Source organism: Rissa tridactyla, chromosome 5, assembly GCF_028500815.1.
Source record: "Rissa tridactyla isolate bRisTri1 chromosome 5, bRisTri1.patW.cur.20221130, whole genome shotgun sequence".
NCBI classification, from domain to species: Eukaryota; Metazoa; Chordata; class Aves; order Charadriiformes; family Laridae; genus Rissa; species Rissa tridactyla.
Genome location: NC_071470.1, coordinates 70007668 through 70151846, shown reverse-complemented (window position 1 = coordinate 70151846; position 144179 = coordinate 70007668). Strand labels below are relative to the sequence as shown.

The 144179-nt window shown below is 42.1% G+C and overlaps 1 protein-coding gene across 2 annotated transcripts; it reads left to right on the top strand.

Annotated features, from left to right (window-relative positions):
* Window positions 1-34289: 34289 nt before the first annotated feature.
* SLC7A11 (solute carrier family 7 member 11) lies at window positions 34290-95922 on the top strand. Of its 2 annotated transcripts, XM_054202753.1 has the most exons (12): window positions 34290-34774; window positions 37819-37945; window positions 42235-42350; window positions 50797-50922; window positions 53137-53236; window positions 56334-56378; window positions 82644-82767; window positions 83964-84067; window positions 84566-84662; window positions 87772-87921; window positions 89647-89824; window positions 95493-95922. In XM_054202753.1, exons 1-12 carry the CDS (start codon window positions 34498-34500, stop codon window positions 95558-95560), a joined length of 1512 nt encoding a protein of 503 aa, XP_054058728.1. In that variant the 5' UTR covers window positions 34290-34497; the 3' UTR covers window positions 95561-95922. The 2 variants fall into 2 exon arrangements, with proteins under 2 accessions (XP_054058728.1, XP_054058729.1); XM_054202754.1 differs by lacking the exons at window positions 89647-89824; window positions 95493-95922 and adding an exon at window positions 88779-88805.
* Window positions 95923-144179: the final 48257 nt, after the last annotated feature.

Sequence of the window (144179 nt, the reverse complement as noted above, 5' to 3'; positions counted from 1 at the left end):
ACCTGTGAAATTATAGTAGAAATGTTATACAAAAATATGCATCTCTAGAAGATGCCTATTGGGCCTCAACTGATGTGTGGATACGGATCAGTAAGCCTTAAATTTGTTATTTGCGGTTAGTCTTAGAAACCCACCGAAACACCGAATTATAGCATAAAAAAGGACACAGGTTTAGGCTTGAGTTCGTGCTAAAAGCAAGGGCTCAGCAACTGCGTAGAGGTTAAATCTCCCTGGCTCTGTGAATTCTTCCCCAAATTGCTGTCCTTTTTGAAGCCTGGAGCAGATTTGCTGATAAGGCACAAGTTGGTCCTTGGGCGGAGGGACCCAGACTACCCCCTCTGCCCAGGATTGCTTCCAGGAGGGACCACCACCATCCTGCTCCTCGGGCACGGCTGTCCACTCAGCGGGACTGGCAGCTTTGTCAGGAATGCAGCAGTGAATTAGCATCAGACAGCTCAAGCTGTTACTGCCCGTAGCTGCCTGCTCCACCCCGCCGGTGGTAAACCAACTTTGATGTCAGGTTACCTTAAGACGCCGGACTGAAAAGTGGGGTGCGTTAGGAGTTGATTCATGAGTGGATCAGACATCCTTGCCCTGGGGGCAGCAACATCTGTTAGGCAGGTGGGGAGGAAGGCAGGGAGTGGCAGCAGCTTCAGCTGTCCAATTTTCATCTGCTGCTGCATGTCTATCGGAGCCCTGCGGTCACAGGTTGCCCTTGATTAAAATGTCCTTCCCAGGTTGGGAGCTGCTGCTTGTTGTTCTCAATGGGACTGAGGTTTACAGGATCAAAGGTTTTGCTTTTGCTCGATGTATGGCCACGGGCCTATTGCAATAGCAAACTCTTCCCACCAGATGAGTGTGAGCTGTGCGATGCTCTCTCTGGCCCTCAGCACTGGGAGAAGGAGGACTGCAGTTTGAAACTCCAACAGCTGCCTTTTCCTCCTGCTTTTTCAGTTTTTCTGGTGTCTTCTCCACCTTACTGGATCTGTCAATACCTGCACTTAATTTTTCAAAGCTCAGTTATTTTCTCTGCTTACATTGCACTGCAGTTTTCTAATACGTTTCAGGAAATCTTTTCCCTGTTCGGACCTTAACGACAGTGCTCATTCAGCTGCAGGCAGCAGTTAGCCATCCTAACCACAGGGTTAGCCTGATAAACAGCATACTCTCTTTTAAGGTATCCCAGTTGTTCTAAATCTAAGGACCACCTCTCATGGTCAGTCTGGGACATTGTAGCTAAAATAGTTAGCGTTAAAAATTTGGGTGTAATTTGATTTTTTTTTTCTGCTTTGTCTGGTAGCTTGCTTTTATCTGTAGGCGTCTCTCTGTGGTTTTGTTAAAAATGATAGCTGTAACATATCAACGATTTCCTGGTGTCTTGCAGACCACTGGCTGAGGAACACCGATCATCTGAAGTCTTGCTAGCCTCTGAGAAATTTTAGTCACCATCAAAGTCTTTATTAGTAAAGTAGAAGTTGCTGAAAGTTGTCAGTTATCCTTTTACTTTCTTGACCAACCTTCCAAATTCAAGTAAGATGGAAGGAGTTGATTTGCCTGATGAAATTTATCTGGTGGTGTACTCCAGGACTTTATCTACGATACGCCTAGAGTATACGCTGGTGTCAACTATGATGTATCCAGGTGTTGTCTGCATAGAACCTAGATTTCAGGAGTAAAAGATCGCTTGGGACATGTGCAGGTGCAGAACTGGAAGAGGGGATGCTCTGCTGCCTTGGAGAGGAGTGCATGCCAAGCCTGGTAATACAGATACAGCTCAAACCTCTTCTGTTTCTGCTTATGATGATGAAAACAGTATTGCTAAATAGTACTGCCTGCCTTCTTGGCACAAAATCCATTAAAAAGAAAAGACAGACATTTGTTCTTGCCTTTTATGCTGAAGAAATGGGTTGCATTGGATGTGGTGCTGAAAGAAGGAACCGCAGCGTAGGATGCTCTGGCAGTACTTATTCAGCAGAGACAATAAGGAGGGAGAGCATCAGAAAGCAGAGGTGAGTGGGACAAGCCATTTCACAAGAGGTTTCACCAGAAACAGAAATGTTTCTCCTTGGTTCTCTTTATATTTTTTTTTTAAACTGTCTTCTAGCCGTTGCCTTTTATTTATACGTATTAGTTAGTGAGAAACACAAGAGTAGTACTGCTGTTGCTCAGCCCCTGTCGAAGTGCCAAAGCTGTCATGGAGCTCCTCTCAACTCCCATTCATTCTGAGCACTGGAAAAATAAAAATGCAGATGCCCAGAACGGGGTGGGGGGGGTGGGGAGGAGGGGATGGGGAGAACAGTCCCAGTGAAACACACCCTTATACTCGTCAAAACTTTGTTCTGACAAAAACCATACGCTTTTCCTATAGCCAGATCACATCGCATTATTTTACAGTTATTGAGATTATTATTCTTCTAAGATGCCGAATCAGATACATACCTTAGAATAGGAAACTATTAGGCCTAATGTATCTCTTAACTCATTGTTAGTCTGACAATAATGAGACAAGATTGACTTGGCTCTGTAGAATTATAGGGCTAGATTCAGATTAGTTACACACTAAATACACTTGTGTGATAGAAAAAAATCAGTTCAAACCCCGCAAAGAAGTTGTTAGTTCTCTGAAACAAAATGTTCCCCCTCCATATTTTCATTTTCTCACTTTCTTTTCTTCCTTTTGCAGATCCCCTAAATGAATGAAGGATTGTTTGTTCACAGTTAATTGAAACTATTAGCTAGATTATTTCATTATCCCAAGTTTATTGAATCACTCTACTTCTAGAGTGAGTAAGAAAGATTTGATCAGGTAAATATGTATCGCTCAGGAAAGCATTTGTTTAATGTGGGAGTTGTCATGGGTTTGTGCCAAATTTTATTTTAGGTTGTTTTTTTTTTTTCAGTACAAAAGGCAAGATGTGAATGAAGGTCATCAGATATTTAATCTGTTTCTATCTCTCTGCAGTGAGTGCTAGTGTTGCGTTAGTCAGGTACGGTGTTGAGTGTGTTCTTACTTCTTCCATTGCTTTCCTTACTCCTTTCCTTCCGATCCGGGCCCCTCTCTCTTGCTCTGCCTCAGTTTAATGGAGGAAGATAATTAAAAGAGATGATGTCTCCTGTGGGCTTGCGTATGTTTTAGGGTGGAAAAGGCACCACAGCCATGGACAGACTTGCACTATACCCGTAGCAGACTCCCCCAAATCTCTCTTCCACGTAGCCCTTGCTACGCAGTGCATCCCAGCGTGTCTAATTGCACTGTAACAAGGGATTAAAATCCACAGGTACAACCTGCCTTGGAAGGAAGGGAAGGTGTTGCCAGTCCCAAGTCCCAAAGTGCCTGGTGTTTCTGACACTCTTCCTCCTAGCCACTCTTTCCTGACTCCTGTGTTCATAAATTCAGCTTTATATTTTTTCAGCTTCCTCTGTAAGAACTGCTACTGAGGGGATGTTTGTGAAGTTGTCAACCAAATGTTTTCATTATCGCCTTTGAAGCTTTGCTGTTTCTTACGCTCCATCATTTTTCTCATTCAGATCTGTTATTCTGAGCATGTGCCTTAGGGAAGTGTTAAAACAATGTATTGACTTCTGCAGTTCCTGCCTCTCTTCTTTCTCTAACAAGCACGTACACGAATTTGGGACCAAGGCAGAGTGCATGGAGCTGTCACACTGACAGCTGTTGAGTTGGGTTCTCCTCTCTGACTTTAAACCGTGGCTGCTAGAGCCTGCGCTTGGATCCTGCCTTGCCAGTGCCCGGCGCGCAGGCACTGCTGGGTGGCTGCCCACATGCCTCTGCCTCACCTCAGCTCTCGGACAGCCCTTTCCATCGCGTTTTCAATTTCCTTCCTGATATAATTCCCGGTTTCAAACGTTTTTTCTATCTTGTGATGCTAAGCCAGCATTTTCTGCATTGACTTTGGGATGTTCTAGTGGTACTACCTAGCGTAGAGCCACAGCTGCGCACATGCGTAGAGCATTGCTGTTCCACGTGTACCACGAGGCGCTTGCCAAGGTAGTACAGGGATAGAATACGTTATATGCAATTTTTTAACGTTCTTTATAGCCAGCTTAGGTTTGAATCACCTGAACGATCTTGTGTCATGGACAGAGTTTGGCATTTTGCTGTTGTCTTTCTTCTCAGTTTATTGGTTTGTGCAGCCGCTGGGCATGCAGAATGGGATGTAGCACAGACTCCACTGGTGGCCACCCTCTGCTGCAGAAACTGCTCCTTTCTTTTCTTATCTTTTAACTGGCTATTAATCCAGGAAGGGACCTTTTCTTCTCTTCTGAGTACTTTTTTTTGAAGTTAACTGGAAGTTTGGTTGCAATTTGAGGACAGAATGTAAACCTTTGGGGTCTTTATATGAGACGTTCATTAAGCAGGAGGAATCTGGATTGTGTTTGTGTTTTCTTCTTCAGGAAAGAAGTTGTGTGTGGGGTAGAGCTTTCAAAAGTCATGAAGGAACAAGACGATATCCTGCGCAGGCAGAAAAACATACCTCCTTCAGATGGCTCAGTCTTTGTTGTGGTGTCTCAGAAATAGCATGGGTATTTCTTCTAAGCTCTCTGCATCATTAAATACTGTAAGCTCTTTGCATTATTAATTGTTCTCACATTCTGTGAAGCAGGAAAACAGCCAAAGGTGCATAATCTTAATTCCCAGTCCCCTTATATAATTTAACTAGTGTTCAGTGACCTTTAGCTGGAGAATGATTTTTCAAAAGCCTTTTCAAAATCTATTTTTTACATGACTTCCATACTTTCAGCTATGCCTGAGATTTTGCCAAGCTTAGGGGAAGGTCAAGACGTTATATAAAACAGATCATCTTGCTTCTAGCCACACTCCAATAAAGAAATAAAATAGACCAATAAAGTATGTTGAAGCCATTAGAATCCAGATTTTGGAAATTCCTGTTAGCAGAGTACTTGCAGGTATTACCAGAAAATATGTTTTCTTTAAGGATGAGCAGCTGCAATAACTGCTGTCACTCAGTGACTGAGAGCTTTCTCGGCACACAGATATCGTGCCTAGCTCAAAAATGTCTTGTTCATGTGTCATTCTTGATATGTGCCTTATTATGGTCAAGTTGGTAAAAGGAGAAGTTTGTCAAAACTCTGATCGCCCTCCAAACTAAGCTAATCTTCTTTTGGAAACTTGGAAATTTTTTACTGAGATCTTAAGTATCTCTGTAGTCCTAACTGGGCAACCATCTTTTTTTCTCTCTGTTAAGATAAAAGGTCAAATTATTTAATCTCTTTTCACTTGAAGATATTAATGAACAGATAACAGATACATAAGCAACAACAAAATTATCAAATTCAGTAATATGTCATCAGCAATCCAAACAGCAGAATTCATTATTGTTTTTTAATAAAAGCAAACCAAAATCCGTTGTGTATTCCAGAGCAAGGCATTCCCCAGGGAAAAAGCAAATCGAGAAAATGCTTAATGCTTAACTTGCTGTGACATATTTCCTATTATAATAATGAAAAATACGAACCGTCACTTGCTGTATTTTCTAGCTATTCACCTTCCATATGCATAAATCTTCAAGGGTTAGTTCAGGAAATGAAGATAGAAGCAATAAAAATATATCAATGTTTGCTTTCTTCTTTTAAAGAAAAGTTTTACTTTATCTGAATGGATCCTGTTACAAAATACAGTCCGTATGTTGCACATTTTGAACCACACCCTAGGTTGATCATCCATATTTCAAAGAAATGGAGAAGAGCATAGAAATGCGGACAAGAGTGATGGATTTATTAATTTTTAGGGAAACTATTCTATCACACATTGTTCATGTAAGAAAGAAGAAAACCCCAAGTGTGAAACAGTTGCAATACAGTGAAATCTCTTAATATAAAAAAAATTTCAGGTTTTAAATGAGCTTAATTTTTCTATAGAAGGTATTCTTCCAATTCCTCTCCTCGTGCTGCTCACAGAAATGCAGCCAAAACTGAATTACTCTGTCCTGAGAAGGCCAGGACTGAGTAGTAAGCAAGTAAGCAAAACAAACAACTAATATCTGATTAATTCTAAAGTAGCTGAGATAAAACTACTATAGGACTATGTATTTATTTGTTTATGATGTTCCCAGCCCAAAGTGTTTTGCTGAGCACTGACATGTTTGGTAACTTGTGTTGTAGGTCATGTGTTAGTTTCCTCTAGCTCTGGTAATTATAAGTACAAGAGGTCTATAAAGCAGTAAAGTTACTCCTTCTGCCAGGTGAGGATTGTTTTCCAGGGCAGATGTTACTCTTTGTTATGATATTTAATATATTGAGGGTTCAAACTTCCAGAAGAGCATGTGAGTCTGTAACTGTGGTCACCCCCAGCTTCTCTGTGAAAGAAATTCAGCAAAATTAAGAAGTCACCCAGTCCCCCTTGAGCATGTGGGCAGGATGTTTAATGCGTTTTCTTGTTCTCCATGTCATCCCGTTATTCTCAGTCTTATTTCTCATTACTTCTTGAAATTTAGTCCTTACACTTACGAGTAGTGATTCCTAATGGATGTCTGAAGCGTGAAGCGTTCTATGCCAACGTGAGGTGTCAGACCTTGAGGGTATAAAATAGGAGTATGATTCTGTCCTTCCTGTGGATACAACAAGCACGTGCAGTCTTTTTTTGTGTTGGGAAGAAAATACATGACTTTTATGTTTGAGTATTAATGCCCAAGGCTAAATTTCTAGGACTGACAGTTGCTATAGATGTCATGCTGTTCGTACAGTGATCAGACTTGTTCTGGAAAGTGCTGGCATGGATCTCTAGCTCAACAGTTTCTGAAGTTAATTTTCTGAGTAAAGTCTCACCTCAACTGCTAAAGCCATTGAGTTACTTCCAAAGAGATTTTAACTTGCAATGAATTTGTTACAGTTTGGGGACGTTCCTAAAGTAAATGCCATCTACGCATATGTCACATCAAAAACGTATTCCCTGAAAATGGACACGCTCTAACTAGAGGAAACAAATACAGAGAACAGACATTTTGGTCACCAGTTATTAATAACTTTAACTTCAAAACTCAACTACTTCTTTAAAAAGAAAACCACATGCTGCTTCAGTAAAAATCCTCAAGTAAGTCCTTCTTAATAACTGTTGTTCCTACCCCCATTAGCACCTAAAGCAGATAGAAATGAAGCTCATAAGTGCCTGAGAGAGACCAGCAAAACCTTTTCTGTTGAAGTCACCAGTTACAAAATGTTTCCCTTTTAAAGCACACCTAAGCATAATAGCAATCTCTTTCTCAATAGGTTAAGTAATATTTTTTTTTTCCATTTGGAAGACTTTATTTAATTCTGTATTGTTAGAGGGTTATTTGCTGTCTTCCAATATTTGTTTATAGGGACCCTTATGGCAGGAAAGTTTTTAGTTGTTGGGGTAGGATTTTTTATTATTATTTTTTTATTCACTTCCAGAAAACTTTAAATGTGAGGTCTTGTAAACTAATGTGTATTTTCATAAAGTGATATGTAGGATTGCAGACCGCTGTTTTAGAAGTGAGGTATAACGATCTATAGCTGTGAAGTTAACAAGCTGTCAAACATTAGGCATTTAAAAAAAAAAGAAACTGTTGTTTACCCTTAACTATCCAAAGATACTGAAATACAGGCTTTGCACCAGTTTTTAAAAAGTCTAATTCTTCAGTAAAAGGGGCATTTATTTATATTTTCTTGTTGCCTATTTTTAGTATTATAAATAATATCTTTTTTCTAGACATGTAAAATATAATTGAACCTTGAATATATGCCTGAAAGCATTCTGACAGCAAGTAGTCATTAATAGTGCATTAGTGGGCCTCACGTGAAGCTGAATAGTATTGGACTGTGTATATTCAACACGAAGGAATAAGATACTATTTCCTGATATAGAGGAGCATTTCTTGTGAAGGTGGCTTTGCAAACAGAGCTGTCTGGAAAGCAGAACTTACTGTTTTGAGTGCAGGGCTCTGCCACTCCTGGGTCCCAGACTGATTTTGCTGTGTGTGTCTCTGCTGCTGTCTGTCCATACACCAGCTCAGTCACCACCGGCTCAGGGATCACCAGCCAGCCCTCCACTGGAGAAGTGGGAGTTTGCTCTTTGCACCTTTGTCTGAGATTCATTTGCTCAAATGTGGACCTCTATGGTGTGTCTCCATCTGAGGAAACTGCTGGACTCTATTTGCAGTCAATGGAAAAAAGGATGAATGTCTGGGGCATGACCGATCTCATTCTGAAGGCAGATATGTGAAACCGGTCAGATGACCCTGGCCCAAAAAATGCCTCTTCACTGCTATTAACAGAGCCTATGGTGCAATCTAGACTTGAAAGTTATGAAGCCTACCTTGCATGACCTGTCAAGGCTTAGTTATCTGAACTGAAATGCTGGCAGTTAAATATATGTCTTGGGGAAATTCAGAATGGTCATGAACCCGGGAGAAGCAGAAGAGCTCAGGAGAATCCTGAGGAGCAGAAAGACATGAATATGAACATTCACCTACTTGAGGTGAAGGCTTGCTTGAAAATGTTGGCCTTTCTCAGTTTACCATCTTGTAAAGTATAATGCTGCTTTTTAATTGCAAATGATTTTGTGCTCTCCATAAGGTAAACCAGGTTTACAGCTGTCATATATGAAATAGGCCATTGAGGTATGGCCAGTCTTAATCTCTTTGCAGTGGCCATTAAAAATGACTTGCTACAAAACCTGACGTATTAATCCTGATTTTCACATGTGTTACTGTCTATACCTGCAGGACAACAGCATATTAATTACTGTAATAGCTATTTCCGAATGTACCCTTATTCTGTAAAAAGAATATTTGGTACCTCCTTCCCTTCACTTTCTTTGAAAGAGCGTGTATGGAATTGGTCATAAATAGCTCCACCTAAAGAAAAAGGCTGAAGGGTAATGTGTTTCAGGATGTGTCTGTGGAATAAGATTTGCATCCGTGTGATACCATTTACGTTATAATGCAGCTCTTATGCGTTGACGTTTTGGCCCCGGGCAATGTTAAAAATGCTGAACCACCTCTGAGATGCAAAACAGCAGCAGCGTCCCAAATACGAACTAAAAGCACATCACTAGTAAATGATCAACTGTTCTCTGTTAACAGGAGCAGTCTGAAGCCCTTCATCCAATTTAAGTGATACCTGTGACAGAAGTTCCCAGTTTGGCCATTGGAATCTAAATCACACAGGATGAAAGCACATTAAAATGGTGAACTAATACAGCTGCTTGGGACTGTGAGACGGAAAAATTAATAAGAGACCATGGGATCAAGGTTGGCTAGCTGTGATTGAAAATTAGAAGTGTTGAGCACTGTGTGATTTCTTTGGTGTAAATGGAATGAAAGCAATTTTGAAAGCTTAACAAGTTTGTCTCCCTGTTGCTCTTTGTAATTCAAAGCAAGTGTCTTTGCTGGTAATTTCTGCCAGAGTCTCCTGAAACCCCAATAGTTAGGGAGAATAATTCTGTTTGTTTTCTAAATTCTAATCTTTCTTTCTTCTTACTCCTCCTGAACACAGGAGTCAGGGTTAATTTTAGAGAGGAAATGCAATTTGAATGTTATAAGCAGTGGCATCTAGGTAACTTGCAGGTGAATTCTGCAGCATGCCCTGGAGTCATGGATCCCCTTTTTCCTGGGGGAACGTGCCACAGCTTCTGTCTAGTCCGGATGCCTGGATTTTCTTTTGGTGGAGTTGCGATGCAGTTGGACCACGGGCATGGAAGCTGCAATTCGATTCTCCAAATTATGCCTCATTCTGAAGCACCTTGCAATGCAATCTGTTCCAGCCTCTTTCGTTTGATGCATAAATTTGAGAATTAAACATACTCCATCTCAAGGGCGGTCTACCTTCCATCTGCTTAAATGCTGCTTGCCTTTTTGGTATATTGCATTATACAAATGCAAGAAGAGGAAATCTGACCTTTTTCTAAAATAAAATATTGAGTGTCCCAGTGCGAATGGAGCGTGATGGATGATGCGGTATCAGGAGTAGTACTGCTAGGAGGAATGTTTTTACAAGCATACAGTTTGCAGGCAGGGAAAGACAGATAAAAGAGAAGTGCTTCAGGTACTTAACTGTACTAGACACCTCTACCTGCTAATATGACCTCTGTATGGTTGGCAGATGTGATACAGGAGCGATGGGATACCTGTGCCTGTCTGGAACATCAGCTGAGGCAAGAAGATACTGGTAAGCATTGCGAATGGACGAGACACCGGTGTCTAGACATGTGAATTCCTCTCAAAGTGGTGAGAATTTAACAGTGACCTCACGGTCCTTCTCTTTATTAAGCTCCTTCATATGACAAGTTCTGATCTCCTCTTCCAGTGCTGGCAGAGTAGTACTTTATGTCTGCTAGCACTTGTTTTAAAAAGTCAGCAAGGACAAATTTGGGGGACATTTTGGGGCTCGCCGTTTTGAGGGAAGGATAGCTGGGCTGACACATTTTAATTGTAGCATAATTCATACTCCGAACTCATAATTTCTGTGATAAATAGAAGATTTTCATGTTGTATTGGTTTTCAGTTCACAAGGAGGGGCTATACGCTATTTAAATTGCACTGTGGCTTTTCTCAAGATAAGTGTGAGTGAATAAATAGGAAAACATCACAGTAAGGTTTCCAGAAGCTGTTTAAACAAGCGCCTCTTTGGTTCCATGGTATATCAAATCTGCCTTATAAAATGACAGCTGCTACAGATGATAAAAATGTAAAAGCGATGTTACAGAAAAAAAGGTCATAAGTTACTTTAGCATCATACGGTAGTTAACTACTGACCAAGAACTACTGTCTGCCACAGAGGGGTAGTAGTTTAAGTGCACGGCCAACACATTTACGCCTTTGTGTAGTCAAAGCAAATCATCCCATTTTATTTTCAGAGAGAACATGTGTAAACTTATGCTTATTTTCAAATTAATTATTTTATATTGAAATAAAAACAGTGAATGTATTGCTTCCCTAGATACAATAAAAGTTTCCCCCTTAGGACAAGACGAACATATAGAAGCGAATGGGAGATATAAGCTGCTAACGTGTCACTTAATTTCCAGCGGTGCCTTAAATGGTAAGGATTTAATTTTGCAAGACTCTGTCAAGCTGGGTGAAATTTTTCAGTGAAAATGGGGGAAAGAGGGGAATCTGTGACATAAATAATTCCTGGTTTTGGATGAACTCGTATTGCCAGGACTCCCGTAAGGCACAATGTGGCCTAAAGTCATCGAGCAGGAAATTTAGAGTTATATGTATTGTGAGTCCCTCATGAAAATACAGTTTGAAATTCACTTACGGACCTAGGAAGGAAAGGCAGAACTACTCAGGTAAGAGAATACTACTTGGAAAAATACCTCAATAATTCTGCTTGCTGATTAGGTGTGCATTTATTGGCAATTGTTGTTGTGCTGCTTTCCCTCCGCTGTTCCCCCCCCCCGCCAAACCTTCTTTGTACTTCCCAGTTTTTCTTTTTAATTAGTTCTCTTCTTTGGTCCTAACATGTAGGAGAATTGTACAAGGCTCTCCAGGCTGCTAGTAAGATCAAAATCTGTAAAATGAAATGGAAGATGGAAAAGAAACTTTGTTTGAACATTAAACAAAGAAAAATAATTATGATGAAGATCATAATAATATGAGTCCTCAATTACCACAGCAGTCTGGCCACGAAACTATAAAAAGGAAAAAAAAATAATCCACCCTAACATCTCTCATTTTAATTAAACTGTGTCATTTTTAAGTGCTGCCATAAATTTTACTACCAGGTTTATAAATCCTGACTTTGGGCCTAAGTCCGTTTTCAGATCAGGAAGTGCTATGTCCACGCAGGTTTCCATGGATTTACTTCAGAATAACTGTTGCGTAGGAAAGGATTTTTGCCTCTTATGTAGACCAAAGCAAGTATAATACAAAGAACGCAGCTGCAGAACAACGGCATATCAGTGAGCCTGGATTTTAGGTGTTACAATTAAACTTTTTCACTTTATGCACCTTTTTTTAGTGTGTCTATGGTGATGTTTAGTTGCTAGAAAGGAAGGAGCGTGTAGGCATGAATAATCTGTGAAGCCCGCTGGAACTGGGATGTGCTAGAAGCTCATAAGCTCTTCTGCCTGGAGCCCAAGAAAGGCTATTTGTAAGATAAGATAAGCAATATTATGAAAAGCATACAATGAAATTTGATGCAAGTTATCCCATTGGGAATTTTTCTTCTTTTATTGAAAAGTTTTGAATTTGGAAAGAGAAAGTTGTCCCCAGCACAGTCTAAAGATAATAAAGTCATTCCTTCAAGAGTTTATGGTATCTTCTGAGAGAAAAACCTCATATGGATGTGCTTATTTTAACTTACTGAGCCTCCACAGCATATGGACTGAGCTATACAAAGTTAACTTTGACCACCCCTGAAATGTAATAGTCTCTTAAGAGTGTGCAACTGCATCAACAAATTTCACAGAGGAAATGGAGAAGGTAGGAAGGGAGGGGGGAGCAAGGGTCCCGCAGGAGCTGCCAGTCATTGAACCGCAATTACCTGAGTAGAAATTTAATTAGGGTGCTGTCACTGACACAGTTGATTTTATAAAGTTGTTACCCAATCTTCATTGATCCTAACTGGACTCTGAATTTATTATTCTTTTGAAAGACCAGCTATTTTATATAAAGCCTGTGATGGGCTTTTCCAACTAACCCTAGGTGGTCGCTTTGGGATGGGGAAGCGCTCCTGAAGCGTATGATGATTTTGTGTCATTTGTGTAGGCAATAGACAGCTTCAGTTTTTTCTCTTAATAAGATACTGTCCTTTCTCTTATTTTCATGGTAAAAAAATTGCCTCTGTGATAGTGAAGAGAAGTTGTTGGTAACTCTACCAAAGGTTGTGGGAATGCAGGAAGGTTATCTCTTGGCTCACCACATCCCTTCGGTATGCAGGCAGTATTTTTTCAAAAACTGCTCCTGTGCTGGAATCAGCATGTTTGTGACCTTGTGAAATGAAAGAAGAAAGAAGGTGTTCATCTTCAACAGGCTTTCATTTTTACGATAAGAACAGAAGTCTTGCTGGGCCCAAATTACTATCTCTGGGCACCACAAAAACTCTAGGGGATTCGCTTGTTAAATCAACCCTTCAAAGAATATATATGGAGGTTGCTTTTTTTTTTTTTTTTGCGGGTATGAGACTAGCACATCCATTTAGACCAGTGAGAGACTTTGTTTTTTTTTAGGAAAATTCTTATTCTCCCCAGGGATTTTGTTATATTTATGCAGTAATTTTTACTTGCCTAAAGCTACATTTTGGTTTATAAGTTTTAAAATTTTTGTCTTCTATTATAAGCCTGCTAATAGAAACTTCAGACCTGTACAGCCTCCTCTATTTTTGTGCATTTGGGAATAATTGGAATTTTTCCAGCTTTCTCTATTGGCTTTTAAAAGTGACACCCTCTTTCCCTTGCATCAGAACTGAAAAAGCATGTTATAACTGAGGTGCAACTGCAGGCTTGAGTAATGACTTAATACCCACCCTCATCTCCCGTTACATTACCAGAAGAATAATGTAATTGAACCATAACATCATTTTGGAAATTTATCAGTGGGATTAAAGGGAGACCAGACCTATTTTTGGCTAGCGTGTGACTTCCAGAGATACTTCACGCATTGCAGGAAGTTATTAACAGGTTATAGAAGCTATGGAATGTATTTGAAAGGAAAGCTAACTGTGTAATTATTTGGCTTTGATGAAGCTGCTGCTGGTGTCAACTGTCTGGCGCTAATGTCAACACTACATTGACGCAGAATGTAGATGGCTTTACAGTCTTCTGTCGTCCTACAGCTAGAAGTACTGGTGGCAGTATTGCCCGGTATCACTGTTAACACAAAAAAAATCACTGCCTGCCATAGTAAAAATAATAATTTTTTTAAAAAAAAAGTGCAGCCAAACATATTAGAGACTTCAATGTCAAAAGCTATCCACAGGACACAAGATTAGAAGTACTTACTGCCATGTCCTCATCGCAGAGGTTCTGCTTTAGTAGTTTCCTATTCAGCAAAAAAATAAGGGTTGGCGTCCCCTGCCATAGCAGCAGGGCGACGGCACAGCTTAGCCTTTTGCTTTGGTCATTTATATATGGCTAAAGATTCCCTTGCACGATGGATTTTTCCATATCTTTTCTTACTGTACTTACTGCAGTTTTAGAGTTGCTGAATGTTTCAACCTCAATTGCAGACTAAATGGATCCTCTTTCTTTGTATTCTGTTCTGATATTGTTTTCCTCTTCTTTTGGCATACTGCTGCTGGGTTTGGGGAGACAATTTTAAGTACCAAAAGATCAAGAGCTGGGAATGTGACCGTCACAAGTAAATATTCTTAAGATTTTCTCCTGCTACGCTACAAATTAGTGAAGAGGTTTCTACGAAAAAGCAAATATTAATCTTAAAGAAAATGAAGTGGAGGCAACACAACAACAACAAAAATGTACAGTATTGTTTCATTACCTACAAAGATGATGGATAATTCTGCAACATCTTCTTTTTGATTTTTAAATATGATCAAGTGTGTGATGGAGAAAGAGGTGCTAACAGCAAAGTCAGAACAGGAAGAAATGCTTTCTCATGGACCTCAAATATTTTTGACCTGACACTCATGACACGCAGTGCTATGGAATTTCCAGAAAGAAGACGTGAGTATGAGGCAGCTGTCAGGGGAGAGTGAGGAATGCAGCTGTGTATCGTGTTACGCTCCAACCTTATAAAATGTCCATCTCCCATACTCATTCATTGAGAGAGTTATCAGCAGAGGAGCAGTACAGAAGCTGTGCATTGAACTCTAGGCTTTAAATGGACAATGTTGTCTGCTGGCCTGTTTTGTGCGTTGTAGTTAAAGTGGACTTTAAACACAGGAAGAACGGAGCTTTAAGCAGAGGATCTATTCTGCAAACTAATTCTGTAAAAGCCTGAGGAATAAGATGCTAGAGTTGTCTGAGCATCTGTTAGGTATTTGGAGTCATACGTGCTGTCCTTAGGGGAAAATGAAACAGAATTCCACTTTTAACATAAAATCCTGCTACCCCTGCACAAGTGACAGGACTCAGGAAGATGTGCTGTGTTGTATGGTCAAAACGGTCAACAGGTTTATTAACTGAGTGCTACTTGCTGTCCACGTACCACTGTTGTCTCAGATCCTGTGGGTACTTGTGTTACTCCTCCAAAGTCAGTGACGTTTGCGTTGACTGCTGATGTAATTGGTGACACGTTCTGAGGGCAATGGGCTGGTGAGTGCAGAGCTGTTGAAAGAAACAGGGCCGAGGACTTTGCAAAGCTGGGAGCCGGGCAATGTGTGATTGTGTATATGAGATCAAAACATCAGATCTAGAGTAGAAATGGAGCTCCGGGTCTTCATGAAGCTGCAAATGGTAATAAAAAGTGTATTTTTGGAGATGTTCAGGAGGGATATTCTAAAGCATGTCATTGAATATTCTTCTGACCTCTTATGCATTGAGGCAAAGTCCCCACTATTGCTTCCTCAATAACTGTGTAATGTTTCTCATGTGTTTTGTCCAGAGATGTTGCAACTGTAGTAATTAATAAGACATCTTTGTTCATAGATGCCCTTTTCTTAGACTCAGTTTCATCTGGCACCGTATTGCCCAATAATTCAGTATTATTATGATTTTAGAACTTTTTTCTCATAAGTCTTACTACTTCTATGCCATCAGCATATTTCCCCTGTTTTACCCCATTTCCCACTTCGCCAACAAACACAGCAAAAAGCATTAGTGTTGTTACAATTCCATTGAGTATATTGTAAGTCAATGATCTTCTGCCTTAAAAAGCGCACTCTTTCAGTTTTTAGTCTGTAACAGAATTTTCCTTTTATTTTCTTAATTACTGAATTTACTTTATTGCATTGAATGTGAAAAATCTGTAAAAAGTCTTTCTGAAACTCTGAATCTACCTTCTACCTTCTGTTTCTGTTTTAGGAATTCCTTGCAGTTCTCTAGAGGAGGAGGACAAATCTCATGCTCAGAAATTCCTAGTGAAAATTCTCATGTAGGCATTTTCATGTTGTCTACGTCTCAAATCGTTGTCTTCCCACTAATCTAAAGTAGTGTAGAGTAGTGTGGCTTTATATATATATATAAAAAAATTTATATATCTCTCTCCTATATAAAGTACCAAGACTTGGATGTTTTAGTAGAACTTTGTGCACACATTGGGTTCATACTCTAAAAACATAACACAGAGGAGACTAACTGCAACAGGTTTATTATCTCTGCATCTACCCACAGGGGTAAAAACCCTGCAGTTTTTTGATACATGAGAATGTTTCTCACTGTCACCTCTTGTTTTTCTGGGGACACCTATGCACTATTGTGAAACTCATTAGAAAGCTGGGCTGTTTTTCAAAGCTAGCTGCTCCCTTGCTTGACTGGGGCAGAGGTGTGCAGCAGTAAGTTGTTTCTTCTGTGATTCCTTTTATATTCCCAGGGTCTGCTAGTCCCAAGTATGAACAAATTGTGCCTAGCCCTGCTTGTATGGGTAACAATATTGCTTTTTGCAATGCTACTTGCATTTTTCTTCCTTAAACAACATTTTCTGCCAAACTTTGTCCATCGCTATGTCATAATAATACATAGTGTTACTTTTGTGTGGCCAGAGAGAAACTCGCCATAGATTGGATCTAGCATAATGATGTCTTGACATACACTAGAGTACACACACAACTTCAAAATCCATGGGAAAAGCTCTTCCTAGAGAGATGGAGCTTAAAAATAACCAATGACCTCTGACTCTCCATCTGGCTGCACTTGGTTTAAAGCTGGGCTGTGTAACGCTAGATAAGCAGAGGAACTACACCACCTTTTGTTGTGAGAGCCTTTTATGGCCCAGATGGATTATATGGATGTGTCTGAAAAGCAGAAGAGCTCAGGGACAGGTTAGAAAGACGAGCACAGGAGGGGGAAATGATGCAATTCTTTCAAGTTCCTCTTGTTCCAGTGATAGATGTGCCCTCCAAACCATCTTTTCCACTTTTCCCAGTGTTGTTTCCTCAGTTATCAACATTTTCTCTGCCCAATGATGTGTCCCTGCCAGTATATTGGGCAGACTACTGGCTTTACTTTAATGCTGGATGTTGTTATGCGGATGGGTGGTCCTGTTTCTTGTTGTTATGTCACCATTATCTGACCCTAGAACATCGTAAAGGGGCCTTGGAGCAGATACGCTCTGCTGTAAGTTTACCTCATCTAGATGACTCCTTTTACCCTCCTTGAGTGTTATGGGGTAGTTCATCTGGTAAAAAGTTCATTTTGCTGCCTCCTCTTCTGAAGGAGCTTACAATTTATCCCTCTTGTTGATGCACATACACACGCATCTTAAACGGGTTGGTAGGTAATCATTATCTTGAAGTGGCAGGCGGTAATTGCTGTATTAAAATTCTATGTAGCTTATTTGCTGTGCAGGACTGCAGCAGAATTGTTATGTACCTCGCCAGCAAGTTGATTAGAGATGCCTTAGGCATCAACTTTTTCCAATTTTTAAAAAATTAATCACGCATAGTTTTCATATTAACTTAGAACGGGGCAAGGGTTGAAAACGAGACAGTTCTTGCAGCACGCTCTGCATGTTCTGTGTCTTTTTATGAGCCCAGTCTAACCTCTGTCTGCTTCTGATGACCCATACCTGAAAGAAGAAAAGGAGAAGTATTGTAATGAATCCACCTTCTCCAGGCAAGGTTTCTATTCCTCATAGAAAAGATGCAAATGAAAAAAATATGTCGGAGTTGCTGAGAATTCGTGCTGACCTTGCCAGCACTGGAATGGCTATGGTAACATACGTTAGCATATGTCACGATGTTAACATGGTGAAGGTGGATAACACTGTCTAGCAGAGGTACAGAGTATTTGCATAGTACAAAAAATGACAAATGGCATAACCTAAGCCTGCAGGAGTACTCAGCTGTCGAGGAATCTGTTTCTACATCAAGGATTTTGCTATCTTTGGGTTTGACAAAGTGATTTATTCTCCTCTCCACCGCCAACAGGTGTAGTTGTAATGGTAAAACTTGTATAGACAGTGTCCTCTCAAAAGAATCGGAATTCCTCTCAAAAGAATAGAAAATCTAAAGAGATGCTTTTGCACATCCAATAATTGGGGAACGAGACAGAGGCTCACACGAGCTTTAGTAGACACCCATCTTTACACGGCTGTTCGCAACAATTTCAGTGAAGCCGTGTGGGTCTTGCTCATCTTCATGTGTTATGAGGAAGTCTTTGGTTTTGGTCCATCAGCAGAGCTGGAAAAGGAAGCATGTTGTACCATGTGGCTTTATTTTCCATAGCATTGGGTCCAGATGAGTTTTGAGAACTGACCGAGTCTTGTTGATGTGTTTATATTACAGATGGGAGAGATGTATGCCACCTCAACGAACGTGTGAGAGAAGCCTGACACGGCAATGAACCGGTGTGGATGCACAGTGGCACCGGAGTAGCCACAGCAGCATGGATACCTGGGGTGAGGAGATGCCTGTGTGTGCCTGTGTACACAGTGGTCTGAGGAATTTCTGTTGTGTAGGTTGATTTACATTTGTAAATTAAAGACCTAATGCCTGCCTTTAAACGGTTTGCAGCCTAAATGCTACTGAAATACATAGAACTACTTAGCACATTTATGTTAAGCAGAGGAGTCACTGGGAAGGCAGTGGGACTTGTGATGTTAGCTGTGAATACAAGAAGGGGGAAGCGGCAGATGGTGAAAATTGAAGTCCCAGGATCCTCCCATAGTCCCCAGTCAATTGGAGTCTATAAATTATTTTCCTCATTTCAAAAGCAGAGTGAAAAATTCCCTCTTGTTTGTTACTCACATGGGGGGAGTTTTGAGAAAATTACCACAATTTTGGGTTAGAAAGCTGACGTGTGCTTTAAATTAGCCCATTTTGATGTTTATAATTCATTAAACTGTAGTGGTTTTCAAAAGAAACAGTGATGCCACAAGCACAGGATTATGAAGAAAGTTATGAAAAAACCCCAAAAATAGTAGAAGCAAATTACATATTAATAAGGGCTATACTGAACCCAACGGACCAAGCGAGGGTGGACTGCTTGCTACTGAAAACAAAACAAATTGCTTGATAGCCGTGTAAAAATAAAATAATCGGTGCCATCAGCATCTCTGCGGTTACATGCTGAGATTAGTCAGTGATAATTTCATTGGACGAGATTCTGGAATAAGCATAGTTAAATCACATAGGCTCAGCCATGCATTTCTTTCTGCACTGCTGTGCAGAAAGTAAATGTAACGATTGCTTCCCTTTTTCTTTCATGCAGCTTGTGTAGTATGATAAATAAATTTACTGTGTTCCTGATTACTGCTGCCAGTAGAGTTACTTTCGCAGTGGAAGTGTTTTATATTATAAGGTTCAGCATTTTCTTGATGGTTCGTGACAGAGGTTGTAGTGCAGCCAACTCACTTGTTTTTTGAAGAGCTGGATGCAAGAGGCTGCTTATGGACTTTCATCCCTGTCTCCTCCCAAGAGAACATGAAGATGAATTTTTTTTCCTTTTTTTAATTTGGTTTCTCTGTTTTTCACACATAATCTACATACTGGGAGTAACAGTAGAGTTACCAATTTCAGTGTACACAAGTTATTTGCTTCAAAATGAGGATCTGCTAAATTTTGATCCATGAAATCTGTCTGAATGTTGGGTTGGGTTTTTTTATTTGCTATTGGATATATATTGAAAAAATTCATGACTGATAGTCTGCTGAAGTGGTGCTTTATATGTCTAGAAAACTCTACCCGAATAAGCAGGAGTTTAAGAGCTCTGTGAGAACTGAATAGCAATCCAATAGTTGATGCCTTAAACACAGCAAACAGGTATCTCTTAAAGGGTATATTACCTGCTCATTAAGCTCTGCAACATAGATAGACTCTCTGGTGTAAGGTAACTGAGCGAAGAATATATGAATTAAAAGAAATGACACAACAGCGGTGGAAAAAATCCTGCTTATTTTATTCTGACATGCAAATTATCCCATTTTTGGAGACATATCTGAGAGCGGAGTTGGCTCAAATCGAGTTCACTCACAAAAGCGCAGAAGAAGAAGATATTTCACTAAAGTGTAAGTCTAGCGAGATCAGTCTCTCACTGTACTAACGTATCACTTCTTCCTATCTACAGCTCAGACTGGCTCAGCCAGCTTTGTGCTTCGAGAGAGTTTTACTGAAAATGTGAAATGCTACTTGTGTGAGGTTTTCTGGGGGAATTAGTTTGAAATACTTAAGCACTACAAAGGTTTCTGACCTAAATGAATGGTGTAAGAGACTCAGGGGTCTCTTTTACCTTTGGCTTTTTTTCCACCTGGAGAAAACTTAATGTAATAGTTACAATGTGCTATAACCTGTCTCTCAGAGGTCCCATTCAGAAATTTATCTTCCTCATCTTTGGCATTTAAATTTGACCCCTACTTCCTGAGGAATTTAAAAGGGAAATGTTGAGATGTTCATAGTTTAAGTGCATGCAGATGTCAAATTGCTTTGTGAATGATATTCAACAATGTTAGTGGAAAACAAAAAATCCTAGGATAGAAATCAGTGAAGAATGAGATTGGTTGGTGTTTTTTCTTTTTTCATACGTTTTCCTGAAAGTTGTTGAAAAACACATCTTAGAAAACTTCCTTCTAATCTGAAAGCAGGGAATTTAAGGAGTACAATGTGGTCTTTTGTCTTTATTTTTTTGTTGTTGTTGTGGTTTGTTTTTTTTTTTAATATGAGTGGGTGTTCTAAAACAAAAAAAAAAATTTAAAGCAAAAATAAAGAAAACAACTTTTTTCTCTCCAGAGTTAAGTATGTCTGAAAAGGGCTTATGCAAACTCATGGTGGAGATGTGTTCTGGTAATTCAAATGGTGATAATTCAGATGCAACTTTTGTGTCAAGAAACCTCGGGACTGGAACTGTAGTTGACACTGCGTGGCCTGCAGGCGGATGGTGTTTGTTGGGGAACCGTGGAGAACTGCTGTGGTGGTGGCATTGAGCTGGTGGTATACAGCAGTTAATGAGGTAACAGGAATGACTACTTTGTTGTGAAAAGAAATGTTCCTAGAAGAGAAAGGTGAATTATACTGACTCGGTACTAACCACAGACCTCTATTCTCACTTTTTTCTGCTAGAAAAAGACTTTGTGTTTTTTCTTTCCCGTAACTTTTAGTTGGGAGTGCACCAAGGGAACATGTCAGGTTATGACGGAAAGGCTTTCAACATGAAGAAGTATGTAACTAATTGATTAAATTATCCAAACCTGGGAAACCGGTGAGATACATTAGTTACAATGTTTGTTTTTCCAATTTTCTTGCCATACTCAGCCAACTTACTGCGTGTGAACAGTAATTCTAGAATTGGGCCAAACCGTGATGTCATTAATGTTTTGGAGATGTAGATGAAGGTGAAAGCTGGCCAGCTAGTGGGACGAGGCTGCACCATGTCCCAAAGCAGAGGTGCTGCGTTGTGCCTTGGTGGAGGTGTGTCACTCTGAAGGCTGCTTTTTAGTGTGATTCACCCAAAGCATTTCTCTTGTACTTCTGTTTGCAATGGCCTTGGAAGGTAAGCCAAAGGGGTTTTTCTGACCGAACAGGTTTTGTTGATATACGCACACTGGGGATGGGAGAGAATGCAGAGATAAGTGCGCAACAACCAAATTGTGTAAATGAACAGTTGTGCCCCTGAGTTGTTCCAGCGGTTCTGTGATTTAGTAGTGAGATTTACTACGCAGTCTGCATCCTCAGAGTCTGTAGCACAGAATTTCATTGTGCTAGATGCATCTGTTAAATACTTCCAGCTTCCTTTATGCATTATTCCAAAAGGAGGAAAATATATAGAATAGGATAAAAAAAAAAAAAGGTTTTATTGCAGAATAGAAAGAAAGGAGGATTAAAAAAATGGAAAGAAAGAAACCGGTATTTGCTAGTTGGCTGTTCATGTTAATCCTCTTTAACACACACGTGACTTCAGCTGGAAAACCTCTCGCATTTTTCAATCTGTTGTGGAGCAGTGAGCTTAGTGACAGTCATAAGAACATTTGAAAACCTCTAAGCAGTTTCTAGCTCTCTCGGTGTCACTCTCAGACTCTTTGGCTGGCAGACTGGTACTGCTCAGAGACCTAGGACCAAATGATAAATACTAACCCTGCTTCTATATATTTCAAATAGCCTGTTGTACCATGGTTCAAAATGACATGTCAGAAATTGATGTGTGGATTTTAATGCCATTTTTGAAAAGAGACTTAAACAGGTTTTTAGTTCCAAAGTGGAATTTAATAATTTGTAGCATGTGCCATAAAAAACATACCCTGGAATTCCCTGATTTCAGATGGCAACATATTTCAAAGAAGGTCCTACAAGTCCTGAAAGGACAAAGCAGAGCATAATTATGAAGGCTCGCCCTCTCAAATGACCGTAGAGGTAATAAATTAAAAAAAAAAGAAAAAAGTAGTACAATAAATCATTTTGTCTCTCGTGCTGTCAAAGTTGGAGTAGGTTCATACATTGCCATTTGCAGTACTTATGCAGATTAATTTTAGATGTCTCAAGGAGCTGGATTTTACTACCATATATGCCCAGAGCTACAGACACGAGGTTATTTCAGTTGTTTTTTCTTTACGGGGAGGTATCTTAAATGGATTATCAGGAAATATGTGCTTACTGAGAACACTTTCACCAACAATTATAGCTCATAAGGCTTGACAGTATGGAGAAACTATATGACAATGGTTTTAGACCTTAAAATAAAAGCTCTGACAACCCAGAAGAAAGATCAAAATGCTAGAAAAGAAAGAAAATGGTCAGGTTTGGGTTTTCCCCCCCCACCATTAATTTTTCTCTATTATCTAAACATAAAAACTGAAAAGAAGAGCTGACTGCCTGAAATGCTACTGTACGCTGTGCTCGAGTGGAGTTTATTTTTATCTCTTTGGTGGTATCATACTGTCTTTATTTTGCCTAAATTTTTAACACAGGGATACTGATGAACTTTACTGATGATTCCTTTGATATTGTAAGAAATGAGATATGTAACTGTCTGGAAACACCAAACAAGTCATTCAGCTCTTCACAGATCTCATCAATTATGAGAGCTTGGATTTGCTGTGTATAAATGCTTCGGTTAGATTTGTTGCCAATAAATGTTGTAAATCTATAGAAATGGAATGAAGGGTGAAACATGGAGAATATATCTGAAAAGATCTATTTTGCATGATGATTGTGGGATGAGATATCACGAATATGTGTGAGGATGTGTTTTACCATACCAAGGTATTATCCTTAAATCAAATTTTGATTAATTGATGCTGACAGACTCTTCTTCCTACTTGGTTTCCAGGTCCTAGCTAGTATTAATGAGTGCAATGGAAATCTTAATACCGTGTTTTATAAATATAAATGTGTCAGTTACGGTTTCATACACAGCTTCTTTGTTAACTCAAAAGGTCATCTGTAAAATTCACATGTGCATGTTAATTTCAAAGGTATTTCTTTTTTCCTTGTAAAATGATACAGTGAGAATGATTAAAAAGCATCCTGGAAACTGAGACGACGTAAGCAGAGGGAAAGCCCTTTGGGGATGGGACCCCGAGAAGCCTGGGAATCTGGTCCACAAATCCTACTGCCACTAAAATTCTGATGGCAGGTAGTAAAACTCAGTGTGAATGTTGAATTGTATTTGAAATAATTTTTTTAAAATGAAGGAACAGTAAAGCAGTGTATAACCGCACTTAGATAAACCTCACACCAGGTGACATTTGAAAGACAAAACTTTAAAGGGACAACACATGAATGGAAGCAGCCAGGCAGGCTGGGGGAGTGGCCATCAATTTATGCACACAACTGCATTTTCAACATAATTAGCTGTCTAATTGAGCATTATAATTTAACTGACACATTTAAACATGTAATTTATTTGAATGCACACTGCTTGTAATCTGTTTATAATGTTTTGCTCTTCAGGATGCTGTCAGATTCTAGAAGATGCAAATATCCTTCTGATGAACAGAAAAAGAACCAAAAGGAATATATCGAGGAGCCCTGAATGCAGATAAATTTCTGTAATTTCAAATCAGAAGAGGAGTATGGAAGCAGAAAAGCCATGCAGATAAAGTTAAGTACTGAGCATAAATGTAACCAGCATCTTAATTTTTAAATACCAGAGATGTTGTACTGCACTTCATGTTATCAGGTTACTGTGCAAAGCTGACTGGCAGCTAGGTAGGAAAGAGATTTTTGTTACCAAGAGGTTTAAATTGCACATCCGTCTTCTCTAGAGGAAAGAAGCATCCGTTTCTTAACTTGATAGATGTTGCCAATAGGTCAAAGTCTATGTAGGGGCAGATTCTGAACCTGAAGTTGATAGGCTACGCTACAAGGTGACCACTGAAATAGAGGGATATTTTTAATTCTGTGCTGATCGTGCTGGAGTGGGGCTGGTACCTGCCTGCCATTTTGGCTGCTCTTTCTCTCTTGCAGTCCTGAGAGCAACGCCTCGGGTATGGCTAGCTCTTTTCATATCTGAACAGGGACAAGGGCAATTCCTAGGCCCTGCTAAAATACACACAGAGAGTAGCCTGTCAACCGGTTGCAGAGAAAGGAGATGATAGTCCCTTCATTCATGCTTGCGTACTGGTGTGCCAAAATGTTCACTTTCTGGGTGATAGCTAAGCACCTGGACATTTTATTTTCAAGGAAAAAACGAACCGATGCATATTTGATTTTGTTCCCAGATTTTTATTTTTTTATTTTTTTATTTTTTACTTTCAGGCTTTATATGCTGAACAAAATAGTTGCAGGTTTCCTTTTAACCCAGTAAACTTTTGTACTGTTACACCTCATTATGTATTTTGTGGTGCTGAGTTTTGAATCTGCTGCTTCAATTACAGAAACTGCCAACAGACATATGAGAATCCAGAATATAGAGGCTGAATCACTCCTGCTTTTTAGCTTTGGAATTACTTTTGCATACTCTGACAATTTCCCCTTACAAACCAAGTCAGTGATAGCTACGGTTATGGAATGCAAGAAAGCTAATGCAAAAATTTACTGCCAAAATAGAGAAGAAAACAACTTTTTCAAATCAGAGGTTGACACAGTTCCTGGCTTTTCTCCCCACCTTTCTCTCTGCTCTCCACCCTCCCAAGTCAGTGATTATCAGAATTGGAGAAGAGGAAGCAAATGCAAGGCCATGCGAGAGAAAATAAAAATGTATGGGTCTTTTACCCCAAGGAGTTGCAGCTTTCTTTGGCAAGACATATTGGCATATTGTGATTTCATGTTATATGAATTTATTATGCTCAGTGTAGCATAAGAGGTTATGGGAGAAGTTCTGCCCCTGGTGTATGTGAGGTGAGGAGTTTTAGCTTCAATCTTTAGCCTAAGTGATTGAAAATGGCATTTGTATTGTTTGTTTAAATCAAAAGAAAATGTACGGACCAAGCAGATAATACATTGCACTGCTTGGAGTGGGAAGATTACTTCATTTTCAGATTGAACAAGATGAATTCACTTATTAGGAGATCCTGAAGCTTATAGAGGTAGATTTCGTATATGTGGATAGATAATGTTAGGGTGGGGTAAGTTCACTAGATGAAATTAAAACAGGGTATGTAAAAAGCTCTCCCAAATCTTGGGGAAAGCCATCTGTCACTGTGGCTCCGCTGTATTGATGCAGAAGTTCCAAAATACATGGTTGCACGTGCGTGCCATGCAGAAGACAAGAGGAACAGGAACCGTTCCAGGAAAACTGGACTTTGTACCCTTCATGGGGAGATGTAGGGAGAGTTTGGAAGACGGACAGTGGCTCACAGCATCATTTCTCATTTCCAGTTCTCTGACAGAGTAATTGTCAGGAGGATGAATTTCTATTTTGTCCCCCAGTGCGTTCAGAATAGCTTTTGTCAGGAGAAGCAATATTAGAAATATAATGTGAAATACATTCTGTAAAATAAAATTCTTTACTACTTTGACCTTTCAGTCCTTTGCACTGTGCTTCATGGTGATATCCTCCATTCTGTGAAGATTAGCAAGGCTGTCCGTACGAAGAGGAGAGCCCATCAAAAAACTCTCTACTCTGGCTACAGGATCTGTTGGTACTTTTTGGTACTTTGACTGTTAGTGCCTCTTCTGTTGTTCCTTGATGATAAAAGGAGCAATGAAGCCATTCCCATAGCAGAAGAATAAAAATCTCTGGATTAAACTGCTTTGCTTAGTGTAGGTTTACCCAAACTATCTGGGATACTGGTGGGTACCTGGATCAAAGAGTGAGTTCTACGTTATTCATCGAGATTCACTGAGACATGGGCGTTCATTGCCCCCTGGAAAGGGGCATGGAAAAATATGGAAAAATAAGAGGAAATTCTGAATGATTCCTTCTTTAGCTCAGAATTTAGAAAGTGTGCTTTTAGTGAGAGAAAAGGTGAGAAATAAAGATGAAAAATGAAAATAAAGCAATATCTAATGGCAAGATATCCCTTATGTACCAAACTCATTACTGTCATGTCTGAGGAAGTCCCTTTAAATCTATGTTGTTTTCAGAAAACTGAATTGGGGTATTTTCCCTAGTTTCTCTGAAAGGGTTTAATAAATGGAAGTTAGTTAATTATTAATAAAAAAATATACCCAGACGATAAGCATCATCTCTCTGCTTAGACTATATGCCTCTCCAAATAAACATTTATTCCAATTTTTTGTTTAAATTAAGAATAAGTAAAAGCTTGCATTGTGTAACTTGAATAGAAATCGATACAGGGAGCCCCCTGACTTAAATTTCTGTGGCACTTGGACCTATTCTCTGGTAAGCGTTCACATGACTTACAGTGCAGCACCTTTTTGTAGTCCCTCTTTGAGCCTTCTGTCTGCAGGAGGAGTACCTTTTACAGGGAGATATTGTGCTACTGGAAAATGATGATAGTTAACTTCATGTACTGTTTTTACTCGAGTACAGTTTGTACTTTGGCCCATAAAGCTGATGGGGTACCCTGTAATGGAGATGTTTATATACTCAGGATTGTATACTTAAGGGGAAGGTCCCCTCTGTGTGTGACAGGTTATGCACTGGGCAGGATTTGCTTTTGCTGTAGAGACAGCTGACTATATACATTTTCTACTCTATGGATTGGCTCCAAATTTCAGTGGAACGTATGCAGGAGAGGAGCAGGAATCTTTTGTCCCATTGAACCCCTCTCTGTGGCAAGCATTCTGGACCCTCTGGAAAAGCAGTATTGCTTATATCAATTTTTTTTTTTTTTAAGGCAAAAGTCCTCAAAGGGTTCTGTTATAGAGTCCTCTCAACTCTCCTCCTTGAAGTGCAAACAAGATACTAACAAAGAAGAAAAACCGCTGAAATTAGTGTCTGATTTGATGTAAAAGAGCCTATGATAAAAGTGGGGGCATTTGGTAGAAGAGCTTTCTGTTTTAGTCTTTGGACTAGATTAAATGTGGGAGGGATGGAAAAAGGCTAGAATTTGGTACACAGGAGGGGGTTGAGCTGTTGGTCGTTTGTAAGCTTATATGTGAAGCATGAATTTGAAATGAAGTTAGAAATCCATGTCACTACTCTTTGTTGTCCTGGAGACTTTTAAGGCTCTGGATAACCTGTAACCTCCCTGCAGATGCGGTGAGGAGGGAGCGGGCAGATTTCTGACATGGTAACTGAGTCACACAAAATGTTAAAGTCTGGGGTAGACAAGACAGAGATCCCCTTCTCATGCCCACACAGTGCGTGTGTCTGCTTTACATTGGCTTCATAATCTCCTTACTAGTATCACAAAACATGATAAAATTACGAAGCTTGAATAGGCAGTGTCTCTGAAGAATATATTGTGAGTGTAGAAAAGAGGAACTTCGCTTTCAAAGAGGAAACAGAGGCTGAGCTCAGCACTAAGATCCTTCTTTCTATTGAAATGTGGGAATAATATATGGAGCTGCACTAGCACAAACTGCTGAAGCGCCTTGGCAGTGCTCCAAACGAGTGCTCTTTCTGATGGAGTTTTTAATACTTCAAGAAGACATAGTATGCGCGTTTAGATGCCAATAAAATGATTCCCTGTAGGATCCATAGACCGCATTTCAATGCTAATTTACGATGACAGCGTGAATGATTGACCATCAATCACCAGCGAAGCATTTCTGCACACATGTGCTTTTGGTTTTCTGCAGTTTAATCCCTTCTTGTGGTAAACTCTGTCACCGCTTCAACCCTTGATTGAGACTCTTCCGTCCGTCTCTCTCGATGCACGTGCTGTACCGTTGCTGCTGATGCTAAAGAAGCCCTAACCACCTGGCAGTTTATTGACTGGAGCCTGACCTTATTGCGTTCGTGACCTGCAAGAGGCCGCAGCCAAGACTTGTTTTGGTCTCCAGACAAAAAGCTACATAGAATGAACCAAAAGAGAAATCCATAGATGCAGCTATTGCTGCGGCTGGCAATTGAGAGAGGAATGAAAAGGGAAATAAAAATCCCATTACAATTATTCTTGGGTAAGAGCGTAGTTTTCTGCTTCAGAAAAAATCAAATAACTTTGAATGTATGCTCCATCTAGCCTAAGTTGTATGCTACTGGAGGGGAATGAGCTTGCTAAACCTGCCAGAAAAGAAGGGTGACCTTCTGTTACAGGTGAGAGTAAGGAACTGGAGTTTCAGATGAAGACAAGTGATCTGAAAGATTTCCACATAGAGTGGTCGGTAAATTAAAACTTTGCTTAAATTTGTGACATTCTCCTTTCCAAGATTTTGGAAAGATTATGTTGGTAACAGAATTCGTTGGCTGAATCTGTCTGTCACACCTCTGATTTGGGATAAGTATCATTAGCCCTTTCAAAAAAAGAATGATTTGTTTCATAGCAGAAAAACATGATTCACATAAAGTGCAGGGCCTGGCCAAGTAGAGGAGTCGACAAATGCCCCAGGATCCTGTTTCTTGTATACATGATACTGTATAAACTGTATGAAAAATACAATAAAAGCAAACAGGGAGTAATTAAACAGCCAAGCCTAAATTTGATAATCTAGGTAGTTGTATTATTTCTTCACGTTATAAGCTTTTTATCTAGTGTGAAGAATTCTCATCAGGAAAATGGAGAATAAGCTAGGAAAAAATGTTCGCGGTGCTAAGTCTGTCTCTATCTTGATTTTTTTATTAATTTTTTTTTAGAAATCCTATTTTTTTTTCAGAAGTGCTGATTAATTCTGTTCACATGCCCAGCCTAGCCTTAGACAGCTCAAGTAAAATCCTGACTCCCTGAAGCCGACAGCAATCTCGCCATTGTGCCAGGTATCTGGCACAGGCAGTTTTGACAGAAATTTACCCTGAGGTCTTGATTTCTTGAAAGCTGTGGGGTATTCAATGTTTGCATCTAAAAGCTGAGGAACGATAACATAGGGACTCTGAAAATTTTTGTCTTATTCTGATGATGAGAAGTGCAAACACAGAAAACTCAAGAATAATATTTATGTACAGCATTGCTTAGGTTCTAACTGCATATATCCTGAACGTGAAAAATAAGATGGTGTAAAACACAGTAACGTTTTCAGATACACAGGTCTTCAGTAAGAATTGGCTTTCTCTCATGTGGAGCTTTCTTGCTTGGTAGCAGGTGCTAATGATTCTTGTCTGCTTTAAAAAAAAATAAAAATAAATCATTAAAGTGTCAAACTGTCATCCGAAATCATCATGCTTTTTGGAATAAAGCTTTAATAGTGAGAAAAATAGGAGGCATTTCTGGAATTCCCCTCCTTTTTTTTTTTTTTTTTTCTTTTCCAGCTGAAAGTTGACTGGCAGCTATCAGCAAATTGGAGACAAGGAAACTTTCAGAAGTATTTGCCTTCTAAAATGCTATCGTTGTCTGCAGTCGTCTTGGAACCAGACTTCTATTTGCTGGCTGCATAGGCATTTTGTTGGAAGCTTTTCGCTGAAAATACAAGAAATAACATTTGAATTGCTCTTGGATTTCTTATAGGATTTTGTCTTATTTTTTAATCCTCTGAGCTGCATGCATGTTTCATTCCTTCTCATATTTTGTTTTTCTTCTAAATATCTTCTTTGTATCCGGCACAAAGTGGAATGCAAAATAATTAAGCAAGTAATTTGTGAGTCTCTGACTTCAAAATAACACTCCCCCCAACATTCTCAGTAATTCCATTTTTAGCTTTGACCTGTAGTAGAGGCAATAACAAATTGTTTTTGTCTTCTCACAGTTCTAGTTTTGCATTATAACTTAAAAACCCATCCCAATCTACTGAGATTTTTGTATGCTTTGTGATGATACTATTCTCACTTAATTGGCAATGACACGTTAGTTTTTAAATTACTTTAGATTATTTTTTTCCCCTCAATGCTATCAAAGTATTTCTCAACACTACAAAAGGAGCAGAAAATCCCCAGTCAAAACTTTTCAATACTAGATTATCTACATGAAACAAATACTTTTAGGTATTTTGCCTTCCTTTGACATTTGAAACCAGACTACCGCCTTCCTACAGGGCTGCTTTCTGAGGCTCACAAACAGCTTGGCATTATACAGAGAAGACTCAGCTCGGTTTTCTAAACAACTTTTTCATGCCACGCCACCCACACGAAAGACTTTGGGGCTTTCCTCGCCTCTTCAGTCTTGATATACTTCCTTTTTGATTCCCGTGTCTCTAGTCAGTGTGCAATGTGTGGCCTGGAGGTTTGGCTTGTGACTCTCTGGATTTGCTCGATGCAATATGCTGATATACACATGCCTGGAAGGATTGACAAGGTATGCTCGCTACACCTAGAAATTAAGCAGATTTTGTGGGCTTGAGAAGTGGAAACTCAAGTCCAGGCTTGAATGTTAGGTCCTTCATTTTGCTGTGTGTGCGTTGTAGTGTTCCCGTAAAGGGGAATGCTGTGTGTGTGTGTGTGTGTGTTTTGTAGCATTCCCCAGGGGAAATATCAAAATGGTAGCTTCTTTGGAATTGGAGGTACAGCTGCGTCTGGGAATATGGCACAAACTCTACTGGTGTGAAAAATGGGGGTGCTCCTGTATCAGGCACGTTCATCCTGTGAAACGCTGTAGTATTGTTTTTCCCCGTGATGCTCAAGTATTTAATTTGCTGGAGCAGTGCGGTGCAGCTGGCAGAAAGGTTATGTTATACACACCGAAAGGTCCCAGCAGCGCGGTTGGTCCCGGTGACCAGAGCCCACCGATGGCAGCAGGCACCCGGCATGGTGGCTGGCTTTTTGCAGGGTGTAGGCATAGGAGGACTTGGGGGCTCTGCCAGTAAGGATTTCTGTTTCGAGCAGACATTAGATAGGTAGTTCAGGGCTGATGGTGAGATTCAAAAGCAAACCATTTCACAGTGATGATCTCGGTTATGCTTTACAACGTTTGTTCAAGGGAAAATGTCTATGAATTGGGGGGAAAAAAAACAACCAGAGAGAAACAATAAAAGGCTACGTACGATGCCAGCTGCCATTATAGGCTGGAGCTTTATTTTGAAAGCATCATTTTTAGAAACATTGCTTTGAATAATTTCATCAGTCTAAAGAAAATTGCACCTTATACCTTTTTGTTCTGCTTTCAGAGTGGATTTTTATGGAAGAACAGGGCTGTTCTTAGTGTTGGGCAGGTTAAGCACTGCACTTTCGGAAAAGCTCTCTGGAAAGACGTTGAGCATCATGTGTTGCAGTTGCATAGCGATACCACGGTCTTTGCTCTGTGATGAATAATTCAAACAAAAGGGGCTGGTGGACTACAAATAATTGGAACAGATTTTGTGAGTGTACTGTATAATGGGGGGCAGCGGGCAGTAATGGGCCTTTTCCAGCTTTGTGCCCTCCTCGAGACTGGGTGATAGAGAATTCTCGTCAAATTTCCAAAATATAACAAATAGTCCCCAAACACCAAATAAGTATTCCCTATCCTGGGTAGAACTGATAGTTGGAAGTAAGGCTTGAACTCGAAGGAGAAAGAGTGCTCTTATTTTTTTGTTTATTTTTAGTGGGTAGCATTGAGAAGCGGTGTACGCAACAGTACTCACTGGGAAGGCTACAAATAGCATGATCACTAGCAAGCTGCCAGTATTTAGGAAAAGGAGTTTTCTGCATCCAGCCTTCCTTTTAATTCCCACCTTAGGAATTTCATGGGGACTTTCACGTGGTCCTAAGCTTTGCACATGTGTTATCCCTATACCACAGAAAAAGTAAGCACCCTTTTCCCTGCGTGGGAGAGCGTTAATAGCTATGTCCAACGGGCAAACATGCGTCCTTCTGGCTAGCGGGCAAATGAAATTTGAAGTCCGGTGTTTTTACTGAACGCAGACAGCTGCCTTGGGATTGTCTGGGAGGTTATTGAGCTTTCGGTTTGATCTTGGAACCATCTTCCTGTGCAAATGAAGGGTAAGCATTAGTTAAGAATGATTACCTTAAAGTATTAGATGCTTTAAGATGTCATGTGTTTCTTCATTAAACAGCCTTTGAAAATTAAAATAAAGGTCATCAGCCCAACCCAGTTGTGTGGTTAACGCTTTTTCCTGGTTTGATTTGATCTGGTTGCTTACTTCAGGCAGTTATAGTCTTATTGGGGGACAGCGTATGAACTCTACATCGGAGGAAAACAATTCTGCGTAGCACAGCACCTACTCGTGGCTTTGCATGTAACCGGTGCTGTGAAAATGGGCTCGCTTTGGACTGCGCAGTGACCAGCGGAGGTCCTGCCCGCAGTCGGTCTGTGCAGTCACCTGTGGTACGGGCTGGGGGGGCAGTGGCTTCCCTGAAAGGTCGGGCACAGGGTGCAGTGACAAGGGGAGTCTGAGCTGCGCGCAGCAGAGGATGGAGGGAGAAGTAGGATTCGTTCAGAAAATAGGAAAGCGCTACCAGCGTGCAGCCAAAAGCTGCAGTCACTTTGGTTCTTACCTGCGTGCACTTAAGCCAGATAAGCTTTTTTTTTTATGCTTTCTTTTATCTCAGTGCAAATTATCACAGGCGAGTTATAACTGAAAATAACAAGGCTTTAAAAATACTGAAGTTTTACAGCTGCAGTGTGTTGATGCTGGAGGACCTCCTCTTTCTCACATAAATTTGAAAGCACAGCAGTGCCCTGAGCTCAGCGCCCGCTTTTCAAATGATAAAATGTTGTAACTGCTATCTTTTTTTCTTTTTCCCCTCAATCCTAGGTCCTAATTAAGTAGTAACTATAAGAGCAGTAACTGCAGTAATCATTTCTCTTTGCACTGATCTAATCTGAAGCCACGAGCAGCTGCAATACTTATGCTACGAAGGATTTTTCCCCTTTGGCATATGTTGCACAGGCTGTCCCTCGATTAGGTTACAAGTGCTTGAAGGCTATTGATTCTTGCTCTGTTTTATGAGAATACTCCTCTTTTTAACAGTTTCATTTCTCGGGTTTGAATTTTGAATGATCGGGTTGTGAAACAGAGGTATTTACGCATCTAATTGCCTGTTTATCTGGTCAGGGAAGCTCTATGATAACACAAAATCCCCTTTCTCATCCTTGAGCTGCTGGAGATCCCGTGCTCTGGGGTGTTGTCCTCCTCCTGCCAGATCACCCACACCAGGTGGCCATAAACGTTAATAGTACTTCTTAAGGGGAAGTGTTGTTGCGGCGCTGCTTACCGACATCCCCGAAACACGCTGCATGTGTGAAAATTACTGTGCTGTGGAAATAACCCTGGGTTTTCGTTAGGCTGATTTGGGTGTGTTGCTAGGCAACTCGGGGCAACAAGGGGGTAGTGTGTGTTCTTTGGGTGGGTGCAGGTCCCTATAGAGATTTCCAGGTAAGTAACATAGATGTGAGAGAGGCTGATCTACTGCGACACAAGAAGTTAAGCCCCGCAAACTTAACTTTCGTTAAGAGGTGTTTTTTCGAGAAAGAAATTGGATTAGACCCAGGGATGACGTATCCTGTTTGATTTCTTTTCCCCTTGCGCTCTGACGAGCTTTGTGTTTAGGCAGGCTTTGTTCCTGGCTCTGGCTTGCTTTAAAAAAATTTGGGAGTGTGTCTCGGGGTGTCGAGGGTGATGTGCTTAGCTTGATTGGCTCGGTTTGCTTGCGAGTGCTTTGTTCTTCCCACCACCCTCAGGTCAGTTGTGCAACATGCCCTACCATTAAAAAAGGGAGGAAAAAAAAAAAAAAAAAAAGAAGAAATGCTGAGTAATGCCAGAGGTTTCTCAAATGGCTGATGCAAACCTGGAGAATTTGCATCATCATTCAGCTGGAGTAACTTGGTATGACAAGAGCTTAAATACAAGTCCACGCGGAAGCTGAGCTACTTTCCAATGATAGGGCAGTACCAGCTCGCAGTGTGAAAGCGCAGGTGTTCCCCAGCACTGCTCAGATCGCAGGAAAGGCTCCAGTACGCTCTAGGAGCTCGCTACCTGTGCGGAGGAGCAGCTGGAAAGATAAGAGAGGGCAGAGGAAGAGACTAAGTAGTTGGCTACGCAGAGAGGAAGAAGAAAAAAAAACCACCCTGAGTTTCTGCTGCAAACTTTTTTTGCCTCTGCTTGCCGTCGGTGTGCTGGTGGCACCGGAGCATGTTTAGGAAAGCTGCTGTAACCACCGTCTCTAATGGAAACTACTTGCAGGGGCAAACTAATGGCAGGTTGCCCTCTATGGACAGCGGACAGCCAGCCCAGGAGGGAAAAGTTGTGCTGAAGAAGAAAGTGACACTTTTGAGGGGCATATCCATCATAATTGGCACTATCATTGGAGCTGGCATCTTCATCTCTCCCAAAGGCATCCTGAAGAACACTGGCAGCGTGGGCATGTCCTTGACTGTCTGGACAGTGTGTGGTATCCTCTCGCTCTTCGGTAAGTCCCTTAAAAGTTTCTAATTGGTCCAGAGGGGCGGTCGGTGGATTATTGCTATCGTTTGCCTGATTTTGCCATTGGATAGTGTGGCAGAGTGCGGAGCTCGAGGACCAATAGGGCTACAGAAGGTTTTTGCTGCGTGATAGGTTGCGTGGAGGGCACAGAGGTATGCAGCTCCTGTCCCCCCGGCGCCTGCCCCGTAAAGATCAGAAGCATAAATTATTGTTTCTTACGGGTCCCTAAAGGGGAAAGTAAACGTCCATTTCATGCCATAAAACGTGCTGTATGTATAGTGTTTTTCTTCTGGCTGTTAGAGGTAGTTTACGGTTTGCTTGTAAGGCCCCCGGCAGCCGGGGATGTGGGTCGCTCCCCTCGAACACCAGCGAAATGTTTAGACAACTCGACTTAGTTCCCTAGAGGCTGGAGCAAGGTCTGAGAGGAATAATTCCTACCGGACATAAGCTGTATTGGCACAAAAGGGAGCAAGGAAATAACACTAATAACCCTTCTCCCCAGTCTCATATTACTGCTCTTTACTTCGTTCCTCGCTCATGATACTGCTTTGAAAGACTGCGCTGCAAAAAGCAGTGTGATGGAAACAAATTTGTAATGCGAGTTTTATTGCTGGCCTGCCTATCATGACAGTTTTTTTACACATTTTATGTATTTTTGAAGAGTATTAAATTCTGAAGAATGCCAGTTTATTTGTTCTGTACACAAAACCCCCGTTCAGAGTGGAAAACCCCACTCTGGCCTCGGCGGGACAGAGGGTCCATTGACATACTTAATGAGTTAATCTCAAAGAAGCTGAAGAACTAACATGAATATTGGCTTTATTTAAAACAGAAACGACTTGTTTTCTGGCAGGAGGTAAAGAGGACAAACACGGACTAACACGTGTCTGCTTAATAGGTGGAACATGCAAATGCCACCCTGTGTAAACTGGCTCTGAGCTTAAAAGAAACATGGACTGTTTACAAGGCTAAGCCCACCCAAGCCAAACAGACGGTGCAAGCGAGTAAGGACCCATTTTGGTCAAATGTTAAGTGTGTTGGTACAACGTGCAGCGTGATCTGTTGTACAAATGTGGAAGGTCCTGCCTGTAACCAAAATTCCCCTATAAAGAAAGGCCACAGATACAGTTTGTAACCCTGTCAGAAGACCTTGCTCTTGATTTAGTCAAAGCAGAATTTTCTTAAGCATTGCATTTTTTGCTTTAATTTTAATAGCAGTAATTTTCTGGCTATGAAGTGAAGTCTGTACAAAAAACCCCACCAAAACAAAAAAACCAACCCCAAACTCTTTTATCAGATGGATTTTTCTAGGCCATTTTCCAGATCTCAGGGTATGAAGAACTGTGCGATTTGTCCCAGCAAAAGATACTATCTCTTTCTCTTATTGGACCTGCTACAGTTATTTTTTCATATTTTTTTTTCATATAGTAAAATCACATGCAAGGACCACTTAAGGTCTTGCTGCGGCTGTGTGTATAACATGTATCAAAACACAATTTCATTTCATCCTGAACCTAACAGAAGAGGCTGCCAAGAGAAAACCCATCCATAGCTTTCGTTTTTTTTAGTGTGGCTGTAAGAATTCCTTTAAGTATATTTTCAGGTAAGATGAAGAACAGCAGATAAAAGCTGCCACATTCTTGCAAAGCCCCAAACAAAGTCGATGAACAAGGATTGAATTTGTCATAATGTGTACATGTTATGTGGTTTTGACAACTGTAGTTTTCATCTTAAAGTGCTGCAGCATAAAAGCATGTGGAGAACAGAGCCGAAATTGAGTTCATATATGATGCTGATCTTAACTCTATGTGATGCGGTGTTTACAAATTTTATTACTGTTTTCATCTGCCTTGTCAGACTCTTCTAAAAGGGCTGCCTACATTTATCAGAGGTGGGACACTTCTCCACTGATGTGGTCCACCTGTGGAGCTGAGAATCCACTGGCTTTATGACTGGGTGATGGCTCGTTGAGCAACAGTAGCAGACGGTGCATGGGTGAAGAAGGCTTCAGGCAGGCCACAGAATCACAGAACAGTTTGGGTTGGAAGGGACCTTAAAGATCACTTAGTTCCAACCCCCCTGCCATGGGCAGGGACACCTCCCACTAGACCAGGTTGCTTAAAGCCTCAGGTCCTCATAGTTCTTGCCTGCTCTGTAATGGCAGAGGCAGCGCCTTGTGCCAGCAGCAGCCTCGAGGAGCTCTCTGAGAGCTGCTCCTTGATGGGAATGCCACTAGCACTTGCTCCGAAGGGGCCTGGACCACTTCTGCATGAACTGATGCAGCAATATGAAGATGACCTGGGTTTTATTTTAGTCAGTGTAAATGCATCAAAGGATGAAGTGAACCTCCTGCTATGAAGACATGAAGTGGTCTGTGTTTAAGGCAGTGCAGAAATGAACTGAGCTTTCATTGGATTAGTAGTACACAACACTGCACCAGCGTTGAAAAACCAGGGCTAAGCCGTCCCCTAAATTTTGTATATAAGATGTTGGGAGAGCTATTAAGGAAAATTCTTAACCTGCAATTCCTTCTTCCAAATTTTGGCCAGTCGATTGCTTCGCCTGTGGCTGAGGAGCGGGAATACGGTTTCCCCAGTTCCACAGGGCTTTTCTTCAGAGGCTGAGCCAGGCATCTCTGGCGCTGAAAGGAGATGATCATCATTTGATAACAAGAAAACGTGTCAGAAGGCTTTCACTTGGCGGTGCAGTCAGGCTGGGTGGGGAGCTGCATAGCTGGCATGACACAGCGTTTTGTTGTCCCTCTTCAAGAGATCAAGATGAGTAATGAAATGTGTTGATAGTAAATAGGTTGTTCCGTGGCTTTATACGTAAATGTAACAGGATATATATACAGTTTGGTTAACTGCAAGTCTGTCTGAATTCATTAAAACTTGCAAAATTGCTTGAAAAAAATGATTAAAATATATCCAAAGTAGCTGTGGTATCACAGCAGCTCTGTTGTTTAGCTCATTAATGTTTAGAAAGGTGTTTCTGGATATCTCTCGTGATGCCACACTTTAATTCTCACAGGTGCCCTCTGCTATGCTGAACTAGGAACATGCATTAAGAAATCTGGTGGTCACTACACCTATATCCTGGAGGCCTTTGGCCCATTACCAGCTTTTGTGAGAGTCTGGGTTGAATTGCTCATCATTCGGTAAGTCTATCGTGGCTTTTCTGCTTTTCTTTTCTGATGGCAATACACTTTCCAGTCATAAAGAAAAAATCTCCAATACATGATGGGCAAGGCAAATCAAATATGTCTCGATCAATGAGCTGTGTTCTTTTAGTATGGTTGCTTCAGAGAATTTAACAACGCTATTTTGCTTGTCAGCCTTGAAACATTCAAAAAGACATATGTGCGCGTATGGGGAGGGGAGGGGGGGAAGATTCGAAGACAACTTCCTGGCACAAGTTCAGCTACCTGCTTTAATTTTGCTAAGCTTACTGTATCCATTACTGTCACTAGTAATTCTAATGCCCGTGCCTATTTATAGTATAGTGGAAGAGGGAAGTCACCTTTACATTTTCTCAGTCTTGGCACTAGCTTTTGGTGCTGTTGCTGTTATTTGTGGATGCAGAAATAATCCCTGGTGAAGCTACTGGCCAGTAGTTTTCAGATTTGGGGCCACCATGTATTCTTTATATGTCAGTTCAGGTCCCCCTTTTTTTGTTTTTTATGGGGTGTTGGAGAACTTAACTCTTGTTTACTATGAAAAGCACTGACTGGCCAAATAAAGCAACATCTAGTCCTTATACATCTAAAATGTCTAAAGTCTTGTCTTGGTGTGTAAGCCTGTGACTCATGCAGCCCATGACATTGTATAGGTGAATTGCAATATGAAGGTGCCAAATCGTTGAATCATATAAAATAAATTTGCATAATGTAAATGGATCTTTGTATCAAACACAAATGTGGCTCTTTGAATTTTTTATTTTTTTAATTTTTTTTTTACAGTATTTCTGAGGCTGGAGAGCTTGTTACATGTAGAACAGGGCAACTCACTTATGCAAAATGAGTTTAGGAATGCTGCATTCCTGCCTCAGGCCAGTTAGCACTCCTCTTCCCTCTCTTCCGCAATCAGCAAATTAGTCACAAAAGCGCAAGCCCCATTTCAAATCACAGCTATGTTTACATAATATTGACAAGTTCTAGCATAGACTGTTGAGTTGAGCACTGACAGTGCTGAGTCATTATGAATCTATAAATCCTTATCTTGTTTCCGGAGGAAATCATTGTGTATGTCAGACGGTCCCTTCCATCCTCCCCACCCATATGTAACCTTTGAATTAACTGCATAATTTCCATCAAACGTGATGAAAGAGCAGATGTCTTAACTGTAGTAACTTTTTGCCAAAAAGGAAAACCAGACGGAGGAAACAGACCTATGTTTTCACGGTGAGCAGCACAGTGCTGTGAACGTAATTATGTCATTGCACATCATAGAATCAACAAAAGACAGCAGTGTTAGAAATCCCCCTCTTCACCCGCACCTTACTAGGCAGGGGGACCTTATTAACCTAGGCACAAATACCCACAAGAAACCAGGCTTCATAAACTCCTCTCCTTGTAAACTTATTTTTTTTTTACATATGACAGTGTCTCAGGAGTGTCATGAAAACACTCTTAGTCATCGTGATCTGCCCCACACCCAGAAAATAATCATCTTGCATGGGAAGGAACATCAGTGGATCCTTTAATCATCAAATCTGAGAGGCAGCATGGGAGGTGTGCTTGTTATAACTTGTGATGATCAGGGCAGCGCTGCCGAAACTCTGTGTAGAGTTTTATATCTGACTCCTGCGTTGGTAAACTAATTGGCTGCTGCTATTAAAAAAGTTGAGACCTAATGCGTATCTGGGTTTTTTTTTTCGGTAGATGAAGTTGCACACACACTTCTCAGCTAAGCCGTTTTTTCCTCTGGAAGATCGGAGGATTATCACACCCATGGGCTGGTGGAGCAGCCGCAACCAAAATAAATATTTCCTGTTCTTGTATATCTTTTCAGCCACTATTTTACAGTCTAGGACACACTTAAACTCCGCCCACATTCTGATTAAACGGTGCCAGCATCACCTGCTGTTTAGATGTGCCTTACACTGCACTGCTCCTCGCCCAGGACAAGTAGGAACTTTTTTCCTCCCCAAAAGTCAGGTTGTGGGTATACTACATGCCTCTTTTTTTTTTTTTTTTTTTAAAAAAAAAAAAAAAAAAGGTAGTTTTTCAAACAAATGAAGCCAGACTGTGTGAACGCATTGCCTGTAGTGCTTAATGATGGTGGTTGCTAAACACAGGTCGGGTGAAAGTGCGCTGCCAAGTGACTCGCTCCCCTGCGGTATGTGCTGGGGCGCTATACCTGCTCCTTTCCTGGTAGCTTTCTGTGCTCCTTGTCCTTCAACAAAAGGTGGCAATGCCCTTTCTGTCCGCTCCTGAACAGACAGTTGTTAGGGGGCTGCCAATCTGTCTTTAGGACTGCAGTCAAAAGGAATCGACTGCAATCAATTCCCCATTCCTTCAACTTTCTCCTCCATGGCTTCACTACACTGCCAGCAACATCACAGAATCACAGAATGGTTTGGGTTGGAAGGGACCTTAAAGATCATCTAGTTCCAACCCCCTGCCCTGGGCAGGGACACCTCCCACTAGACCAGGCTGCTCAAAGCCCCATCCAGCCTGGCCTTGGGCACCTCCAGGGATGGGGCATGTTCCCCCAAACACAGGAATCCGAGAGACACAGCTATTTATTAGAGGTATAATTTAGAAGCTATGTTTTTAAAAATATACTGGTATGGATAGCAGCATTTAAGAGAACTCTTTAAAAAGACCTTTCTTAAAATGAGAATGAAAAATCCAAGTTCTGGAAAAAGGAGCTGGAACTGAGGAAAAAAAAAAGTCTGGGAAAGCTACAAAGATCTGATCTTTCATCTGATCTAGGACATTTCAAACTACTTTTGGCAGGCTGCAGTGCTTAAAAGCCGGAAGCTTGGTGATCTTCTTATGTAAATTGGAGATATTGCACTGAGGTGAAGTCAGTAAATGCCTGTGTAAATCCAGCGCTGAGGACACTTGGTCCCTGAGCAAAGGCAAATGTTGCAAAGCCAGTTGTTGGCCAGTAAAAGGAACAGGTCCTCATGTGTGGGTGATGCACAAGCAGCAGCCCTCACATGTCCACGCAGAGACTTTCCAAGGAAGATACTTCTGTTCTTTGCTGCTCTGCAGTTTGGTCCAACACAGTGCGTGACGTTTTGGTTGAGTCATAATGCTAAGAAAGTGAGTTTTGTTTCACAAGTGAAACTCCCTTGTGGAAAATTCCTTTATCGTTCGACGAAGGATAACAACTTCTCTGCAGAATTTTTACACTGGTCCATAGTGTTTTTAGCAACTATATTTTTATTAAAATTCTGCTGGGTGAGGTGTTGTTTTATTAAATGCCGTAGTTTTTTTTTTTTTTTTCCCCAAGAAATTTTCTTGGATTCTTGTTTAACTCAAAAATCCTTTGAGGCAGAAGCATATGCCCTTTTGTCCTTATTGCATGTGAGTGCGTGATGAAGCCCAGATGCCACCAGTTGTCCTAGGAAGGGTGAAAGTGTCCTCCCAAACCCAACCCGAACAGACCACTGGAACTGTAATATGCTGACGGTGTCTGATGTGAGGCATACGGTAATTCGCCATTAAATGTGTCAGTGCTAAGGCTTCTGGCAAACATTTAGCTTGTCTCAAAGAGAACGGCTGTATGAATATCATGCGCATTTCAAATTTGTCAATGCAACAACTGCATACCTTTCTTCGCATTTCTCTGTTCCATGGTAGGTGCTTTCTGTACTTCAAGGATTTTTGCTCTCGCTTGCAGTGCTAGAAAGTTGTTAGTCAATAAAAGGAACAAATTCTATTTGCATTTTAGGAAATCCTGTTTTCATTCATTTTTTGCATTGTCTGAGATTGTAGTAGCAGACTTTTGGGTAGGTTTTGGATACTTATTTTCAGTAAAGCTGAATTTCAGCTTGATTGAAATTCATTTCCTTGTGTCTCTGAGGGGTGAGATACACCTGGCCACTAAAATTCAGTCCTCAACGACTTTTTCTCACGGTTTTGCCCACGTAATCTAATTCTGGCCACGTGCACTTCAAGTGAGCGAATGAAGATTTATATCGATACCTCCCCTTTCTGTCTACGGCTGCTTCACAACATGGCCGTTGTAAGAGCAATCCTGGCGAGAAGTGATGCTGTCAAGATCAGAACCGCTGAGCGAAGCGAAACTGCTCTTGGTTTCCTGCTCCGTTCAGAAATGATGGTACGCAGCAGCATAGTTGCAAGCAGGCACCGCACCACAATTAAGTACGGTTCACGGTTCTGCGACGGTGAAGTTACAGTATGATCCTGTATGAATGTTGTCTGTGCGCTATTGCAGCTTTATTTCATGATTTTTGTTGTTGTTTTCTCTCTAGCCCTGCTGCCACAGCGGTGATATCGTTGGCATTTGGACGCTATATTTTGGAACCTTTCTTTATGCAGTGTGAAATCCCAGAACTTGCGATTAAACTTATTACAGCTGTTGGCATAAGTAAGTAGCCAATTTTATCGTTTAGGGAAGGGTAAAGATGATGTAAATTAAAAAAAAAAATCAAAAAAAAGGACAAAAAAGTAATTGTATGCTGAACAGGTAATTGTCTGATGTGAATCATTACAGAATGACTGTGCATCCAGTGCCAAGGGCATCAGCATGACTTTTTGCCTGGGTATGTGTGTTTGTGAACATATGCAGTAGTAAAAAAAATAGCAGGCTTTATTAACGGCAGGGAAAACCTATTGCTGGGCTGATTCTGTTGCCATTTTAATTAATGGCAGAACTCTTTTTACTTTTGTGGAAGCAATTTCTGTCCCTAAGAGATGGTGAGCCCGTGCCAGAGATATGGAAGAATGATTACCTGATTTTAAGTGCTTTGCTCTACCTCTGTTTTAGGAGGCAATTGACTGCCAAGTATGATGCCATGAAGAAATGTAGTTCTCTCGAGTGGAGCACAGGCAACATGAGATCATCTTCCCTAGTCCCACTCTGTCCTTCATAGCAATAAAATTTATCGAGGCGCTTGCGGTTCAGGAAGCAGGAACCCAACTGATGACTTTGGGAGCAGGGCGTACAGCTTGATGAAAATGCGTGTCTGTTACCAGCAGCTTATCCTACCCTTGCTAACTTTGCAATTAGTGTAAAAGGGACCATTTAGGGCTACGGAGAAACAATAATAGCCAGCAGAAGAAGGGAGGCTACCCTGAGACCAGGAGCTTTACGGTGTACCTGGGCTGGTGTGGGAGGCTGCACCCGGTCTAGTGGGAGGTGTCCCCGCCCATGGCAGGGGGGTTGGAACTAGATCATCTTTAAGGTTCCTTCTAACCCGAACCATTCTATGATGATTCTATGATTCTATGAAATGGGAGGGTACAAATCGTGATGCGAATGGGACTCTCGAGCCGTGTGCCTGTAGCGCCAGAAGCTTGGCTCCAGTTCTCTCTGGTCACTGGTGACGATGCTCCTTGCACACTTTCACATTCAGCTGTGCTGGGAGGAGAGTGCAGAGTAGACCTGAGTAATTGGTAACAGATTGTCCCTTTCAATGTGGTCAGTGCACGTATCAGAAACAAAAGGACCGAAAAAAGGAATTAAGACATGCAAAATGATCAAAGGCACACAGGAGACCCCTTCGGTTTTGCACAATAATAGGATCAGATGACTTTTTCTTTCTTTGGGGTAGGGAGTTCAATTGACATTCAAATTTCCAGTCTCCAGGTTACTGTGGCTTTTTGTAGGAGCTCTCTTGATAAGAGTTCCCTTCTGCCAGGAGTGTTAAAAAAATCAGTATGTGACCACGTTTCTTTCTAACTTAATTATGCACAAACTATAGGTTTCATAGGAATAATTGAATTAAGGGCTTGAATTTTGAGGTCAATGACTTTTTATAGCTACATCTGTCTAAAATATTTCAGTGCAAGGTAAGGGTGAAACAGATGTTCCGTAACTTCAAGGTCACTGAGACAGAAGGAATGTTAAGTGAGGACTCCATCAAAGCATTTTGTTAAGTGCAAGTGATTCAAGCACAATAAGTGAACAATTTGAAATAGGTTTTTATTGTGTTTAATTTAATTGAAAATCTGTGTGGTAAGCCAGGGCTTCGCAAAGTAATTAAACAAAGAAGTAGCACTGCAGGGGGTGTGCGTGGAGTTACGCTGAAATAATTACAGCCTAAAGGGAGAGAGGAGTTCACAGCACACTGCTCCTATGGCGAGCACGGGGCTGTACAGCGCAGGTAGGATGAGCTGTCATTTCACCCAAAGAAGGGATTCCTCTGGGAAGTTTGTGACGGTGAATGGGACAACACTGAGGAAAACAGTGACATTTCAGGCTAAGGCTTTACCTATATTCTTTGCGTTATACTCTACAGTGGAGTTTCATCTGTAGTAGTCGTTGATCATATGTTATACTTAAGCTCAGGGATCCCAGAGTGTGTGACTGTTATTCCTGTATGGTAAGAATGAGCTGTTGTGGTGGTAATTGCTGTGAATGTTTTGTATTGCGCATGTAGGCGGGGCGATAGGTAAGATTAAAGGGTTGTTGAGCTGAACAGACACATTGGAGCCCTGAACATCTTATAATCCAATTCAATGGTGCCAAAGGTAGTGTTTGCTTCCATTGAAAATTTTAAGTTAATCAGAAAGTGAACCGATGTGCCTTTTGTCTTCTTATCCACTTCTGGTCCCTCTTCCCTCCTGTGCGTGATGACAGAGTGCGTGCTGCTTATCTGTCTTTATTGCATGAGGGAAAGGTAGTGGGAAGCACCATCAAATGCTGTCCTTGGATGAGACTTTGTTCTGTAGTTTTACGTTGTCATTTCTGACCAAGCTAGAAAGGGCAGGAAGAGGTTTTGAAAAATCTCCAGCTGATTTCCTGCCCCCAAACACAATCAGCATATATAAACCACTTCTGATGGATGTTTAAGACCGTTCTAAAACATTCTTAAAACCTCCAGAGAGGGAGTTTCTATAGTTTCACCTAATAATACTGTAGCCTGCTCTCTTCTATAGTTGTCACAAGACAGCTTTTCTCATTTTTTTTTTCCCCAGCTAAACCTCCTTTTCTGCAATTTAAGCCTATTATTAAAAGGTTGCCTGAGATGGATGCAACCAGGATTATGACGGGGAGTGGCAGATACTGTTGCTCCTCTACCAACTGCAAACAAGTCCTTCTTGTAGAGGGGCTACAGCCCATTCTGCTCTCCATCATTCCACCTCAGTGTCTCTGCAGTGAAAAAAGAACGACAGTGCTGCAGAGAAGATGGAGACCAGATGAAAGCTAAAATGGAACTACTGGAGATGGTGACCTTTAAAAAAACCCCCTCATTCTTGGTTTATTATTTATAGGAGAAAAGCATGTGCTGGGCAAAAAATTCCCCTCAAAATCACATCTGTTCTGAGCAATTTTGAGCAATCTGTAGAACGAAATTTTCTGTTCCACAATATGGTGCTTTCATTTTTATTTTTTATTTTTTGAGATAAAAGCAACCAACCAAAAGGTCCAGACGTTTCAATGGCTCATAGAGAGAAGGATGCTTGTGTTGGAGGTTCTCTTCAGATACCCCAGCTTTCTGAACCTCTGAAGTAAAGGTTGCCTGTTCTTTTCAGACTTAGAAATCACTTTAATTCACTTGGTATTTCTCAAGCAAATCTCCATGAGGAGAAAAACCTAGGCAAATACAAGACATGCATATCTCAGTGCATCTGTAAGTCTGCCATAAACTTTTTCTAAACTCAGTCAATTTAACTGTACCTGAGAGCAGAGCAGACATCTCAAAGATATCTAACTCCTAAAATTTTTATGAAAATAAGTGGCCAAGTAGAGGAGGGAGAACCTGGATGTGTCCCAGCATAGGGAAGGACAGCTGAAGAAAATGCAAACAGGAGAATGAGGTCTTCTAAATGCCCAGCTTGGCTTGAGTTGGACACAACAGCCTCAGGACACAAAGCAGAAGTGATGCCATCCGCCTTTATTCTGATGCTGAAGACGGTCTTTTTAGGAGAAAGAGTTAAAAATTAATTTCTCTCTTTAAGTGAAAGCTGGTAGACTCCTCTGTATTTTTTGTTTATTCTAGTGAAGGAACATCCTACCTCCCTGCCTATGACCATTGCAAAGCATGGCGACAGACAGGGCAAAAAAACCCTATATTCATGTATCGCTTTATTTATATTTTTTAGTTTTTCTCCTAACAGTAAACTTGAATATATTGGTAAAACAGGAAGGGATAAATTATGCTGTGCAAAGGTATTGAATCATACTATCAATATGTAACCCGAATAGATAAGCAATCTTAACTGAGCCTGTTCTAATCTTTTCACTTGGCCTCCATATCAGAAAGCAGATAAACAGGTTTCAGCTATTAAAAACTGTGAGACTGAAAGCAGGTTACCAACTCACACCTGTTTTCAAAGTTTTTACACTCATTCATGCGTATTTGGGGCATTTTTCACTGCAATAATGTAAAATTTCCACCTCTTTTATTTGGAGGTCTGCCAAAAAGACTCAAATACCCTGAACTATGGATGTTAGAGGCAAAATTATGCTTGAAAACCAAGGTGAGCTCTACAGATCTATCAGTGCTTGCTGGCAAATAGTCCAGCCAAAAGCTTTATTGGTATAAATTTAGTGTGTATGTGAGTCTACAGTTAGTTGCTTTTTTTTTTTTCCCCCCCCATCATGGCAGATATTACAGATGTTGCTATCTACTGCTGGTGGTTTTCAGACAAGCAGTTTAAGACATCTTTTGCTTGCAGGCATAGCAAAATCTGCTCTGATGGGTGCTTTTGTGCCTCCTGTGACTTCATTTTAGTTGATGCATTAGGATCCGCAAATTGAGGGTATTTTTTGTTTTATGTGAATGCCTTGACCTGACAAGTTAGGGGAGGGTAGTTTCCTTGGTTTCCTGCTGAGGCAATATACATACGTACATATATTCTTGAAAAGTAGGCCAGGATGTAATGCTTACTGCTGTTTCTCCCATTAGATTTCATTAACCATCTATAGCTGCGGCTGCGTGAAGGAAAGAGATTGTGATCGGTGCTACCATTGTGGTTGATTGTTCGTGAACACCATTTTATTCTCCCTCCACACTCCCCTTGGTTAGGATTCATCTCGCTTTTATTTAGGTGTTTAGTTTAAGGTAATTGTCTATGCTCCCCATAGAGTTAGCGGGGAAAGAGGGAATGTGACGCTTCCTGAAGGCAACTCGTCTCATTTGAGATAGGCATGTGAAAGAGGTGCTATTATTCATTCTCTGGAGGTAACTATCTCTTCATTGAGGATGCAGCCATGCTAGATGCCTGATTTTTAGTTGGCAACGTTAGAGATGAGTCCTCCTTTCACTGTCCTTTTTTCCAGGGGGTTGCTGCTTCCTTCTGATCCTTGCTGTGATCTCGTATCAAAGCGCCTGCAATCAGTTTCTTGAAGTATCTCCATAAGGCCCTATTCATAGAAGAGAGGTGTTGAATAATGACCGTGGTCCCAAGATATAATTTCCCTCTTGAATCCTACCACAGATATCACATTCTTTTCCTGCTCTTTAGCAACTTTCTTCATGACTCCTTTTCCCCGTTGCCTTTCACTATCCAGTCGCTCACACAACTAGTATGATGCTGATACGTGATAGCAGTGTAAGGCCCAACATAAGAAGGTCATGCACCTGTTGGATCGAGTCCAGAGGAGGGCCACAAAGATAATGAGAGGGCTGGAGCACCTCTGCTATGAAGACAGGCTGAGAGCTGGGGTTGTTCAGCCTGGGGAAGAGAAGGCTCTGGGGAGACTTTATAGCGGCCTTTCAGTACCTAAAGGGGGCTACAGGAAAGATGGGGAGGGACTGTTTACCTCTATAAATATTCCTATATTATAAGACAAGGAGTAATGGTTTTAAACAGGAAGAGGGTTGATTTAGATTAGATATGAGGAAGAAATTCTTTCCTGTGAGGGTGGTGAGGCGCTGGAACAGGTTGCCCAGAGAAGCTGTGGATGCCCCATCCCTGGAGGTGTCCAAGGCCAGGCTGGATGGGGCTTTGAGCAGCCTGGTCTAGTGGGAGGTGTCCCTGCCCAGGGCAGGGGGGTTGGAACTAGATGATTTTTAACATCCCCTTCCGACTCTAACCATTCTATGATTCTATGATAAGCTTCACATTCCTATATGTCTTTTATGTACACAAAACTGTTAAGAGTAAACATTGTAACAAGACTTTAAATTTTTATAGCCTATTAAGTCCAATAAAATTAAAATCTAAGAGCTTGAGTCTCAGCCCTGCAACCTGAACTACTCTATTTGTGCAGTCGTCCAGCTCTGCAAGGGACTTTATCTTATAAAGGAGCATCAAAACTAACAGTACGTACACTGGATTGACTGTGGGTGTAGCGTCCCTTCAGCTTCCCAATTAAATGAAGGTCCTCGCAGCGTCCGTTTTGCTTTTGCTATTTGATTAGAAAGCCTCAGCTGAAACGTTTGGCTGGCTTGGACTCACAGTTGGGGATGGAGAAGGTTTTAACAGAGCCTGCTCACAAGCAGGCTGTCTTCATGAAAATAGCAGCCTGCATTTTTTTTTTCTTTCAAGCCAGTGTAGCTCAGATTTGAGTCTTGTGATTCGTGTGCGGCTGGCCAGCAAGGAAGGTTATAAGTTTCCGTGTGAGTTGACATTAGCGTTTGTACTAGTTTGCCATCCAGTGACATTCTCATATGTGTATCAGAAGGATGAAACCAAGGCATTAGAAAACCTCAAGGAGGGCTCTCTGCAGGGAGGATGCTCATGTTACCTATTCTGACCTGTGTAAGGTAACAGACCGATTGCTGCAGGCAGCTTGAACTCTGAATAAGCTGGATGTCAAATTGCAGATCTTTTCTTACACATAAAACTCTCACTTGACACTTTCTCGTGACCTGGTCCCTGCCTGGGCTGCTTCTTCTGGGAAAGAAAAGCACGATATCCTGAACTTTCTAGGAAATTTGAAATGTACCAGTGCTTCGTTATGGCACTGGATTGTCTTCACAACTTAAACATCAAATGAATATTTTATATGTATTTTGCTTAAATGACAGGTGTTAACCTTCCTGGTAATCGAGTCCTAGGAAAAGAGGGGGCGCCTCAATCAGCGCTAATAGTCAGTAGCAATCTTAAAGGGATCTTTCAACACTTAAGTAAGTGAAGATATGTCAGGGCAGTATTGAGACAATAGAGTAATGAATCAGGCCCCTGAGATTTTTCTGGTTCCTGACAAGTATAGGTATACACGGAAGTAATGAAGCAAAAACTAAGTATTTGGATCTCAATTGATACTTTGCAGAAGTCTAAGTGATTTCTTTGTGACTTAGAAAAGAACGTCTCAGTTCTGAAATACGGTGAAATACAGAACTGGAAAAATATTTTGACCTTTAAGTTCTTTTTTGGTGAAATATTCACATTAAGTGATGTTGTGAGTTCATGTTGACTTTGGTAAATTGTTCATTTGAGCATGGGGTCCTCTCCCAAATAAAAATTTCAGAAAATACTTTTTTATTTTCTGGAGTTTTTATTTTGTTAAAAATATCTAAATAATACTTTGGAATCAAGATCACTTGGAATTTTCTCCGTTTTCTATTAAAACAGAACTACTTTTGATTTAATCTAGGAAGAATTTTTATGATATATTTCTTGGCCTTGCCTGGTGGGCAGAACCTGTATAAAAGACTTGGGATAAATCAGTGGGTTTTGCTGCCAGAAAGCTTGTGCCCTGCCAGATTTACAATGCTAGCTCATACAAACTAGCTCCTGGACTCTGGCGGGAGATAGCAACTTGTGTTTTTATGCGTCCCAAGATGCGTGATATGGCTGATGATAGAGACCAGTGCTCTTGAGAGAGTTTGAAGTATAGAACTACTGTGATGAGGAGCTAATTCATAAGCCCCGTACAATGGCAAGAAAGAGAAGATGAGCGAGCAGGCTTGTTTGACTGTGTTTGCCTTTCCCTGCAGCAGAGGGGGAAAGGGACTTTTTATCTAGTGAAATGACTCACGTTTTCTGTTCTATAGCTAAATATGGGGTTTGTTGGTTTTGGTGGTTTGGTTTTTTTTGGTTTTTTTTGAAATATCTAAACTCCTTTATTGATTCTGTTTTGCTAGGGTAATTGTTTAAATAAGCTAGAATAACTGGCACTCAAATGATAAGACCTCCCATCCTCCTGACAGTCGGTGCTGAAGTAAAGGCCCGAAGATGCCCTCCCTGAGCCAGAAGGGAGATGCGAACAGAGCAGGCAGGACATAAAAACCCTCCTCACTTATCTCTCCGTGTGTTGGTGAGGAGCAGACCTGTGCTTTGTTCTCAAGAAACAAAAAGTCTCCATTTTTTCACCAATTCCCAACAAAGATGGGCACGTTACTTGCACTCTGGCCCTCCTGCATCCCTGGCGGTACGGCAATAATAGAGAAGAAAGACTGGAAAAGAGGAGCGGGGGTAAATAATGTAGTGGGTGACGAATTTATGTGGGGCCTAAAAGGGGGTCAGAAAATTTGATATGATTATTAATTGTTACTGTTTTCTGAAAACACAAATCTCTACTCAAACCGTCAGTGATACAAAAATCTGGAGTGACAAGGGTTGGGCAATTAATTTCTTTTATCCAAGGCAGAGTCCTGCCAGCTGATGACCAACCAACAGCTAATGATTCTGGGTAAACAAAGCGGTAATTTCGTGCGGAGGGAGCCAGGCAGGGACCGGAGAGACAGATGGGCCATGCAGTGGGTCACACAGAGGGGCTCAGCTTGAGCTTTTTGTGCGGCTTCTGGAAGGGGAACGTGAGAAGTAGGAGGGCAGCAGCCTGGAGAAGGTTATCAGGGTGTATTGCCTTTAACGCACCAGGATCTATTGTGTGTGTGGCCTCTCTGCTGGCAAAGAGATTTTTTGGCAATTTCAGCGACACGAGTATTTCTTTCTGACTTTTCTTTTTCCCCTTGCAGCGCTGGTGATGGTCCTGAATAGCACGAGTGTCAGCTGGAGTGCCCGCATTCAGATTTTCCTTACCTTTTGCAAGCTTGTAGCAATTCTGATAATTATAGTCCCTGGAGTTATCCAGCTAATTAAAGGTATGAAATGAAAAGTAAATGCTTTTAAAGTGCTTTTATCTTTACCCTCCTAAGTCTTTCCCCACCTGCCTCCACCAAATAATGCTTATAGCAGCAAAATCTCTTAATTAGCCGTGCTTGTTTAACTGAAGCTCAGTACTGTCATGTAATTGATTAGAAGTGGAACTACACTGGGATGAACTGGTATTTCCTTCAGCATGCCAATGAGTCTATTCCGATCAGGCTCGCTTTTCAAACGAGCGACAGGATTGCACTTCTCTGTAATTTGCCTCTGGCGTGACCTTTGTGAAAGGGGCAGGATGGGCACACCCTTCCCCAAAGCAGGTGCCAGTGTCCTTTAACTGGGCGAGTGCCTAGTCCTGTTCGGTACTGGGTACGTGGTGGCCGAGGGGCCTCAGAATTGGGGAATATATGAAAGAAACAGTATCGTGGATGCCATTCTGCTGCTTTGGTGGTGTAAATTGTGAAGTTAATGGTGCTGTACTGGCCAGAGAAGCTGTAGTTAGCTATTGCTTTCAGGGGCTTTCTGCCTGCAAGTACTGGATGCTCATGCTGTATGCATGCTTTACTTCGTCCAAGTGACAGACTAAAGCATACGGCTAAAGGCAGTAGTCCGGGGGTAACCCAAGAATAGGAAGGGAAAGCAGAAGTGTTTGCAGGGCCAGAATTACTCTACCGACTTTATCAATGTTGCTGCATAAGCAAGGAACGTGAAAACACACCTTTGTTCTCCCCAGCAGCACCCAGCATGGACATGGCTGCGCAGGCCTTTCCTTGGCTCTCTGGAAGTCGTTTGGGTAAAGCCGTGCTGGCAGGGAAACTCTTTTCACTGACGTATGCTCAGCTACCTGAAGAGGCTTTTCCATTACTGCCCTAACAGCAGCGGGGAGCGAGATGGTGGCAAGCCCCAGCTCGCTCGCGTTACAGTAACGCTAGACAATAACTACCCAAAGCACAAGGAGCCATTCGGCGCAGAGGGTCAGAACGGGGAGCACTTTATAATGAATCGGTGGCAGATTTTATCTAACAAAAATTATCGCAGTCGTTGGCTCTGTCCCCGGGGATATGCTCTTTTACGATGCTCCACAAGGCCTCCCATCTGAGTCAACGGCACCGCATGAGGCTCTGCGGTGAGCTCAGTTTCTCAGGGGCAGGCTGTGGTTAGCAATAGGCTCTGAAATAAAAGTTTTCCTGTGTAGCGCTCTGCTGATTCACTCTTTCTGTTTTCATGTTTTTCACTTCCTTTCTGGCAGTTGGAATGCCTCTTCCCTTACCTCCTTTTGTGTGCAAAATTTCTCTCTGTTCCCATTCGCCCCATTTTTCCTAGACTTTTGGAACAGGCCAGACCCAGGTTTGGGTGGGGATTGCTGCCCTTAAGTAGCCCAGACAGAGTCCCCGATTCCCCACTGGGACCTTCCTCTGGCCACAGCTCTTCCCTTACCCAAAAAGCCTCCTCTTCTGTGGGAATTTTGACTGAGGGCTCGATAAAAACCAAGTAAAAGGTAGAGGATTTGACCCATTGCTAATTTAAGCCTGAATGAATTCTGCTTCTTCCTGCTCCTGTTCTATGGAGGATCATTGCTTCTCAGGAAATCTGGGATATTGTAGGGAGGTCTTACAAACCAGAGAACACCTTTTAAATGAAGAAGAGCATAACACAGCTCTTACATGTTTGCTTTTATAGATATGTAATTCTTAATGTAATGTTAATACAATACTGACTGTAATGTGGCAGGGAGTTACTAAATTTTTTTCAGTGGTTGAAATGTTTAAGTTATTGGGGTTTTTTACCTTAAAAACGTTGCTTGTGAGTGAAATGCTAGAAATGTTCCCTCTGATTAAAATGTTAAAGAAGTGAAATTTTCCACAGCAAAACCTACTGAGCTCATTCTGCTCTTTCGTGTTGATGTAAGTCACTGCTGGAGATGACAGTGCAGTGAGTGTCATCCAGCTCAGAATGCTTTGAAAAAAAACCCCAAAAAACTAATAGGTCAAATTCTGCTATGGCATGACTAGGGATGCCACAAAACTTTTTACAATTGCTGGCAGATTACAGCTGCAAGGGTTGGGCCACAAATTAAGGTCAAGGGCAGAACCTGAAGTCAGTGAACCGCTGGGTGATTAAATGTTCCATGGTGTGATATATTTATTTGTTTTAAAGTAGTAGGTGACCAAAGAGCTTATTTTTCAATATTGGTTTTGTTGATGTTGCAGGAGAAACACAGCACTTTAAAAATGCCTTTGCGGGGAATGATGCCAGTGTTATGGGATTACCACTTGCTTTCTATTCAGGAATGTATGCCTATTCAGGCTGGTAAGTTGACACCTATAAGTATTTGTCTTGAGAAGAAACACTAATATGCTCTAACAAAAGACATTTATATATATGAAGAAAAGAGTAGCGTGTTCTACATCTTTTGCCAAACTACATCATGTAGTAAGGGTAGATCTCACCCCTGTTCCTTATGCTCAGTAGTTACTCTGCAAGCAGTTCTACAAAGGAAAGATCTTTCTTCCTGAGTGTACAATAGGTAAACATGCACTGAACACTGAAAAAATCAGACTTATTTCTGTTCTCAAGACTAGAAATAAAGGCAACAAGAAAGGAAAAGGAACGTTCTCAATTTTTCATTAGGTGTTTTGATAAAAGGGATAACAAAGCTTTAATTTGTGTTGAACAAGTCAATAATTGCATGAAAAACAAATCTAGGAACTGTGACAAAGTTGCGTGGACCTCAGCCTCTGCTTTGTAAAAGCAGCATTTAAAGAATAAGCAGTGAACCACAATAACACCAGTATAGACCACAAAATGAGGTAAAACCCCTAGATTCTTATGCCTCTTGCTCCAAGAGAATTGGACCTCACTTAATAAGAAGTGCAACTGGCTTCCGTAGAAGTCAAGCGCTATTGACTGTGAGCAAAGGTAGGAGAATCTGCCTTCAAGTATCCTGCTCAGAATTTTCTTTCAAGTTCTTTCCCTCTCCCCCACCAAAGTACGTAGCAGCTGGTTTGAAAGGTGCCACCGCTCTTCGAATCTGCCTTACGATTTATTCATGCTTAGCGAGGGCTCCACATCGCACAGTGCCAGCGTGCTTTTACAGCAGCGGGGGGGGGCAGAGGGGGGAGACTACAATGCACAGAGTGGGCTTATTTCGAGATAGCTTTGTCTGCAGGTCTTCCCTTTCCTTTCCATAGCCTCACAGGCAGCCGCGTACTTTACCTCGCACAAAAGGCGAGGGCTGAGAGATAAGGGTTTTATTTATTTAATTCGGAGGGACAATGGGTTCTCTGCCTGTCTGTAACTCCCCGGTTGCAGGAGCATTATAAACATGCACACTGAAGTATTGAACAGAACTTTTCTATTAAATGGTGGTGGGAATCTCAAGAGAGTCCAAAGCCTTTCTCTGTGATAGATATATAAGAAAAAAGCCTGGCATTTTGAAGCCTCAAAGAAATTGAACTCATTTTAGAGACAGTCTCTACCTTCTTCCCTCTCTCTCATATAACTGCCTCTGTCTCAGTCCTCTCCGTACATGTGATGGTTTCTCACTTTTAAAACATTAACCTAACTGTATGTTTTTGTATGAGGGCAATTTTAAAAGCTCTTAAAATTATTCATCACCGAGGCAGAGTTTTTTTACTGTAAAATGCTACACCAAAACCACCTGTTGTTCTGTTGCTTCCTTCCCATTTCTTGCCACTTGCCACCTAATGTTCCAAACCCCTACAATAAAAATCACCTCTCTTTTTCCTTTACACCTTCTGACTTTTATTTCAAGGTCCTTATTTGCCACTTATAAAAGAAATTAGCAGGAAAAGATCTAATTTGGCTAGTGGTTCTTCCCAGCTGCCTATTTGTCTTTGTCACCAGCTCGAATTGATTGCCTCGGAGCGGAGAAGAGCAGGCCATTAAGTGGAGTGTCAATACCCTTGCACTATCAGTTTCGTGGGGCTAAATCAATCCAATAAGGCGAATGTGAAGGAGTGCTGCAAGTGGTGGTGTCGTGTCCCAGGACGCGGGCAGAGTGTTATGCATAGCCGATGAGACTATTAACTTTTAATGATGCGGCTTTAAAGAACAAAACAAAAGTAGCATTTCTTATGGGTGTGGGTTCATCCTGCGAAGCGCAAATGGAGACTACCTGGGTATGTAAAATGCTGGATGAAAAAGGACAAGTAGAGAAAAGAAAGCAAGGAAGCATGCCTTTGCATCAATAAAAGGACAGACGCAGGGCTGTCAAATCACTTCTGCTTAGAAGCAGGACTAAGACCAGAGAGAAGCAGCTGAACGCCTTACTTGGCAGAAGCCGCCTCTCCTTTGAACTACCCCAATCTCTTCTTCTGTGCTCTGTGCACTGGCAAGTTTAGAAACAAGTACTGAGGTGGTTGTACAAGATGGCAAATCTAGTTTTACAGACTCTCATGCTCGGTCACAAAATCGCATTTTTTTTTAAACTGTGAGCCAGCGCTAACTCCTTCTGCTAACCCAGATCTGGTCCAAGGCCTGTGACGGAGAAAAGCTCCCAGACTTTCTGCCAGATTAGGTACCATTTGTTTATTCACTGCAGCACTGTTGGGTCGGATATTGTTTGTCTTCCCGTATAAAAGCAGAAAGCCAGCATAAGCGCTGTATTGACTGCTCTGTTTAATTAGCCAGGATGTGACTTTGTGCCCGTATCTGAGCCAGGCACATCTGTGTGATCCAGCGATGCACGGACCAAGTGCTAATAAATGCAGAACAGAGGGTTCAGTGACCTTGAGGCTTACAGTTGCTTTGTATGCAGGGCTGTGCCCGGCGAGTAGTTCCTATGAATTCCCATACGTAGCTGTCTCTTGCACGCTGCTGGAATACGACCGGAGTGCAACCTGTACTGGAGGATGTGCAAGAACACGCAGGATTAGCAGCCGGGGTTTGTGATCCTGTATGACACGCTGTTGTCAAAATCCTGGTTTTAGGAGGGATCTTTTTGAAGCTTTATTAATTTTATTGTTAAAAAGTCCTTGCTGAGTACCCTGATGAGAAATTTTGCCAATATAACCTGATATTGTAAAAGGCTGCAGCCCCAAATGGAATATGAGGCTTGAGGGTGCATGTGTGTTTGTGTACAGGACTAGGGTAAACCATGATTTGCCTAGTATGCTGGGGAAAAAAAATTAATTTAATTCTGCACAGATATTATATAGCTTTTGTCTTTTATCTGCTTTGCTGCCTCTTCTGAGATTTCCCTTCCTCACTGTGGGGATGAAGGAAGGTTAAATCTCACACTCTCCTTAATCCAAACATGAGTCTGCGAAGTCTACTATAATTAACAACAGTCCTTAACTAAAATCATCTTCCTGATTCTTTGGGAAAGAAATACAGAATCAAAATCTACCAAGCCCTTATAATACATTTTATAACTCTCTTCTAGGTTTTACCTCAATTTTGTTACTGAAGAAGTGGAAAACCCTGAAAAGTATGTACCTGTTATTTTTCTCGACTTTTGAAAAACGGTCGTAACATTTAAAATGCTATAAAAGTAGCGATGTCCAGAAATTCTGCATGCTGGTCAAGTTGCTGGCTTTCCAGCAAATCTGGTATCTATTTGAATTGCAACTGCTTGAAGATTTGCTATTTTTGGCCTGTCGTGACCTTGTTATGTATTCTGCCTTTATGTGCACAGAAAGCAGAAAACTTAAGTAGATCTCCAGGGCTCTGACTCTCCCCCTCAGGATACAAGTAACTATCAGTGGCTCCTTTCAGTGGAAGTTACTGGTATCCTGTCAGGGAAATCTTGCCCAAGAAACTTATCTGCTGCAATATTTGGCAGTTTTGCTATGTTTAAATATTAATCAAATACTTAGTTCTACTTGTTTCAGATGTCTCGGAGTTGCAGGATCTTGAATACACATAGCACAGCATCCGACCCAATTAAGCCGAACAGGGGATATTGGTGGGAGTCTGTTTCAAACCAGAGACGAATACTCTCACAGCGCCTGTCTGTGAAATATGGAAAGAAAAGCTGTCCTGTTAGGGAGAGTTTGATTTAGCAGATCTATTTTGGTTGATACGTTTTGGTACACGCAGCCAGTAATAAAACAATAATCACTTTTTCTAAAAATTACAGAAAACATGCCTTGTCAAATCAAATTTTGTTCTTTGGGGAAATTAACAATTTACTTGATTAAAAATTAATGGGTAGATATCTTTTTCTTAGGTTTTTGAAATAAGATACCTGACTGAGTACCAAATAACTTCCTGTTTAAAAAGACCCCCAGCATTGTACACTCAGGGAATACGAAGCTACGTACCTTAGACAAGTAGAGAAATAAAAAAAACCCAAAACAACCCCAAACAGCCATCGATGGGAAGCATGTAGAAGGTTTTTAGCTGGTTTCTTCAAAGCCTTGAACCAAGCCTGGTGCTGTTTGGTGTTTTCTTCAGAGACTTGAAAATAATTATAAAGAAATTGATGATAAGACATGAGGATCAGGATATGTGTATCGAGGAATGTAGGTCTGGAAGCTGAAACCAGACAAATGCAGGTAGAAAATACAGCATTAATGTTTAACAAGGAGGTTGACTAATCATTAGCACAGGTACCTACGCAAAATCGTGGTTTTCATCGGTAGTCTTCAGTTCAGACAGAACGCCCTTGTAGAAGCCATGCTTTAGTAAAACACAAGTCCTTTGGCTCAGTGAAGAGCAGCTGGCTAACGCTTCCCAGGCCTGGGACACACAGGAACTCAGGCTAAATGATCTAGTAGCAAATCTGGGTTTAACGACCAAGGATCTGTGTGCTTTATGAAGTCAGGGAAGGCAGACATTTAAGAAAGCAAGCCACACTACTTCTTCACCTTTGAAAAATTGTTGTATGGCAGACTGACTTGAAAAGAAACGTGAAACTAAATAAAGGAGTGAAGTGATTCTGGTCCAAGACTTCTACTGCTTCAGGGAATTCTGGGGATGGGTTAGGAGCCAGAGCCTTGGTGATGCGATCAAAAGCATTTGCTAGAAGCAATATAATTTGTAAATTATCATGTGGTTACCATTAATACTGCGTGATGCTTTTCAACGTGCACATGCCTACCACCCTGTGGGACTTTTCACACACTTCTGTGTCTCTGCAGTCCTCAACTGTATGGTGATTAACTGAAATTATTGGTAATCTTCATTACAGCTATTTTGTTTTATGTTGACTCTTTTTTTTTTTCTTGTGGTCTTAGTCAGAGGAGTGCATATTTTTGAACATGTTGCCCTCTGCTGCGTAGGACAGAAAGTCATAGTTCCTTTTTTGTTTGTGGTTTTTTTTGTTTGTTTGTTTGTTTTTTTTTGTAACAACTCATGTTGTATCACATCTAAGCAAAGCGGCGTGGGTCAGATTTTGGGGTTTTCTTCATTGCAGCTGGGATGTGAGGGAGGGAGACGCTCTCTTTTCTGCCCCCATCTTAGGAGAGCTGCTCTGTTCTCCAGGTTACCTTTGGAAAGATGCTGAGGTTAATTGTGCTGCTAGTGGGGATGCAGGACCAGGGGGCAAGCCACACAGCCTGGCTGGTTCGGTGTATTCCAGGACAACGCCGCAAAAAACAGCTCAATGTTACATGTGCAATGTTGTCGCAAAGCTGTTAAAGCTTCCCGGCATCGCTCTTCTTCTTGGGGTCACACTTTGAGCAGACAAGAAGGGAAGATGCCCAGTGTTTATAGCAGGGTGCCTGGGGTCACAATCTCCACGCACAGGTACAAATATACAGTAGAAGAGAGCGGGATTTTAAGCATTGCCAAAGAAGCGGCAGGTGATGGCAGGGCAAGTGGATTGCTGCCGGTTGTGCTGACAGAGCCCTCTGCGCCACCTGTAAATGGGGATGCTGGATTCTGTTAACCCAAAACAAGCATATTTTTGTATCCGGCTGCCACCTGTGAATGGTTCTGTTGGAAAGGCATCCTGCTGAACCGGGACCTGCTCCACCACTGTTCCCAAAGATACAGGGCTAGGGTATAGTGTGGACTAATCCCAGGGGCAACCGTCTCAGCTTCCACCAAGACAGCACAGGCATTAGGTGAGCTGCTAACCGTGCTGCTGTTGTAGGCATTTATTAGAAGTCAACAGCTTTTTTATTTTATTTTATCTTTTTTTTAACCTAAAATGCTGTCTTTCCCTTCATTCTTGTTGTACATTTTACATTAAAGGTTGCGTATAGAGCTGCAGAGGTATTACGCTGCTGTTTTTAAAAGGGAAGCGGGAAGTACTGGCTTGAACCACTTAGAGTCTGTAACAGCTCCAGGTGTGCAATTTGTAATGTTTGCCAATGGTTAGGGATGCAAATTACTTACAGCGACAGAGGTGAGCACGGTGATGCCTTCTGCACCGTGCCTGCCAAGGTAAATGTTTGTCTGAGAATCAGTCACAGTTGCGTGTTTCCAGGTGTGCGGCAGCTTTTAAAGTAACTGGCAGCTGGTGCCGAGGTGAATGATCGGCACCGTCCCCACATTAACCGGCCTGCTGCCAGCCCGCAGTGAAGTGTACCGAAGGGGTTGCGGGGAGGGAAGCATAGTTACAGCAGGGAGAATGCGGGAATATTCTTGCTGAGAGGAGTTGCAGCAGAGCTGCCAAGAGCCCAGGTTTATGGAGACCGGGCTTTAGGCCCCTTTTTAACTGGTGAGTCCTGGACTCCCTCTCCGCTTTCACCGTGAGGGTGGTGAGGCACTGGCACAGGTTGCCCAGAGAAGCTGTGGATGCCCCAGCCCTGGATGTGTCCAAGGCCAGGCTGGATGGGGCTTTGAGCAGCCTGGTCTAGTGGGAGGTGTCCCTGCCCAGGGCAGGGGGTTGGAACTAGATGATCTTTAAGGTCCCTTCCAACCCGAACCGTTCTGTGATTCTTGTGGTATTGCGGAGGATGAGAGAGATGGATCAGAGCCCTAGAATATATCCTGAAATGCACAGTAAGGTAGAAACATCTACTTTTGGACATTAAAGTTTTCCAGGTAGGGATTGCTTTGTTGGCTGTGGTGTGTGCAGCACGAGGAAAGCTTGCTGGAGTACGGCAATTGCATTGGAAATGTAGGAGGGAGGCAGGAGAAGGGAGGACGCTTGTGACCTTGCCCAGCTGAAAGCCACCAATGCGCTCCAGTGGAGTGGCTGTTTGTATGGCAGAAAGGGCTCCTGACGGCTGTGGGAGTCTGTGCAGGGGCAGCAGTCTGCCCAGCTGCAATAAAATCTGCAATAAATTGCAGATTTAGATCTATAAATAGGATAAATACTATGGGCCTGAGGCAGTGAGATATCTAAGCAACATGAAATCCTAGATAGAGAGAGCTGACCCAGAGACAGTGGAAATGAGCCAAGTGGAGAGGAAGTGCCCTTTAAATTGTAGAAGGCAGAATGGAAAAGGGGGAAAAAAAAACAACCAACCAAACAAAGAAAACCCTGAAAGTGAATGCCATTACTTTTTGAACAGATTTTTGGAAGTAGTGCTGAATTCTCGCTTTGGAAATGTCACAGTCCCTTCTTTTGTATTAGAAAAAGGACATTATTATAACCCCAGTTATCACGAGATGTAAAAGAAGCTGTTTCTATCTCCTGCTAAACCCGCTTTTGATGTCTCATTTTTAAGCCTGGACTCATTTCTTTATTCCTCTTTGTTAAAGTGCTTCCCTCATACAGCATTAGTAGGACCTGAAGCAACACAAAGTTGATGTTTGTTTTACAAGGAGCTGTGGCCGCAGCATTCAGCTCCTTTAATGTACAAATTTTTTTTTTAAAAGAGTCTGAAATAATTTTATTATCAAGAATATGGGGAACAATGGGGAAGTGTAATAATAAATTTCTTCTACTGTTGAAAATATTCCTTCGACTACGTGTGCTGGGTCACTAGCGATTGCTGTTTGAAATGAAATATCTGAATAATCCTTGAAGCAGAGCTTCACCAAAATAACCTCATGCAGCCACGTCATGTGCAGCTTTGATCTCTCTGATTTTCTTACATTATAAGGATCAGCCCTACTCAAACTGAGGTCATATTGTATTCTCTAAATAATAAGTGAATGAAGGAATGGCCGGGTCTCCGAGAGAGAATTTGTCACCTGAAAATTGACAGGAGCCGTGTTGCCTGGAGCAGTAAATTTAGAGGACTGGAAATCAAGCGTGTTGAACTTTCAAACTCATTTCTTATACATAGTCTTTGAGCTCATCTGTATTCTTGAGCACCCACTCTGTGCTCTCAAGAAACAGACCAAGCTTTTTCAATCCAGACCCTAAAAGCAGCTGGTGCCTGAATGGCACTTCCCTCCTCCCTTCCCAGGCAGAGCAGAGTCCAGGATCAGCGCTCTAGTTGGTCAGGAATTTTGACGGGCTGCAGATGAGAAAATAACACAGGAGTTGATTTTACATTACAGCAATGTCTTCAGAGCCTCAACAGAGTCAGGGCCAGATTGTGCCAGATGCTGGCCAAAGAGAACCCTGCTTTAAAAAAAGTTAGGTTCTGTGTCCTCAGTATCAGCACATGATGAGCTTCATGTTATAAGATTAGGCTCTTTTTGGAAGAGAAAGAAAATGTTATTTCACTTTAAGGGAAGGGAAACTAAAACTTGAATTCCTTAATGACTTCAAGGAAGTCTGTGATCAAGTGGGCAACTAGAGGTATTGATTCACAGTCCTCCTTTAACTCAAAATTGTATTATTTCTTCGGCAGTGTAAGTTTTTGTTAGTGTTGTTGAACTTAGGAAATATTTTTCCTTTATCGGTCTTCAATTTTGGTTGTATAAAATGATAGATAGGAGATTTTTAAAGGGCGTGGATTCTGAAAATATATTACAGCATAAAGTTAAATTCCTTTGCAGTTGCAGTGAAGTGTAGATGCTATTTGACATAATCCTTTTTTTCTCCCCTCCCCCTCCCCCCCCCTTATTGGGTCATTTCATTTGCAAATATTCTGTTTCTGTTTGTAAAATAACTTTGGTCCAGCCCAGGCAATCTATCATTGTTTAAAAAGTTACACAGTGCAAAGAACATATTATTGAGATGTATAGTGTTTATAAGCCTGGTCTCAGATTGATAAATCACGTCTTGTGCTGTTGAAAAGCCAAGAAATGAATTGCTTTGCTATGACCTTGGGGTCTGAGATTAGTCAGTTTGTCTATTAGATTTTTCCAGTGTTCTTCTCACTTCATTTATTCCTTCGTTTCGAAGGAACTGAGAAGCAGTCGATGTATAGCAAGTCACCAAGGCTCGATGTCATCAGACATTTTGTAAAATCAGGGTATCAAAATGTTTGATATAATCTGATTTTATATTGGGTTTAAATAATATGAGTGTCGTGTCTAATTAATCTGATATGTACCACCCATTTATATTAATTAAAGTTTAAAGTCACACTTTGCATCTATGAGGACTGAGTGAGAGGAATGTGGTTTTAGAGGGGTTTTTTTCAGGGCGTCTAAGCATCACAGAGATGCAGATGGATGGGAGGGGAATGGTGGCTAAGACACTAAAACTCTTCCAGCTTCCTAGTTGTTTGTAGCCCTCTGCGTTTTGGCACTTCACATTAGGATGCACCCCACTTCCGAAATCACTCAGAAACTTGAATTGCACTGTTGCTGGTACCAATCCAGACCCTGAATAGTTATTCCTCGCAATCATAGTAATAGTCATCCTAGTAATCATAGCATAAAAAATATTTTTAATATTAATTGAGAGGATGCAAACCTTTGCCATTTCCAGCTCTCTGCTTCTTTGTTCATTTTTGTTATTTTTTCATTTAATGACAAGCTCTACTCTGAAGAGGAATATTAATATTGATATTGATTATCTTAGGCACCAGAAAAGGAATAAATTCAGGAGTTTATCTCCCTGCAGCTATGCTGTCTGTCATTTCAACCACACCTCATGACTGCTTTTTATTTAGGAAAGACAGGTGATGTAGTTGAAGCACTGAACTGGGACTCAGGAGGTCTGGCTCAGGCACAAACTTGCTGTGAAAATGGAGGGTGTGTCACTTCATCCTTTCTCTCCTCTCCTTTTCTCTATCCATTTAGTGGAGTGGGAGGTATCACCTCCTGGCTTCATTTTTGGAGTATTTCCGTCCTTCCGAGGATGGGGATAAGCCGTGGGTTTCAAGGAACCAGAAAAAGTTTATCTGGACGTAAAAATCTACTTGCCTACTCCTTGAACCGAAGGCTTCAGCAGATTTATTAAACCCTAGGTGTGGCTTCTGTAAGGCCCAGTCCTGTGAAGCCTCACATGGTGTCAGTGGAACGAGGACGCCTGTGTAGGTCCCTGCGTGAGTAGGCTAGCACCTGGGGGTGTTACCCATGGGGATGCAATCTTATTTTTAAATAAACTTTGGACAAGCCTTTCTCACAAAGTGGCTGGGCATAAAAACAGTTCCTTAAGTCTGACGCTGCCTAGATAGAAGCAGAAGAGCTTCAGTACCCTGGTGCTTGAACTCTCTCTTGCGTTATTCTGTTCCATTTACTCGTAAAAGACACATTTGACTCCATTTTCTTCATGTCAGGCTACAGTGCCAATATTCCGTGCAGGAAACTTATAGGATTACATTGTGATATTTTATCTGAAGATAATCAAAAGAGACAAATGCTAATCTTTCAAATATTTTGCAAAACCCATTTGCTCATGTGGATTCATCAGATTACCTTAAAGGGGAAGCCAGGTCAGTTAAGTAAGCATTTGCATTTTTTCTTCAATATATTATTTGTGTCTTGGGTTATTTTTCCATTTGAATACTTATTCTCCATCATAGAATGAGGATTTTAATAGAATTCTTGATAGAATTCTAATAGAATTTATAGATAGGATTCTAATACATAGATTCTAGATAGACTCTAATAGAATTCTAGATAGAATTCTAATAGAATTCATAGATAGAACTCTAATTACCCTCCCCTCAGCTATTCTTATGTGTCACTTCAATAGAAATCTTATTCTTTCTAAGTTTTACTGTAGCTAACAGCGTAACAGGCTACCTAAACTCCCTTTCTTTATCCACTAAGCATCTCAGAAGATGAGGTGTCCAAACACTGGTGGAACCAACATCCCTTTCCATGTGTTAATAGCGCCCTGTGCGAGGGATAAAATGATAGATTCACAATCATGTCTTCTGCCAGATAAAGAAAACAAATCAATGTACTAGATCAAATATATTTAAACAAAGCCGACCATGTGTTTTGCTATTTCTAAATTGTATGAGAAAAAGCATTTCATTTAGAACGTAATTCAGTAGTATTCGTTTGTGTTTGAGAGGAAGAAATAAGCAATTTACTAGCACGTAGGGGAGCTGGCTCACCAGCCTGAAACTGTTCTGGATAAAATGAACTTTCCTTGAGTTTTGCTCTCTCACTAACCTTCTTAACTACTTACTGCTTACATGCCTCACATCATCAACTCATTCATTATAGTTTTTTATAAATGACTGATAATTCATTTCAGAAATGAAGTATTTCAGTCTTGGGTGCAAGTGTTTTGATGGGTTCGGATTTCTGATATCTCAGTATAGGAACTAATTTTTTGCTCTTCATGAAATTTTTTATTTTATTTTTTTTTTTAATTAAAGGCTGCTGCTGCTTCTCTTGCTGCAAGCTGGAAATTCTCCTATGAGCGGGATCCAAACGTTCTGAGTTGCTTTGCTCTTATTTATAATCTTTTTTCACTAAAACTCCTAGTTTGGGAGACTCTAATTGTCCTATGGTTTGGTTCACAGAGGTTTCCCAAACTGTATCAGTTGAAGACCGTGGGCACAACATCAGGCTGAGAATTGCTTGGCAAAGTATTATGTGGGAGGGAACAGAGGCATTAGCTGTGAGATGATATGCTTCATAAATACAACTTGCTGGTAGGAACGAGTAATTATTACTTAATTTTGCACCTGATCTCGGCAAATTTTTGCTGATAGTTTGAGGCAGCTTGGATTCAAAACCAATTACAAAGCTTGTTGCGGGGCGGGGGGGGGGGGCGAAGTGTTGAGAATACTGTTTGGCCAACTACGATCTCAGCTTAAACATAGTAGTATTGCCGTCGGATTTTCTTGCAATGCTTCCGAATTCCTGATGGGGATGCCAGTAAATCAATAAGGAATTATAAACTTTTACAAAAAGCCACCAGGCTTCCTTCAGGACATATGGCTTTTGCTGCTGCCCTGTCCTGCACATCAATGAGTGGAAATTTGAGAGTCACAGGTTAGAGGATCTTGAAGGAAAAGTCCGTGTTGGAGCAGCAGATGCTGTGGCAGCTCCAGCTGAGTTCTGGCTCCTCCTTCTCTCTCCCTCCTCCGTCCGACCCCCTGCGAGATGTGCTGTAAAGGTCCTAACCCTGACAGTCTGTTGGTTCTGCTGAGGATGGATGCAATTAAGCGAGCCACATGTGAGACATGCAAAGGTTTCAACTGGCTTGTGAGCCATACTTTGGGGCCTGGCTCTGATAAGATTTGGTGTGAGAGTCACTGAATCCACAGAATTTTCCCAACCAGCTGGATTGGACGAGGGAAACTGTGTTTTTAACTCTGTTGGCAGCTTGAGCTGAAAAAGGGAAAAGGTCAGGATGGAATTGAAATTGGTAAGACAAATTAAATTCAAGTAGCTGGGTTCTTTTTTCTTTTCTTTTTTTTTAACATCAGTTACATTGAACTGGATTTTGGATCTAATAATGTGGATTATCCCGTACTCTTGTAGCGCAGACTCTTTGTCCCTGCAATTTCCAAGAGTTCCAGCATGCTGGCTGTGACATGGAATATCTCATAATTAACTGAAGATGTGGACTCAGTCCTTTAGTTCTTATTTTCCCTGTTCTAGGCTGTTGAACACAAATTCCTCCTACCCCACCTGGGTGTCCCTTGCCTCACGGGTCAGAAGATAGTGGAAACAGGGAGCACAGCGTGCCGTGCAGTTTGAGACTGGAGTGATCCAGATCAGTGCGGAGAGACACTGCAAACCTGCATCTCCTGCCTCGTCTTTGACACGTGCACTTTGTGTCTGAGCCGTGCTTTGAATTCACCAGAGCAATACACGCAGACGGCAGAGGGGCTGGGAAGATGACTCGCTGCATGAATTCACCTGTCATCTGGAATAGGGATCACAGAGAGCACAGGCTTCAGCAGCAGGGAGAACAAAAAGGCTGCAGATTTCCTTGGGCGCTATTGCTCTGCCGTCCCTCTGCAGACCCTCGCAGGTAGCTGCTGTGTGGCTTTCCAGGGGCTGCGTGTTTTCCTCACGCAATTAGTTAGGGACTCACCTAATAGGTAATATAACAATGTATAATGTCCAGGAATGTGTATGAGGCACACATTTAACATAGGTTATTATTTCTTTTTGCTTTTTCCCTTGGCCCCTTGCCCTTTCCCCCACCCCTTTTTTTCCCCCACTCCATGTTTTTTGGTGCTTATAGCAGTGCTGAGTCCTGTGGTGCAATCCCACACCACGAGAGAGAGAGGCGATCTTTAGGCGCCGTTTTTTCAGGCACTAGTATCTTTGTCATTGGTAGCTGCTTTCTAAACACCAATTTAGCATTTGAATTGGTTCAGCTGACTTCCAGACTTTCTATCTCCTGCGTCCACTTTATTATCTTTCTACTTTAATGTAAAAAAAAAAAAAAAAAAAAAAGTGATGTTCTGTTTAAAAATTGACTGCAGTGAAGAGCTACCTGTGACAGGGTTTAAACTGATATGCCAGTCAATATGTGTAAATTAGGAAAGAGACTGATGTAATCTATAGTCTCTGTAAAGGTTTCAGAGATGTACCTTGATCGTTAATTAAGACAATAAGGATGTCTCATAAAATTACAGTTGAGGAGACTAATAATTCACTATTGAATGAAGAAAGGCAAGGTCACTTGTTTAATTACCTATTCTAACATTTATATTCCTTGTATAAAACGCTCCCACTCACACAAAAGTCACGCTGATGGCTGTGGAAACGTTCAGGACTGGGAAATGCAGATTTCATACCTGAGCTTTGTGGGCAAGCTAAAAAAAAAAAAAAAAAGTGTAGTTGTCTCTATCTATTTGTTCTGTTTGATTTTTTTGTAGTATCATTTATTATTTCAACCAGTCAAAGTTAACTCATAGCACATGCCTGGCACAGGTGTTTAAGGAAGAGTGAGTGGAAAAACGGAAGAATAAGAATGAATGCTACAGATGCAGGGTTAGATCAGTATTGCTGTGCTGGGTTTTAACCGTGGAGATCTGTATTGAAATTAATAGTGCTATCACTATTCTTTTTTTCCTAATTTTCTGATACAGGATCTGACTCCAATTCCTTTTATGTCTCAAGAATGTAATAAAGATCTCGCAAAGATATTAGTGCAGAAATCGTGAAGGTAGTCAGCTACCTGAGAAATCAAAGATATTCAGCAAACATAGTTGGAGGAAGGAAGGAAAAAGAGAAGGGGAAAAGATAAATTGCAGAGGCCATAATATCATGCTGATATATGACAGGACAGAGGGTTAGTAGTGGTTCTGCTCTCGTGCCGGCTGTCTGGAGGGAGGAGGGTAAGGGTGGATGGGAGACCAGGCTCCCCGCATGATGGTCTCCCCACTAAGGCAGTGTCTACACCACGGCAAGGCTTCAGAAGCCATTGCTTTGATAGGTTTGTTGCTGTTTACGTAGATTCTGGGATTTAAGATAAAAGGCCCTAGTTGAAATGAAAATGACTGAACGAAATCTCTCAGAATTCTGGAAACACTTGAAACTTTTTGAAGATTACCAGTAGTTCTGAAAAAGCATCGTTCGGGCAGGCCCTGACTGAAGGAGAGACGTCTGCTGGAGGGGAGAGGTTCCTGTGGGCTAGCTGGTGGGAGGAGTGGGCAAGCAGGTGCGTGGGCTGCCGTGATGCATGGCCTTATTTTTTCGGATCCAAGAGCTGTGGAAAAAGGGGCTATGGGCTAATCTCTTCCGCAGGGGATGAAGATATTTCAACGTTTTGATTTTTACAAGTGACTGCCTTTGTCAATTTAACGCTGGTGATGTAAGGTGTCATGACCGGGTACAGGTGGTTATTGCCTGGAGCGTACATGGAAGAGGCAAATATCTACACAGAAGGGAACAGTTAAAAGGCAAAGCCTTAACCAGGTTTCTCATCCTCTGCCAAGCCCATGGCACGTCTTTCGAGGAAGCAAAGTTCAGGGAACTTAGCTGGAGCTTCCTGCCCTCCCTTCCTCCTCCCCAGTGGTGGAGGTGTCTCCTGGGGGTGCCGAGCGCCCCGCAGCTCTGCAGGAGCTGGCTGGCTGTGGAGGACAGTCCTGCAGCACCTCCGGCTCGGAGTTTCACAGAGCTTGGGGGTGGCTCTGAGGCGTCAGGGATGTGATAAGCCTGCGTGATGGCTTGGTCGTGGGGTTGTGGCCACCCCGGCTGTCTCTGTGGTGGCTCTTCGGCTTGTGTTGCGCAGCATTGCTCGCTCCTCTCCAGCCCTGCTGGTTTGCTGGCTGATACGATAACCTGCTGAGTGCAAGGTGTGTTTGCTTTCCTTTTATTTTTTTTTCCTTTCCCCTTTTTTTTGTTTATGTGAATCGTTGTTACTATGAATCAGCCCTGCTAAGGAAGTAAAAACAAACATTTATTCTCAGTCTCCCCGGGGTAGTTGGCAAAATCCTAATCTGCTTTAGCAGCAGGCTAATGTAATGTAACAGGAGAACAATGTAACCTTTGAAGTTTCCACTGCCCTGCCTTTTCCTTCATTTTCACCACCTGAAAGACGTGGGAGACTATTTTAACATCTATTTCTCTTGCACTGAGGGACACCGCAGGACCTGTACAGAAGGGTGACAGTATCCTCTTTATGGGAACCCTGAGCTGCTCAGCAGAATATTCATTGCAGGAATAAAAATCTCTTGCAAGACTGATGTACTGCTAAAGGTCCGGAGCTGTAAAACATAGCGTATTTTCCTGGAGAGATCACGGGTCTCTCAGGGCTAAGCTAGCTCTTCTCTTGGCCGCAGTGAAGGTCCCAGGCTCTCATTAGACCTTTTCATTCTTTTTCGGTGGTTCATAAGCAGGTGGCCTGACTGAAGTTATGAGAAAAAGAGGTGAGACAGCAGTGCATCTGTGGTAGATAGAAAAGGGAGTAAACTCACCAGATCAGTTATAACTGGATGAGGGGGAAAAAAAATAATAAAATTGCCCAAGCAGGAATCAGATAAATCTGTGTCTAAACACTTACAATGTCAGCCATGGCACTGAGTTCCTTCTGCCAAACATATCAGGCCAAATCAGCAAACATTTTGTCTACGTAAGAATTGCTGGCTTGAGAAGCAGTTTTTCATTTAACCGTGATGTATCGCCTCTTTGTATGCTAACGCAATGCCTGCAAACCCCAACTGCACTGGCTGATAATGGCTATCAGACTCTGCTTTGGGCTAACAGCTGGGGAAGGTGACAAAGCGTGTGCACAGGTGAGGTGGTTCAGAGGTTGTCTTTGGATACAGAGCACGGTCACTGCGGTTCCCCTGTGGTCTCCACATTTACCACCTTGGGCCCTGGGGGGGTTACACGCTTTGTGCAAGAGAGCAAAGGTGGTTTATACAACTTTTGGTGTTGATGCTGCTCCGCACTTTAGGCAAACCTCTCCTGGGTTTTCCCCTTCCCACTTCGAAACAGGAGCTTGGTTTCCTCTGACGCTGGTGCCTTTATATCCTTATTTACCCATGGCATTAGCTGTGGGAGAGGCGATTCTTGAGCACTCAGCTTAATGTTTCAGTCTGAGATTTAAATCTGGGTTTCAAATAGCACTGAAATCTCATTGTAAAACACAGCAGAAGGCAATAAATTCCTTACGGAATTGCATAGGTGTAGATCAGTCTTTGCTGACGGGTACTGCCAGTGGAGGTTACATCCTGCACGTATTAAAAAGGGGAGCCTGACAGCCATTTTCCCTTCTATTTGTAAAAGCAAGCCAACACCCCCTACGTATGGGTAGGTATATATGGCAGAGACCGCTGGTTGAATTCCCAGTGTGATGTTCCGGTCTGTACTGTGGTGCATCCTTTCCTGGCTGCAGAGGAGCAAGAGCCTCTTTGTTCCCCTTTTGGTTTGGTTTTTTTTCCCTTTAATGCCGAGCCTCCAAAATGACAAAGTGCAGAGCGCTAAGCCAGTGTCAGGTGAGCGCGGTGTTACACCAGAAATGGTAGCAGCACCTTGCGTGCCACTAACAGTAACCTTTTGCTAGAGCAACATCTAAAACTTCCCCAGGCTGATGCTGGCAACTAACTGACAGAGAAAGCAAGACAGCATTTTTTACTGGTATAAAAATACAAAATGGGAGAACAGAATACAAATAGAGGAACGGGCTACTAAAGTTGCAAGGGTACTATGTTCTTTATTATACTCACGTGCATCAGATCGGAGTTTTATAACTGCGCACACAGTTATTAACACATGCCACGTCATCAAGAGTACTTATCCTTTAGAATAGCATGGTCAAAATATCAATAGCAATGGTATTATACACAATAACAGGGATGTATCCCACTTGGTTCAGCTAGCAGAATAACTTATTTGACTTTTACACCATCTTTTTGGAGGAGACATTTAGTGGGGTTGTCTTATTTGATCAGCTTTCATAAGCAGTGAAATTGCTAACTTCTATTTAAGATATGTAATATCGTATTGAAATGAGACAGTTTGGCTTTGTGCATCTTTCCTGCAGATGAGCATATCCCTTTCTGTGTGACGGCAGAATTCCCATCAGAGGCTGTAGGTTGTTGTTAGCCAGCGAGCGCTCAGATTGCTGTTCCCCTGCACAGCCCTTCCCTACATGGCAACTGGTTTATGTGCGCGCTTATGGGTTTACTGACGTTCTGGAAGCGGATCACCTACGGTGTAGTTTATATTTTGATATTTGGCTGTGAGCGTGTCAGACTTTTGAATATACAGTGACGGTGATAGTTTATTTAAGAAAAGAATATTCTTAACTAACAACCCATAAGGGTTTTCAATCATTTAAATTACAGTACAGCCTATATCCATGAACTGTAAACTAAGAGGATTTATATGAGATTATAATGGCTCCAGAGGAGCTGTGAAGTGAGTAATCTGCATGTTACAAGTTGCACTGCTGTGGTCTATTATGTCAATCCTCATTCATTTGTAACACTTGTTGTTGAGCAAATACTGTTATTTGCATCTTCACCTTGTCATTATGTTTTGTTCATTGCCAAAACATGGACTATATAATAATAGTATTTAAGTTTTTGAAGTATGATGGAATGAAACATCCCTTAGAAGAGTAGTTTTGATATCATCATTTGAAAAGATCTAACGGCAATGGAGAGACCCCTCCATAGATCAAGAGAAGCGATAGAAAATAGGAGTACTCTAATATGACAAGAGGTTTAACTTCTGTGTGGGGTTATTTTAGAGAAAAGAAGAATTAGATTCATCCTACAGTGAAGGAATGACAGGCGCTTCTATATTTCCATATCTGTTTATTACAGGGAAAAAACAGCTGCTAAGCAAAACCAGACAAAAGTAAAGATTTATCCACAAAGAGCATAGAAAACCATGAAATTCCTTCCCCTTGGGCAAAACACCATTAGAGGATGAGCATCTTGTGGGTCTAAGGACAAAATATTTCTACAGATGTGAAAAATAAGCAGAATCACTTTAGGATTCTTGCTTGCTGCTTGTGAAGGCCACGAGGAGAGCCTTTTTCTTAAGTCGAAGGGTCTCCCAGACACAAGTAGGTTCCGAGCTGTAGGCCACCTGGGCACGGTGTTGACCGTTGTCCGAGTCAGGATGCTGTTCTAGAGGAACTACCCTGGAGCATATTGAATCACATATTTTTCTCTGCTCCTAAGTAAACCATTTCCCCCACAGCGGCCCAAATCCTTCCATCTGCTTTGTGCTTGTTTTGCTTACTGAAACAAGCCTTGCAAGAACTTTTGCTAAACTAGCACGTAAATTTGTCCTGTTCCGCAGAGCCGGTGTTTTCTCTGGGCTTACTTTCAGGTGTAGATGTCAGGGAGGCTGGTACTGGGCAGTGTGCTACCAAGTGCCAGGCTGTAGGGCTTTTTGATGGCACCAGTACGTGGGTTTTAATAAGTTGATTTTGAGTCAGAAGAAGAGGTAGTGCAGTAAATTCTGTATAAACCCTCATTATCACTTTCATTTTAAGATTTTAGCATGGAAGGGCAGGGCATCATTGACAGAGGGTACACTGAACAGCGTGCAATTGCAAAGGTGAGCCAGCCTTACAATCCTAAGTCTCATTGACCATATGGTCCAAGATCATTGAAAAAGATGAATAATTCTGGCTATTTCACATCACTATCCAAACCGGAAGGAACTTGATCTGCAGAAGGGCTTCAGTACTAACACTCTAAGGGTTATGTTTAAGATCTCTCAGTTTGGACACAGAAAAAGGAAAATCTAGCCTTACTATTAATTTTGAAAATTTTGTATGTTTCTCTTCGTGACATCACTTCATTACTTCTTAAAAAAAAAAAAGATATGTTCTTCTCCTATGCATGTGATTGTAGTTCAAGTATTCTGAAGTTTTACCAAGAGAGGATTTCAACTTACTGGTATTTCCTTTCTCAAAGCACTGAAGGTAATAAAATAGAAAAAGTTGATATTCCCATTTGAACTCTATTCAAAGTGCCTCCAGTTACTGTGCTACAAAGGCATATTTTAGCTCACACTTGGAGGTTTCTGGATTTCTCTTCTGTGTCAGAACTTAGTCATTCCTTACAGAGTTATTTCAGTGTGCTCTATGGGCTGTCCCCCATCTGTAGCCAGGCTGCTAGGCTGTCCTTACCACCAGCCTCGTTTCCTTGCTTTCTGCGGAGAAAACTATTTATCTGCCAGACAGCCCCCTTCATGGCGGTGCATTATTGTTAAGACATCTCCTTTTAATTTCATTTAAACCCTTTTATATCTTTTAAAATGCTAATGCTTCAAGGCACCTGCAGTTACCATTTTTCTCATTTTGAATTCCTTCAGAAGAAGAGCCTTTCTTGGTAAATGATATTTCAGTTTCCATGGTGCTTCTTATTACAAGTAGCTGCTCTTTTCATCACCGAACGGTGCAATTTTCATTCATGCCGAAATATCAATGGTAACATACAGCAGCAAATTGTTCCTTTATGATCCTTGGCATTGTAGAAACTCTCCTGCTCAAAATTAAATGTCAAGGAATTTAACAAGTATGAAAAATCTGACTCCTTTTATGCACACATGCACAGAGGCACACGCTCCTCCCTCCATCCCTCTATGCACCTAAACATTTGTCTTCCCTTGGTACCATAAGGAGTCATTAATATGCTCCCAGCGATGCTTCCTAAAAAGTTTGGCTGCGGGGCCGAGGGGGCGGCGTTCCCTCCGCTGGAGCTGAGTGAGGTGTTTGGTATTCAGGCTGCTGGTTCCCGGGCTCTGAACACGAGCGGCTCATTTGGGGAATGATAGCAGCCTCGCCAGCCGGCTCTCTTGCATTGCTCAAAGTCTCGCTTTGCCATTTGCCATGCCATAAATCAGAAACGTATGTCCTCAGCAGAGACAATAGAAATACATACAGATTGTGGCGGGGCTCTGCTTCCCCCCGCCCCAAACCCTGCTGCCTGCCAATGCTCAGGTTCCTGCGGTAACGTGGGAAGCGTGCTGTGACAGGCAGTGTGGTTTTTAGTGGGTTTCCTTTTGTAACCACCGTAATCTCTTTCCCTGGCCATGACATTATTGTTAGGTGGTAGCCGCTGTCTTGCTGGCTTAGGCTTCCCGGCTGTGAGGCCTGATCCGCTCGTTTCCCACCTCGGGTTCCCTTGTTTATACTGCTAAATGTTCCCCGTGACTACTGCCGGCGCCTTGTCGACTGCTGTCCTTGTGCTTCCTGGGAAAGTGGCGGTGCTTGTAAATCTGCAGGGAACTTCAGGAGATTCTGTCTTCCCTACAAAAAGTGATTCTGCCTGGGGAAAGTAGACCCTGTTCATACATCAGGTGTTCAGGGGATTAATAATTTCAAATTCCCAGGAAGGCCTTCTGTAATAAATAGAACTACTTTTAATACACAATTAGGTCACAGCCTTTCTCTTACGCTTATTTTAAGCCTGGCGGTGAGGGCCGTGCCTGTGCGGAGCAGTGAAGGGGAAGTTCGACCTGCGATCCCGTGCTGGATAAGGCAGCTGGGAGAAGTGCTCTGAGTTGTGCCTGTGCCCCACTCACTCCCCTTCGGTTCCATACACGAGCTTGGTGCAGGCAGCTGGTTTGTTTTTACAACCCCCGTGTCAGGTTTGTGGTTATAGCTTCCTTGCCTCCAAGCGAGCACCATGATTTACTATCGCTTCTCACCGTAATCTACGCTACTGGCAGTGCTGTAGGCGCTTTCAGCAAACAGGCCTCAGAAGGAAATGAAATGCTGGAGCTTGTGAAAGAGCAGAGGTGCTCCCTTCATCTCCTGGTTGAGCGGGAGCTAGGCAATAAAAGTCAAATCTGAGGTTTTGCGTCTCTGGTGGAAAAGGTCACAAACTTCCTGGAGTACATGAAAGTTTCCTACAAATGAAACAAAGGGAGGATGTCAAAGCGCTAATGTTAGGTAGAAGCTTTAAAGTCATTCATCAAACCCAGGAGGGACAATATATTTGTATTTCAATCCTCTGAATTTAGACTATGCTGCTTTTTAAACGGCAAGCTTTTGTGAAAGAGGGTGGCTGACGCTGTTTTAATTACAGGTCCAACCAAAACCACACCTGAATTGCAATCCCCTAGATGAATGGGCATCTCCATCCAAGCGTCTTCACTGTCATTTTAGGTTCTGAAATGCAACACGCAGCTCCTTTGCTATAGAACCTGCTTGGCTGCTGCCCACATTTCCGGGCACCTCATTTTTCTCCAGTTAAGCCTCCCAGGCTCTCTGAGGACACGTGTGCCTGGGTTTCCAGGGCAAGCCTAGCTCCGTGCAGGGGTGTCTCAGCTTGACTATTTCAGTGGGAAAGAAAGGCCAGCTTAAGTCCTTGGGACCTTTAGGTCCTCGGGAGGGGTGTGACTTGAGGTCAAGTTATACTGGAAAATAAAAGCCAGGTCTGATTACTCATATATCTCTTGGAAACAGTCATAAAATTTGTCCAGTAAGTTTGCAAAGGAGGTAACGTTGAAGATATTGGATACTGGCACTTCGATGGACATATGGAAATGGTTTACCAAAGAGTTGACCGAGAAGTCACAGGGGATGATCTGTATCTTATGTTTCAAGTCTGTGTTACATTTCTTTTTTTTTTTTTGAAGAGATATTTTTAAAAATTAAGCCCCCGCTTTACTTGCATTTCATACTATTTCAGCAGCTCTGTGTGCTGCCTCTTGCGCTCGCTTTCTGGCTTCTAACAGTGCTCACGCGCTTGCTGTACAAGAAACATGCACTGCTAAGCAGAGACAGCGTGACTAATATTTAGTGTTGTCACCTCGAAACACCTTTGTGGATTTAGCTGTCATCTTTGCTATCTGCCGTCTGGGCTTAGTTTTCTTTGGGAATGCCAGGACCGTGAAAAGATACAGGATCCCGCTTGAACGGGAGAGGTCTCTCTAGCGGGTAGTCCAAGTTTCAGAGGAATCCATTCTGCTTTTCAAAGAAAGGTGTTTCGCAAAAGGCATTGGCTTGACAAGTTAGGGCTTGGGGCCGTGATGTGAATGAATACGGCGCTCTGGTGAGATCTGGCTTGCCAACCTGAGTCGGTACACGATGTGACCGCAGCCGGGTTCAACCCTCTATTAAAACAAAACAAATCGCCTTGCGAGCCTAACAGCGATCCTTTGTCTCTCCAGCGCTCTTGGCGGGGCTCTTGCTTCTGCTCGGGATTCAGCTGGGAGGGCATGCTTGGAAGGAGATGTTGTGGAGAACAGCGTTACCCTGTGCAATTAGTATCTTTCTAAGTCTTACGTTTTAGCCAAGAAAATATTTATGTTAATTTCACTTTTTAGGAAAGCCTGCTGGAAAGTGTATTGAAAACGTTTGAGAAGTTAAGGAAGTCTTCTGCCCTTCCCAGCACACTTGTAGGGCGGTTTGACCCTTTAAAGTCAGTTGGTCGCAGAAGACCCCTTTTATGAACTGTAACCAATTATAATCCAAACCAGTGAAGTCAAACACCAGGAAACAAGCAAGTAATTAGGCACAGCAGAAGCTCTTTTCTTCTCTTGCTAGGTGACAGAAAGCAGGAAGGTTTTTAAATGCAGGCTGCGGCCTGATTCATCCCTCTATTATCCCGGTGTCGTGCCGCTGTGTCTGCGCAGATGTCAGAGGTACAGAACCAACGCGTCGAGATGGAGAAGGGAGCCCTTTAACGCTCGCTCCAGCAGTAACATTCATGGAGCACGTGGTGGTGTCAATGAGAGTGCAGCTTACTAGCTAGTCTTTCCTTTTTTCCACCTCTCCCCTGGAAAATCACAATCAAAAGAAGATGAAGAGGAGTCACGTTAATTCAGTAGCGTCTGAGCTGCAAGCCCACAAACAGCAGCTCCAGTCTCGAACATAAGGCTGGAACATATTGGGAGGCAGTGGAGGGGGAGAAGCGGTGATCTGCTGAGGAGAACCTTCGTGACAATAAACAAAATAATAATAGCTCATTGCTAAAGTCAGCCGTTGCTGAGATCCGTATTAGCATTTACAAATACGTGGATTCGAGAGGTGCTGTGATGATTCCCATCCCTTTTGCCTCTCTATTCCTGGCTTTGATTCTGTCCTGGGAGGTGGCCTGCTTTTAAGTTTTGCGTCCTCCTTTTCTCCTGACAGATGGGCGTGAGTGTAATTTTTTCACACGTTGACATGGTGAGAACCATTTGATCCCTTCAGTGTAACGGGCTGTCTTGTAGGCTGCTTTTTGCATGAAAAGCATGCATCGGAACTAAGTAAATTTACATCAAAGCATATTGCTTTCTTGTCTAGGGTTTGGCATTGCCACAGCTCCCGGAATGGCTACCCAGGAGTGGCGAGAGATGTGGGTTGGGCTCTGGAACATGGCACTTACTAAACCAAGCCTATACGTCTTCTGGTCTTGCGCTGAAATCCTGCGAATATCAAATTACCAGGGCTCTTTTGCCGGTTTCTGTATTGTATTTGGTTATTTTTTTCCAGTGTCAGGTTATTTGGATAAATCTGCGCTTGTGACTTCTTTTGCCAAGTTTTAGCCCTATGGACAGTGCAATGGGTGATTAGATTTTTTTTAAGAGTGCCAAAATCTGGAAACAGTTCATTTGCAAAATTGCTTAACAGATTGCAAATGGTGAATAAATTATTGCACAAGGGATCTTTTGAAAAGGATCTTGAAACTCCTGGTGGTGGTAATTTTTCAACTCAAGAAATATAATGTATACAGGCTCATGCTCATGAAACCAAACAAATCCTTGCCTGGAAACCATGTGAAGGAATTAGGACTTTTCCTCTCTCCATTTTCTTTCTCTCCTCTCTCTTTTTTTTTTTTTTTTTCTTTTTTAAATTGAATGTTACAGAAAGCATCTTTCACAATTCCTACAGCACAATAAAGATGGGGTTTATCTTACCTAACTTTACCAGTAATTAATTGATTTGTTTAGACCTCCTTATATGTTTCCTGTCTGGGTGCTGCTGGCACAGCCTTTTCCAGGACAGTTGACTCAGGCTGAGCATTTGTAAAACCTGGATTTGCAATGGACGCAAGGAAATTATTTTGGCACAGCCTTTCGACAGCAAAGGATGTGGTGACAATGTGTTTCATGCTTGTGAACTCGGCTGACCCAGTGGGGCATATTTGACTGTGCTTGTTGTTTCATAGGAAGAACAGCCTGCAGTGGTCACAGCTCTTCGCGCTCGCTGTTTGTTGTTATAAAAGTTGTCATTAAGCTGGGATATGAGCTGTAGACTTCTGGGAATGTTCCTCGGCTGATTTATTGACATTGTTCGTCTTATCCCCAGGTTCTCTCTCTGGCTTTCTTTTTCTTTTCCCCTTTTTTACTATTTTTTTCCCCTCCCTTTTACTCAGTCTGCTCTGTGTTTTTTCTCTCAAAAATATTTGTAGGAGGTAGCGCAGCACCGGAGCAGATTATCAGAAGATCTACGATTCTGCAATACTGAAGGTCAAATCCAAAACCCAGTGGATACCGTGATTAACTGAACCCCGTGCCCTGGCTCCAGGGCCCTTTACGGGAGGAAAGGGCCTCCTCCTCCTTCTAGGAGGAGGAAATTTGCTTCCAAGCCCTATACAGCACAGCTTGGCAGTGCATTTCAGCCCTGTAGAGCCACAGGATGGACTAGCTAGCGTTCCTAATGCTGAATTTCTCTGCGACGGTAGATTCCTCAGCATCTTTCTTTCTGGGGAGCGCAAGGTAGATGTGCTCTTCATTTAAGCCGCTGCGATTCTTCGTTACAATTGCTTTGTATATAGGGCAGAAGGGGAAGATTGGGCTTTGAATAGTAGCTAGGGATGGGTAAATCTTAAAACATTTCATCATCAGATGCTTAGAAGCTATCCTAATTGTGTCTCATCTGAGTTTATAAAGACTTTTTAATTATATTGTCAATATTTTCCTGATGCGGGTTTCCTCAGATTTTTTTTTTTTTTTTTTCCCCCTTTTGATACTGTTTTTCTTCAAAGTTCTGGGAGAAGAGATGAATATTGCAAAAGACTTTGCTGGCAGCAACTTCTCCTTCTACCCAAGGAGCAGCCTGCTTGAATATCATCTTAACAGTAACACAAAAGATACTTCCCGATCATTGTATAGGTTTGGGGCTAACATCAGCACCTGAAGGTCTACTCAGAAAAACACTGATTTGAAAATAGTTTTTCTTGATTCTTGAAATCCGTTGAGATTTCACTCTGAGATGAAATGCAAAAGGAAAAGCACTGCCCTACACTAACCAGTAGCCACTTTAATGCAAGTTTAAGTCCTGGGTCTACTTGAAGTAACTAAAATATTGTCTCTGAGCACACACAATGCTATAGTTTTTAAGCTGTTGGCCATTCTGAGGTCTTTACTGGTTGGACAAGATTTCTGTCTTTGTTCTGAGATTTTTTTCCTAAGACATGTCATACGGAAATGATCAAGTTTCCCACCAGAGGCTTTAATGTCAATGAATCAAAGTCTTAAAGTGAAACATATATTTATTTTTTTTTTAATTTTCTGACTCCCTCTAGTCCGAAGCTTTCAGCTAACTCTGTGGCGGTTGTGAACACGCATTATATCAGAACCATGGCTTATCGGTGTGCTAACAACTTGTGTGTTGTGTTTGATTCATAGGATGTAGAAGTGAAAAGGTGAAATCTTTAGAGGCAAATCAGTAGAGGCAATTTAACAGAGAATAGGACTTAGGTATGATTTTTACTGATTTAGAGAAAGGATTTGGAAGTCTAGGGGAATATCTAAAATACAAGAAAATTGGTACAGTGAGCCTCTAAGGAAAGGAGGTAATCTTTAATGCTAATGGCATTACAGTTTTTATTCCAGTGCAGTGCCGGTAGTTCATAGCAGAGAGTTTGATAATGGAATCGTGTTGCAAATCAGGAACTGCCTCTTAAATTGGGTGAATACAAAAGACATGATTAAAACTTTCACTTAGTGGTTTTACATATGGTTCGTACCTATCTGTCTGTGCTTTCAGATGATTCAAGGACCAAGTGTAAATCTGAACTGAGGTGTCAGTGAGAAATGAACCATACCGTATTACTCATCCCTGAAATCTTGAAACTGGCCTTTCATTTTTACCTAAATCTGTCACCGAAAGCAGTGGCTAATAAGCAGCACTCGGAGGGGCTGTGTGAATGTCCACTCCTGCCGGGAGACAAAAGGAGGTGCAACCTGAGCGCTCGCTTCCCTCAGAAGATGAGGACTCGGGAGCTTAGAAGTCACAGCATCCCTTGTGCTGCTCCAGGCGTGAGTCATGATCTGTAGGCTTTTTAATGAATAGTGCTTCCTGACTGGTTCTGGCTTGTTTTTTGGGTTTTAGTCTTCTCCTGAGGTTTTGTTTTGTGGTTTGGGTTTGTTTGTTTGTTTGTTTGTTTAATGTTGTTTTGGTATTACTATCCAAGGGAGCTAGTGCTCTTCATCATAACAAGGCAGGACCTGTGGTGCTAAGAAAATGGTGATGTTTGGAAGTGTGATTTTTATTTTTTTTTTGCCTCTTAGTTTTGCACTGCCGTTTTGTTTTAGAGGAAATTAGACTGGGATTTAAATTAGAAGCAAACACGGCAAGCAGGTATTTGGTAGGAGTTAGAGTGGACAAAGATGGTTGTTAAATTTAACAATGTCGTTTCAGTCATTCAAATAGTATTTATGAAAATAGTGCAAATTTGCTATCTTTGGCTGGAAACTTTTTTTTTAAGGTTGGAGTAAGTGCTGATTTATCCAATAGCTTGGTGGTTGAAGCATTCATGGATGATGCAGAAGACATAATTAAAATTTGTTTTCTGAGAGACTTTGAAACTATGTATCCCTACTTTGAATCAGGTGTTAAGTGGATCGGATTCAATTTACACCCAGGTCAGGTAAGAAGCTTAGCCAAACTGGTTGCAAAATATCTCGCAACTGACCTACAAAAACATTTTTTCACAGGCATATTATCAACATACAGTTCTGCAGTATTTCTTGAGCCAGTAACTTTGTGGTTTTTCCAGCAATACAGCACTTGTATTCTGGGTTGCCTGGTCTGGTCCTCACCTTCTCTGTCAACCAGCACATCCTCCAAGCGGACTGACTCCCTTCCTTCCAGCTTCTTCACCTTAGACCGTGTGTGTGAGGTAGCAGTGGGTTAATGCAAAATAATCATGTCTACCCAGATTTGGTGCTGCAATACAGCGTGATCCTCTTACCTACCCGTGTGCCTGGGTTAATGACAGTGTTTGACACCATGGCTTCTAAGGTAGGCAAGATGTGCAGCAGCGTTACTGTCCTGCTTTATTTACTTAGTCTCAGTTTAGAGGTTCTTTTCAGCTCTATATACAGGCATAGTGATGTCAAGGATTTCTTTGAGAAATGAGGACTGGTAGTGAAGGGGATCCTTAAATTCTGACCCAGTTGTGTTTCTTTGAGAGAGAAATCAGAAAATGATGAAACTTTGTGTTGATTTTCAAAACACTTTTTCCTTTGAGGTACGTGCAATAGTCCTTTAGGACTGTGCTTTTGTTCTCTTCTGAGACACCAGAATTCCTCATTCTGTCTCTCCTTTCTCCCATCCGATGGGGTGACCTTCACAACAAAGTTCTCTAAACGTGTCAATCTTTGCATCTCTTCAAAAGCAACCTCAATATAGACAGCTGGAGGGAACCGGCCATGAAGCAGGAGCTCTCAGCTCTCCTCAGAGGGAGCGCACGTACTGTGTTTTTCCAACTGTGACTCTTGGCTTTGGACTTAAAGGACTAAACATTGTTTTCAGATCTGACTCTCCTCTGGGTGTGATGCAGATATCAATGAAATCAAGCAATGATATGAAGTGGAAAGATACAAGAGTAACCCTTGAAGCATCGGGGTTTTGTTCCTAAATGGAACAATTGCCTGCAGTGTTGCTTCAGATAAATTCATTGTACCTCTGTTCCTCTTCTTTAAAATAGAAATAATTCTGCCTTTCTACTTTGCTGACTGGGAGGACGTGCTATGTAAAAGTTTGAAGTTATTATTTATTTGTGTGTAATTGTTCTGTCTTCTGGCTAAGATGTCAGGGGGTTTGTACCATTCAGTGCTATTTGTGCTGTGCTAACAGTGCAGATTTGTGCTGTGCCTATTTCTGTGTCATATTCTGCCCTCACATACCCCTGAATAGCGAGTGAAATAGTTGGGATATGGTAAGGCGTGCAGGGGAAGAATTGCACAGAGGAGGAAAGGGCAGAATTTCATGTGTTCGACATTTTGGCAATCATTGAGTGACAGTGAGTATAGAGTCATAGAATCTTCATGGTTGGAAGGGACCTTTGAGATCATCGAGTCCAACCATACACACACACAAAAAACCCCCTACAATCTCTGCCACTAGAGCATGCCCTGAAGTGCCACATCTAGACGTTTCTTAAACACCTCTAGGGGTGGTGATTCAACCACCTCCCTGGGCAGGCTGTTCCAGTGCCTGACCACTCTTTCAGTGAAGTAATTCTTCCTAATATCTAATCTAAACCTCCCCTGCCACAACTTCAGACCATTTCCTCTGGTCCAGTCATTATTCACCTGGGAGAAGAGGCCAACACCCACCTCTCTACAACCTCCTTTCAGGTAGTTGTAGAGGGCAATGAGGTCTCCCCTCAGCCTCCTCTTCTCCAAGCTAAACATGCCCAGCTCCCTCAGCCTCTCCTCATGTGCCCTGGTCTCCAGACCCCTCACCAGTCTGGTAGCTCTCCTCTGGACACGCTCCGGTGCTTCAATGTCCCTCTGTGTTGGAGGTGCCACTGTGATTGCTCTCCTGATAGACAGAGAGCTGAACCACCTGAACTGTCATCTGCCTTATTGCTGGTTCAAGCACTGATACCTGCTGCCTTCCTGGTGGGCTCAGCCTGAAAGTCAACATGGGTAGGCAGCTCAAATGGGCCATACTTCTAGAATGGGAAACATGGGGACCACAACCTCTTGGCCTCCCCAAAGGACTCCTCCCTCAAATGGTTTCTCACCTCTTCATTATGAACCTATTTGCTTTGTGTAGATGGTTTTGTTTAGATGCGTTATTTTTTTTACTGGTAGTTTCTAATGATGATATTTCAGGATCACCAAATGTGTATTCGCCATCATTAGTGGCTTCTTCTCATGTTATTTGTTTCATGTTCAGGGAATAGCTACCAGATTGCAAAATAATGAGCTACCTTGTGTATTTCAGAAACATACCCCTCGCAATATGCATTTCAATGATTATCGTCACAGTTGGCTATGTGTTAACAAACGTGGCTTATTTCACTACAATCAGTGCTGGGGAATTGCTGCTTTCAAAAGCTGTAGCAGTGGTAAGTTACAGAAGAAAAATACAAAGCTATATCCCTGCTGCAGTCGTGTTTGTTGATATATTATTTCCAGGGGAAAAAAATCGGGGGGATGCATCCAATCAGGCTTTTCTGTGGCTCCTCTTTTACACCACATGTTAATGTCCCGGTGAACTTAGTCTGATTTTTGGCTGATGAGTGGGATTGCATTTAGGGCCATCAATAGCATTTGTAAACGTAATGTTAGACCGTATTTATTGACCTGATATAACAAAGTCAGTAGGACTTAAATTCTATAGCCAAGTACATGCTTGAAAAATTCTTTGCTAAATTGTAGGCCGAACTCCTGGGAAGCAGAAAACACAGATATTTGTGGAAGTGGGAGCTCTGAACTATTTTTTTGTAGCAAGAAGCGGTAACGCTGTCTCCGCACAACGAGCGACCTGAGTACTTATGAAAGGGGTTGCTGTGAAAACTGGAGTTCATTTGGGAAGGAATTGCAAGGCAACCTGGCTCGGATATACTGCTTTGATTGTTCTTGCTGAATTGTGGTGATGACACTGATTTTTATGTTTATGGTATCTGACTCGCAATGAGGAAATAAAAATTTCTGTTTACTTTTCAGTAGTGACACTGCCTGTGGCTATTTCAATTGATGTGGCATTTAAAAAATGACCAAATTCTGTAGTTCATGGCAGACTTAGAAATAAAAACGTTTTGCAAACTTGAAGAAAATTGTGCATGTCTCCTGTGGTGCGCAAAACCCCAATTAAGGCTCTTCCGGTAACCTAGGACAATAAAGTGTGAATGGCTGGACTGTTCCACTGGCAAGCATCAGCTAAGTAAAATGAAGGCTGTAGAAAAAAAAAATAAAATATATTGGTCATGCAGGTCAGACCTTGATCCATTCAGACTGGGTCGTCTTTTTGGGAGTCGTGACGGTCTAAACTGACATAAACCAGGGCCTGATGCCACCTCCACAGCATTGCCTCCGCTGGCGATCTTCCAGGCGCAGTCAGGAGTGAGGGTGGGAGACCTCGTCCGCGGTAGCCTTGGTGCCACAAAACGAGAGATAACAAACGCACAGCACAGCTTTTGGTGAGGGAGGCAGAAAAGGGGTATAAATAAAACATACCATACTTACTAATAATTGGTTAATAGAGTAAAATTACTTTCCTGTTTTATGAAAAATCACTGTGTGTTTCTCTCTCCTCTAACAGACTTTCGCCGAACGACTAATGGGAAGCTTTTCTTTAGCTGTACCAGTATTTGTTGCTCTCTCCTGCTTTGGATCTATGAATGGGGGCATTTTTGCAGTCTCCAGGTGAGCATTGCTAACATTACTGGGGGTAAAGGGCATGGGATATATCCTGAAAGTGAGGAAGCAACGGGAAGGGAGAGTAGGATTCGTTCCTTTAGCAGGAAATGAAAAATTACTCTGAAGTTTACCAGGTGTGGGGCTTTTTCTCACTTTGTTCCCTTTGAATTTACTGTCTTATTGTTAAAACCCTTTGAATGGTTTGGAAATGGATCCCTCTGAGCGTAGCACTTAATTAACGGCTGCTTTGTTTCATGCGAAGGAGGGAAATTGGAGGGAAAACATTAACTAATTCCTAACACTGATCATAGTGTAAGGTAAGGAGGGGACGCGTTCAGAAATGACTTTGATTTCTGCGTATGGGCTTCTCCTGCTAGACATTTCATTCAGAATACCTCAAACAAGCCTAAGAAGTGTTGCTGTGCTCTGTGACTTTCATGAGCCACTTTGCCTAGTCACAGTAATGAGCACATTTAAAGTCTGTCCACATTTATTTCCCACCAGGATGTTCTTCGTTGCATCCCGCGAGGGTCACCTTCCGGAAATTCTCTCCATGATTCATGTCCGCAAGCACACTCCTCTGCCAGCTGTCATTGTTTTGGTAAATCATACAAACAAATGTTCCCGCACAAGAATTCATATTACGGGCTCGCTCTGGAGGATTCGAACAGAATTTGGGCACTGCTTAAGTCTCATTTATTAACGCGTACGTGGGCTTTGGGCAGGGCAGAGGACAGTAAAGAGAGGAATGAGATTTGGGAGTTGTTCTTATTCTTTCATCTTCTTGCCATCTTGTCAGTAGCACACGACTGCCTATTGCCGCAGCCGAATTCATGTCTTACTGCCCTTTATTTCTAAGGACCTGCTAGTGATGAGCTAGTTCCCTTTCAGAGAAACAAATTCCGTTTAAACAAACAAACAAAAAAGGGGTTCGTTTAACTGAAAGTGCAGCTAAACACCAGCATCTGGGAGCACCCCAAAGGCTCGTTATACCACCTTATAGTGAAAAATGCAAACAATTATGCACTAAGATAATGGAAGGGGAACCCTCAGCAGTGCAGTGTAGTGGTGATTAAAAAATGAGAGAACGTGTGCCTGGGCAATAGTCTGTGAATTGTCAAAGGAAAACCACCAGTATTATAGTGGAAATCCTATTACTGACTTCTAAAATAGCGGCAGAGCTAAATGTTGGCCATGTGTTTGCATTGCAGACTAATTTGTATAGTAAAATGTTAGGACAAAATGTCAAAATACCGACCTCAAACTTCAGTTTGCATAGTGCCAAGAAGATTTCCACTTAACTGGCAGTCTTTGTAACCGTGGGTGTTCGGCCCCTCTTTTGGGACCAATGACTGTAATGTATCTGGACAGACCTCTGCCTCCGTGGGGGGTTCTAGCCGCAGCAGAAGACACGTGTGCATCTGGGAGCATGCGCTAGTCAGAGCAGATGCTTGTACGGGAAGTTAAATCAGTTTTTGCTATAGATGCCTATAAGCTCACTTCTGAAGTGCTAGCTGAAGTGTGGAATTTTACACATGCACATACAACTGTGGCCATCCAAATTTTGAAAATTAGGCAATGTAATTACCGTGAAAAGTTCTAATGGGATTTATTTTACATAAGCATTTGCTTTGCGTTTTATTTTTTTGGGCTGAAGTATTCATACCTTTTGAGTAAATTGCATTGACTGTTTTCTGTGGAATGAAACACACAAAATATATTAATATATTATTTTTTTTCTGAAGGACATTTTCTGCTCTTGCATCTGGTCCTGTTACACCAATGCATTGATTTCCTTTGAAAAAATCAGATTCTCATATGAAAATGGCTTTCCTTCAGAGATTGTAATTTTTTTCTTACCTTATTGCAATTAGAGTAGTTGCAGGATATATTCTGCATCGATAGCCTGCATTTTAGCTTTTTCCTATTTTATTTCTCCTCCCAAGGCCTACAAGCCGTAAGAAAGGAAAGAGCTCTTGTGGAGAAAATGAGAAAATGAGCATGTTTAGTGTTTGAGCCTTGGTAAACAAAAAAAAACATTTTAAGGAATTAAGAAATTTGTTTATGGATGTATGTCCTGGTATTTGACAGATCGTAGAACCATAGAATGGTTCAGGTTGGAAGGGACCTTAAAGATCATCTAGTTCCAAGCCCCTGCCATGGGCAGGGACACCTCCCACTAGACCAGGCTGCTCAAAGCCTAGATGAAAAAACCACAGATGTGTGTGTACAATCTGCTTGTAATCCTATTTTATTTTTTTTTCCTGATGGCTCCCCTTCACTGTCCATGGCCCTCTCTTGCATTATCATGCTTATAACTAAGATTTTTAACTTTTAGGGGCTGAGTCTATATAGAAGAAAATATAATTCCATGGTAAAATTTCCTTTGACCTATACAGGGAAGGAGTTTGCTTAATATCTGTGTGTAAAGAACGAAGCACTTTGTAAGTCATTAGAGGTTGGAAGCCAGAGACCCATATTTGAAATATTGATCCTTCTCATTCAAATCCATGCTGTCTTCACTGCTTTAAAAAAAAATAAAATAGAGAGGCTGTGAGTCTTGATAAATAATACAAGTTAGTTTTCCTTACATAAAGATTTAGCCCTGCATTTCACTGCACCTGCAGTTGATTTCACCTTGTTGCCTCATTATAAACACAGAGAAGCCGTTGCTGCCAGGATGTTCCCTCTTGCTGAACAATAAGGAAGTTGACCTTAAGTTGACCAGTGAAGTTGACCCATTCCTTCATCCTGGAACGCAAGGGCTGTGTCATTGTGGGCACAGGGTGTCTCATGCAGGAAGCGGGGACTACCCTGCAGAATGGATTCAAGCTACAAACCTCCTGCTTTTGTCCAGAGATTACCCTGAAATAAATCCCTGTAGCCCGCACTAATCACCTAACACAAGGTGCAACACTCCAGGTTATACATAAGCTTTTGCCTGCCTCACAGAAGCCTTGTGTCTCAGAACAGCTTTTTAATGAGGAAATGTATTTATTCTAGCGTCCTCTCTCCTTCTTGCTGTTCAGTAGCCACCTGAATGACAGCTAAATGCTTCTCTCTGCTTAGAAATGTTTGCATTTGCGATGTGCGATGTGTCTACACCCTGCAAGCCTGAAAGGCGTGCTGCAAACACAAGCTGGAGGCAACCCAGTGTGCCCAGCTGGCGTCCCATGGTGTGTAGCTACCCCTGACCATGCCCGCTCTGCTGAGATCCCCTGTTGCAGCCTGGGGGACCATAAGACTTTTTCCTTCCACAAGATGCCTAGAAAACTCTGCTTTCATGTGATCAGATGCGACCAAAATTTAACTGCTCTTATCATTTGCATCCGTGATGAGCAAGTAAAACTGCAGTGGGGTAATGTATTTCTCAGGTTCCGTGAGAATGGTGCCCAAGACGCTCGAGCATTTTGATGATGCAGTAGGCTGTGTGCCTGTCTGTTTGTCCGGGTCACAGGGGACAGATATGTGTTGATCACGTGTGGCCACCTGGGACAGATATATATTAACCAAACGTGATCTCAGGGGATGGCTAGGTATCAATCACACACCTGAATAGCACGAGAAAGGCAGAGCCAAAGTCTGTGGCCCACAGGTGTCTCGGGGAAAGGCTGCGCTGCTTGTCCCCATGGAAAAATTTGACATCGCTGCTGTAAAATAATAGAGATCAATCCACTAAACCCCTCTTATGCTCTGAATTTCTTTTGCAGCATCCTCTCACAATGATAATGTTATTCAACGGGGATCTCTACAGCCTCCTGAATTTCCTCAGTTTTGCCAGGTGGCTTTTTATTGGGCTAGTAGTTGCTGGGCTGATTTATCTCAGATATAAACGTCCTGATATGCCTCGTCCTTTCAAGGTAACCTCCGCTCTCTACTGTTTTACATGAATCCTTCTCCTTCCTATCTATCGTTTAGTCAGACAGTAAAGGAGCATTTTCTGATGTGGAAAGCCTAACCTCTTTTTTCCTGAAAAATGGAGTTAATAGGAAATAGCTGTTTGCACTGAAGGGTCTCCCCAGTGTTTACCTGCAAGCTCCCCAGCACCACCCCAGCTGTGTTCCCTTCTGAATGATAATTCCTGCCTGTTCCCTGCTGCGTGGGGGGCAGCGACTGAAGCTGCTGTGCCAAAATGAAGGCGTTTGCTCAGTTTTGCCCATCTGTCGCATGGAGGCAGCGTGGGATGCAGGCTGGGTGAAAATACCTCTAGTCCTGTGTGCTCACGTAGGGTTCAAACTGCAAATATTGGGGTTACGTGTGCCAACCCGATTCTTCAGCCAGTCCTCTATTTAATGTCTCCTTTGATAAAGGCCTGAATCGTTTTGCAACCGGAATTCATGTCAAGCGTAAGCATTACTATTAAACATTTATTTAATTGCCTATCCAGTGTCGAATATGCCAATTTGATGTGCACATAAGTTGGTAGTGTTATTCTTATGATATCTGGGACACGCAATGGATTTGCAGACTCAGTTATTGCGAACCCGGGAGGAAAACGCTAGTAGTCTGGCCCATTGAACAGTGGCTGGTTTGGCCTTGGTTCTGCCATTCTTCTTTGTTGTTTTAAGTAACATCTTACAAAGTAAGTTGTCCCATTTTGTATCCAGAAAGATAAGGTCCATCATGAAAAGAAATGGAGGAATCTATCCCTGTTTATATATTGCCAAGAAGCCTATTTTGTGAAGAACTAAGGGTGTGTGCTGTTACATTCTTGTAGGTATATCTGTAAATAAGAAAGTCAACAGCACAACCTATTTTGGTTTGATTAAAAAAAGTGCTTTGACAGTGCACAAAAGAGGAACGCAGTAATGCTTCAAGACATGAACGGAAGAGAACGATCTCCAAGGAATTCTCCCCTTCTCCGTTACACTGAACATCTCACAAGCCATGCCTGTAGGCGTTTCCGTCAGAGAGGTGCTAACATAGTGATTGTAGTGGTGTTCTTGAAAATTGAGGGAATTAATATGGTATTGTTGTTTTTTGTACTTTCAGCAGTGACACTGATAATGTTATCAGTCATACAGTCAGAAAGTGCTTTTTCAGTAGCTATCAGTTGCATAATGCTATCAAATATCTTTATCACTAGTCAAATTGGTGTTTAATTTGCTCTCTTCCTGCTAGATTTTGATTTTTACCTTAGGAAGAAAATCGATATGGTCTTAATAGTCTTAAAAGGTGACTTGAGCTCCTGGTTGTGTTTTAAAATGTTTTCTAATAGGTAATTATCAAAGAGGAAATCTTTACTGCGGTTAGTGCTCCTTACTAATCTACCGGGGAATTAGAGAAAGGACTTTTGCAATGTAACTTATTTACAGCCCTTACGTTTTAAAGAACGTAAAACACTGTAGTGTTTTAGTATGTAATTAAAAGACTTCTGTGGTACTCACTGCGCAGCACCCTGCATAGCTTGGTTTCTGCAGTCACTGACATTTTGCGTACGTGTTCTACATACCCATATTTCCCCAGAACTATCCTGTACTCTGCTGCGTTTTATCCAATTTACGTTTCGTGGAACATTAAATGCCATAGTCGTTCAACAGCAAGGTCAATGTAAAGTAATGGTTCTTTGTGTGGTTATGTTTCAGGTGCCGCTATTTATTCCAGCGTTGTTTTCCTTCACCTGCCTCTTCATGGTTGCACTGTCACTTTACTCTGATCCAGTGAATACAGGGATTGGATTCGCAATAACTCTGACTGGAGTTCCTGCCTACTACCTCTTTATTGTGTGGGACAAGAAGCCAAAGTGGTTCAGAAAGCTCCTAGGTAAGGCCCGGTGGGACTCCTCTCCTTCGTGCTGATCCTGGGAATTTCTCAGGGCTCCCCATGTTGTGACATCCTTCCGATCGATCCTCTCGGCTGCTCCGAGCTGGGGATGACAGTGCAAGTTTCTTTTTGGCGCATGCTATAGCATTGCTCTGCCAGTTACAATCAATGTCTGCTAACTAACGAGATATGTTTGCAGCAAGCCTGTTCTTCAGCTAGCGATTGACTTTAAATGACTGGATGCCTCTCCCCATGCCCCCTTTTCTCCTCCCTCCCCTACAAACATCTGATTCCTTTTAAATCACCCATCTCCCTCCCCTTGCCATTGGCCTACGCTAATGGAGAAAGTGTTTCGCTCCTGGGAGAATCGGTTTGGAAACTTAAATGTCACAGCTGTGATGACAGGATGGGCTCCGTGCCCCCTGCTGAGACCACGCGTCTGTGGGATATTTGGAATGGGACAGTCTCCGTCGGGCTTGGTGTGGGGATATTGTCCTTAGTGGTGGCTCCCAAAAAAACGATAGCAAAATATACTGTGCCTGACACACCTCTGTGGAAATTGTTTCTGTGCTTCATGAAAAATGACTTCAAAGTGACGTGCCTGTAGTATTTCACACCTAAAATACACTGAGAATCATTTTTATACCATTTCAGAAAGTTTTTGAAAGCATTCGTGGAAGTTCTGATATGTTGGAGAAGGGTTATTTGGAGCATTTAATTTAGAAAGAAGTCAGTATCACTTATTACAGCTCCCCATTCTTCTCTTTTTTGTTACTGAGCATGATAGGTTTCCAAAATGGAGGAAATTTTAAAAATGTGAAACAAGAATATAAGCAAAATATTTGAGGAATAATGGATAATTTATTAAAGGAAACTAAAAGAAAATCTGCTGCAAAAGAAAACCTCAACCCGTGAAAGTTTTCAACTAAAAGCAGTTTATTTGCATAAGTGCTGAATCAAAAATGCATATTGTCTTCTGTGCTTCAGCCTTAAAAGATGATTTAAAATGAGCTTCTCACAATAAAAAAAATGTAGGGTTTATGTGTATGTTATTATACTATAACCTTTTCTCTGTATTTTCACTATATAAATACAGGTTATATAGTTATTATCCTATCTGTTGCAGGATCTATGAATTTCCCTCTCAATTCAAGCTGGGAAGTCCATAGACAATAGGGCAGAAAGTATTTCCAGAAAAAGATGTTAGTTTAAGGCTGGCACACTTTAGTCTTCTTACTTTTATCTTCATAAAGTTGTAAATTACTTGCAACGTGCTGGGAATGTGTAGAAAGCTCCAGTGCAAATAAAAACAATTATATGCAAAAGGACATTCTGTTAAATAGTTAGGGTTTTCTCTATTTATAAATTTCTCAGCCTAGACATTTAAGGACTAGGAAATTTTCCGTTATCAAACCCAGGAGATTTTTCGCATTTTCTGTGAAGTCTCAGAGGTCTTGGAATACAGTTACTTGAATCTCTGGCCACAGGATGCCAGTGTTGAACTACATTACGTGAGTGAGAGAAAAAAAAATATTCTCTTTAAGGTAGACTGGGTAGATGTGAAGCTTATTCTGCCAGCTGTGACAATGAAGGTGAATCTTCCAGCTTTCCAGATAACACAAAATTCTCCTCCCAGAAAGGCGGCCTGGTGCCTGTGTAATAGCTATGGATGGACACAGTGTGCCGGTTGCGAGGGGAAAGCAGCAGCTGCCAGTCCGTGGGTGAAACAGCTTGTTTGCTTTGTAATTATTATTCCCAAAATAACAACGGTAGTGACAGAAAACTGACTCTGACAGTTTTGGGGTAGAGCAGAGTGGAGATTTACTTGTTAAATATAAAGATTTTTTTTTTATTATTTTTTTTTTCTCCTCAGAAGAAGCAATAAACCTTCTGTGTGGAGTCATTAAACTGGCATTATTTTGTGAGCGTTAAGGGACCCCCACTGTATAGCCTGAGAGCATTTTTCAAAGGCGTTGAAGAGGATAAATTCACTTAAGATACCTCTGTGAGATATAGAAAAGAAAAGTCATTGGGCAGCTGCAAGCTTGATGTTCTAACCTTGAAACAATATGCATTAGGTGTACCATAGGCATGAAAGAGTCATTCCAGACAGGCGGTAAATGGACAACGTGAAAAAATGGGATTGTCATTCAAGAGGCAGACTTTTGCCGGATTAACTGGGCAACTTTCTTTGAGAAGATAACTGATTTTCCTAGACAAAGGAGAACGCGACAGATCCAAGCTGCTTAGACTTCAACAAAGCATTTCGTGTAGTACCACAGGGGGAGTCAGGGCCTGTTAGGCTGAACACAGCACCCCGCGAACAAGACTATTCCCAGGCTGCTTCGTCTGCGCAGCTCAGCGCACCGACAGAGTGGTGCGGGGCTCTCTTTACCCGTTTTGCAAAGCCACCTTGTTGGGGAACCTGACTTGTTCAGCTCCCCAGACGCGCTTCGGAGGTGAGAGATGGCTGCTGCTCATAAACCCCACGTGGGACATATGCTGTTTCAGTAAAGGACAGCACTGGTGCAAAACCACATGGGTACAGACCAGCCCCACGGGACATTAGACTGGATATTCAGAATTGGTTTTGTAAGGATTGGAGGAGAGGGATGTTAAACAGCCATAATGAGCAGTGGGATAAAAGAGCCAGCCTGAAGATGAGTACGTTTATGAAAGGGGTTTCAAGCTGGTTACCGTAGCAGAGCCCTCAAATGGATTACCTCAGAAACAGAGCGGCCAGCAGGACTAGGGAAGTGATTGTCCCCCTGTACTCAGCACTTGTGAGGCCCCACCTGGAGACTGTGTTCAGTTTTGGGCCCCTCATGACAAGAAAGACACTGAGGTGCTGGAGCGGGTCCAGAGAAGGGGAACGAAGCTGGTGAGGGATCTGGAGAACAAGTCCTGTGAGGAGCAGCTGAGGGAGCTGGGGGTGTTTAGTCTGGAGAAAAGGAGGCTGAGGGGAGACCTTATCACTCTCCATAACTACCTGAAAGGAGGTTGTAGGTGGGGGTCGGTCTCTTCTCCCAAATAACACGGGATAGGATGAGAAGAAATGTCCCCAGGTTGCTCCAGGGGAGGTTTAGATTGGATATTAGGAGAAATTTCTTCACTGAAAGGGTTACCAAGAGTTGGAACAGGCTGCCCCGGGAAGTGGTAGAATCGCCATCCCTGGAGGTATTTAAAAGACATGTAGATGTAGTGCTGAGGGACATGGTTTAGTGGTAATTTGGCAATGCTAGGTTAAGAGACGGACTTGACTGTCTTAAAGGTCAATTCCAACCAAAACGATTCTCTGATTCTATGAAATCCTCTCCAATGCTGAACTTCGTAGTTCTGTACGTTTTGACTGTCCTTAATGGCATTTACGTTGCCCTTACCAAATCACTGTGTTGAACAAAAGGCAACTTGACAGTTTGTGGGGTTAATGGGGTGTGGGTGGTATTTTACAGTGAGACTAACATTTTGTTCTCTCCTCTTCCAAAGAAATTTTGCTGTAGCACCAGATGTGGTGGGACAAATCATTTTCAGCTAGTGCAGGCTTCATTTGACCTCTCCTCTCCTTTCTTGCTTTTTGTAGAGCTAATGTGAAAATGAGAAAAGTCAAGCCCAGCAAATCCTACAAAGCAGATCAGTGTATAAAAGCATGCGGCACCAGCACCAGAACGCTTCCATTTGGGCTTCCTCAGTTGAAAACCCAGCCTCAGACTCATATTTAAAACATCTATTCTTTTACAGTGGGTTGAATTGCGAGGAGCTGAAAAGCTGAATCCTGCTTTCTTCATAGCCTGAGCCCATGCTGGAAAAGAGAGCTGTTTGTATACCAAAATGTCTCTTTCAGGGTTATTTACAAACACCAGAGGATGACACTTGCTCACTCAGGACATAGAGTTAAATGCTCAGTTTGCTTCTCTTTGTCGAGTTTGTGATGTTGGCATCCGCAGGAAATCAGCATTTTGCTGTTGCAGGTTTCATGTTCGGTCTTATAAATATGCAGTAAATTACAGCTTGCTTTCCACACCGAGACTTTATGTGGTGCTTATACAGATACCAGGTTTTTTATAAAGGTTGTCCTCTGGGACTTATTTACAGTGAATTCTTCTCTTGAAAGGGAAAACTAGAGTTTAAAGTGTGTGTGTGTGTAAGTCGTCTTTACAGTCATGATGTGTTAAGTGTCTCGTTACAAATGTGAAGCTAGTCCTGTAGCTCCAGGTACTGCTCAGAGCAGACAATGTAGATACTCAGTGGAGGCAGACTGGAACACTTTTTGGGGGAAAATGCTCCTTTTGCTGTCTTATCCTGAGGATACTGCAACCACAAAACCCAAGCAAGCACCCCAGCCCCCCCCAGCTTCTCTGATTACTCCTCCGTGGCTTCATCCCAGCACTGAGCAAAACTACCCTGTGGAAATGGAAGGGTGACAGCCATCCCCTGCCACAGCGAGGGCAAGGGCTTGCTGCAGGCGGCTCTCTCCACTTATTAAAATATTAAAATCACAGCCAGCTCTCAAGATGCCCAGGCTTTCCCTCTGAAGCCCTGCCTTTTTCCAAGAGCCGTTACACCACAGCTCAGCTTGACAGAAAGTCTGCTTTATTTCTTCTTCCTTTGCTCAGCCTCCAACCTGGAAGGGAAGGGATGGCAGGGGCGAAGACCTGCTGGCTTTCTCCTGCTGGTTTTCCTCCTGCCCTTCACCCCGGCCATGCTGAGCCCAGCTCTGAAGTCCTCGCTGCGGGTGGCGGGGGAAAACGCAGTCCCTGTTGACTCTCAGCCTCTCTGACCCCATCAGTTTATAGTCTAAGGGCAACCTAGCTTTGGGCTGAACTGGTGAACTCCAGAGAGAAGAGCAGAAGCTGGCAGAGTCTGCCTTAGACAGGAGAGCAGGAAAATAGTTTTGGTTCATCTCTTCTGTGAGTTGCACTGTTTTACCCTCCTTACTTTGCGCTGCTGTAGATGCCGACATGTTGTGCTAGACAAGGAAAATCAGAACTTTCTCTTACAGTAACTCCTGCTTGTTTAAAGTGGGTTACGAAGAAAAAAAGTGACAAGCGAAAGCAGTGGTAAGAGAATGTTCTTTTACTATTCTATATGTAAATTAACTCTGCCATTTATGAAACAGTACCGTAAAAAGAAAACCAGCAAAAACACCAGGAGGAAATAAATGTCCAGAGTGACAAAAAGACAGTGTGAAGTTCCTTTGGATGTGTGACATTCTTAGACCTGTGAAGCTTTGTAATCATTCTTTCCTTTTTTTTTTTTTTCCCCCTGTTTCCTTAGGCAGATCTTGGCACAGCTGAATTAACTTCTTTGAATTCTTTCAGGCTTTTATTTCAACATTGTTGCAACTTCATTAAAACTAAGCAGTTGAGCAAAGTGGTCATGCTTTAAGGTAGCCTTTAAATGCATGCAGACCTTTATTGAACACGTTTATACCTCCATACCCTTCCGTTATTGTTGTATATGCATAGCCTTGGATCACAGACAAAGAAAACATAGTTAAAAAAAAATAAAATTGACTCAGATATTTAAATGATATATGCACCTGGTGTATATGACCGCTGTGAACCTTGTGTGTGAGCAGGCTGTGTAGCAGCTAAGATAATTTTCCTGGCTGCTTCTGCCTTCTCCATCCCCACCAAAATTTCCCATGTGTATGCTTTTATCTTTGCAGACAGGGTAACTGTAACATTGCAAATCCTCTTGGAAGTTGTCCCATCAGAGGAAGACCAGAAATCATGATCTTCACGTACAGCTTTTGGCTTGGTGTTTCATTTCAACCTGAGCAAGAAGCGTAGGGAGACTTCTCCCCCTACCTAACGTTCTGCGAACCGGAGGAACAAGTCACAGCTGAGATGGATACCGAGCGAGTCAGTTACCAGAACTGTATTTTACGACGTTGCAAAATTTTTGTTTTAATGTGGATGGTTTATGTGTAGAAAGCCAGAACTTGTGCTATGAGGGAACTCATCTCTTCACTATCTCTTTTGTTCCAGTGTCATATTTTAACAAACTGTAGATTTGTCAAACTAGGATTTTTGGTTGCGTTTTCACTGCGAATAGGTTTAAGCGATGCGTAAGTAATAGTCGGGTGTACTGTGAAGAATGTATCCTGCTTGCTGTCCCTGAAGGACCCAACTCTCACCAGAGAAAGGGTGAGATAAAGCTGCTGAGTTTCACTTACTAATGTTCTTCCCGTCACTCCGTTTGGCAGCCAGATTTGACTTCTTTTGGCTCGCTGGGAGCACCAGCACACGGATGCAGAAGCACAATGTGTTTTCCACACCTTTGTGGTGTCAAGTTCAAGGTTTCTTCATTCCAGAGTTATTGTACTATAGCCGATAGAAACATCTTCTGAGAATTAACATTTCTGCCAGCAGGGCAGGAGGATTTTACCCTGGGAGCAGTGATTTCATACATGTTAAAATTTCTACCAGTCTGGAAATGATTACTGTTTTTTACGGATGTTTCTCTGTGTACATATTTATAGGCTATACAGCAACTGAGTAATCACCTTCAAATGAGTCAAAATGTTTGAATGCGACCTCCGTTGCTGTGTGAATATTTTCTATCTGGAAGAATACGGACCTGCAGTTACCAGTCAGGCAATTCCTGATTTTAAAGTTTTATATCATTGCTGGCGGGCAGAAATGAAAAATAGTCACTGGTGGGAATACTGTATAGACGTGGCAATAAATGCAATACCTTTTTATGAATAGGGTATAAGGCAAGCTACAACAGGTTTGTTGATTTGGGTAGGATATGTGCCTAATCTGTGGGCTTTTCATTCAAGCGCTCTCCAATTAACTGGGCTTTGAAACACCAAGGAAAAGGTGCTCTGCCAATGTCTTCTTCCCGGTTTTATTTTAGCAGAAACAGAGAAAGGCCATCAAAATTGGTAAAATCAAATGAAATTCATCTTCAGAATGATGTTTGAGCTGAGATTTGGCTCAAATATGAGCTGAAGTTTTGCCCTTTTTTTAAAGATAGTTGTAGATAAATTTTTTAACGCTTGGAAGTTCAGTTTTATATTTTTAGTGTAAGACTACTCAACCTTAAGATTAAGGTTTGTTATGACTCCGTTAAGAATACAATGCTTAACTATTGAATGCACTACTTTTTGAGCTGTTTGCTATCAGCAAGTCATGTGTTTCATGAAAACTTTTATGGAACTAAGCAACGTTAAACTTCCTAAATTGGGAGAGAAGCACAACTAGTAGCCAGACCACTATGGTAAAGGGAGACTGTGTGTTGTATATGTGTTGTATATATCCAGAATGTCTACCCTTTCAAGGGTGTACGGTAAAATGTCTTAAATTTATACATGTTTTTCTTTCTTTTATTTCTACGGTGGGATTTCATAGAAGTAGGGAAACGTGAGTAACTCATTATGTAGAAGAGCAATAATTTAAGACAGAAAACATTTTGCAAACAATTTTTCTTCTTTAAGTGTTTTCTGTTTACAGTAGCAAAGTGTTATTTGAAACTCTTTGAGGCAAACGTTTTGAGGGAGACACTTACGTTGACAGTGCATGTGTTTAATTAGTGTTTACATTTGGGTCAGAGCTCTGCTTTTGAGGCCACCTCCTGCCATCCCAGTTCACCAGGGTTTGGCCTGTGTCATCGTGGAGCATCTGCAGAGTACACAAACTCCTTTTTTTTTTTTTTTTTTTTTTCCCTCTAATAAAAATAAATTGCCTGGCGCCCTCCAGGAGTGCACCTAAGGCGCTCCTCTGCTAATGGATGCTCGGTGCATGGGTGCAAAACCTCCGGAACACTGATGGTGCGGATGCCAGGTTTTCAGCACCAACCGTTTCATTCCATGAATTCACTCCTATTGTGCCACATTCCTCCAAAGTTTAAATGTAAGCAGTGTTAACTTGTGGAAATAAATGGGATCTGTAAATATAACTGCATGTTGTTTTATTTTCCCGTCGTGGACTTTAAAGTTTAGAAATGTTTCTGAAACCTGTTTCAATGACCACATTTTACTAGGCTTATTTCATGTAAAGGGTTCATTTGTCCCAAGGGAAATCCTGTGACTCATTGACTGTGAAGTTGTATATTTTAGGAAGGAAAAGAAAAAAAAAAGTACCTGCAAAATAAAAACCTGTTTTTTTGGAAAACGCACAGGGATTCTAATTTCAGGCTGGGTTTCTTTAGCACATACAATCACGACACAAAACACTGTAATTGGGTTTCCAGTGTGTTATAAAAGTCAGTATTAAGGACTTTTGTTGCACCTGGAAGTGATGCACATCCTCACAAATGGAGGAAAAACAGGTTACAAAAAAATTTTTTAAAAGCATTGTGTTATTTTTTGAGACTTTTTAAAATTATTGTCTTCCAAGTCATGAAGGAAATAATTCTAGAATAAAGGATAAACTTTATAAGTAATTTTTCTTAGTAGGTCCTGTAGTAGTCAGACCAATGAGAGAATCTTCTGTGGAGAATTTTAGTGATCCTTAATGTTTTTGTCTTCCCTCCCCCATTGGACCTTTTTATCAACTAGACTCTGTCAAAACATTTATTTCTTTCTCTTTAGGTGGGTGCTGCTGTTTTTCTTCTTTGACCTTGTTGGTCTTCCGGGCCGTAGGCAGAAGTGGCAGCAAAGGCAAGAGAAATGAGCATTTTATGTGAGTAGCAAATCCTGACAAGGCTCAGTACAACCCCTCTTAGAGAAACAGCTCAGCATCTGAAGCCTCCAGAGATGCTGACCTGTCTTTGAGCCTCCTGATCTGGGCTGCTGTGTGGCCTAAGGCATAATTTTATCAAAGGGGCACGTTTTGATATCTGAAGTCTGCTCCCAGCTCAGCATGGGCACAGCGTGGCCGACCTTTTCTCTGGTGCTACCTGCTGCAGGTCTGTCCCTGCCGTCCCCTCCCAGCCCAGGAGTGTGCCGTGGCTTTCAAGGGGCTATCGGATGGGAGCCAGAGGGTCCCTTCTTCCTTCCCTACACGAGCAATACGTTCCTTGTCATGACCTGGGGTTTTCACGATTCGTTTCTGCTCCTCTTTTATACACAGGAATCAAAGCTTGTGAGAGAGAATCTCATTTTTTAAACAAGGTGCCTGTGGTCTGATAAAATCTGGATTGTGTATGTTGTGTGAAGTACTGCCAGATCCACCCTACGGAGCTTTTCACAGGTATCGTGCGCTTTGGGCACCCTTGTATGCGGACATTTTTGATACAAGACAAAATACACGGAGGTCTTTGATGTGACTGGCAGCTGCAAAGTTTTTAGGGGTGCTTTTTGTCGCGACGGCGTGGGGTTTGTGAAGCAGTAGTGCCAATACGCCGCTGACGGGCAGCACCTTCCCAGGGACACGGTGGCCTCCAGCTGTGGCCGGGGAGCAGAGATGCTTTAGTGCCATGCCTGTCCCCAGCTCCTTGCCTTGTCAATCTGCTCCCAGGCCTGCGGCAGTTTGCTGTGTAGTGTTTTAAGTTAACCTGCATTGATTTGGGTCTGCCTTAAAATACCGCGCCATCAATCACGGTGTTTGAGGAGCTGGCTCGGGAGCCTCGCCGCAGCGGAGAGAGGTAGGTAGCTCAGAGCTGCTGCTTCATCAGTCAAACATCTAATATCTTATGGGAGTTTGTATATTTATGCATTTGTATATATTGCCATAATGTGTTAAAATTATGTTTTTATGAGAAAATGTCTAAGTATTTTTGGAAAAGCCATTCAAAAATGAAGCAACTCTTATAACTTTTATGCCACAATTTTCAATTTTCAGTACGTTTTTCACTTGACTTAGAAATTCGTGCTTATTTTTACTCTCGCTTGTGCATTTCAAAAGTTGTCTTGTACTGTAACAAAGGCATTTAGCCTGATTTGATATAAACACGCATCTGATTGACATCATAAACCAAGGGCCAAGCTGGCTTAGAGAAAGACAAGCCTGAGAAAACTAAGCTGCCCCAGGATGTGATGCCTCCCGTGTTAAGACAGGTATTTAAGGTAGGCGAGATGAACTGATCTCTGGAATTGCTCACAGCTCTGTTTTTCTTGAAGGACTAGCTCAGGCATGCTTAACCTGTTAGATAGCTGAGCGGGGGTGAAATGAGCCGTAAGTTACTGCGGACAGTATAAAAAAAATCACTGATAGCCCTTATGTTCTGCACTGATTGACACTGAGGATCAAAATTACCCTCTAAGAATTACTTAATTTCAACTATAATAGACTTTTATTTTGACTAGAACACACTGCGTTTTTCCAGATTTACCCATCTGAATTCAAACCAAACCAAACCGAAAATCTTTGCTTTCAAGCATATATAAATATAACACTTTGGCTGAATGTGAATGCTCCCGCTTTTTGGTTTTCAGAGGAAAATCAGCCTTCAATTTAAGAATATTTTTCAAACATTATTCTACAGAAAAAGATAGAAGTTACCTATATCCACAAGGTAGGTAGCTAATTGTGTTGATGCAAGAAGGTGGAAAGGACTTTCCATAATGTTCAGTACTTCCAGAATTTTTGGTTGAAGCATTAGATGTATATCAGGATCCCAACAGATTTTAATCAGTATAGGTCTTAGAAAAATGAATGTTGATCTTTCTTCAGGAGGAAGCAGATATTTGTTTTTTTCCATATATATGGCTATCAAATGTTGTGTTTAATGACCAGCAGAGCCCAGATGGCTCGTATAGCAGAGCCAGTAGCGGGGAACACACTGAAATCCGGTGCAGAAAGTCTTGTATTTATCTCTGGGAAGGGTGTGAATGACAAAGTTTGGCGTTTTGAACGCAGGAAGGAGTGGTCAGGGGGACATGCAGGACAATGTGTGATAACCCCTCTTTGGTTATAGGCCTGTTTCCCAACGCTGGGGGCTTTTCCGCAGTGACGGCCACGTCTGTATGGCTGTGGGCACAGATAGGGCCAGTACCAAGCGCCAGTTCAGGGGCATCACTGGACCTTCAGACATACGAACCGGCTTGCTCTCTTAAGCTGAGTCATGCTCTATATATAGTCCGTAAAGGTGTTTTTGTGCAAATCTCATAACAGGAGTGAGGACAACCATCCTGAGAAAGTCTGCTTGTGCCCGTGCCAGCTTGTGTTCCACCTGAGGTGCTACGGACTGCCCTCAGCCTGGCTGTCCCCCCTGGCAGGATCAGGCCCCAGGGAAGGCGGGTGCTGCCAAAGGGAGATGGCAGAGTGGAGGTATCCCTGTGCCCAGAGAGAGCTCTTGTCTGCAGAAGATGGCTGTTGTGGGGTTTTTTTTCCCCTCGGGCATCCCCCCTGCACTCTTTTATCCAGTTCTCTGCGGTGGTAAATCTGGAGTAACTCAGGAAAGTCTCCTTGCCTTTAAACACCTACTGGTGACCCATTGAAATTTGGCAACCTGTCGAATTTCCTGCTAGTCTTCAGAAGCCTATGTTTTTCTTGCATGTTAGTCCATGTTTAATTTGATTTCTGTTATTGTCTTTTTGCCAAGGAACTGCTGGGGACCATGTCTGCAATTGACACGCCAATTCTGTTTACATTTGCTTTCTTGTTTCCTTTTTATTCAGAGGAACTTTTGAAATATTTTTTTCCTTGAAGTGCAAGGACCCAAATGGATAAAACACCTTTTTCAACAAAGGCTTGACTTTATAAAGAGGGAGTTTGGATCCTCTTTACATTCCCTGTAACAAGAATGTCTGCGGTGTTGTGATCTAAACCAAAGCTTTGATATTTTTCTAAGTATCATATTGGTGATGATCCAACATGGTCATAAAAGCGCTGTGGCTACAATCGGTTCGAGGCTTCTGTAGGTCTTTCCCTTCTCACAACGCAGAGCTACAAAACTTTCCCGCTGCTAAGTTTTTCTGCAGGCCTTTTTCTGCTCCCAGGAATTCTCCTTGGAAAGGGAAATGCCATCCCTTCCTTTGGGGTGCACCTCACCCCCTGGAGCCAGTGCTTTGGATGTTAACAAGCGTCTGTAGCCGCAGGCAGGTGCCTCGCTGGGCCCGGAGCTGCTTCTGTTCCAGGGATGGTGGAGTCCCAGGTTTTATAAAATAGCTGGCTTTTGCCATCACCCTTCGTATTTACAATGTTTTATAAAAATGTTACCCAGGAATTTTGTTGGGTTTGGGTTATTATTTTCTTTTCCCCCTCCTTGTTTGTTATGAGGAGTTTAAATGTTACGGGACAGTTTTCCAATTTTGCCCCGTACCGCTGGCTCTGCCTCAAGAAAGCCATTTGAGGCAGTTTTAGCTGCCAATATCTCTTTGCCACTCGGTCATTACGGCGTAATTGGATCTAAAGGACATGTATAATTTGCTGCTAGCAATGCTGGCTTGTCTTAATTATGACATCCAGCTGATTTCTAAGGATACTAATCAATGAATATGCATAGCATAGTGGACAGACTTGTTCAGACGAGTAAGTCTTCATGAGAACTTGGGCTTTCACGGTGCCTGCGTATCAAGCTGTTCAGAAGCATCAAGGCAGGATCTCTGGCTTCCAGTGGAAGGGGGCTTTCAAAAGGGCTTGTGACGCAGCTGGGAAACATCATCTGCAAAGCCTGAGGTGTTTTAGGCTGTGTGTATGCGTGCGTTTTGCCGCACTTGGCAAAATTTCTGGGCGAAAATGGGAAAAACCTTAGAGGCATAAATACGAACTCCTAGGCAGATGATGATTCTCAGCGTTTCCCAGGTGCTTTCTCCTACATTCACCCTGACTGAAGGTTACAAATAGCTTTTCACTGAAAGCATTTCCTTCCAGTGTCTCTTCTGCAAGCCAGCTTTTTGAGACATCTGTATTTAATTTTAAGCTGGGTGCTATTCTTGACCACCCACTTTCAATTTTTTTTTTTTTAAGTCTCATATTTTTCCTCATCTGAAAACTGTCATGTCATAGCAAACCAGTTTTCCAGGCTGTAACTACTTTTTAAAAGTAACACGATTGCGAGCTATGGTCACGTAAGGATCTAAAGCCTTTCCAAACAGCTCCTCCCTTACAGGCTCGTATAGTTTTGTTTGCGGATTGCAGCCGGAGGATCTTAAAGCTTATCACATCAAATACTCGCCTCCTCTGGGGTATCTCGGTTGCGCTGCAGTGTTCTGATAGAATCCTTGCACTTGCGCTCCAACGCCCCGTTAGAGGTCCTGACACGGCCAACTTGTGCTAGGAAATGTGGACACACGACAAACCCTGCCGGAGGGTTATGAAGGCTCCGTGGGGTTATTGATAGATTTGGACAAACTGAAAGACTATGTGCACAGCAGTGAAATTTTTGATTAGCCATCTATATATACTTAATTACTTGCATGTTTTCAACTACCAACAGCTTCTGCTATCCATTTCCAGGGGGACGGTTTGTGTTTTCTGGATTTGTTTTCTCTTTTCTTTTTTTTTTTATTTTTTATTTTTCTTCCATGTTTGACGCATTGCATTCAGTATAGCTCTCTCAGGTGTTCTGATTACCAGAAAGCTGGGACAGGCAAAGAAGCTTTTAAGGGAGCTCTCGCTGTATTTTTACTTGACATACGGCACAGTGCGATTCAATATTCATAAATTACTTTTGGCTGCTGTTAGTATTTCACAGCTCTGTTTGCTAATTCGTGTGCCAGATATATTTAAAATGAATCATTAAATGTCAGGAGATTTGATGCTTGTTCCACATGCGATAGCTCCCGATTGAACAAACCTCCAGCACTTTGTACTGATGCTAAACTCTAGCTACCTTTGATTCTATAATAAATATAAGAGTCAGAGGCGGGATAAATCAGATCCTGTGCTGTCAGCTCGGCAGAGATGATTGATCATGCCTTTCTGACAGCACTGCATTTGACTGCAAGTCTCATGCAGCCCTACTTTAGATCCTACAAAGGCATCTGGATGATGAAAAGCACGCTAGCTCAGAAGATAGCACACAGCGCTGCACCAGTGTCATATTTATCTAGCGGCATGTGTACTCTAAAAAATGCTTCAGGCTGTAGCTCATGCTCATAATTATCTCTTGTGTTGAATCCACCTTGACCCATTTTTATTCCTTTACCCATATTTTAAACAAAAATTGTTTTCAAAATCCTGTCCAAAATGGATATGTGAAGCCTTTATCTAAAGCTGACACGTGTGGGTAATAAAATACCTAGTCTCCGCGCCCACTTAGGGTTGCTGCTTTTAGAAATGAAATAATTATACGTTAGTCAAAAGGTTAGGCGGTCACCCAAACGCTCCCCTCATCCCTGCTTTGGAAAAAAATCTGCCTAATCAGGTATCAGAGGCAATCTAGTCCCACAGATTCGGGTTTGATTTGTTGCTGTTTGGCTCTGGACGATGGACATCTGCACCAAAACTCGGTGCTTCAAACAGGGTCTGAAGCCCAACAACCTCCCTGGGCAGAGCGGGGGCAGCATGTGGCCGTCCCCCCTTCCTGGGCTCGCTGGGGAGCAGGTTGTGTGGCCGTCGTAGCAGCGCGGCTCGTTTGGAGAAATTGTGTTTCGTTCATGTTATGAATGTGCCTGTGTACAAAACGCAGGCTGGTGCAGCATGATGTTGGGGTGGTTTTTTTCCCCCTCGCTATTTTTCAAGGTGTCATTTGAGATGTATTTATATTCATCTTGTGTGGCTTTCATCTGGCTTTCTCTCATATTACACACGTGGTTTTCTGTATATACATACGTATGTATGTATGGTTTAGGGCTAGCGATGCAGAGGTGCGCATTCCTGTGTTGCGAGTTTAAGAAAATCAATAAAGTATTATTTAATGCATGTCGACTTCATTTTTAATACTATTTCTAAAGTAAATTGCAGAAAGCATATAACCATCCACCATGGAATAATAAATTGCTATAGAATGTGTGAGGAAAAGGCAATAAGCCAGAATCATTAGGAAGCTCAGCGCACCACTCCAGCAACACAAAGCAGTCGTAAACCCGAGGCTGGAATTGCACACAGCAAATGGTGTACACCAGTAAATCTGGCCCTAGTAATTTTATTGCACACGACATACATGCCAGAAAAACATTTAGGTAATTGAAATTAACACTTTTAACAATGATCTATAAAGCAGTGAATAATAATTAGGAGGTTCTTTCAAGCTCCCTGTAATAAATCTGCAGTACTTCAGGATCTCTTCCCTCCACACACACACACCCCCCCCAGTATAAATGAGACAAAATAAGACGGACCCTCTTTTCCTTACGTGTGGAACATCTATATTGGTAAGGGATCGTACCAGCCCCCGCTTTGCCAAACACTGCAACTGTGCATGAAGTGAAGGCTTGTTATTTTGAACTTGGAACAAAGCTAGATGGAAATGGAAAAGATAATAAAAGGGAGCTACTGGAAGAACATAACACAGATTATTTTTTTTTAATTTTTTTTTTTTTGACTGATGCAAATTTGCACCTGTGTTTACTCCTATCAAAGTGGCTGTGCACATCGGGCCGTGTGAGCACAGCTCTTGGGTAGATACAAACGCTGCTGCAAACTTTGAAGTCCTTTGGAGGATTAAGTGCTACTGTAAGGCTTCAGGTAGGCTTTTCTGATGCTCTAAGAAAGAAAAAAGTTTTCTATTTCATATTTCATCCGTACCATATTTTTCAACATTGCTCTTAAAATACAGCCGTTTCCTTTCTTTCTAACTAAACTGATGAGAGAGGAGATTGACTCTGTCAGGTAATAAATCAGCTTTTTGATGTTGGATCAGCTCCTTGAACCACTGTTTGACCATATTATTGGTCACTGTCCGTCACCACGCTGCCTCCCAAAGGCCCCAAACGCGGAGCCTGCTGCTGACAGAGCCCAATCCTGGTGGCAAGCCTTTAAAATGAGCCTGGGAAGAAATCTGGGAGTCGGCGGGAAGACTGCCTAGCATGACATTGTGCGCATGGGTGAAACCTTTCCCTGAGGATTAGAACCAGAACCCCAGCTGAACCCCTTTAAAACCTGAGCTTCTTCCAGCAGTTATTGCCGGGTCTGAAATCACTTGTGCTACCTGGGTTCTGCGTGGAAACCTGGCCATCGCTTTCCAAGCTATCAATCTGAGCTCTTTCACGAATACCAAATTAATTTCCAAAAAAATCAGATTCAATAAAACAATTTCTGTAGGGGAAGCAGCAGCGTGGGGAGAGCGACTGAAATATGGTTTTGCATTAAATTCCCCTTTTTCACCAGATGATAGGGATGCTTCAGAAGTACTACCGCAAACATTTTAAAAGTAAAACCCAATCCTCCAGACTTATATAAAAACCTTTTCGCTCTAATAAAAGCGGAGAGGTGTGTGTGTGAGAGAGAGGGAATAAAGCATTATGGGTGGAAGCTGCGCAGAAGAGCGGTGCTCTATGTACCGAGGCTGAGCTGTTGGCCCCCGGCCGTGTCCCGAGCACCAGCCTTTCAGGTGCTGCCACCATGGGGAAATTTGGCTGGATTGTTTTTTTTTCCTGGCCGGGTGGAGGAACCAGGAGGGATGAGTTGCAGAGCATCAGCGGCAAGAAGGAAGGTGGCTGGTAAAGCCACCAGCCCCCGCGGAGCGGTGGCCATGACCCGCGGCGCTTGGCTCTTGCGGTGCCCAGGGGGGATCCCTCAATTTAATGAGAACAAATTCCAGGGGGAAACAGGTGGCTTTTGAGAGCCCACCCAGAAACCGGCGTTTGTGACAAAAGTAAGCTACTGGAAGCTTGCAAACCACAAAGTCTTTTTATATAGAGTTACAATAGGACGTATAAAAGAAATAGGCCCCAATCCTGAACATATCAGTGCCGCCAGTGTTGTGTGTATTTTCTGTGCTCCTGTCTCCGTGGGGGATAATTAATTCAACTCCCTGGAGAGGCAAGCACACCTCAAAAAAACCCACCAAACCCAACCAGCCTCATTTCCTGAGGGCAGTTGCAAAAGTTGGCTTATTTTAGGAGGCTGGAGAAAAGAAGAAAGTTAACAGTAGGGAGACAGGCTAAATTGAGGATCAGGGCAATATGCTGACGGAGTCATTGCCTGTAAGAAAGAACGGGCAAAGTTTTGTCCCCGTGAATTTCAAGTCACGGTGACTTGAAGAGGGAACTGTAGGCTTCAAGTCCTCTTAAAGGAGGGTGCCAGAGAGACAGACATATCTCTTCTTGGCAGAGAAACGCGATGGCTGATGGATGAAACCTGAGGGCAGGTAAAAGATGCCTGGGACAAGCTATATTGCCTAGGACAGAGCTGAAATGAGGTCGAAGCTGTTCTGGCATTCATTTGTACGAATATAAAATGAAGATGCATATAAACCTTTCAAGTTCTCTGATTTACCTTCTGTATTTTTTCCTCTATTTATGTTCAGGCAACAAGCGTATTTGAGTTTGGGCGACTTCCACTACGAGGCCTGGTTTGGCTCTATGTGTGTGTCCCAAGAGCCTCCAGCCACCAGATGGGCCCAAAACAAGCCAGAAGTTGAGACCCAGGAGTTTCTGTGTGTTCTGTGCAACCTAAACTCTTTTTTTTTTTCCTTTTTTTCCCCCTCTCAATAATCTAAGTCGATGATAGAGGTCTATGAATATAGAAGTTGCTGTATCGGCCGAGAACAAAGGTCCATATAATGCAGTGTCCTGTCCCTGCCTGTGGCTTTTCTTCTGGGAACAAAAAAGTACCAGAAAGAGGGAGAAAGAGAGCTTCCCTGGCTCACCTCCCTGTGACTGGAGGGGGAAAAGGAGTCCTTGAGCCAGCAACAGCATCTGGACTAGGGTGTGAGGAAAACAGCCTCAAAAAATGTGCTCTCTCTCCCATTTTGAACCTATGTAGGAAGAAAGTTAGATAGTCATTCTTGCTTACGCTGTGACTCTGTAGTTTAAAGAATAGTAGTTTGGGGGTTTGGGGTTGGTTTTTGTTTCCGTTTTGGTTTCTTTCACTTTAATTTTCTTCCAGGTCAGAACAAATCATTAGGACTCACCACATATTTCCAACGAGAAGCAGCAATACTTTTTAACACCTTGTGTAATAGATGCGAGTTTGGCCCTGGCTAAGGGAGAGACGACTAACAGATAGCTCTGCCATATGCGAAGCACTTCAAAGAAATAACCAAGTGTTAACGAGTTCCCACTAAAACCTTCCCACCAAAACGTTCTTATTCAGACTCCGAAATGGCTGAGCAGAACTTCACGATGTGTCGGTCCACAGCAGGTCCCTCTGCCCACAGCTGTGACCGGAGCCGGTCGCTTCATCCTGTGAAACGTTCAGGCAAGAGCTGAAGAAAGAAGCCCTCACAGGTGGACATGAACCCCCAGCAGGCAACAGCACAAATCCCGTCCTGCCGAGTTCCGATGACAAAGGTGACACATGGCCCAAGACCACGTTCCTCTGCAGCTGCTTCCGAAGAGGCACACAAATCGCCTCTCTCTTCACTTGTAAAAGCGCCTTCCTTGTTTGAAGGTGCTTCTCTCCTGCCTTTCTTCACCATAAAGATTTCGCCTGGTAAGATCTGTGGCTCCCCATCCTGTCCCCAGCACTTGTGCATCTAATACAATTTAATTTCTTGATGCGGTTTGTTACTAATACATGGTCAAAGCATTTTTTCAATGATTGTTTTGACAGCTGCATCTTGTTTTTTTATTTTTCGCTGATATTGTGTCTACTAACAGATTGTGGCTCCCTGAGAGTCAAGTGTATCCGAGAAATACTGTTTTGAATTCTTTAGTCTACAACTGAGGAATTGTATCTATAAAACAGTTGTGATAGTTGATTAAGAGAGGCACACAATATTGTTTCTGTTGTGCTAGGGCACCTATTCCAAACAGTTGGGTTCAAATGATAATGGACAGGGAACGCACAAAGTGCTTCAGTTACAATTATGCCTTTGAAATAATAAAAAAAAAAATATTAAAAGACAGCAACAGATTTTGGTTGTGGGTGTTTTGAAGCATCTAATTTGATATATTTTGAACTTAATTGTCAGACTTAAGAGGAACTTCCAAAGCCTTAATTTAGAAGTTGTGGACTCTATTTGGAGTCGTAAATTTGCTTTTTTTTTTCCTCTGAACAGTGCGTATATTGTTCATTGGGTTCTAAAAGTGCTTGGAAATTTTTTGCCTGCAAAGCCTGCATTTCAAGTCCATTACTAAAAGACTTTGTTCATAAAAAAAAAGAAAAAAAAAGCGCTTTTTTATTGTCTGCACTCTGGATACAGTTTATATTCTTGTATTCTTGGCAATGGTAGGAGCAGACCCGGAGTTATCATTCCAGAGACAGCTATCTGAAGCCTAGGCACAGTTATGGATTTTACATTAACAGCCTATTTTGCAGAAATCCTTTTCTCCTCATTAACAAAACTCAGGTCCGATGGGTATCATGATACTGCTGCTCTTTTATTTATGTTTCTGTTATTTCAAAAATTGATTGTAACTCCACTTTAGTTGGTTTGCCCATCTATTACAATATGCCACCTCCAGCATGCTTCTTTCAGACAACAATTCACGTTCAGAAGTTCTGGTCCAGGAAACCTTATCTTTCTTCAGTTCTCTCTGGTTTTCATTAAGTTTATTGGTAGTAATTGGTAATGCTGAGAGTCCTGCATTTGCTCTCCGGTTGTCCTACTGTCAGAAATCTTCAGTATCTTTCTTCTTTCCTTGGTAGACAGTGTTTGTTCTTGTTCACTGCTCCAGGGTTTCCTTGCAAAGAGATCATTTCCTTGGTATAATACTTTTCTAAATGCATTTATCTATGAATTCCTTTTTTTTTTTTTAATGATATATCAGTGATTCTACAATTATAAAGCATGAATGATCCTGTTAAATATTGCTCTGTATAACAACATTAGGAAAGCCCTGTTATTATGCTGTGTTATAATTTCATCCCTTTATTTTTCCTCAAAGTTATTCTAAATGTGATACCTTGGGATATAAATACTCAGCCATCTTCCCTCTGGGGTGCTGGAAGTCTTCTGGATCCTCTGATCCCGGAGCATACCAAACTCCTTACTGAATGTCTCCGTATCGCAATGATTGGTATCACTTCACCGATGGTACGACAGCTTCAGGCTGGATTACGCCAGAACTCTGTAACCCACACACAGTGGGTCAGAAATTGCTGGTACGGAGAGTGACGCTTAACATTACCAAAACTTTACATGGTCAAAACTCAGGTTTGTTTTTTCATCTACATACTTTATTTTCCTTTTTTTTTTTTTTTTTTTTTTATCTCCTATAGCACAAGAAGATTTCTCTTGGCCAAAAAAAAAAAAATATTCCTTTTATTTTCTCTCTTTATATTTTAGGAGACAGACAGACAAAGGTGAAGCTGTGCAAGGTTGTCTCCTTTTTGAATACATTTATTTACATATATATAACTAAAAATGGGAAGGGGAGTGCTTACTCTTGCCCGATATTTTTTTCCCCTTCAAATGAGTCAACCTGCAGCAAAAAAAAAAAGTTATATCGCAGCTGCAGGAACAGCCTTCCGGAAAAAAAATTAGGATGAGATTAAGAGCTAACTTGGCAGCTGTGGATGCTGGATCTTCAAAGCTGTATTCGTTTCCTTTGCCTCTAACCATCTGAAAACTAAGCATTTAGTCGGTGCTGGTGTTGAAGATGTCTGCAGCCACTGGAGAGAAACTGGTCCGTCCAGGGGGCGATTTGAGCTGTTCTGGCATATGCGGGATGGATTTCTATCCTCCTGCCTTCTGCTTTTAGTGGAGTTGTACTTTCGTGTGTCTCCGGCACTGTTGGACTTTGCCGCCCTTCACACCGATACTCCTTGAGACATCTTGGCTCACGGCCATTCGAGAACGGTGGGTTTTCTTATCCCTCCCTCTGGAGGAGTCTGTTTTTCCCCATTGACCATGGAGGAACAGCCTTAGGCTACGGAAGAATCTAAGCTGCACCTCGGACTCCAGGGCAGCTGCAAATAGATGAGGTAAAGCCCCCTCTTTGAAGTAGAAGCGATAAACCCAATGAGCTGATCCATCCAACCAGCAGGACATACGCCTGGGTGAGCAGATAACGTGCTGAGGGAGGAAAGCATCGCGGTAGCCGGGGTGGGGGGGATGCAGAGAAGGCTGGGGGGCTGCAGCCCCACTTTAAAAAGTGGCTTGGTGCCCGTCCCTGGGGCAGAGGGAGTGACCCGCTTTTGCAGATCTCATAGCCAAGGAATTAGGGAAAAAGTCGTTTTTTTCCTTCTTGCAGGCAACCTCAAAACAGAAAATTTAAAGGAGAAGGTGCCGAATACCCAGTGGTCAGCACCAGCCATGGGAGACTCCGGTTCCAACCGTCCCTCTTCTGCAGAGCTGCTGGGACATCCCGTCCCTTCTCCTGAGGCTGCTCCGCTCCACCCAGACCCCTGCGGTGGGGACTGCAGGAGGGGGTCGCTCTGGGGGGGACGCTTTTGCATTCGTGGCCAGAAGTGGGTTTTGACTCCCATCGCCTTTCTCCCGGGTACCATCTGGTGCAAAATGGTGCAGACGCTGACCCCATAGTTTGTTTGCTGAAGCAAATAAGCACTTCAGAGAGAAATCTACTGTTTTGTGCAGAAGAAAGGCAGCACTAACAACATGTGATCGGTAAGGATAAGGGGAAAATCTACTGTTTGTATAGAAAAGGAATGCTCTACAGCCCTAATCCATTACTAAAGGTTCCCATTCATCCTTGGCAATGAGATCAATTTGTGATGAAAATTTAGTCCTATATGTGTGAATTGGAAGTGATCTTATTAGTGTTTTGCTACATCAGGTCTGATAAACTCCCCTATCTATTTCAGTTAAGCTTCTATTGATCCACTTAGGAGATCAATTTGGCTTTCATTATTTTTGGGGGGGGGCAATTTCATTTGTCTCGGACTGAAGTTATGAAAAAAGTGCGATTTAGCAATTGGGGTGTGTGTGTGTGTTCACTCTCTCACTTATGCACACATACATATTTATGTAGTGCAGCTGCCTGGAGAAAAGAAGACTCTGAGGAGACCTTATAGTGGCCTACCAGTATCTTAAGGGGGCCTACAAGAAAGCCGGGGAGGGACTTTTTTAGGATGTCAGGTAATGGTAGACTAGAGGGAATGGATTAAAACTAGATACGGGTCGATTCAGACTGGACTTTAGGAAGAAGTTCTTCACCATGAGGGTGGTGAGACACTGGAACAGGTTGCCCAGAGAGGTGGTGGAAGTCCCATCCCTGGAAGTTTTTAAGGCCAGGCTGGATGGGGCTCTGAGCAACCTGATCTAGTGGGAGGTGTCCCTGCCCATGGCAGGGGGTTGGAACTAGATGATCTTTAAGGTCCCTTCAAACCCTACCGATTCTATGGTTCTATGATTCTATGATGCTTTGTGTTTCCCCTCTTGGTTCTTCCGTTCCTGATGCTGTAGTTGGATCAGACTTTGGTGGCTGAACTGCAATATAGGTATGGAAAGGGAGAAGTAGTGGGTAACAGAGACTTTTCTAAGTCCAGCTGCAGTCAAAGCTCCATCTGCAAGTCAGAAAGGGCAGTGCAAGTGAAAGGTTTAATGTTTCCAAAAGAGAGCGGAGGGTGGCTGGAGAAGGCGACAGGTAGGTGTGATGTCTGATGTCAACTGTAAGTAAAGTCATTGCTGTCAGGAAGGAGGATGTTTTCTTCTTTTCTATACAGAACTGATCAGAGGGATGGTGCACCTCTCCTGTGAGGACAGGTGGAGTTGTTCAGCCTGGAGAAGAGAAGACACCGAGAAGACCTTATTGCGGCCTTTCAGTATTTAAAAGGGCCTACAGGAAAGTTGGGGACAAACCTTACAGTAGGGCCTGAAGCAATAAGACAAGGGGTAATGGTTTTAAACTAAAAGAGGGTAGATTCAGACTAGATAGAAGGAAGAAATTTTTTACAATGAACAGGTTGCCCAGAGAAGTTGTGGAGGCCCCATCCCTGGAAACATTCAAGGTCAGGTTGGACGGGGCTCTGAGCAACGTGATCTTGTGGAAGGTGTCCCTGCTCGTTGCAGGGGAGTTGGACTAAATGACCTTTAAAGGTCCCTTCCAGCTCAAACTGCTCTACGATTATACGATTTTTACCAGGTATGTTAGGCAACGCCCACAAGTGAGGGGAATGGGGAAGGAAGGGCTGTGAGAAAAGCCCCTTTCTCCAAAGTATCTTGCCAGTGGTTACACCTGTGAAAACAGAAATGGCTCCTGGAGGTGTGGAATAGAGACAAGATCTTGGCCCACATGGAGGTTCACCTCTCGCACTCATACGGGGTAAATACTCCCCATTTCCCATGGGCAATACGTTCATCAGTACCGGGCCTCTTGTGGCTGCCAATACCACGATCAAAAACTGCACAGGCAAGAGACTGCCCTCATGGTGAATCTGAAACAGTTTTTTAGTACTGCCATGGCAACTAGGCATCGCTGCACTTCTCTGAACTGCATGAAGTTGAAGTCATTGAATAATCACAAAAAGAGGTGTGAGAAAGGCCGTAAGAAGTACCCCCACTGCATTATTTTTCTCCATAGAGATGTCATAGACTAGTTCCATTTATTTATAGCTATGTTAGCATAAATTCAACTTCAGTTTGTCAAAAGCTATTTTGCTATAAGACTACTCTGTGTCTTTACCATTGTTGTTTGCACTCCATAGTCAGATTAAGTTATTAGCAGAAGACCTATAAATTCAGGTCATTAAACCGAGTATCTCCCATTCAACTGAAAGTAACTCAGAGTAATAAATTGAAAACATAAAAAAAACCCTTCCAAATTGAGAGACAGACTTCTGGACCAAGTGCTTGGAGACTCTGAGTCACCTACCAAAGGCAACTGGCACTCTCCATGCATGGTCTCGCGTTGTGAAGTAAAAACTGTGAACACATTTGTCACCATTTCCACTGGGGCAAAAGGTGAGTGGTGGGACTGGTGGATCTGAGCCTATGTGCAAGACTGTCAAAAGTTTCTAAATGACTCGGGAGGTCAGTGCACTCCCTGTGGTCCGCTCTCAGCATTTCCGTGAATGCAAGTATCCTGCCCTTGCAACATGGCTGAGCTAATACCATCATCCTGTTTCTAAGAGGTAGCAGATGTTACAGTCTTGCAAGTTGTCTTCTCATCAGAGGGAAGTTGGGGATATAAAGGCCAGAGTTTCCTTGTGAAACGAACTTGTTTATTACTCCAATCTCCACTGCAAAGCTTGTAAAACAATGTACGGATTCCTCCCTTTTCAGCAGGGCCTGACGCTGATGGAGATGCTAAATTCTGTGGAAGCTACTGATTAACCTCGATAGCTGTCAGTAGACGAAGAGTCTAAAGCAGAGCTTGAAATAACATGATTTTCCAACACCTGCATTCCACTTGGACAGACCCTGAATAGCAGACCTGAGCGCAGTGAGGAGGTGGTTGAGTCACCATCCCTGAATGTGTTTAAGAGTTATTTAGATGTGGTGTTGGGGGATATGGTGTAGGGGAGAATTCTGCAGAGTGGGGTTGATGGTTGGACTTGATGATCCCAAGGGTCTTTTCCAACGTGAATGATTCTATGATTCTATGACCAGTCAAGGATTCACAGGGAGCAGGGGACCTCCTGACTTGGGATCTAGCAGTGCCACCTCATGACGCCCTGCCAAATCAGGCTTGGATGAACCTGAACTGGTGAAATATCCTGATGTTCAGAGCTCTTTAAACATGGCATTAAGCCTGCCTTCTTTCTTAAAATAGAAGCCTGCCTGCTTCATAGCACAAACTTTTGTGAAACTCCTACGCTCAGAAAAAAACTTCCAAATCAAAACGCTGGGGCACATAGTTACTAGTTACACATCATTTCCATTGATTAAAATACTAATAATAGTGATTATCATTGCCACGTTGTATATTTCTTTTCTGGTGGTACGGCAATTTCTGCACCCTGTGAGTGCTATTCAGACGGTTCCTCTTCTAATATTTACTCAGATTTGCTGATAAATGTGCAATTTGCAAATGCAGGTCCCCAGCTGAGTAGTCCATTCCCAGTTCGCAAATGACTTCTGCCACCTACAAATAGGTACGTGCTTTTGTGCTTTTCCAGGTGTGAGTTAGACACACAACATTGGACAAAGCGCGGGCCTAGAAGAGGGCAAAACACTTTAACATGCTGTACAGTAAGCCACCATTTATCTCTCTTGCATGTAACCTTTTTTCTGAGGACAGAATTTTTGTTTAGCATAAGTGACAAACCATGTTAATAACAAGCAAGAGAATAATGTGTCCGTCTTGCACTGCTGCTGCATTTAAACTTTGCAAAATTGGCTTTTTGGTTATTGAAAAAAAGCACAGATTAGGAAAAGGAAAGGGAAGGAAGAACTGTTGTAGGACTATGCAAAGATAAGTCACACAGCTGCTATGAAAGAAGAGCTCTCTTGCTGGAATAGCAAATGAAAAAAAAAAAAGAAAATCAACGGAATCAATTCTAAAAGCCATCTGGTCCCTATATGGGAGGAATTAGAATATAAATACAACTATGTCCCTCAACCTTTCATCTCTGGGAAAGGTGAAATTTTAAGCCATGATATCCTCCATTACTCATCTCATTAGTCATCTTACTATTATAATCGGTATTGCTAGGCTAGATGTCTGCATTCCATCTTTTAACCTACCCCCGATGAACAGGGAGTGGAATGAATCAGCTCTCTCAGGGCTGGCTGTCCCTCTGCGAAATGTCATCAAAAATCCCAGCACATTTTGAGAGAGGGGGAAGGACGTTGTTCTGGAAGACTTCTTTCAATGTCAGCACATTTTATAAAGGGGCCTCAGGATCTGGACATTTTCCTAGTTACGTTTATGAAATAATTTACCATCTCAAATGACAGAGGAATTCAGCTCAGGATTAAAATTGCCCTCTTTTCCTCTCTTTCGTTATATCTCTGCCTGTCGATTCGCATGTTGCTCCATGTCTTTGTAGGACTTTTAGATTTGCAGACCAGAATCACAGAAAAAAATTGGATTGGAAGGGACCTCCACAGATTGTTTGGTCCAGCCTCCTTATCTGAGCTGGGCAACTTCTACACCGGACTAGGCTGCTCAGGGCCATGCCCAGTGGAGACTTGAATGCCTCTAAGGAAGGAGGTGGCACAGCCTTTCTGGGCAGCCTGCTCCAGTGTTTGACCACTCCCATGGTGAAATTCTGTTCCTTGTCTCAAATGGTGTCTTGTCCTTTCACTGTTCTTTCTCCAGGAAGCATCTGGCTTTCTCTTCCATAAAGGCACTCACTGGACAGCTGAGGACTTCTCCACCCTGAGTGGCTCCCTTGGCCTCTCCTCACAGATCCCCAACCACCTTCATAGCCCTTTGCTGGACTTGCTCCAGGATGTCCATGGCCTGATGGCACTGGGAAGCCCGAAACTGGGCATGTTACTCCAGCTGTGGTCTCAGAAGTGCTAAACAGAGAATAATCATTTCCTTGAGTTGCTGCCTCCAGTCTTACCAGTACAGCCCAGTTTGTGGTCACCACAAGAGCATACTGATAACTCGCATTGGAAGAGAAGAAATTAATACTTTAGAGATAAATTAAATTGGAACTACTAGAAAGAAAGAAACATAATGCTGAAGAAAAGAACGGTTTCCAGTACAATATCCTAATTTCAGCTTTTCAATTCAACTAATTTCAACTTCTGCAATTGTTTGAAGTTTCTACTTTAGGCTGAAGCCTTTGAATGCTCATAAAGATTAACTTTAGACACTAACTATAGACTTCTACGCTTAGGTGTTTTTTCCAGTGGTGGGGTTCAGAACAAGCAAGCCACCTCCCCTATAGGGCTTGAGATACAATATAGAGGGGCATCTGCAACCTTTGAGCTGAATCTGTGCCTTTGGGCTTGGTCCTTCATAGTATTTACAGGCAAAACAAAGTAACCTCTCCTTCTTAAGTCAAATGTGAGATTCAACATACCCATCAGCACCTTCACATATTTTATGTGAAACTGGGTGTGTATTTTCTTCAAAATGTGTGTTTTGATGCTCTCTCTTTCCTCCAAGGCACTGCTGTGTTTCCTCCAAAGGTGCTACAGTCCTTTCCTCCACAGGGTAGATATTCATGAGCAAAGGTAAATTTAGCCTTAAATCAGATTTCAGATATTTTTCTGTCTCACAAGTCTAACTCTACAAATGACACTTTAAGAGGAAAAACAACGGCAAGGAAGGGGCAGGATGCATTTAACATTTGCTCCAATATGTTAGAAACGTGGGAATCATCTGATCGCTATCACAGACAGCCATACTACTGATGTCTGGGTTAGAAGGCTCTGCAAAACATCTATTCCACTTGTCACCAGCCTCCACAGGTCGCAAATCACTCTGATGATACACAATAATCAACGTAAGACTTGCAGCAAGTGAACCAAAGGCAAAAATAATAACAAACCACAGGAAGCGGCACCGGAGAGAAGCCAGGGACAAAAACAGAGGAAGACTGAGAGTAGGTTCTATGCACGTGTATGTGTATATATGGACCACTGTCCTAGGTCTTATGGCACAACATTTTGCCAGGTAGAACGCCCCATCTGAGCCTGGGGATCACTTTGTACTCCACACAATAGAGACCTAAAGCCCTCATCTTTTTGTCTTTGCCAAGGATATAAAATCTGTCTAGACATGAAATCTGGCTTACAGGCTGATCCTGAGCGTGTGAGCAGGACAGGGAACTGGGGACGGTAGGAATTATTGCCGCTAGGAGTCTGTGGACCTTTAGACAGTGTTTGCAGAACTCCAGGGGAAAGCAAATCTCTCCCCCACCACGTGGCATGACACCACATGTGCCAGGCAAACATGGCCAGCAAATAAGAGGATTAAAATGGCAGCAATAGCAAACCAGACCTCTATCAGATTCAGGATGATAGCGAAATAAAACCTTACTTTTAGGATTTGGCATGTAAAAGTGATCTTCTAAAAAAAAAAAAAAAAAAGGTGCTGCTGCTAATGGAATAGTTAAGGCAAGTTTGGGTCTTACACAAAAAAAAGCATAGTTTTATTTGTAAATATGGCTGTCAGCAGCACCACCCCTGCCCCCAACTATAAGACAAATTTTCACATCTCTTGAGTTTTTCCCTTGTTTAAGAGCTTTTTTCCAACACAGATACATGTATGTTTACCTACACAAATGGTGAATTGTTTCTATGGAGAAGTATTGGTCAGGAACAATTAATTACTTTTAAGCACAGGCACCACCATAATGACCAAACCCAGCTCCAGGGTTACAGAAATGTAGACCTTAAACTTCTGGTGCTCCTCAGCAAGAAAAAAGTGTGTATTTTATCACCAGTTGTTGAAATTTATGGCATTGAAATAAAGAGTTAGCTAAAGGCTGACTCAGCAAAATGTACTCGCGGCACGGGCAGAAGAATGCCTAAGTTATTTTTGAGGGGAAGAGCATGTCATCTAAATTAATATAGAGGAATTGCCTCATAAGTCATCTCTACAGTCGCGCTGCACTACGCTAGCGAGAAGACCAGAGTTCAATGCTATATTCATTTTGCAGACGTAGTACCGATTCATCTGGTTTGGATCTTCACGTTTTTTCACACAGGTGAGTTGTAACAACACTTGGATTAAGAGTGGAAGCACACTAGCTCGACCATTAAACCCACCATAAAATCCAAGCTAACTCTTCAAGGAGCCTAATTCCCATACGATGAGGCTGTACAGCGTTGCTGATGACTCCGGTGAAAAATCTGAAATATAGCGTGCCCCACCAAAAGAGAAAGAAATATGAGAAGCATATAAGAGCGGGCAACACTACACCATTACTAGTGTGTTTTTCCTTTACCTGTAGGGAAACCAAAGCAATTACATTTTAAAGCATATGCTCACCCCAAGTGTTGCATTGTGTGGACCTGCATTTCAAACTTATTATGAGTTCTCTGAAGAACTCAATATCGGAGAACAGGGCTAGTGGAAAACTGATTTCTTTTCACAGTCCTGAGGTATTCAGAAGCCCTGGAGCTTGGGATTTTATTTATTTATTTATTTATTTTATTTATTTATTTAAATTTTTAGGGAAAAGAGAAGTATATGTGTGAAACTTCCAATGAAACAAAATAAGGGAAAAAACCGTCCTTGAGAAATTCATGGAACCCCTTACCTGTGGCAGCCTCCAAGCGGGATCTGCTCCTGGGCTATGAATCATGGCATAACTGCTGGGCTCTTGACAGCACAGACGCTTCCAGGACAGATCCTGGTGTTCCAGAGGGTTGCTCCACCTGGTTGGAAACCAGTCACACTTCTCAGGGTCCCTCTCACTGAAATCAGCGTGTTTCTCTTTAGTATTTTGTGTTTGAGGAACCGGATGCCTTTCAATGAAAGCTTGTTTTCCTGGAAATTTTCTGGCTCGCTCTGTTCGGAGTATTCTCTCGGACAAGCTTTGGCATTTATTAAGACAATTCTCTGGTCTGGCTTTGCTCCAGCAAGGTATGGCCACGTTCCAGTCCGCTGTTAAAGACAATACAAGAGTGACACATACCAGTCTGCTCGCTATTGCGCAGAAGAAGCAAACGACACAAAATAGTCCATTTAACAATAGGGAAAGTGTAAACTTGACTGGGTTTAGAAGCAAGCTAAATATAGTTAGGCACTGGCAACTGTAAGAAGCATAATGTAATCACACCTTCGTGCTTTTATTGAACACAAAGTTCGTTTGAGGAAGAAACACGGAGAATGCTTCGCTCGTAAGTGGTATTGCATGTAAGGAGATAGCTGATTTCTCCAGAGGGGCGCTTGATGAGGGATTGGTATTTGGTTCTCTCAGGTTTTTTTGTTTGTTTTTTTTTTTTTTTTAGAATAGAAACTCTTGCTGTTACAAATTATAACCTTCCTTTCCTAAGCAGACGTTTCTTTCTTTCTGATGGGTATTCAAGGCTTTAGCACGTTGTGACAACACTTTGAACACTAAAGAAAATGCCCTTTAGCTCCCAGCGTATCTATTTTGAAATTCCTTGCTTGCACTGTTTGTGTGCTGGCTGTAACACCACCAGAACAGACTGGAGATGCTGATGACACGCTTGAGCAGAAGGAAATCATATAACCCAGGATACTCAGCGCAGCCCTGAAAATGACTGAAGTGCACCAGAGAAAGCAAGAAGCTGCAGCTCACTTTTAGAAATGGCTTGCTTTTGAGGCTCCTTCTCTCAAAGAATTGAGCCGCCAGAAGACCAGGAAGAGCGCTGTTATGAGTCAGAGAAAAGAAAACATCTCCACAGCATCTCCAAAAAATTGGACTAATTTCTGTGCGCTGTTTTGTTGTCTGGGCTCAGAACAAAAGTTTGAAGATGGCACTTAAATACTGTAGGAAATGCAGAGAAGGGCAAAAGGTGTACTGCGGGGAACTAAATGAATGTGTTATGGATGAGAAGCGGTTTGGAAAGCACAATATCTCCAGGCCTAGAAAGAAGGTGACAGAAGAGGATCTAATTGCATTATATAGTCCCTAAGGAGATTCATGTAATAATGTATGGCAGAATGTGTTCACACTCGAAGGGAACGGATAAATAATCCATAGACCTCGTTTGAAAGGAAAGAATGAAAAGTTCAGACTACCCATGAAATCCCCAGTATTTCTTCCAGAAGGCTCTCGACAGCATAAATACAGACTAATAAATGACCTCATTATGCTAGCAAATATATATATATACATACACGCATGTAGGTATATTTCAAGGATTGGATGTATTAGATGACGGGAGATTAAAAGCATTTGTTAATCTATCATAAATAATACACAAGCACAGGTATTCCTGCCTACTTTTTAACCTATGTTTTTTCACTTCCATTGTGCATGTCCTTCCTTCTTTCCCTTCTTTAATTTTCTTAAGCAAGGAAAAGGGCATAGGAGACCGCCCTTTCCACATGACACCAGGTTTCATGACCTGATGCTTCCTAAGCCCTTTGTCTGTTCAGGTGCCTCAGAAATGCTGCAGGACTGCGAGAGAGAGATGGTCCTTTCTACCTCTGGGGAGAGGAACTGTGTACTGTAGTCCCAAAAAGTCTCAAGAGGAGGGTCCTCATTGCCTGGAGCAGAAAAGGAGACCTCCTGGTCAATGGTGACAATCTTCTTCATAATGAGCGAGCATACCCATGCTGTTCTTCCGGTGCTCCCAGGTGAAGGCCTGAACGGGGAAGTCTATGGGGAGAAACCAGACCTGCCCTTTTGGGGCTGGTCCCTCTGAGAGAGGCAGATATCAGTTGAGCTTTAAAGGCATGTTTGCTTGAGTAAAGACTAAGGGCCTCAGGACTGGCGGAGGTTTTGTTACATGCTTTTTTTTGTTTATTCTTCCAAGAGGAGAAAAAAACTCCCAAAAAACACAAGGCAAACATGCTGTATGGAGGAGAACAACAGAGGCAAGATGGTCCATGACAGAGGGCTCAGAGCACTGCAAAGTACGCATTTTTTTCAAAGTGTAGGCAAATTGCAATTGTAATTATGTTCAGCTGCAACAGTGACAGATATGCTTATGGAAGAGATAACAGCGATTGTTGCAGGCAAAGCAGTAACACAGTTGAGATTTTTTTCCACTGTGAGGTTACCCTGACTTTGCACATACCGATGGATCCCCCAAAGTCCAGCTGAGCCCAAGTGACCCACCAATACAGCATGTCTCGGGCAAACCAGGTTTGTTTCAAGTAGACAGAGGCACACAAGGGGGTGACTGCACTTGGCATGGCATTTGCTTTCCATCTTAAATCGCCTCTTAAGCATAAACCAGGTGAGTCTGCACACTGCAGCTGTGATGCCTGCCCCTCCATGAAGCACACAAAGTTCCTTGATGGACGCCAGCTGTGCTCGGGGGTTGGACTTGCTCTGCTGCGCTTGGTGGCCAACCTCTGGTGGCTCAAACCTCTCGCTGCTGGTGAGGCTTGCACTGCAGCAATGCCTTCCATCGAGGATCTCAAAACCCTCAACTGGTGTTAGCACTTGCCAGCGTTCTCTGAGGGCTTGTTGATATAGGAAAGGTAGAATAGCAATCCAACCGGAGACCAATGTTATTCTTCCCTGAATGATTTCCTAGGATATTTTAAGATGACACCTGTGGCACAGTAGGTCAGCTTATGCAGAGCTGCAGCCTCCCAAAGCAATAGGGATTCACCAGTCAACACTCCTCCTCAGATTTCGCTCCTGTGAACAATGGGGAGATACGTGGGGAAGAAGAATGGGGCAAGATTGCTGGTCTAGTTATTTGGGTATCATCTCGTACGTAGGGGTTGCACACCCATAGGACTCCATTATGGGCATTTGTATGTTCATCACATTTAGCAAAGTGAAAATGGACGTGCAGAGATGTTTGTGTTAACAAAGTTGCTCCAATATTATAAGGGTGTTTTTTTTTATTCTGAACTATGCAGGCACTTTGAAAAATCTTGAATCTACAGCTGAATTTTCTGTGCTAACAGGCAACCTATTTTTTTCTCTTTAAGAGCTTTAATTGGTCCAAGCAATAGAAATGACCTTGTCAGAACAATGAGTTGTTCTCAAATATCTTGAGAAGTGTATGCTGCTAACTGTTGCACTTCATTAGATAGTGCATCTAAATCTGGAAAGCTCAGAACTCATCGACTGTGAATCATAGAGGATCGCTCTTCCTATGCTTCCTGGTTGTATAATACCAGCAGGCATTATAATGTCAGAAAATTAACATTCCATCACAAAGCTTTAAATGTTGCTTTGAACTATATATCAAAAGAAACTGTATATCACTTGTCGCTGGTGTTCCTTTCCATCGAGCAGCTCCCGTTCCTCAGAGCTGTCACGGCCAAATGTTCCTGTGCTGAACAAAGAGGAACCCAGGGCCTGGCCAGTGGTCCACCCACGGGGCTTGAAGGGTGGCACAGGTTACCATGTGTTAGATGGGTCGCTGCTAGGTTATGGGTTGGTTTGGCAAAACTGGAAGCTCTCATGGGGACTTTTAATACTTTTAGATGTTAAATCTGAGCTGATGCACCGATTGATGGTGGTTGGCAGTGCTGTGATTACTCTGAGTAACAAGAATGAGGGACCAGTTCTCATTCTGAAAACGCAATTCCCACGTGCATAATGTGTGCTTTATCCCTGATTACATGCTCCTGGAGGTGAAAACCATCCCTGTTTAAATGCTGGAATCTTCAGATACTGCCCTTTTGAAAAAGCATGAGTAACTGAAGTGTTTGAGCAAGCAAAGAGTAGAAGCACAACAACAACAAGGGTGTTTTTTAATGGATTTTTTTGGAGGTGTATTCCTGGCATCAGTTTTATGCCTTTATGTTTGTTCTCTGCACAGTAGAGATCTACACCCTCATGAGAAGAAACTTGGCACGGGAAAGGTCAGCAAGATGCCTAGATACGGACTGATAGCAGTGCCTGCTCATCATGGCAAGACCCAAGTCCCTGCACAGACCTTCTCTGACAGGACCTTCTCTACCCCAGTGCCCCTGGCTGCATTGAGAGAGCCCAAAGCGGAGGATGACTTCCAATGGTTCTGGTGGATGCAGTAACCACTGGAGTGGAGTTAGATGGTGTGTCCAACAGCTAAGGTCACTCTCAGTATGATAGCAGGCTGGCTGTCTTCAGTACCGGGATGTTCTTGAGATCTATGATGGCCATAAAAACGAGCAGAGGGAACCCCTGAAAGGACATAGCGCACTATCTGCCACAGCCTCTGTCCTACAGGCAGCTATGTCCTCCTGCCTGCCCCTGCCCTTCATTCCCTCTTGGGTCGCTGAGCCAGAATGCGCTAACCCCCTCACACATTTTTATATGCCAGCATAGCTGGAAACCACACTAGAGGGTATGTTTGAAACCCAGATAACACAAAGATAGATTGTGCTGGGAAAAAGTCCAATTCAATGTGTTTTAAGAACCATCACACTGCTGCAGGGTTTCATCATTCAAAGTCACGTGATACAAAAAAAATGTAGAGAATATTTAATTTTACTTTAGTAGAAGTTATTTTAATTTGAGGTAAGCTGCATACCGTTTACTGAAAAAATAATTTATAGACATTAATTGTAAAAAAGAGAGAAGCCTTTTGCTTCAAAGAGCCCATCAGCAAGCTGTCTTTCCTGTTTTATCAGTAAGTGAACTGAGAGCAAATAACAGATGGGTATGTCCCTTAGCGCCAGCAATGAATGTTCATGAAATATAGCACAATCTCCCTCCAGTGTGTTATGCTTTTTAACAGTAGTAGTAGGTGTGGGGCAGGATGAATAACTAGCTCAGATCAAAGATCCTTTTTTTTTTTCCCTACTGAGGAGACGGCAGTGACTGGCGTTTGGGCAGCGACTGCATTATTTTGGTGTCATTGTTGAAGCAGAGACAAACAGCTTCGGCAGACATGTGGAACGGATTTTAGGGGGTGATCGGAGTATGAGGAAAGTTTTTAGGTCTGGATTCGGATCCCCAAAAGAGAACACAAAAAAAAAATTTCCAGTTTTATTACTGCCAAGTCAACAGGCAAATAATCCCCGGAAAAAAATGAGATTAGATTGCCTTAGTGCTGCGATATGGAATTTGCAGGCCTGGGGGTGATGCCGAGGGAGGGACAGTTTGCCTTGCTCTGTGAGCTGGATGGAGCAGTGGAGGCAGAGATCTACCCAGGCACACACAGCACGGCCCAGTTACCGATGGGGGCTGCGCTGACATAGACGGAGCCTTTGACACCACTGCCTGGCTTTGTAGATACACCTTAAAGGACGAAGACGAGGGTTTGCGAAAGCTGGCATGTTGACCATGGAGCTGTTTAGCCATACCAGCAAAAAGGAAGAGAAGGTTTTAGATACCTTATCCTGAAATGAGGGAGGGAAAGGTCTCTGTGTACGCTCAGGGCGCACAAGTGTGAAGGCTGGCGAGGAGATAAGGGCGAAGGCTGGACAACGCCTCCCCCTCCAAACAAGCAAATGAACGGAGAAGTCAACTGCACATCAAAAACCATCCAATTAATATCAAAGAACATCCAATGAACATTCAGCCACCAGTGTCCCTCCAAGCTCTCTGAGGGCTTGAGGGGATGTTGGTTTCTACCACTACCGTGAAAAAGAGAGATGCTAACTCTCTGAACACAGGGCTGGGGTCCATCATCGATTTAATATTGTAACATTTTTTGCAAGCAGAGCCACTTCATCAGGAAAAATTCAGCATGTCCCTAGGTGGTGGCACTGGAACAGGTTGCCCAGGGAAGTTGTGGATGCCCCATCCCTGGAGGTGCTCAAGGCCAGGTTGGATGGGGCTTTGAGCAGCCTGGTCTAGTGGGAGGTGTCCCTGCCCATGGCAGGGGGTTGGAACTAGGTGATCTTTAAGGTCTCTTCCAGCCCGAGCCATTCTGTGATTCTGTGTGAGGGAAGCGCCTCCTCATGAGTGCTCCAGGGGATTTGCCATGGCACAGACACTGGGTAGGTCCGTGTGCGTCCAGTCTGTGTATTACCAACAGGCAGAGTCTAGCTCAGTATTTTCAGCATCTAAATTTCAGATGAAGGCACTTTCAGCGCCAGACAGAGAGCTGAGTCTCATCAGGAAAATATATTTCTTACTTTCCGACTACAAAATGTACAACTGTTTTGCATACGGTCACTATCTGTTAGTTTATGCCTAGCTACTCGGCTGTTATTCTAGCTGTCTTTGATAGAAAGTGCCGGAAGGTCAGATGGCTAAATGGTGTAAATTAACCAATACCACTGATGTCAACTGATTTTTCATAAGCAGGGATGCTGGGCCCTTTGAGTTCACATGTTCGTATTCACACACCTGGGCTGGTTTAATAGAATGGGATGTATTTGCAAACAAATGGAAACATGCAAATTGCAGCGGTGCTTCAATTGTGATGGTTCAGACTTTGACCGTGAAATAAGTTTCAGAAGCATGGGACTTATTCTGGCCTTAAAATTTGGACAACTATATCTGGGGAAAAAAAAAAGAGTTTGCATAGAGGTGATGTGAATTCAGATTAAACTCACGTTCGGATAAAATTTAACTTAGGTGCTTGGGAACAGTGAAAATCAAGGATATCACACTCATTCAGGTAAGAGTTGAAGGAATATTTTATGTAAAACTGTGAAACCAAACCAAAGCTCTGTGAAACCAAAAGCAAGGGCTTTTTTAGCGCTCCTGCAATGGAAGAATGAAGACTATTCCATGGAGCTCATGCAGCCATAAAAATGTAAACAAGATGATGTATTTCTAAAAGTGAGATCGCAGCATGATGCTGTAAAGAAGCCGCTGTGGAGGTAATAAAATAAAAACCCAAACCCCACAAACAGAGCAAGAATCAGTATCAAAAGATCTAAATATAAGTTGCATAGATTATTCTGGGTTGAAAATACTGCTCTGGGAAATAAACATGAACTGCTTGAGTGACAATAACCAAACACAGAAACAACAAAAAAGACAGCCAGAAAAAGAACAGTCAACAGCACAAAAGATGGAAAAAGATATGGGGAATTTCATAAGCAGATCTACACAAAAAAATTCTTCGGCCTTTGTTTTAACAGTGTTTTTTTTTACACTTAGATTGTTGAATGCATATTGGAACAGCTGTAAAATTCCTGTACGTTTGTTGAACCACGTTCCTTGGAATATTTATCACGCTGGCAGGGGGAAATCTTTCAAATTTATTTTCATAGCTATTTGATTTACTTCAATTTTTTTGTTCATTCAAAGGAATATTAACTTCTCACGCAGGTGTGCCAAAGAGCAACCTGGATTAAAGAAAAAACTGTTCCCCTGAAGAAGAAATAAAATGAGAGTATTTCAGTTACCAGTACTACATAACTGAACACACCTCGGCTACCTATAGGAGTTATTTGTATCCATTACATGTAAAGAAGCAACTGAGGAAAAACTGGTGATAAAACACTATGTAGGCGTTATGGGGTTCTGATAGTAAAAAGAGAAAAGCGTGAGTGGTTTATGGTATCTTCAGACTCCCAAGACACTTATATACCTGTATCATATTTTTCTAGTTTCAACACTTTCATTAGCCTGTACCACTGTGAGGAGCAACATAATTTTCCTGCATTTATGGCTTGTAGTGGCCAGTTTAGGCACAGGTTTCTGAGGAAGAAGATCCCCCTTAGAGCTATATTTTGCATATTTTGCCTGTAAAAATGTCTTCTCCCTGCGTGCTAAATCCTAGTGTTGTGAAGGACTGGGGAGCCTGAAGATACTTCTTCCAGAACAGCAACCCTCCAGAAGTTTAACGGAACTCCCGAAGTTTAACAGAACTTTAGGGAAAAAAAAGGAGAAACACTTTGTTTATTTATTTATTCATTTATTTTAAAAAATATTTCAGATTTTATGCCAATAAGGTGATTTTATATTGTTTTCATTTGCAATTGTAGCGATAACATTTCAGAATTTTAGTGGTAGCTTCAATACCAAGAAATACCGAGTTTTCAGCTTGGAGACCTGGGTCTGTTTCTTCTAGTCCAAAGACACAGAGCATGGAGCATCCTTTGCTGTCAGCGGATGACGGAGCACTGACTGCTTTTAAAGAGTCCTGACTTGCTTTTTTTTTTTTGCTCAAAGAAAACATTTTCTAGCAAGTCTTACTGTTGGGTTGCAGACCTCTCTGAGAAGGAGCAAACACCAGGAGACTGCTAATCGGGAGCCCAATTTATTTTTTTTCACACCCTTCTCGCTGTGTTCTCAGTCAAATCGCTGCCTTGTTAGAGAGTTGCACTGATTTGCTGCTCAGCTGGTCTCATCGGAGCTGCTTTTCCTTCCCCAGCAACACCCACTAGGTGGTAGCATCAACCCAGCTGCAAATTCCAGCTCCCCTGGTCATTCCCGGGTGTGCCTTCAAAATGTCGCTAAGGTGGTCATTTGCCTTTTTTTGCTGCGGTGTGTGTATGTGTCTCACCATGAAAGGTGATATTAGCTTTTATTAGGGGGTGAACTGGTTCTCAGGACGAAGGATGCACCCACAGTGACTTCACGCGGATCGGGTTGAGAGAAGTAAAAGAGAGAAGAATTATCTCTCCAACAGATTATTATTATTTTTACCCTCGACTTACAGATTCACTACCTTGTATCTTCAGCATACCCTAACTGTGTATTGCGATATTTAAGGTAGATCACAGCTAAGAGCAGGGTCATTAATAACGTCTCAGAAAGAGTCATATTTTAGCAATTAATGGTTTGCAACATGCAACCCTTACTGGCGTTTAAATTTACTGTTTGCTTAGATGCATCATTGCGGATAGAAAACCTGACCCTTGTTCTGCGTTTGGTTTATACTTTTATCACCATAAATACTCAAAATCAGTGTTCTTTCAGAAAGCACAATTTTAAAATGGAGCAAGGAGTTCAAGCTCCTGCTTTTCTTTTTTTTGGATTTGGAGAATACCTAGAACAAAAGAAAAATGGACTTCAGTTTCCCAAGCCAAACGTTACCTGCTGTGTTTCAAAAGACATTTTTCTTTCATAACTCCTTTCCATTTTTGCTGTCCTTCCTCCCAGCCTTTTTAGGTCATTTAGAGTGGCAGGTATAGCAAAGCAGTATGACGAGAAGGGTTTTGAAGATGTCTACTAAGTTGAGCAGCAGCTGTTAAATGTTCAGAGGGGAAGGCAGGGTTGTTTGAGGCTTTTCTTGTCCATGAATAAATGAGAAAAGGCAATAATTTACTGAAGATTAGTGAAGAATAAGGAATGATTCTTGTGTGCGCAGCCTGTATATTGCACAGAGCATAGCGAATGGGTATGGGCCAACGTGCATTTTCCTAGTCATGTCTCGCTGAAGTGTTTCAAATTAGGGGATCTTCTTGTTTTCAGTTATACTTTTCTGAAGATAGCTAGGAAATTCCATGAAGACTAATAGTGAGACTACGTTAAAAACCCAGGTATTTTGCTCAGAAGGCAGGTAGTCACAAAATTAAAGCTTAATCTCAGCCATACTAATGAGATGCAATTGCATTGCAGTTTTTAATTACATGATCACTTGGACCAGGTCTTCAATGCATATAAATGGCTGTGGCTTTATTAAGACCAGTATACACCAACAGAGAATGTGACTCCCTTTCTTGAGCAGAGCAATTTCCTGGAGAAGTACATTCATTTGCTCGAATTAAAAGAGGTGCTACGCGTAAAATATTTTAACGGCTACTTTGTGCAGAGGGTTACACAAACTTACCGAGAGCAGCGCACTGGGAGATGTGTTTTTATTATATTTCGCCATTAAAGACTGATCATATACTTAAAGATTGTATCATCATCCGTATGCAGCAAGGTCAGAGCCCTGGAACTCATTTTTGGCTGGCGGCTGCCTAGCTGTGCAGCCTCCCCATTCCCTTCACATGTAATTTTATAGGGCTGCCCTGGAGCCCTCTTCCAATATTATTGCAGCATTTCTTTCATACACCTCGTACATGCCAGGATGCAAATATAGCGCTACTAATGCCTCAGCCTATTTTTGTTTCGCAACAGCGGTTAAGGGGAAAGAAGCTAAATCTAACGTTTCCAGCCCTCCCCATACAATTACCTTGATTATAAATACATAATGGTTTTGGATTCCATGTGCTAATTTGATGCAGGCTCCCTGTGAGCATTAAAATTTGCTGCTAAATGCCGACCGGCTTCCAATAGCCCGGTAGGCGGTAGCCTGGCACAAAGCTATTGACTGGGTCACGGTGGCGGGCTCAGGTAGGAGACACTGCAGAGAGGACCCAGGCAAACCCCGCGCTCGCTGCCCTAAGCCTCCTTCCTCCCCCGCATCTTGATTTTTGCACGAAAACTTTTGGGCTTTTTCAACTTCCCGGAGCTTAATTAATAAACATGACAACTAAGTGAGAGTTGGCACAAAGCCCCTTTCCCATCCAGCACACGGGCATAGTAGGGTAATTGTAGTTATTTACATTTGGCATCCAGCTGACTGAACTAACTGCACAGTATCAGCTTTTTCTTTTTCTTTTTTTTTTTTCCTCCTGGAGTAGAGAGGCTATTAAATTAAACAGGTTAATGTGGCTGCAGCATTTCACCCCCTGCTATCCCCGCAGCCGTAGTAAATCTGCCACCTGTTTATTTCCATAAAAATTCAATTACAGCACCGCCAGTTTATTCTTCTTACGTGAGCTGTTAACTTCAGGCAGTGTCAGACTCAAGGAAGCGTGTGGCCCGTTCCTTTCCAAAGCTGTTCTTTCTGACGCACCTCCTTAGCGGGTACCTTATTACTATTGTTGTTGTTGTTGTTATTATTATTATTATTACTACTACTACTACTACCACTATTATTTGCTAAGTATCCCAGCCCCACGCCGCTTGAAAATGAGAGAACGGATTTCTGCCCTGGTGGCTTGCCCCGATGGCACAAAAGGCGAAGCTACATGCACACACACGTGCACACCCATCACACACGGGCACACATGTGTGGACACACGCAGACACGCTCCCGTCCCATCCCAAGCAGTAGGTCTGTCCCGGCAGGGCACAAGCTGAGAAGAAACTGGCTGGAAGCCCACCGCAGCAGTAGTCAGAGGAGGTTAGCGAAACAGGCTAATAATGGCTGCGACGGCAAACCGGCAGCCTTTTAAAATCACGCTTGTATTCTCTCCTTCCCTCCCTCCCTCCATCTTTCCCCACTTTCTCCTCTGAGAGGTACAAACTCATCTGACTACACCAACCGGGTGCTGACTGATGTCCCCCTTCGTATTTGGGCCACGATAGGTAAAATACAATCTTTACAAGATCATCCTCGAGACTCTTGCTGTTGAATCAGACGCAGTCAGGAAACGACAAGGCTGGAATAAGGTATTACTTAGAGCTATGCTTTTTTTCTTGCAGAAGGCAGCCCTCCTGCTGGGGGAGACCCTGGTGAGAAGGGAAGACTCCGTGCAGGGGTAAGGGACCTGTGCTGGCTCCCTGGATGAGCTCACCTGGCTGCCAGAACAGCTGGAGGTGGGTGGCAGGACCAAGAGAGGAAGGGGAAAGCATAAAGGAAAATTGCCTGGAAGACTCATTTCATGATACCACTTCGTCCCCTCAGCATCCCCAAGGGAATGGTAGCACTTCTCCGTTTTATACAAAGTTTAAAAAGCATTGGACAAAATATGAGTACTGCTCATTCCTTTTTTTTTTTTTTTTTTTTAACCACAAATCCCACCATTCCTGCAGCTTACAGTTTCAAAAGCTGCCACGGCCTTTCTCTCCCTTATTTCTGGTGGGAAAAATGACTTGGAAATATTATTCTTCCAACAGTCTGAATTCTGGTCAGATGCCCGATTTTTTTCCATTTCATCACTGCTCCCTCCTCTCCCTCCTCCTCCTTATTTTGTGGTCAAGAGCTTTTGCTTCTGCCAAAAGCAACAGTTTTAATGGGGAGCCTGAAGGTCAAAACTCCGAGAAAGAAACAGTGTGTGACTCCGAAACGGAGTACATATGCTATCACCCTTGGTTCTGCTATCGCTGCTAGTAGAGGCATTGTGGAAATTTAGGAGCCTTTGGTACGTGCTGGTTGATGGAGGAGTATTTAAGGCATTAAGGGGATAAGAAGCAGGGTGCTCTGTCTGTAAAGAAAAGCAAACCGTTAGGTTAGGTATCAAGGCTGGAGGATGTGACGGCTTCATTTTAAAAGTTGTAGTAGTTGAAGTACCTCTTCAACTGCATCAAAAGAAGCGTGGCCAGCATATTGAGAGAGGTGATTCTGCCTCCTGTTCTCGTCAGACCCCACCTGGAGTACTGTGTCCCGCTCTGGAGCCCTCAGTGTACAAGAAGGACATGGACCTGTTGGAACGGGTCCAGTGGAGGGCCACAAAGATGATGAGAGGGCTGGAGCACCTCTGCTATCAAGACAGGCCGAGAGTGTTGGGGTTGTTCAGCCTGGGGAAGAGAAGGCTCTGCGGAGACCTTATAGCCCCTTCCAGTACCTGAAGACGGCCTACAGGAAAGATGGGGAGGGACTCTTTATCAGGGAGTGTAGCGATAGGACGAGGGGTAACAGTTTTAAACTGAAAGAGAGGAGATTTAGATTAGATATTAGGAAGAAATTCTTTATTGTGAGGGTGGTGAGGCACTGGAACTGGAAGTGTTCAAGGCCAGGCTGGATGGGGCTTTGAGCAGCCAGGCCTAGTGGGAGGTGTCCCTGCCGGTGGCAGGGGGTTGGAACTAGGTGATCTTTAAGGTCCCTTCCAACCTAAACCATTCTGTGATTCTGTGTAAATTTGGAATTACAATGATATTTTCAAAGGATAGTTAAGAGATGGGGAATGAGTTTCATATCTATATCACAGGATTTTGTCAGAACCAGGTGCAGGCGCATTGTCCTTGGATACCAAATTATTCATCTGAAACACAGTTAGAGTAAGATATTTTTCCTTCTGGCTGGTTAGATCCGTCCAAATAAAATTCTAATGGATTTCTTCAGTCCTGACTACCATCTGAAGGAAAATTCAACAGGCAATTTATGCCTCTGCTTACATTTATGAATGGTAATTGACTTGAGTGGGGTTTCTTTACATGCCAGAGTTCAAGTTTGCCTGCTGGTTCAAGGATTTGCATAGCCACATTTAAGTCAGAGTAAATGTTTGTGGAGGAAGGAGCTCTTGGCAGGAGTCAGAGCGTCAGAATTTGATCTTTCTGCAAAATGCGGGATAGCAAAATTTTTGCTGTTTTTGTTGTTGAGCGGTAAGGGCTTATTTAAAAAATAAAGTTGCGATGATGTGTTTGCTCTCGCTGCAGGTGATCTGATGTGGCATGGACTGTTATGAAACTACTCGAATCCTAAGGCTATATTATTTGTATTAATTTACCACAAGTTATATTAGAAAGGTTGTTGAGGAAATGATTTTTTAAAAAAAACAAAGAGCATTGGACAGTTTCCAAACCTTTCCCATTTGGGGGATTTTAGGGTTCAATTGGCAGCTTTAACATTAGTTCTTCATAAGAATGAATAACTAACCTGTTATTTTACCATTATATAGCAGTGGTCATCGTGGTAGAGGGAACATTTCCCACATGATCCCTGAGCAAAGAAAGTGTATCTTTCCTTATATCTGTTCCTTATGTCTTTTATGAGGAACAAATGACCAAGTAGCCCTGTGAAGCTTTGAAAACTCAAAATGATTTGCAAGAAACACACAAGTAGCGTTCATCCCTGTTGAAATGTGGTCTTCTGCAGGGTAAAACATGACAACTCTTCAGTACAAAAGTGAATGACCACCTAGTGAATATAGATTCTAGGGGCTATAGTGAGGCAGTACGTAATTACCCAAACTAATACACAGTCAAAGAAGCCAGAGTCCCATTTTATCCTAGAAAACTCTTTTTCGTAATGAAGAGTGATACAACTTTGGTTTGTTGTTTTTTTTTATTTTTATTTATTGTATTGTATTTATTGTGTTTTGGTTTGCTTGGTTCCTTTGCGCCATAGAACACCATCATTTTAGGCTTTTTGTGTTCTTTAATATACATTATATTTCTCAGCCATTATCCTTTCATGTGACCTAATCACCTAAAAAAAAAAAAGGATTAATGCATTTAGTAAAAGTCCAGACTTAAGTATTGTTTTTATTTGAATTCAAACAGGAACTGTGTAACTGCGTAACAGTTCCTGTTTGAATTAAAGAGACTGGGTTCAGATGATCTGAGTTTCACTGATTCCTCTCAGAGTTTTCTAGAAAAAGGGGAATATTAATTTATCATGCCTAACTTCCTGGGAGAGTATTAATAGATGTTACAGAATGGAAATACGTTACTATTTATTGACACTAACATTCCTCAGCCTGCCTGTAGGAAACCTTCCTTCCCATTATCTTCCACTCAGATTTATTTATTTTCAGCCTAGCAGATACATTTATTATTTGTTGTCTGCAGCTTCTTCACAAGCAAAAATTTATTTTAACCTTTATTTGGACGTATTTGCTCTTAACTGATCCATACTGAGTGCTTTTTGTCACCATGCAGTCTAGATTTATTTATATGTAGTTTATTCTCATGCTTTTGTGGGTAAACAAAGTTCAATGTCGGCTGGATCCTAAGTGCTGTCCTGGTGAATAGGTGGCTTCCATCCAGAACGGAACAAATAGGACGTCTAGAAGAAAGAACATGGGAACATTCTCAATGGATTTTTCCATGGGGGGGGAAAAAGAAAAGGGTCCATAACAATTCTGATGTTGCTTCTTATCATTAAAAAAATTGTTTGGAAAAGAGAAAGGTCTTCTTTCACTTCACCATGTCTGCAATACACAGATGGATTTTTCTCAGATTAGGTAAAGAGAATGCAATCAATGGTTTATCAATGCTCAAAAAATAACAGAACTCTTGAAATTGTTGCATTCACCACTGAAAAGCAAGACACTTACTTAGCAAAAGTTCACTGATGACAACTAACTGTCCTCATACATGTAACCTGAAATTTAACTATGTGAGAAATCCACATTAGTGGAAAAGTTGAAGCTTGAAGGACACGGTGCAAACATTTTAAAAATATGAAGCCTATACACGGGGGGGGGGGGGGAACTACTTTTTTTCCTTTTCTTATTATTTTTTCTCTATTTTAGTTACACTAGGTGGCATAGGTTACAAGAACAAGTGAAATGTTTCCATTAGGAATATGTTTCCTAATTTGACTCTCCATGTAATTGCGAAATCAATGAACTTTAAAGCAGTGAAAGAAAGAATAGAGCAAAGGTGGGGTTTCCAAACTGGTGTTGTGCCCACAATTTTAGGAGTTATTCTTGTTCCCCTTTATCTTTAAATTGTCTTTTAAAACAATTTGTTTTAGCAATCGGTGAAGAAAAAATTGCTGAGCCTTTACAGCATTGCCCAATCTACTCTTGCCTTCCGTGAGGAGCAGATGCCACTGTTCTTCTGAAGGAGTAATTGTGAATGTACCGGTGAAAGGTTACTGAGAAGAGTATCCAAACAGAGTATCCCATCCAAAAAACGGCAGGATAACTGCCAGCTCTAACAAATAACCACTGACAGCCAGAACCTGGGGTATTTGCAGGCAACGTCAAGGTGTCAACAAGCTGACAGAGCTTGTCTGTCACTCCAGAGGGAGCTAATATGTTCTGAGACTCGTGAGCTTTAAGGGGTAATGACTATAATGGTGGTCGAGGAGGTCACTTCCTCTGTGTGCCCCTTCCTGGGACAATCTGCAGGCTAAACACTGGTTTCCTGTAAGTTTTTGATCAGAACTTTATGGAGTTGTGAGGATGAACAGTGACATAGGGGACTGAAATCAGTGATTTTGTGTTTTAGCACTTTGCTTGAATTTTGCTATTTGAAAAGCAGGAACACAGCTGACCAGAAGTTCAGACAGAACCTGGAAATCTCCCTTTTTCTTTTTCTTTTTCTTTTTCTTTTTCTTTTTCTTTTTCTTTTTCTTTTTCTTTTTCTTTCTTTTTCGTTTAAGTTTCATTAAAAGTTTTCCATCAGTAGTAAGATTCCTAGCATAATTAAGCTAAATCAGTGATTCCTGCGCGTTCTCTAGCAGCAGTGGTGGACTCTGCTGATCAGCTGTAGGCTAATTATCCTCCCCCATCCACAGCTGAAATGACTAAATCCACCAGCCTGGTCCACCTGCACAGCTTTAAGTAATTAAAAGGGTACATGTTCTTTGCTTTTTAATTGGTTAGGTGAAATGATCAGTAAACTCGGTGGATGGTTCCTGGCTGTTGATGTAAATGAAGGAGTTCACAAAGCTTCAGAGGAAGCCACTCCACTTGGGTGGTGTGTCGCTCTTCCAGACAGAAGACGTAACCTGTGGGAGCTGCAGATCCTTGTTTTCAGGCCACGTGGCAAGATGATGGGCAGAGGTGAGTAATGTTATGGAATAGATTTCACCAGCGTTGCAAGCAGGAGGGGGAGTGGAAGATCACTGGGCTGTTTCTTAGGCTTGTTGTAATGTTAGTTCTGTTAAGGAAAAACCTTTGAGAGAGTTCCCAAGTTCTTGGAAGGTCACCAGGCAAACTGGGGCCATATGAAACTGTAGCCACTGCTCCCCAAAGTGATGATAGCTGAAGAGATCTTATCTGCTGACATTTAGTAACCGTTAGGCGCTGGTGATGCCTTAAGGCTGGACTTGGTATCAAGCTTGGGCAGGATTTTAAAGTGTGTATCCTCATTGATTTCAGTCACTTTAATATATTGTGTAACTTAGCATTTATCTATTTCTATTAACTTGTGTGAAGTTGGGATGTGAATATAACCTTCATTTGATCTTGTCAACTTATTCTAGTGTCCAGAGTCAAGGCTAATTATGAGTGGCAGGCTTTCAGGTTTGTGGTATTCAGCATGAGGCAGAATTGTCTGATCTGAGGGACTTTTAAGACCTGTCAATGCAAAGACAGCCAGAATGTTGACTTCTAAGTATTGCTTGGCTTTTTTGGATCAAGTCTTGTGCATGGTGCTGCTTGTGCTTTGTGGACATACTCTGTAATAGTACACTGTGATGGCTGTCCCTTGTGGGACCATCTAGAAAGATACTGGAGGTGTTTCTCCCTAATAAATTTATCTCAATGAGTGGCATGTTGTAGGAACACACTGTGGCTTTTGAAGTTGGAGTGATAACTGTTCCTTCTGAAGTTGAAGTGGTAACTGGTCCGATGGCTATTTACATGGAAATTCTTACACTGTGTGTAAATGTTGCTGATTTTCAAACCCTCAAGTCTAGTTTCTTAATAGAAAGATTGTATGCCTTGTTCTTAACTTGGTGTTGATGGCAAATCTATCCTAACTTTTCTTATTGTCCCTTTGTTCTAACTGGGTAAAATGTATTGCAAAACAGCCTGGTCCTCCTTTATCTATGAAAGCTTGCTGTAAAACACAATTAAACCAGGCCCTTGATCAGAGGGAGTGTGTCAGAGGGCCCTGTCCCTCAATTATACCTGTGAGGCAAGCGTGAAGAGAACAGAAGTGGTGTGTCTCTGTCCCACAGCAGAGCTGTCACACTCTTGCTGCAGAGCAGAGTCACACGGGCTGGGCAGTTGTGTTGGGCTGGAGAATCTCTTGGGAAAAATCACCTTTCTGTCCTGGAAGTAAAAGCCATTGTGTTATGTGTGACGACAATATATGCATCCTACTGTTAGCTGAACCCATTGTCTAAAGATCCAGCGTGTAGCTAACTAATACTGACAGACAAACCGTTAAGGACCATCACTGAACAGAATCAGGTGTGCTGGAAGGTGGGATGGACATGCTTTACAAACACTAGGTGAGAAGGACTGAAATGATGAGCCAAGTTCTGAGGAAGCAAAAATACTTAATTTCATGTGGTCAGTTTGCTGGAAGGGGTGGCAAAGGGTGAAGGAAGCTCATCTCTAATGTTATCACAGGGGATCTGATAGACTAGAAGGGAGCTAATGTGACACCAGCAGGATATCCAGCAAGTTTTATACCAAGAGGAATTTTAATTTGCCTTCCTGTGGAGGGCCAGAGAAAGGCAATGGGACCAGGACAGTGATTATCAGGAAAACTTTTTGCTTTAGCTTGTATATTATTTACAGTTATCTAGATTGTCTTCCGAGCAATGCTTGGGCCTACACGTGTGATGCATATGATTTAATCAGAATATTTTTCTTCTGTCTCAAAGAACCACAAGTTAAATTATTTTACGATGAAAAGTTTTCACTTGCATAACTCTTAAATAGAAGATGTTCTTTACAAGGTGGCTATGATGTTCAAGCTGCAGGTGTGTTTATCCCGAGGGAGAAGTGCGTAAATATAGTACAGGTGACACATGAAAAATATCTTTTTCAGCCAACGAAAGTGCTTGGCAATTTTCACTTTGAATGATTTTTATTTCTTTTTCTCCCAGGAGAACATGCCTGCAAAACAAAGTTAAACTATGCTCTGTGATGCCCATCTTAATGCTGGGACGTAATGGGAGGGTCCCTCTCATCTAAGCTGGGCCCTTTATTGCAGCTCCAGCCTTGGAGCAAAGCTGTTAGTTTGTGGGGGGCTGCAAAGTAGAAAATGTTTTGTGGGAGATGTGGTGCAAAGCGCAGGGCTTCCAGCCCACAGCTCCCATGGGGCACCGCTGCACCACAAAAATGTGGAAAGTACTGAAATAAAGCTTTCTGTGGCAGTTCATATCAAAAGGACGTGTTTTGACAATGAAAATTAAGATGTCTGTTTAGGCTGAAATAACAAAAACGTTTTTCTTTAACTTCAGGACTTTTAGATTCTTTTTTTCATGTAGAAAAAAACACAACAACCAAACCAAAGAAACAAAGCCACCAGTATTTAAGTTTTCCTTCAGTACAATTAGATTGTTTCAGAAGCATTCTTTTAAGGTCACTGGAATGCAGTGACTCAATCTTTCAGTTCTTAATACTTCAGTAGGATAGCCAGGTAGTTACATGATAATGTACTGTTTGGTTTTTTAACGATTGTCAAAACAAATAGCATAGAAGGAACTTATAAATGTTCTCAGTAACAGCTTATTGAGAATACTTTTTAATAGGTTTTGAGAACATTTGAGGGAAATTAACTTTATTTGGAATTATATGTATATTACCGGAAACAAAATTCTAACACATTTGAATGTGAAGTATTTGTGTAAGAATTTTGATCCATAATCTTCCAGAGGAAAGAAGCGTCTGCCCCTCTGCTCTGGTCGGAAGAGATCCGCCTGTATGGCACGTTGTCCGGGCTTTCCCAAGAAGGAGCTTGAATTGTGCTGATGGGAAGCTTTTTCTGCCCGAGCTGTCCCTCCTGCTCGGCTTCAGAGAGCTCCAGTCCGAATGTCTGTCCAGTTAAATTTTACACAAGGACACATTCACTTAGCAGCTATGAAGTTGTGTTGAAATCATTGTTTTCACTTGAAGCATTCCAGGTAAAACTTTCTTCTTTGTAGTCGCTTTATACGGAAGCCTCTTTCCAGATTTACTATAATTATTCTTCTTTTGCACTGTGTACATGTGTGCGTATTTGTCATGCATAATAATTGGAAAATAGCCCTAAAAATGAAAAGGTAAAACATCTTTGCAAAATACCTACTTCTAACTACTTTTAAAGTAACTTGTGTGCGCTTTGTGCTAGGTGTCAGTCTTATGTTTTGTTATATTTCAGCCCGTCATTTTTATTTTAAATGGTGTAGTACACGATGTGCTTATGGTGGTGATTTAAAAACAATTTTTCCATTCTCTGAAATGGCTTAAATAATTCTATAAAATTTCTATTCTATAACAGTATTTTCAAAGCTGCCTGAACTAAGAGTTATGAAGAGCTAGCTGCATTTTACAGGTCAGATGGTTAAATAGAATGCTTGCTTATGGTCTTGGAAAGTGTGAGAAAGTCTGAGGTTCCAATTTAAATTTGAATTCTCTTTTCTTCAGTTACCGAAAATGTTCTGTTTTCCCAACAAGTGTGTTTTGATCTCAAATCTTCCTTTCTCATCTTGGATGTGATTGGGGCTGGGGCAGGGCACAGGAGAGGTTTGGGTAACCGCATAAAAATTGATTTAAGCAAATTAAGTTAGGCTGGTCTGGAAAAATAGTTAGGTTTGGTCATCTTTCTGAGAGCAGTCTCAGTGAGTTCTCCTTACATGTTTGTGTGGAAATTACTTGGTGGTTACTAATGGAAGAATGTTTTGTAGATACGTAGAACTTTTATTTTTAAGAATGTCAGATGCAGGGAAGACTTACAAAGTCCTAATTAGGAGTGCTTGAAGACAGAAGAATTTCACATGTGCTGCAGCTTGCACTTGCAACAGTGTGACCACTTGTAGTCCATTTTTAATTAATTAAATAGGATAAACTGTGTTTTCAGAGTTCTCAGTCTTTGCTGGGGTTCTGAGAGTATTGGTCACAGTTTACCTGTTGAAGTCCTGGTCTTGAGCATCAGATTAAGGTCCCTGATTTGTTTATCATGGTTTCTAATAAAACCGATTTAAATAGCATACTGCACTCAGCATTACCAGAGTTAGTTACCCTTTGTAATGTAGAATCGTGCCATCAGCTCTAATCATCTGTTTCTTGCTACCTTTTTATGGGCTACTTAAGTGAAGGAACAGCAGTAGTGTGTGGTGGTGTGTTTTTGAAAGGCAGTTTGCAACCCCTTTATCAATGTAATTAAGTCAAGTGAAGACTTGTGGAAAGGCTCTTCCCCACAAGGGTTGCAGAATGCCACGTAGGCAGATTTTCAGGGAGTGTGGGGTAGGTAAGGGATTAAGCACAGAAGCCGTTGTCCTTGCAAACGAGACTATTCAGGCTTTACAACCTGCGAGCAAACCAATCTCAACAAATGGCGGGGGGCAATGGAGATGCCTGGAAGTGAGGGCTGATGTGGTCCTCTAGCCCATGTGTTTCTGAAGCCTGGGCAGTTGGGATAGAGAAGGCACCAGAGAAGGGTGTTCCACCACGCCGGGAAAGAGGAAATGAAAGCATCCATGCGAGCCTTCTGCAGCAGTGAAGTGATGGCGGAGGCTTGTGCAGGTGATATTCTGGCACGGGGAGCGCATGAAGCTTCTAAATGAAGAACGAGTCCTTTTCATTTGAGGAACAGCCTGCCCAGGGAGGTGGTGGAGTCACCATCCCTGGAGGTATTTAAGAAACACGTAGACATGGCTCTTCAGGGCATGCTGTAGTGCCCAAGATTATTGTTTGTGATGGGGTGTTATGTGTGGGGTTGTGGGTGTGGAGTTTAGTAGGTGGGTGTTTTTTTTTTTTTGTTGTTGTTTTGGGTTTTTTTTTTGTGGTTGGACTCGATGATCTCAGAGGTCCCTTCCAACCACTAAGATTCTGTGATTCTGTGAAGAGCAGATCATAGAATCATTTAGGTTGGAAAAGACCTTTGGGATCATCGAGTTCAACCATCAACTCCACTCTACAAAGTTCTCCCTTACACCATATCCCTTAACACCACATCTAAACAAGTCTTCAACACATTCAGGGATGGTGACTCCACCACCTCCCTGGGCAGCCTATTCCAGTGTCTGAACACTCTTTCTGTGAAGAATTTTTTCCTAATGTCCAGCCTAAACCTACCCTGCTGCAGCTTGAACCCATTCCCTCTTGTTCTGTCGCTAATTACCTGTGAGAAGAGACCAGCACCAACCTCTCTACAAAGTCCTTTCAAGTAGTTGTAGAGAGTGATAAGGTCTCCACTCAGCCTCCTCTTCCTCAAACTAAACAGTCCTGGCTCCTTCAATCGCTCCTCATAAGATTTATTCTCCAGGCCCTTCACCAGCTTCATTGCCCTCCTCTGCACTCACTCCAGCACCTCGATATCTCTCTCATATTGAGGTGCCCAGAACTGGACACAATACTCAAGGTGTGGCCTCACCAGTGCTGAGTACGGGGGGACAATCTGCTGGTCACAACCATTGTAATGCCTCTCATATGATGTGCGTGAAGTGCAGCATCATGTATTGGCTTCTGCCGTTCTGTGAGCTGCAGGAATAATGTGCCAACAAGCAGTTTCATTCCTGATTTGGGTATGGGAAACTTTGGATACAAAGCATTTACTTTATGGCTGATGATAGATGTGTGTTACTCCCTCATAATATTTTGAGGTTAATAATACTGATATCCTGGTTGAATTACAAACTATATCTATAAAGATTAAATAGTAAAAAAAAAAAAAGAAAATCTGCTGATTATGAAAACTGGATAACTTTCTTCCTAATTTTGAGGAAAAGAAGAAAGAGATTGAGATACTTTCACAGATAAAGGAAAAAAACCCCACAACATGAGACATGGTTTTTGATCAAAATTATCCCCTTTTCAGATATGCTTTTTCTATTGGCTATTATTTATCCCAATACACTTTTTGCGCTCAAAAGATGCGGTTTCTACCTCTATAAGTACGTTATGGTATCATCCCCTCATTCTTTGAATGTGTTTGGACAGGAGCAAGGAAGAAGTGTGAGGGTGCAAGGAAGAGAAACAATTACAAAAATAAGGAAACCGGTTTGTTACTGGCCTACAGGCAGCTAAAGTGTTATTTGTTCTACTGTGAAGCAATTAATGGCTAAGACTGCAGGAAATATTTAATTGACTATTGATTTAAAACAAAATTGGTGCTCACTTAAGTAGTTGCACTCTGTTGAACTGCCCTTATCTTGGGCTTAATGTAGACATTCAGACAACAGTGTTAATTAATCTGTGTAAGACCTTTGCCTTTTTTTTTAACCTCTTGGAGGATCAAGATAGGGATCTTTCGGAGGATCAAAACTGGCAGTTTGGAAGGTGCTAGCATAAGGTTATGGGTGTGAACTATTATAATTCTGATTGATTAATAGTGATAATGTTGTTTCATCTTAAAAGCACTAAACTGGCATCTTGTATTACCTTCAAACTTAAGTTGAAGGTCCTTCGTGGTATATATTTAAATGTTAAGATGTGTAGGGATGTTCTTGAGTATGTGCTCAGTGTCCAGATGATTTAGGACATTGCCTAGGAACAAGGAGCAATGACACTACTGAGAGTGGTCGCTTTCTTTAAGTTCTATTTCTCTTGGCTCTTGTTTGAGGGCTTTTTCATATGGATGTGATGGCCACTATTGTAGGGCAAACAGCAGAACAGGAGGTCACTGACATATTCCATAGCAACATCCTTGTTTTCTGAATTGAGAGATATGTGATTATGTCTGACTATTTTTGTGCATAATACCTATTCTCAGACCTCCAGGTGGTGAAACTGGGGGAAGCTTTGTACAGGTGGGAGAGTTTAAAGCAGTGCTGCCAAGTAATGGAGTGCTGAAAACTTCACCCTTGCTATTCAGTGAGCAAGAAATGAATCATCCTGATGTGACTAACAGAGGCACACACACACTGCTAGATCAGGGAAACAGCATGTTCTATTTCTCTTACCAGACTTTGATTCTCCCCCCTCCCCCGACTCAGATACTGAGGTGTAAGGGAAAGGGAACCTGAAATGGAAGTCTTAGCAGAGAAGTTTTGTTGGAGGTGTATCCCATGTATCCAGTCCTAGGGAAGTGTCTTCCTGAGAATGAAGGACTTCACTTCTTGGCCAGAAAGACTGCTTTCCTGACAAGTTCCTCCTTTCTTTTTTTTTTTTTTTTTTTTTCCAGGGAGAGAAGGAACTGGAGAAGGAGGTGTTTGTCTCCTTTAGTTTTTCACTGGCTTTTGTCAAATCGTCTTTGCACACCCTTATCTCGTACAGCTTACCTTCTACTTTCAGCTAAGAAATTGAATATGCAGTTCTAGTCATGAACCTTAAAATACTGATGACAAACATTAACTAATTACATTGATTATAGTAGACACGTGAGTTGTAAAACTATTTCTGAAGTAAAATAACTTCAGAAAAATATTGCCTAGTGCTGTTTGTAAATATCAAACAGACCGATAGGCTTTCTGTCTGTCTCTATCTTTTCAATGTCCAGCTAGATTTTTAAAAGCTCATTGCATCTTTCCTTTTGCTGCTATTTCTCTGGATTTCACCCCCATCAGTAAGTGTCAGCCCAGATAAAAATGTAAAGTATTGCTCCTAGGGAGCTCTCTCCAAATTTTAACTTTCTCCCATGCATAGTAGGCTAGCTCAGAGGACATTGCCTATCCTAAACTACAAAAACCTAGATGAGTAATTTTATTATTATAAAATGCATGAATTGCAATCTCATGATACTGCCTACTTAGAAATTCACTTGTCGTATGCACATCACTGGTTACTACCCTTAACAGATGTCCAATGTTATTTAATGGCATTTACTATATTTACCATTTTATAGTTATGAAACTTGAGCAGAATGGCCCAAAATTATGCATAAATAGCTGAGCTTAGTGTTGCATCCTCTTCCTCTGAACAGTTTAAAAAAGGGTGGGTGGGGGGAAATAATTGACCCACGTGAGTTTTTTGTAATGAGTTGTCACAGAACTGAGGGTGGAACGGTGAAATTCTGGCTCTCAGACTTCTGTGTAACCATTTTAATCTTTCTTGTTAATAGCGAGATGAATAATACACTGACTCCTCCTGTTACTCGCAGTTCAAGAGATGCTCCAACAGGACGAGTGTTGCTAATCATGATGGATTAATATTGCACCAATGGTGTCCAAACTGGCAAGTCAAAAGATTGAAAAAGTACAAACTGTCTTTCAAATAGACAGAGGGGGGAAAAAAGCAATTTAGCAAGAGTAAAAAGCCCAGACTCTTCCTCATACTCCATTCATTTTCTCAAGTACATTTATTAAGTTCTTTTGGGCTCCAACAACCCCAGGAAACGAAACTTGACCTAGGCTGAATTCACTTACAAAGCTGAAGGTACGTTTCTGTGTTCAGCAGTTAGATATCTCCCCGCCTGGAGCACCTGTCAGGCTGGCCATTGCTGTGCTGAGGGGGGCTGAGTAATGACTCAACTAGATGAAGAGAACTGATGCAGCTGTTTTGTGAGCCTGGATACTCTGTATTCCCTAAGCCTTTTACAAACGCGGCTAAAGAGTAGAAAAGCTTTCTTTGCTTTAGAGGATATCTTAAGTTTCAGGGAAGAGGACTGGTTTTTCATTCTTACTCATATTTTCGTAATACTTTGAGCTTTTTGATTTTTGGGGAAAAAAATGTTGCTGGTGCCAGCTCTGAAAGACCATTTCTGTTAGAAAAGCAAGAAATTCAGCCTATATTATACTTGTCCCGGAA

Coding starts and splice junctions, on each gene's coding strand:
- SLC7A11 (XM_054202753.1), top strand. CDS start 34,498: ATGTTTAGGAAAGCTGCTGTAACCACCGTCTCTAATGGAAACTACTTG. Junction 42,351..50,796: donor TATTACAGCTGTTGGCATAA/GTAAGTAGCCAA, acceptor TTCCCCTTGCAG/CGCTGGTGATGGTCCTGAAT. Junction 89,825..95,492: donor GTGGTTCAGAAAGCTCCTAG/GTAAGGCCCGGT, acceptor TTATCTTTGCAG/ACAGGGTAACTGTAACATTG.